General features: G+C 40.8%; 1 protein-coding gene across 1 annotated transcript; it reads left to right on the top strand.

Moving 5' to 3' along the window:
* Window positions 1-22,615: 22,615 nt before the first annotated feature.
* Window positions 22,616-93,492, top strand: LOC118775905 (RAC-gamma serine/threonine-protein kinase-like). The gene is made up of 13 exons (XM_036525889.1): window positions 22,616-22,778; window positions 71,543-71,668; window positions 75,677-75,788; window positions 77,313-77,457; window positions 77,935-78,066; window positions 78,718-78,783; window positions 79,297-79,365; window positions 82,812-82,934; window positions 84,621-84,749; window positions 89,302-89,516; window positions 89,761-89,848; window positions 90,262-90,364; window positions 91,718-93,492. The coding sequence occupies exons 1-13, from the start codon at window positions 22,733-22,735 to the stop codon at window positions 91,801-91,803; spliced, it is 1,440 nt and encodes a 479-aa protein (XP_036381782.1). The 5' UTR covers window positions 22,616-22,732; the 3' UTR covers window positions 91,804-93,492.
* The last annotated feature ends 44,909 nt before the right edge of the window (window positions 93,493-138,401 follow it).

Raw genomic sequence — 138,401 nt, forward strand, 5'->3', positions numbered from 1 at the left:
TCTTATATCATCAACCACAAATACAAATACAAGGAGAGAATCGATTGTATGAGAACAATATTTATCATCTCATTATATAATACTGTTTTATACCTGCAAAATGCAGTACATATGTTTAAAATGTATTTCATTAATGTTCTGTTGTGTATCATTTGTTGTTCAATGCACAATATATAATGTTGTACAGTGTGTTGTGTTTTTCACCACTGTCAAATGGCAACTTCCAGGGACAAATATCTTTCAATTAGTCCAATGTATTTAACAGAATGCAGTCCTATATTGACTTTATGGTGCACTTTGTTGTATCCTCATCAAACTTCCGTAATGTAATGTGTCAATGTAAACTTGAATATGGTCGTTGAGGCATGAAATGTAGTTCCTTTAATATAATTTTTATTCTCTGAACTTATAAATGTGCCAAAATAGTTTCTCTCAGGATGTTGAGTTTGCTAAGAAACTTGTACTATATTTGTGGTTGTCCTTGTCGGGCAGGGTTGAATGGCATTGCTCTTAAAGTGAAGACATCAGAGGTAGACATCACAATGGACGTTGTCCAACATATTAGACCCAGCGGTGGTGTGAATACTCATAGTGCTTGGATGCTGATATATGACCCATATAAGGGTACTTGCCCTGTGCCACGAACTCTACAGTGACCATTAAGATGGAATCCATGGGAAGAGTTGCATCTCAGCTGATGTATGTCCTGTCAGAGAGACACCACTCAAAGGCCCCTACCTCATGTGTATCCACCACAGTGTTACATGGCTCTGCTTCTCTTGCAATGCGAAATGCAATGACACTACATTGAGAGCATTAGTGTGCTATTATCAACATAATTCACATCAACTTATTCTCCTTTTCTACCCTGAAAATGGTGGTGGCAAAAGTGGCAAATTATTATTGAAAAGAGGAAGGGAGAATACCAGAGACCTTATGGCCATTGAGGATCATTCTTAACAACTGAATATCTTTTCTCACTCTGCATGATGACATCACATAATGATAGAGGCATTGATGTTACATAAAGAGAAGATGGATAATGAAGCATTGATTCAACTTCAAACAGTGGGAGGAAGGAAGCACTTCTCTGAAGCAGTGTGGGAAACAGGGTGAAATTATATTTCCATGCATAAAGTGCTATCATTTCTGGGAAGCTGACCACTGTGTATCATCTACTTTGCGGCTTTCCGTTCACATCCTCAGTTGCACTTCCTGGTCGAATGGGCAGATATCTAATTACTAGAATTAGTGTGGTCCTGCAACTTAGGGGAAACACTCCCCAGCTCCCCATGGGATGTTCTGGACTATCACTTCAATACTCTGCAGATGGAGGAAAACAAACAAGCCACACAATATGGCAGGGGCAGGGGGGAGGAGGGGTAGGGGGACATGGATGGGAGAAAAACAAAACAGAGGTAAAGATGTATTCCAGTTGTTAAAAATCAAATGCAATCTGGGTGTCCAGATGTATGCACCACAGTCTCTGCTCCCTGGTGAGAGCACACAGTCCCTGAGGAGGGCAATGGCTACATCCTAATGGCAATAATAGTAAATCAATTGATGTTAATGAATGTTGAAGGAGTGTGTGATGCTCCAGCTGTGCCGCAAAGAATCTTGGGATATTTTGTATGGCTTTGCTCACTTTGGGAGGGGAATTCCCCCAGCGGTTGTGAACCAGACAAGACTCAGGGGAGTGACCACAGTCAGACCGTGGCTTCTCGTGATGTTTTGTTGGAAGAATTCCCCCATCATCCTTCTGTCCCTGTGAGTCCCCCTAGAGTGTGGCATCTGCTCATTGGCTGCCAATCAGTAAACCCTCCACTCATATTCCCATGAAGCTTTGTATAAAATGCCAGCAGTGCACCAGTGCTGTTTGATATTAGTTATGTTTTAACTTTAAATTAGCTCAGCACAACGCTGTGTTACAACAGTGATAACACAGTTAAAACAAAATGTTTTATTAAAATGGGTGGTCTACATAGATTGTGGACAGCCAGTTTAAGTCCTGGCTGTGTCCCTAGCCAGTTGTTCTGAGCTTCTTCTTAGTAAGAGGGTGCAGTTGTTTGAACGATTGTATTGTGATAAAGAAGGTCAGGGCATACTTATTATCTTTACCTGATAATTTCTGTCAGAACTGTCATGTCGGCACATTCACACAAATCAATTCATTGCATTAGCCTCTAAACTGAGGCTCAGTTTTATGGACTAGTGGCAAGAAGGTCAGGCCATGCTCTGGTTTGATGACATCCAGATGCTCCCCACCAAACAGCTGGAAGCGATGGATTCATGCGGAGTGGCCACAGAGCCCCTGTGGAGAGATGAGGAGGTTGTAAAAGCCAGGGATGGACATATCTGGCATTTTGATGATGTTTATTCTCCAGGTTTCTCGTCCATGTCACAGGTGCCAGGAATAGGAACGAGCGCTCAGAGGTCAGCCAGCAGGATGCATGCTCCGGCATGGCACAATGTGACGTCTGGAAAAGACCACATTTTTTAAGTAAGGTTATTTATTTGCTTAACAGGCACCTTAATCTAGAGTAAATAACAACTCTCATTCCTTTATGATGCTCCAGGAATTTTAGCTGCAGCAATTGAAGTGAAGCACTTTGCTCCAGGGTTCAATGGTGGTGTTCAAACCTTTGGACCTATATGCACAGTTCTCCACCACATGCAGCCATGTTGCTTTTGCCTGCATTTCTTCCTTACATCCCAATAATCGTCTGCCTTTTAATGATCAACCCAATCTCACTGCATAAAAGTGAGATTCTTGAGGATGAAGAGTGGAAAATAAAACAAATACGATGTACCGCATGGGCTGAACAGTAGTTAAACCTGTGCTTTTTAATTTGAATTCACTTTAATGACTTTTCTTGGGCAAAATTCAAATTCAGTGTTGTTCAATGAGGTCTTCATAACATCATAACATCTTCACAAACTGGAAAAGTATGTAATTTATTATTATTATTATTTTTAATGTTTTTATTTTCATGGCAAACAGAGGAATCCAATTTTATCCTGCTGCATTTGAGGCCCACCAGGCAGAACTTCCCCATCTGTGTCTGCCAGGCATGTAGCACTGCTATGTGCCAAAACGTTAAGTAATTAAAGTCATTAAGAGCAGCTCCCTGTCCCAGCATAGGTAATGTCTTATGTCAGCAGTTACTCCATGCAAGGAGACTCTTCCATAACAATGAGATTAGGGTACTAAATCCTGACTTTTTAAGTATGCTACCATAAGACAAATATAGTATTAAAGATTAATAAAAAGATAAGATTAAATATAATAGAGTCCAAGGTAGATTTATGCTCCACAGTACAGGACTGAGTGTTGACCTCTTAGTTGAAAGAGCCTGTATGTGATACCTCGGCATAGGTTTCTCTTGAGAAGAATCAGGGAAAATACCTAAAAGTTAGGAAGCCTTTGATGAAATATGGATATACCATATTTCAGATTTGAAACCTTTTGAAATGTTTCTGACTTTGAAAAGTCCTTTTTTGATTTTTAATTTAACCTGAAGATGGCATGTTAAGAGCTGTAGTACAGAACTGTCCAATCAATTGCAATGATCTCTTGTACTTGAGATTATAAACTGAAACCTTGTGCAGGATACCAGATATTTTAAACTAATTTCTTGGGAAAAAACCAAACTCCAGAAATTATTTTAAAGTATGGGGACGTATGTCCAGCAAAGCGCAAAGTAATGATCTAACTGTACTGTATCATTAACCCTTCACACTCCAAATGTCTATATACATGTACTCAAGATAAATGTTAACATTTTATCACTTCGCTTTCACTGATATTACATCAAATTGACACACATCTAGAGGTGTTTTAAAGTATATCTTAATTTTCATGTTCCTTATGTGTACTATATATACTGAGACCCCTCAGTACCAGTACCTTGCAATTACACACATTTATTCTGCATTTTCAGACAAATGGAATACAACTACACAAGAGAGCCTGGAAAAGTTCATCAAGGATATGCAATGGTTATCAGCAGTTCAGCTGTACATGAGATTCCATCACTGCAAACCACCATATTGGCTTGCTTGGGAACACCACATATATAGGTAACATGAGATTAATATTAGATGTCTCTATGACCCTATGCTGTTAAAAAAGCTGCCCCAATTATAGTCACCAGTTCCAAAGCTTCTACTGCTTTTATAGCTGTAGATAACACTTACATATCACCACAAGAGATTGTTTTCAAAATGCATTTGTCAAATAATAATGATAACAACAGTACTACTACTACTACTACTACTACTACTAATAATAATAATAATAATGATAATAATAATGATAAACTTATGCAGCACCTTTCATGCATGGTTCTGCAGCCCAAAGTGCATATAGTAGAGGAGCAAAATAACTAAATAATGAAATAAAATATAATAAGATAGCAATATAAACAATGAAATAATAGCACAGAGAGACACAGAGAAATGCAGAGTGAAGATACAGATAAAATAAAAACTGAAGTAAAAATAGATTAACATAAAAGAAGAGATTTAAAAGTACTGTAAAAAGTGCTGGGGGCTGGTATTTTAATTTGAAGGTATTTTTCTCCTATAATGATAATTTTGCTGTTAATTTTGAACTTTATTTTAATGTTTATTATTTTGGTTTAATTAATGGTTAATGGTTTAATTTGGTTTTAGTTGTTGGTTTCTGTCCTCTGAGGTGCAGAATTTTCACTGTTTTAATTAACTTAATCTATCTGTTAAATATCAAGCCATAAGTAGAGCTCTCAAGGTTGGAAAAGTTCAATGTGTGAGATTCTGAAATGCTAGCAAAGTAGAGTGGGTGGTCGGAGGGCAGAGGTGTGTGAACATTCACTGTGAGGAAGTGGGGGGAGGCGTTGAGAGGCAGACACATGGCATTCTTCTTGCCAATGCCACCTTTTCATCACATAAATTATACTTGTGCACAGCCAGAAATATAGGGGAAAAAATATTAGAAATAAATCCTTATTTAAAGTACAGAGACATTCATGTCTGAACGCGTGAGCCTGACACTCAATGCACTGTCTGAACGAATCTCTTTCATTTAAAAATATGTGCAGATACACATTGGCACAGAGAATAAAGAGACAAGAAAAAGCTATCCTCAAAAGCATTAATGCTGTCACCTGGGAAAAATCTCCCAGGCCATGGCAAGAGTAAGCCTGGCATACCTTCTTGTGCTTGTTCACTACTTGGTATCCAGACAATATAAACAGTTGTTGTAACCTTGGGGCAGCCACTTACGTGCATGTGGTATAACAATTAGAGCGCACAGCTCTGGACACTAGACCCCTTAATCTCAGGTAGTACACCACTATTGAGTGTTTAAGTATGGTATTATAGTTACATTTGTTAGAGGAAAAATCAAGCACATTAAGTCGGCAATACAATGTTTAAGATGTACAAAAAGTTGCACTATTTTAATAGTAAGAAGAAGGCAGGTAATAACACTGTATGTTTTCATTTCATTTTTCAGTGCAATTCCCTGTCTTGCCACAAAGGTTTTTGGTGCACACTTTCATAGAACAATAATAATCACCAATATGGTAGGCTACAGCTGAGAGGTATCAGAGTGGCACCTGCCCAGAGCTGTTTCATTCCTCTGGCTGAAAGGCAGCTGCCAAGATTTTGTCAGAAACTCCACCCAACTTAATGAACTGCTTGCATAGATTTGTCCCATAAGCTCACTACACAGGTATACAGCTTCTGAGAACTCATGGTGGTCTGTTTAGCACCCACAGCATTATAACTGATGTGGCATCCCAAAGCTTCATGACTGTGTATACACAAACATAGCAAAGCATTCTAGAATTTATGTCTAAAGTTAAAAACAAGTACCTCATAGACCTTGATTTCTATAGCTTCCCTCATGGCTGATATAGCTGACCCATTTTCTCAAGTACACAGCTAAAACAGCAGTTTTTTCCTCAATTTACACCTCTCTTGGTCCTCATGTTACAGCTCTCTTGGTCTTACTCCACTGGCTCCCTGTAGCTGCCTGCATCATGTTCAAGGCCTTGATGCTCATGTACAGGGTGACCAACTAAACTCAACTACCTACCTGAACTCACTGCTGCCACTCTATGTTCTCTCCCGACCGCTACGCTTTGCCACCAAACGGCGCCTGGTGGTCCTGCCGCATCGCAGCGTAAAATCACTGTCCAGAACTTTCTCCGCCGTTGTCCCCTGATGGTGGAATGAACTTCCACACCTCATCCATTCTGCTGAGTCCCTCTCTTTCTTCAAGAAACATCTGAAGACACAGCTCTTCCTTTCTCACCTGAGCACCTGAATCATTACCCCTCCTAAAGGAACTTCTTGTGACTAAAACTATCTCCTACTAAGCTATAAAATAAAATTTTAAAAAAAATTGTAATGGTATAACACACTCGTTAGCTTTACCTGCTAGTTTGTACCTTGCCTAGCAAACCTTTGGAACTTTGTCATGAAATACGCCCAAGAAATTAACAAAGCATGAACAATGATTTAAATAAAATGTGTTAGAAAGGAGTAAATTCTATAAAATGTTGCAGAGGAAGATCAGCTAGAGTTCTTAGGCAAGGAGAGGTAAGGTATTAAGATAACTTCCACAGTTCTGCCAGGTAGGCAATGCAAAACTGTAATAGGCCCCCGAGAGGTGACCAACAGAAAGGTGCGAGTCATGATCATAAATCTGAAGACAATGAAAGTTTTGGCACCATTCAAATCAAATTTGTTTCAAAGGCAGATATTACATATTATTTTTAAGGGAGCTGCACAGAACAATATGACTATACTCAAGGTGTGTAGCGATGCCATTAAAAATCGTCTTGTATTGCATTAGAAAACTAAATCGTGAGGATGGCCAGTGAATGTGGCTTTAACACTTATGTAATCTAACGAAGTTGCAGAAGGAACCCATGCGCAGGTAAGGCTCTACAATGTCAGGCCGTGGGACATAACAGAGTAAGGATAATGCGTTACAAACAGTTAAGTTGTCTGATCTATTTTTGCTGTTTTTAAACATGCATTTGTGACCTGACGGAATTCCATGCACACAACCCCTCTCCTCACCATTAATCCAGCTAAACGCGGCTCTCGCGAGTGTTGGCAACGCAGACAGGAACGGAGAGGAAATGGGACAGACAAACAGTAGCTTCGTGGCAAGCTAAAAGGAACCGCTCCATGTACAGTACAATGTACACTAGCACACTGATCCAGGATCAGCTCCCCGCAACCTAATCCCGATCCCAGCATTTTGGGTAGAAACCCAGCACTGATCTAAAGTCGGTATTGGGGGTAAACGATCTATGAATTAAGAGACAGACGGAGGGACCAACCAAACCTGACAAGCGATAGATAGAGACAGAGGGAACCCGTCCGAAAAGTGGTGGGGCGTGACGTCACGAGTGTTCCTGAAAGTCAACAACAAGCAGTAGCGGCAGAAGCGCTGCGGCGGCGCCAGAAGGAATTGCTGCGAGTATTACATAGTAGCTAGCTAGCTGTGTATCATCTGCAGTATTATTTAGACAGCATCATCCGAAGTAATAGCAACATTGACACTGTTATTTTTAAGTTATTTTTATATTATTTGTATGTCAGTGTCTGGGTTTTCCTTCATTCATTGTTGTGGCGTACACCAGGGCGCAAGCGTACAAGGGAGGCTGCCGAGGGGGCAACCCATCGGTCTGCCCATCACTGCCCGTCAGTCAGGTAATGAGGAATAATAGCTGGCCATTAAAACGATATTTCTTATTGGTTGCAAAGAGACCGTTGTTGATTAAATAATTGCACTGTTTGTACCGGGCCTGCTCTGTACACCGTAAAAGGATGACACCGTTGCTAGCTGGCTAGCAAGCTAGCACATTTGTAAGGATGGGAGTCTCGGTGTCTAGATGCTGCAGCGAGGAGGCTGTGATACTACCCAGGCGATAGAAGGTGGTGGGGTTTTCTGGCTCTGGCCTAGTGCACGTTTGTGGAGTCCCCTTCCGTTTTTTTTCAGATGAAGAAAATACAGTAAGACTCATGATTCAAGTATAACAGCGAGCACAAATCAACCACCTTTGTGTCATTAAGGAGTGTTGTGCAAATTTAAGGAAAATGTAGATATTGATAGCGAGCTGTCTAGCTAACAAGCTAAATGCCTATTGCCTCTGGCGGGATGCCTTTAAATATATAATTAGCTAGTAAGTCATCTGCTAAGAAAGCTACCTTGGGCATTTCCTTGAAAGATGTTACAATAATTTGTCCTGCTATGGTGGTAGTACTTGCTTACCAGATTCTGACATTAAATAAATTACTCCTATTAAGGGTGTATTTCCGTGTGTAGTTTATTATATAACAGAATGACACCCCACCCCATTGAAACAAAAGCCCGTGTTTGTTTGTTTATTGTAAGGACACAATGCCCTGTCCTTATTTGACGGCCGGAACAATGCATGTTTACGGAAAATAAGGCGTTGCAATGGAATGATAAACAAAACATTAGTTGATGGTTCGGCGATAATGCCTGTCATTGTCAGCCATTGTTTGTGCTGTCATTATCTGTATTTTCCTGTTTATATTGTGTCCCAAGGCGGTACTTCCAGTAGCTGCATAACCCCCCCCCCCTTTGTATAGCTACAAGAATGCGACATAATAAAGTGTGATCTGCGCTAATCTTGCAGAAGTAATTGGCATGCAGATTATCTTTTTGTGACGCGATGATGGTAAATCCACGAAATGAGCAGTGCTGTACCTATGCGTTGCACAAGTACAATTTTGTGCAATTGGTAACAATGGGCAGCACAAGTGAAGACATCAGCTAGCACAGTTGTGTCGTAGAGTTGTGTATGAATGACCCATATTTTAATCAGACCGCTAGTTTTCTTTTGATTATGAAATAAAGCATAAACATACGCCACATTACGTGTACACATTGTCCATAGTGATCTTAATCATAAACCATTGTCAGACATATTTATGTTAAATTACAGTTCTAAGCATAACTATCTGCTTTGCTTCGAAAAGCTTTTGCACATAAATTAAGTACAAAAACGTTAAACTTGTCATCCAATATGCAATATGTGCTGGGTGGGAGTTATGAGAGACCATATTACAGAGTGTGCATAAACCTCAGTTAAAATTCCTAAAGATAACTGTTTATAATTCTGTGTTTTGAGACATGAACTTCATTTTAGGTATAGGTAACAATGTAATATGACAGAGAACATGGTCTAATTTACAGGCTACAGCTCTGAATATTGGTATTTTTGTAGCATGTAGCATCTCCAATTAAGTATCTAATAACCAGCTAGACAAGTAGATTAAGGCAACCAACTTGGCCATTATCAAAATCTGACAATATATTGCATAACTAGGTCTATTACTGACACTGTAGTATTTTCACTTGTTTGCTAGAATTTTCAGTAGATCTGCTGGATTTTCGCAGTTCTGTAGGATGTTTAGCAGGGGCGCTAGAGTTATCTTTTGGGCATCAATGATAATGCAAGTGGATTGTTTACAAATTAATCCAGGGGACACACAACCAAAACATTGTTGTCTGAGTTTCTGAATGGGTGCCACTGGACGGGAATAGGGAATTTTTCAAAACAGATATAAATAGGGGAGAGCATTCTCAGCGTTGATATTAAATCTTAAATTGGTTCTAATTCCTATTCTGCATGAGTACAAATTGATATTCTGAATCCTTTCATTGAACGTGCTCACAGTACTTGAATTGTTATGAAGCTCCTGCCAACCAAGTGTTGTTTGCCCTGCCATCTTTTTGAATGCGAGAAATAGAAATGGCTTATAAAAACAGGCAGATATTTAATCAAATGTGTTTAAATAATTGAGACTGTTAACATTATGTTGTGGTCTCTTGTGTACTCACAGATATATGTTACTTATTTTTCTCATACCTCCCAGACCTCATTGGTGGGGTGTTATATTAGAAATCTTGGTGTAAAAACCATTTGAGAGTTTTTTATTCATTTTTTTTTTCATCACTCAAATTGTAATGAACTCTGTAAATGACAACATGCATTGTTAAGGTATGGCCTGGAAAATTTATATAAGCAAATTAAGTTCAGTGTATTGAGTTAAGAGTACTGAGTAATTATAGAATAAATAAAGGATTAATCTTGTATCTCACAATACATTGACTATCACATGACATGGATTTGAAGGAACCTGAACAAACTATATTTTACACGCTCAATAGATATATGTCTCATCTTTTCCAACCTGTCAGATTCTAATGAAGACATGCATTGATGTGTTTTGACTCTTCCAGAACTTCCAGTTTTCTCACCTCTGGTCTGAATTGGCTATGAATGAATGATGAATTGGCTATCAGCTTTTTCTCTCTGTCTCCAATGTCTTGGCATTCTTTAGATTTGTAGATTTGCTTTTCTTACAGTACCTCACAGTTACTATGCACATTACTATGCAAGTCTCAGCTGATAAAGGTGAGAGAAGCAAGATTCAGTCTCATCTAGGTGTTCTTGAATGTGCTAAAATGGGAACATAAAATAGGCTTCCTCTTTCACTGTGGGGGCTTAAAAGGTACTTAGATACGGGTTGTTCTAGTACATGACATAAAAAGTAGTTGTGAATGAACTTTGTAAGGACTCCTGGTTGTGTTGATAGTTCCAACTACACATTTCCGTCGGGGTTCACATTTAAGTACTTCCTGACTTTTTCAGAAAACCTAGTATTAATTTGTAGCACCAATTGTGTGGTCATGTTAAACAGCACATTTAAGTTAAACCAGTCATTTAACATTAAAGTCTCAGTGTTACTCAATTCCTGCAGTCTACAGCCATGGTCTTATTGTTTTTGAGCGTGTGATTTTTTTCAGCTTTATGTTGATATAGCCTCGTGGAAGTATGTATGAGGCTTTAGACTGGAGTGCATGCTTCCATAAACCTCTCAGGTTCCAAGACTTATGCAGTTTTTATTTGGATTCTTAAGTGCACATCCAGAGCTCTGTAGAGCAACAAGATATCCTTTTTCCAGGGAATTTCTTGTTTAGATCGGGTTAGACCAGGTCACTCAAGTCACACAGCCTACAATTAGCAAGAGCTGAAGGTAGCAGATGAAATGCAGAGGTCTTCTACTCACACTTTTGCGCACACCACCTCACCATTTATTCTGACTCACTACACAATGGCAAAGCAGTAATGCACACAGAAGAATGTGAGGTCTGCGAACACCCATTTATAGTCTGTGCAAAACACCATCTTTTCTCTTCTGTCTTGCCATATTTTTTTAGATAAACCATACCATGAGCTACCCATACAGACTGCAGCTGGAGCTGACTACATGGTAGTTAAATGATGAAGTAGTGTGGTAGTAAATGATGAGATTGGATGTGTTGTTCTTCATTATGTCACCCCTGTGTCTGTTAAGGCCGCTGTAGTGGACATGCATGTGATAGGTGCAGATGGTGCAAAAACATAGTTCCGTTCCTTCATTTTGTTGTGATTTTGGGGATATCTTGTATTTCCCACAGGGTACAGGAGCTGAATAGGACTGTGATCTAGCCACATCATACACCTGTCTGCTGACACAATCTAGGTGGTGGGAGGGCTAATCAAAATCTCTTCCCACTTGTTTGCTCAGGATGTTTACTATTATTTCCCTTGGGAGGACATTAACACAAAAGGTTTTTGTTTTGCATTCTGCAAGTTCTTTTGTTGTGAAACTGCAGCAACATTAATTGGGTGTATTGAATGCATTTGCGTTTTGATGTGGATTAAATTATGAGACCAGTGAGACCAGCTATAGTGGTTTGTTGATGTATGCAGTAGATCCTTAGATTGCTTATAGATCCAAATGAAAGTAGTTATATTTTTATGCTGTTTTATAGAGTGTGAACGTAATTGCAAGCAGCCATTTTATATTGATCACAGTCACTGTTATTAGCAAGACATATTCATTGCTTGCTGAATGAATAAAGCATTTGTCTCAGTGCCATTTTGTGTTACTTGAAGACTTAATGCCAAAGTTGAAACAATGTGCTCATGTAAAATTCTACGGTGATATCTCAGCAGCAATATTTATGCATGTTAAAAAAGGTATGTGCACCTTCAGGCTAAAGGAAATAACTGAAGATCGCTTACCAGTTATAATCATAGAAGATCATGATGTAATCGTAAAGGTGCTTTAGTTACAGAGGAGTCATTTCAATCAGAAGTGACAAACCAGGTGCTAACATAAGGGCTCTGGTTGTACTTTTCATACAATTTACAAACAAAAAAGTACTGTATTTCTTCCATGTTCAAGCTCAGATTAGGGTCATGCTTCAGTTGAAGTGTGTTGATTTGAATCACCTTTGTTATGTTCAAATCTCCTGATGTAGGGCTCCTGTCAAAAAAGTCTCTCTAAGGCATCAGCAGTACAGTTGGAATTACTTCTCATAGTGTAAATATGCATAATTTCATTGTTGATCATATGTAATACCATTAATAATATTACTATCAAAGAACATGAACTTTATATCCTTTTTCTAAGAGAAACTTGTGGCGAGGGAGCAGTGGATTAGAAAGTATGTTTATGGATGCTAACATTTTAAAATTGTTTGTTGCCTGGCATTTCTATTCTTCTGAATCTCTGGTCTGATTCCCCATTGTTGTCCTTCTGTTATCCTTGTAACCATTTATCATTTTTCTGTCTGCCCAAACCATGATTGTCTGTGTGTTGCCTAAACTAACCTTTGACAAGGTTTGTTTAATTTATGTCTAAAACATGTATATTTATATTAAGTCATAATTAAAAGCAGCAGATTATTAATTTATTAGAAGCATCTGACATTAAAGAGCATACCTCTAATGCAGACTATACTGTAAAATTTGGTTATTTCACCCCCTATACACTGGGCCATACTTCTATCAAACTGGTCTCTTAAATGCATTATTCTGTCTAACCTTTCCTACACTGACAATTACAAATATTTTATTATAATTATTACAAATATTATATTTTTCTGTGTGCTTTGAGGGAACCTAAGCATTTTCACAGTTCATGTATGGATATCCATAGTTACTAGCAGCCATCTGTTCCCTTAGCTCAAGATCCTGGGGTTTCTTCAGCTTTTTTGTGTGCTCAAAGCTTCTGCACCAGAAGGCATTTTAATAGTATCCCCGCCAAAACAAGCTCTCTAATTCATTAAAACTGGCCTGTGCGCTCCTGTTCTAAATTGTGAGTGAAGAGGCTGTTTTGTTTTCTTCAGCAGTTTTATAGAATCCATCACACTTTATAGAATCCAGGTCACTTCCTAAAATACGCTTTTTTAAATTGTTTTTTTTTTAATGTGAGACATAATCTAACATAACGTCAGATGTACTGTAGGCCTCTATGTGTGTTGGTACACTGATATTTTGTTTTCAGGAAGTTTACTTGCTTGTTGATTTTGTTTCACATGTGTAAAGTATTTTATGAATGTGTAAACTATTTTAGACTTTTTGCTAAAATCCAGAAATCCCCATATATACCATGCAGTTCATAATTTAAACATCTGCAGTGCAATACCATCAGCTTCTTCCTAATTAGGAAGTACAACCCTCTGCAAGCCCCCCACCAGATATTTGCCATCCTTGCTTAACCTTGATAAGATGTCAACAGGCAGTGATGGACAGTGACATCTCACTATGCCAATGCTTCTGTGATTTGAAGGTGTGCAATTAACACCAATTTGTTTTAACCTTGTCTTGAGCAGTGCCCCTGTGCTGGCACCACTGTCTCAGAGTCAATCCTGTCAAAGCTTGTTTGCGCTTGTGCAACACTTGGCAATACTGCAGTTCCCCAGTACTCTGTAATGATGACAATGTGAAGCTGTTTGTTTTTTGTGTTCTAACTGAGGGAGGAAAAGCCAAAGAATTTTGCTCTGGGACATTATGACGCACTGTGACACAACCCAGTGAGGTAAAAAGACAGAGGCTGTTCTTAGAATGTTTCTGAATGCAGTGGGCTCATGCAATGAGTTCATTTTGCATTTGGAAACTTAAATGTCACTTAAATGTTCAGCCTGTAGTGTAACAGCTGGAGAACTGGATTTTGCACAGGTCTTTGGTTCAAGTCCTGGGTCTGGCACTATTACGGTATGCCTTCAACTCAAGCAAGTTAGCTCACCTTAGTTGAACCAGTAAAGAATCCAGTTTCATAAATGTTTTTATGAATGTGTATGCTATATGATTGCAGGCACTGTGCTGGTCACTCTGGAGCTAAGCAAATAGAAAAATGTTTTCTGCAGAAGAGGGAAGACAGTTTAACAGGTGCTCTCACTGCTTGGAGCTGTGAAATTTGCTCGAAAGGGTGCCTTATAGTAGCTGTGAAAAGTGTGTTCCTCCCAATATAGATGTGGTGGTGTTCAATTGACAGAGGCCCATCAGGCAGGCTACTTCTCTCACAATGTGCCAGACTGCTTGTCTGGCTGGCCTTTTCTGTTATTCTTATGGCTGTTGTTATAGCTGGTTTTATAGCATGTGAAACATGCAATCCAGTAGCTTTCTAGGCCTTCTCACCTTGCAATAAAATATGTGTGGCAAGTGTGAGGGTGTCTCCTATCTCCTAAATAATTACAGTCTGTGAGTCTTGTGAATTTTCCTAATGCAGCGTGGTTTTTATGCTTTGGGATTTGTGCTGTTTTGTGACTCTGTGAGACTGATTAATGGTGTGTGGCTGCTGCTGTCTGGATCCGCCACCTCCCCCTCCCCTCTTCACAAATTAAATTAATATCTCAAGGGTGCTCCCCCTGGTTATGTAAAGAAATTGAATTCAGTGCAGTTGCCTCCACGTGGCTGCAGCCAGTTGTGTGGCGACAGGCTTACAACAGCAGGGCTGGGGCTTTGTCACGGTGGCTTTTGCCTTTGTGTCACTCTGGGGAGAGCTGGGGATTGGTTGTGCGGTGCAAAATGCCGCGCTGGGCTGAAGTCACGCCTCCTCTTTTGCTTCAGTTGCTATATGAGAGGTTTCTCATGATCCAAAATCCAAATCTACATAGCCAGAGAATGGTAGTTACACAGTGTTGGTGTATATTTGAACTCCTCTCAATACAAAGAACACAATATTTGCTCACCAGCTACAGTAATTCTATCTAACAAGGATAATACACAGAAAAATACAACATTCACCATGGTTATCTGGCAATGAAGCTATCTGGCTGTTGAATCAGCCTTTTTCTAGTAAGAGCTAAATTCACATTTTGTGTCTAATGCACTAGTAGAGAAGTGACTGTTATTAATAGTACACTGAAAATGGACGATTTTGTCATATAAAAGAGTTAAGTATGTTGCTTAACACATACAGTATTGATCACCACATCGTTGTTATTAAGTGTTTAAGTGCAATGTATACCTGTACTTCCTGTACATCAGTGAATAAAGGCTTTGTTGTTAGAAATCATAACATTTAATGCATATATTGCAGATTAATACAGATGAATAAATGTAAATGTAATTAAAAGATTAATAACTCATGTTGTTAGTCAGCATTGAGAGGTTCAGATTTAACTTGTGAGAAATGGTAGGCTGTATTTCTGCAGTCTAACAACTGCAAAATAGAGTCTAAGAAGTAAAGAAATTCAATCAGTAAGCCATTTGACAAAGATTAAAATGTGTGCTTTTCTCGTTTCATTCTTGCTCACTTTGTTTCTTCATTTGTTGTGGAGGAAAAAAAAAAAACATTACCTTGGGCTTAGACTTGGTAGTTGCCTGAAGTACATTGTTAGAACCTGTAACTGACATCCCAGGAATAAGAGGAGCAATGAGATTAGTATAAGAGTGAAAATGTTCTCTGTGCCAACTTAGTTTGTTCAGCCCAAAATTGGATACCATCACAGTTATGAGAATCAAAATAGGCATATTTCTCATATAGCTCTTTGAGATATTTCTCATACTAAACATTTGTTTGTAATCAACTAGTCATAATTTGTTCTCAACCTTTTAAGATCAGTTGTTATGTGGTAACACATTGTAAACAGCTGTTACATGCTGAGAGTAAACCAATATAAGTACTCTACAGGTGAGTAGAAAATCCAAGGAGAAAGTACAGAGATAATGTTGAGCTCAATAATAACTCATAATGTATACAACTTATTTGATATCTTTAGGCAGTATCTTTGTTCCTGTATTTTATAGGAGTGACTTACAGAGTTTTCAATGAAAGGTTTGCGTGAGGGGTGTTTGTAATAGTCTATGAGACTCCTACCTGTCAGAGGTCATAGCGCAGGATGTGAGAAGCTCTAGAGACCAAGAGACAGCCAAAGGGGTAAATCTTTGGAATGCTTCACTTTGTGCTTCATTTTATTTGCCAGATTTGCACACGTGAAATAATAAATCGGTTGATTAAGTAATGGATCATTGTGTGGCTGTTGACGTTAGACCTCCACACAAACACTGGCTCCTACATAAGAGCCAGTGATTCCATTCAAGGAGGGACAACCACAGTGGTGTACAGACGCACAATAGGACTCTAACACAACAAGTGATTTATTGCTGACATTGAGAGAAGTGGATGAAGCATAAACAAAGGCAGAATGAATCAGATGTTCTGTGCAGCAACTAGCCTATTTCCTGTCTCCATCTAGGGGCTACTATGGACTGGAGTTGATAGCAAACACCAATTTACAGAGTTGTATGTTTAACGAGAATTGCACAGAACACCTCCTTGGGTAATAGGGCGGGAAAGGGGGTGGGGGGCAAGGGGGGCGGGGTTGGTTAGCATTCACATTTGACAAATTTCCTGCTGAATTTAGTCTTCTAAGTCATTGTTGTGTATTGAGCTCACCCTGTGTCACTGAAGGACAAGTGTATCTCTGCCATACATCGGATGCCATACATTTGCTCATCTTAGGCATCCATCCTCTTACTCTAAAAGTAAATAGTGCAACATTTCTGAACAGGTGTTCCCTGCATGCTCGCTATGAAATGAGCAAAATCCATGTTGGTGCAATTATCAACAAGACTTTCTCGACCTGTTTTGAACCTGTGGGCAGTCTGTTCTGGTATGCCCTTAAAATGTGTCTCACAAAAGCACACAGTAACCATTTCCATACGCAGACTGAATTATGAACTTCCTGCTTTGCCCGGCTGCATAATAACAAGTTTTGTGCTCCAAGTAGGAGATGTGATGGCTGGTACGTGATGTCTGTTAGCTGATGCTCCGTGACTCTGTGCTGGAAGCTGCAGTCTGTGTTGTCTCATGTGCAGCCCCAAGGGCCACAGCCTCACTTGAAACAACTCAAATATAGATAGATTCAAAACAATGAAAATGTCTCCTTACATGTCTCCTATATCAGATTTTCGTCCTGGTGTGAAAATATTTTTTATATATATATTCCACTATTGAACTTGTACCTACATGTATACATTGATGTAGGTTATTTCTTGCTTTGCTTGTGTTGTGTTGAGATTCTCCTTGAATTCAATGTGTTATTTGAATCCTGCCAGTGAATAGATTGCTTGAATTCTACAGTGATGGTGTGGAGAAACAAGAATAATTTAAATAATAACAATAAGGGGCTTGAACTGAGATGAGCTGTTTCTTGGGTAATTTACAGAAATAATGATGTTGCTGTCTTCGTTTCTTTAACTACTGTGTGATGGTGGCTAGTGGATGGTCACTGCCATTTCATGTCAGAGCAGGAGACAGTAGATGTTTAGAGCCCATCTTCACATTTTCTAAAGATAAGATTTTTGTGAAAGAGCATACATTTTGATATCAGTTAAGGACGTGTACAGTCATGTGTCGGCATAAACAGTATAAATTAGTTAGCATTATCATTATGGATAACACTGCTCAGAGCAGTACTTGAGAGGTTTGTGTGTGGATTCACACGTGGCATGCAAGCAGTGATATAGATCACATGCAGTAAGTGATGCTATAGAAACAGAAGGAATGTGGTTCTTTTTGGCAAACACAAAATGGCTTTGGCAGAGGATTACCCCAGATAATTGTGGGGTAGGAAGTGGTTTGTGTGTCATTAATTTCCCAGTTTTTTAGGAGGAGGCATTTTTTTGTGTTGTCCACATTTGGGGACTAACTGATTCGAATTCAGAGGATCCTGTGTGAAAGTGTATCATTTGCAGCATTATATGTGCAAAATGTTAAACTCTTGACTGAGCACTGTGCCTCAAAAAGTTGGAGGTGTCTGAATCTGTGTGACATCATTGTTTCAGTACAACACATGGTTGCTACCACGGTGTAGCAGCATTGTGTCACCAAAAAAGGGAATGCTACATGACTAGGCCTGGATGCGAAATGATCAAGTGAAACAGAAAACATACAAGATAAAAATGTTTTCCCCTTCTTTCTTTCCTTCCCCAACTCTTTTTTTAAACAATCCTGAATGGGGTCTTGCTGTCACACCCTTGCGTGTGACATGAATGCATGGGTGCAAGAATGACCGCAGTAAATATAAAAGTAAATGGATAATAAAATGCACTTTATAATCATGTAGCAACAAAGTTGCTGTAAAAATGCCATACAGGCTTAAACTGGTCTCAGACCAACTATGGTTTGGCTGTGGATGTTGGGTCTTAAAATTTGTACTTGATCAAAACTCTAATGGGAATTCTTAAAAGGCTATATTTAATGTATACATTAAATTTATTTATTTATTTATTTTTACCAAGCACCAACAACTGAATGCACAGAAGAAGTGAGCATGGCTTTCTATAGAAACTATCATGTCTGATTCCTGTGAGGAATGCCATTGAAATAGATAGTGAGTCAAATGCTTCCCTGCACTGCAAGCGGAATTGTCAAGTTCACTTCATCACATTATACAATGGATTATAGTGGGAGAGCCTGACAGTGATTTAACATCTGCAGTAACCCTTTCAGTGCAGTTACTGTAAACATTTCTTCACACATGTACTCTGGAATACTCAATTATAAGTGGTAGTCATGGCTCTCATATTCACTTGAGCTGTACTTCATCAGTTCGTCTTTTCATCAAAACAATCACTCGGAAGGATTTATCAAATGTGTAAGTGATTTAGGAATTGCAAACTGGGATTTAAGCTGTCAGAGTGTATTCACTAAGCATGAATGTATGTGAGTGCATAATGGACATATTTACAGAACTTGGAAGCAGATATGCAACCACTTGATAACATAACATATATTGAAACACTGCTGTTAAATTTCATCCTTTTCATTTTTTCCTTTTTCTAAATAAATGCACAGATAAGGTGCATAAATTCATGGAGCATGAGTGATGCCTTAAATAACATTGTATATCCTTGAAATATTACCTAAGCCAGCAAAAACGTAAAACTGAAATATTAAAGAAGATGCTGCTGGTATACCATTCTGGTGATTTAATGCTTTGCAGCTCACTGTTCAATGTTCATCTTATAATCAGGTTGCTTCTGATTCTGAAAGAAATTTCACTTTATTGTCTTTCAAAGAGGAAATGTGTTCCATGGCTCAGTGACAGTTGTGTAAAAATACAGGCACAGAATAAACTAGATATGTGTGCATTTCCTGAAGAAAATGCGATGTGTGGTTTGCATGTTAGCATTATTGACGTATGTTCGAAAGGGTCAATATCAATACTGGAGTAGCTGCCTGCTTTCTCTCCCCCCTCCCTCTGTGTCTGACGTGGCTCTGCAGCCTGAGACAAAGCAGTGTAGTCACGTGGCTTAGAGCAAGCAGCTGAGCGGCATAACTCAAAAACCATTCATCACAGTGCTTAGATGAAGACATTGTGAAAATCTGCACAATTCTTCCTATATTTCAATGTACAATTTATGCATCTAGAGCCAGAATACAAGGAGATACGGCTGTGTAAAAAAAAAAAAAAAAAAAACGTATTGTTCAAAGATGGGAGTAAAATCCTCCTGCTGTTCTCTCCTATACTTTATAATAGGGGTAAATTTTGAGACATTTTTAAAAATATCTTCAAAAGTATAGCCTAAATGTACAAGCACACCAATGGTGAATGAGCCAGTTTATTTGGTGTTGATTTGGTGTCTGTAACTCGAAAGGTGTAGGTGGAGTTAGAGCTGGAAGGAGAAAATAATAATAAGCCGCACAAGAACAGTAGTGTGCTTGCCCTTTGGGCAACCAGACTAATAATAAGTCACACAAGAACAGTAATATGCTTGTCTGTCGGGCAACCACACTAATTACCAATGCATCCTAAAAATAGAAACATAAAATGTGCAGCCTGCCGAGAAAAGGCATGCTTTGTGACGGTTTTCAGGAGTTGGATGGGCATTGTAGTAAAGCTCTTACCAAAACAGATGTTTCTTCATCAGAAATAGCCACACCTTCAAGCTGGCGGTATTTTTAAACTGTGCACAATGTCCCAACTGTCTAGCTGTAACATGTTAGGTGTTGGAAATGCGATAGTTCATAATGCTGTATCTTTGCAATAGTTGGAAAAATGATTTTACTGGCTTTATAAAGATAGTAGACAGGGGCGTTAAGTAGTTTTGTGATTGATCCTGCACACACTAAAAAAGGAGCATATTTTTGTACACATGTCCATATAGATCAGCAGCTTTACTGGAGTGAATGTGTGTGGCCAATACAGTTATTATGGGAACCTGCTTCCATAAGGGCATGTTTAATTTATGTCATGCTGATTAAATATGCACACTATTTGTTTGAAAGCTAATTTATATGCACCAGTAAACATTATGACACTGCAAATAGCAAATTGCCCAGTAGAGAGCACCATGGCTAGACCTTCTGAAGCCCCCATTTAAGCAAGATAATAGATTAGCTTAGCTAGTCTGAATGAAACAGACAATGTATTTTCTTCTCTTGAATGTAACTGATTGGCTTTTTAGCTATCTGTTTGCAATGGAAAACATTTAATTTTTTAAACGGCAGCTTCAAGAAAAGTGTATACCATTACCTTGCAGATGTGACATTTCCATTCAGCCTTTGCCACTCTGAAATGATCCAAAACTACTGAACAAAATTGATGATTGAATGCAGTTGTGAGATACTTAAGTCAGTGTAGGTACAGATCAATGAGATGATAAAATAGTGACAACACATGAAAGTAAATGGGTCATATGTTTTCTTGGCTGTGTGTATCATTTCACTTTCAATATGGATAACATATGTTATCAAAGTATTGTTGAATAGGTTGTTGGGTGAGATCAGGTTTGTTAAATCTCATGCATTTTGACTTCCAGCTACATTTAGATGACTATCAATGTTACATGATGTTACAGAGTCAATGTTACATTTTGTTGTGTCTGACTTGACTGAGCCAAGTACTGCTGACATTTCTTCCACTAAATTATGGGCAAATGCAGAGGGGAAAAAAAGACCAGCAATAGAAAAAAAACTGCAGTGCTGTTCTAAAAGCAATATAGGTGTGTCTTATAAATTAACAAATTGTTAATAAAGCCTAAATTTGATTTTTGATAGAGATATGGGTCTGCATAGTATGGTTTGTGCTGTTTAAAAGAGCAAGGAAGTATCTGTATTTATGTAGAAGACCACCTGATTACAGCAATAAAGTTTATCTTTGGTTAATAGTTACTAAATCTACTCCCTAAATTGTGAACAAAATCTTACATTTCCTTTATGTTCCTAAATTAATGAGTCTTCATGTACTACAAAAAGGTGAATGTACAATCCTGCTTTTCACTTAACATTTAATTGATTTCAGCAACACTGAGACACACCGAGAAATTGAATGATGCAGTCCTTAATATGCGTCTCAGACATCCTAACCCAGTCCACCCACAGAGGTGTTTCAGCAGCACCCCCATCCCACTCTCTGTCTTGTTCTCATGCATTGCACCACCAACAGCAACAAAGCTCTGACTTTGTTATCCTCTGAAGCACTACTTTTTAGCTTACGAATGAAGGCCTAAATGTCATAAATGCCTGTGCCTCACATTTACATCCACGGTGGCCTGTTGTTTTGATGTTGAGCAGGTTCTTAGGAGGTGTGTCTTAACCTGCATAAATGCCATGTACCATTTTGTAACCAAGGAAATTGTCGATCACTGAGAGAAGAGACAAAAAAGAACCTCAAAGTGCAAGCTGTGCTCCATGCTTCAGTGCTGCACTAAAGATTCTTAAGGCGAGTTTGTTCATGTAAGCATTTTCGTTTAATAGTCTCAAGACGCTAATGAGACTATCAATGATTAGTTGTGATGATCTTATCTGTGCTTGCCTTGTTTCTTCTCACCCGCGACTCCATTTCAGGTTCTTTGTATTTGTGTGTTGTGTAATTGATTTTAACTGGCGAAAATTGTAATGATGGATGGGCCCTCCCCATTCACAGTCACACTGAAACAGAATTGGTACCATGTGGTGAATCTCTAGTAAAGTTGGTACTTGGTGGTAAAGAGGGAAAAAGGGAAAAAGGTGGTATTGTTGGGTAGAATTTCAGTTTTCTTTGTGTCTTTGTGTCTTTGTCATGTATGTGTCTGTAAGAATAAAGTGGAGGAAGCAGAGGGGAGAGAGAGAGAGGGAGAAATCCATGCGTTCCTTTTTTCTGCTACTTCCTTCCAGGCTGAGTCACCGCCGGAGAGTGGGAAGGTCTGAAGAGAGAGAGAGAGCGAGAGAGAGTGAGTGAGGGAGGGAGAGTGAGTGAGTGAGTGCAGCGGCTGCTGGAGTGAGAGAGAGAGAGACCAACGCACACAGAGGGAGAAGGGGGAGCACGAGCAAGCAAGCGAGGGAGGGAGAGCGACAGCAAGGCCGGGAGAGCTGACCCATCCCCCTGTCCCCCCCAACCCCCCTGCCGGAGCACCGGGCTCACTGGGGAGCCACCATGAGCGATGTCACCATCGTCAAAGAAGGCTGGGTGCAGAAAAGGGGTGAGTACCTCGCCCATGCTGTAAGCTGTGTGTGTTCTGTGAAATGCCAGGGACTGTGTCTGTGTGTGTGTGTCTGTGTGTGCATGTGTGCGTGTACATTTGAGGGTTTGTGAGTATGTATGTATGTGTGTGTCTGCTTAGCTTTACCACATGCCTACTCAGGGTCGTGTCTTTATTATGCGCAGGCTATGGCTCTGCTGAACATCAAGGCAGAGCCAGTGCCTGTGACTGAAACGGACAGAGTGTGTGGCTCCAGTCGCCTCCCTCAACCCTGCTCCCACTCTTGTCTATTTGGCCACCGTTATTGTTGGCAGGCACACTCAGGAGTGGTACGTTGTGTACGAGTGCGCTGCCTGTTGTGGTGATGAGATGGTTTGGCTGAGATTTACTCCTTCCCCCTGCTGTGTCTGGAATGAGGTGGAATTGCATTTGTCTTTGTGGTGAATCGAACGAGAGTCTCCATGCTCCCCCACATGGTTCGTGTACCTCCCTCCTTTTCAGTGGTGTGGCTGGGTGAGCCCTGCACTCTGTGTGTGTGTGTGTGTGTGTGTGTACATGTGTAAATTCTGCATATTACATAATGGACAGGACGTCCTCTGAGGAACAATGGCTCGAAGGGGAAGTGCTGGTCTGCTGCTTGCTGTGAGAAGGCTGGACTGATGGATGAGGAAGGGAGCGATGGGTCCTGTGTGACCCTGTCGGGAAGGCTGCCGTCTGGCAGTGCGATGTCAGACAGGGCACCCTGTCTGCAGCAGTTCCCTGCTGGGGGCTCTCTGCACACATCAGACATCAGACTGGCTAGGTGACTGTGGGTTGTAGACTCAGGACTCTGGGTTCAGGCCTGTGCCAGACTGTGGTCTGTACCGTCAATATGCTGGATGCTCCGGATTCTCCATCTCTGTGCTGTACTGAACATTAGATGCACTGGGTCCTCTGTCTCTGTGCTTTCTACTCTCTGCTCTGTGCTGTGGGCTAGCTCTTGAAACGTGGCCTGTTTTCTGTTCTTTACTGACCATCACAGAGACTGAATTTTGTGTCTCTGTGCTGAGAAATTCATTCTCAAACTTACTGAGATGTACTGTATGCTGGGCTGTACCCCATCTCTCCTCCCTCTCCAGTGTGTACATGTACAGTGCTGATTGGCTCTAGTCATTCGAGTCCTCCCTCCCAATTCACAGTAGAGGTATGGGCTGGTAGTTCACGCCTGACACACTTGAGTTAATTTGGAGGACTCCAGGTATAGGCTTGTCAGTCATTTCAGAGGCTGAAATTAATTTTGTGGAGAAAGTGCAAGCAGTAGCATCGAGGGTCACTGGGCCTTAATGCTGGATTTGATTTGTGGGTGTAGGATTCTTGCCCTAAGGATTCCTTCAAAGATATACAGATATTAAGATATCATGCTTTATTTTTAGACAGGTTTAAATTTGGCCAAAAATTCCCTTTTGCTGTCTACTTGTCTCTTTCATTGAATGATTGTTTTATTGTCATAAGCTGTTACTTTGTGTAAAAACATTGGTCTGAATTCTTCACATTTGAGTGGAACAAGTATGCCTCTACTCTCCTCTGGAATTAAATGGATTGATGTGTTGCTTTTTTATGTAGAGCTTAACACTTTATTCCCCCAATTAATGCAGACTGTTGATGATGGGAATGAAAATTAATGCACTGAGCAAGCATTGCTGGTGACACAGCCTGGTCTAGTATAAGTCTGATCTGGTGGTACACACTAATTACACCTTTGTGTGTGGTCTTAACATACAAGCAAGACAAACTTGATACAATTCAACTGTCCCTTTAAAAGAAACATCTCAATGTCCTGCATCATCCCTACTGTCTTCCCAGAGTCACGCCCAACACAGAGCCAGGGCTGGAGAAAGCCGAGAAGACTCAGCCTTGAGATGGGAAACAAACCTCCTTTTGTTAGGCTTGGATCCCCTCCAGGGTGACCCCTCTCACACCAGCACCACCCACCCCTTCCCCACTTCCATTTTGATGCAGTGATGATGCTACACAAGCTCTGCTGGCCCCTGGCCCAACATGGGCTGCGTCCACTTGGCTATTTTTTAAAAATAGACCCCTGGCGATTCAGGGGAGAAAGGGGGGAATGACGACATGATTTCCTGTTTACTCCATAGCTCAACGGTGCATCGCTAAAGAGGGCCAGCCTGAGCAACGGATGCTGTCCCTGCCCTCTTGACCTCTCCCCCTCACTCAAATGTTCTGACATGTGTCACCGGAGTACAGATTCACGGGGCATGTCTTGTAAAGAGGGCTTTTAGGTCCTTTGTGTTCTGCCCGCAACAGCCATTTTGCTTTGGGAGAGATGTATGAGGAAGCATTTAGGAATGCACGCTGTATTTTGCGAACTGTTCACAAACTAGCATGTGAAATGTGAACACAGAATGGAGCACAGCTTTTGAAGTGGGCAGTTGGTGAAACACTGTGTTCTGTGTGTTGTTTCTTATTTCACCTGAGCTGTCAGTGTGTCTGCTGAACCACGACTATTTCCATTGCATTTGAGTGATAAATCAGTCAGCCAGCCCCCTTCTCTTTGTGTTAAGCCATGATTGATTTATGGAAGCTGTGACCAGAGGCAGTGGGTAGACCTCACATTGTAAATGTGCAGTAGTAGCTTGAGTCTGAGCACTGTGAGTCAGACATAGATGAGCACCTGGGCTGTTTAGTTCAGTTCTTTAGCTCATCTGCTATGAAGTTGATTCTCAATGGACAGGCGTGTCAGTATGACTATTTCCTTCCTCTGCTCATGTTCCCTAAGTTCCCAATGATATAGGGTAAATAAATGACAGGTTTAATGTAGGTTTAGGTTTCAGTATAGGTGGCTTTGTCCAGAAAGGAGGTATGGTGTATGTGTCATCATGTGCGCTTAATTTTTGAGGAATGTTTAACAAAATGTTTGCTCATTAACCTGTGCGGCCACATTTATTTCATTCAGAAAGAATCTTCTTGAAGTATGTTCTTGTTGTCTTAACAGAATGCTGGATTCAGATGCTTTCATTCAAGCATTCAAACATTGTTACACAACCAAGGGAAACACTCATTGATATCTTTCAGTTGGTAATTTAGCATCTGTTAAAATCATGGCTGTTTCAGTGTGGTGGATTTGGTTTAACAGCTCTGGGTCCTTGTCAGTTTTTTGAGTCTCATGTCAGAGGTCACAGTACGACCTCAATGTGTTCTACAGGTTATGACTATGGTGTGACCATGGCTCTTTGTAGATTGTAATGGTGATTGTAATGGTGATTGTGATGACCTACACTGGGGTCCAAAATTATTGGGACACTCACTTTTTTTTCCTGAAAACCCACAATATTTTTGCTGCATATTCCATCAGACATTGGGAAAAGTTATATTTATGTCAATGTCAATTTCAGCTTCATCTTCTGTGACCATGTTCCAACCTTGTTAGGTTTATATATGCTTCAGTATGAGTGTTCAATTAGGAGGCAGGGCAACGTTCAATCAGGCCTAATTGAAGTGATGGTCATTTTGTTCACTTGTCTGCACTCAATAAGTATGTAGGTACCTTTTAAAATTAAGTGAATGTCATGGAATTGTCAGTTTGTTTGGCAGAATTAATGTCATACATATTATTAAAATGTTGGAAATAAGGGTAGTCATCAGGCAATTGTGTGCCAACCACATAAAGAGATGTTTTGAAAATGTTAATAGTTGCCAAAACATGTAACTGTTTTTGCCACACCATAAATTAGGTTCGAGTGATAAAACTAATAGCTACATGGACACATCCACACTTAACCACAAAATGCTCAGGTGTCCCAATAATTTTGGACCCTAGTGTATATTCCTGTGAATTCTGAATGAGAGTAGGCGCAGCATGAGTATGTGTGATGTCACCAGTTTTTCCATAAGGATGCTGGTGTTGCTGCTCCACGAAGTACTAGGCATGCTTGATCCCACCATCACCTTATTCTCACTCACACAGAACCTGGCAGATACAGGTTTGATACCAAAGTAGTTAATGACCATACCCTTTCATACTCACCCAGTTACAGCTTTCAGTGTGCAACCACAACATTTTCTATATTGATTTTGTATTGAATTGGCGCTGGAGTACTGGAAAAACAAAGTAGGGATATGACTGACTGCACCGCTGTAGATCAATCCATTTCTAAAACTGTTTATAATTAAAGGTATAAGCTACCACTCATTGAGTATTGGTGATAGAAATCCCTCACAGATGAATAACACAAAAAGTCTGTTTTTAGCTTTGTCTGATATGAATATTGCAAAATTTTACTGTGGAAACCTGCAGGTTTTTCTAAGAAGAAAAAAAAGAAAAACACAGGAAAAGTTTTTGGTTGCACATCGAAAACATAAAGAAGTAGGTATGCAGGAACCATTGACTCCTGTGTGTCTGTGTCCAACTAAACATATCCCCCAGTGGTTAAGAAAATATACAATTTCTGGATTCTTGAAAAATTAAAATGAATTCCAAGTTCTTTGTAGATGAAGCAAATGTGATAAATGATAATGGTGAAGTTAAAAACAGATCATTTTTCCATCTGTGGTATTTCAAAGAACACCGCTGTAAGGGTACACAGCAATTTGAGCCTGGGCTGGCAGGTCTGCTTTATGTGGAGGGCCACACATACCACCTGTGCTTCCTGTCTTCATTGGAGTGCTGTGTCTGGAAAACTCAGACAGGAGGACAGTGGAAGGGAGAAGGACACATGCCCTTGTACTCCTGGCTGCCATACCACCCCCCTGAGCTGTCAGGGTAGGCTGCAAAGCCGTGCCTCTGGCCACCATGCTGTCTCTGTTGTCATACATAGGCTTCCCTCCCTGAAAGCATATCAAGTCATACAGTTTGTGTTATGATGTGGATGAATCTTGCCATTAGACGTAACACAGCATAGCAGGGAAATGGCTGACTATACAGCAGGATTCCTGGATTATCAAGTATTAATTTATGATGATTTGTCCTGAACCAGGGCAAGTTAGTCGGTCTGAAATACCCAGTTTCAGTTATAGAGAAAACCAGTCAACAGTTGCTGACGATAAGCTAAGTTCGGCAGCCTCCACAAAACTGTGCTCGTATAGTCTGTGAAAGAAATGTTTTGTAGAATTTCAACTTACGGTGTGCTGGCAGCTCGCCAGTCTGTGGCTACCATTCTCCTATCAGAGCCTTAGATTAGTGACTGACTGTGGGCCACAGGAAGTGACTGCCTGTTGTCAACAGGAAGTGACTGTCTGTGGCTGGTGTGGGCCTGAGAGGGGACAGTGAGGTCTGTTATGGATGAAGTCGCACTCAGTTGGGCTTGGGTCTGCCTTTAACTGACTGGCATTGTGAAGGAGAAGGGAGAGTGGCCATGTGACCAGGGCAGGAAGCTCATGTCGTCAATGGCTGCTGATAATAATAGAATTAGTCAGGCTGCATTACACCTGGGGCTGCCCAGCTCTTCGCCTCATTCCCTTCCCCTTTGCCCTTGTTTTGGCCTCATTTCATGTGCAAACGTACTTGTAAAAGTACACATTTGCCCTTGTAATACATGAACTATGTCTCAGGAAATGCATCTGAAGCACAGCGGCTCTGATGATGTGTAGCCAACATGAGTCGAAGGTGATTCCATAGAGGATCTTGTGCTGTTTTATTTTAACTGTCTCTCTACATAATGCTGAATCTAGTTTATGTCAAATCCCCTTCAGCATAAGTGTTAGCCCCACCACTTCAAGTCTGTCCATCTCCACTGCTCTCCCCTCTTCTCCTCCTCTTGCTTCGGCACGAGCTGTCAGCCACTGGGGAGTGTGCTCATGTTGAGTGCCCCCCTCAATCAAAACTTGCTGTATGTCTGAGCATGGTGGAGCACATGCCATATTTTGACAGCTTAGGGAAATGAAGGGATGGCAAGGGCCTGGGCTGGGGCCTGTGGGGGTTATCAGCACCCCAGCATAGGGTCGCGGGCTGACTCAGAGCTTCCCGCAGCAAGCCAGGTCAGCGGATCCATGCCGCAGTGTTAGTCATCAGTGTTCCGGGACATACACACAAATACACGCACACAAACACACGCAGAACTAAGATAGAATCATGCACCCATTGCACCTAGTGATGAATAAGTATGCCTGTATTGATACATGTGCTGTCTCTCTTGCCTCCTTTCCGACTGCGCTCAGCGCATGTATTAATAATGAGGAGGCTGTGCTCTGTGTGAATGCATTCCGGTCTCTGTGCACTGCCCAGGGCTGGCCTGTTGTTAGTGCTCTCTTGCTGTAAGCACTGCATAGTTATTAGTCCTCCTGCTGACTGATCTGCACTGATATGCGATGACCGGGCCTGCTGGGGCCTCATTTACTTGCCACTGGTTACTCAGTGCCCACATTTTTTTATCACATCACCATGTACATCCCCTCAACCTTGCCACAGAAACATGCAAGTGGCCATTATTGTATTTGAATATCTAGCCACCATGGAAGGGGTAGTTCTGTTCAGATACCAATAATAAGTTGCTTTCATGTGGCAGTGTTTGCTTTAGTACTGATGTATATCAGTAGAGATAAGATAAAGGATATTTACAGATGGGTGCAGCGGTGTGGCATAGTGGTAAGGAGTAGGGCTTGTAACCGAAGGGTTGCTGGTCGATTCCCAGCTGCTGCTGTACCCTTGGGCAAGGGTACTTGCCTCAGTAAATATCCAGCTGTTAAATGGATAACGTATAAAAACTATAACCTTTGGAAGTCACTCTGGATAAGAATGTCTGCTAAATGACACTAATGTAATGGTTTGATGTCACCATCAATATTGTGACACAGTGGCAACATTCTTTTTTTTCCTATGTAAATTGATAGTTCAAACTATTTGCTTCCTAGATCCTTCCTTATATGTAAGGATCATTATGTCATCAAAGACCATACAACTGAGGGCAAATAAGCTTTCAGGCTGTTACACAGATCATCATTTTGTTCTTATGTATCCTGTAGGATTTATGTATTCGTAATACACAGGTTTAGTCATTACTTTGTTTTGTTTAGTGTCAGTAGCCGGCATGCAGCTTCTATATTAGCTCTGTGTTTCTACGGACTCAGTGGCATCTCATATGTCTGCTGCAATAAGTTGGGTGGAGCCCAGTGTTTACCCTGTTGTAAATTTGGGAACCCCCATCTTGATGACACAGACCTGTTGTCTGTGTCAGTAGATAACACTGTGTGTTACCAATATTTGGGTGAAGTGGAAAAATGTTGATACCTTGCTTTGAAGTGCATCTCTGGAGCAGCAGAAATAGTGCTTTTTCAACGTTTGTGTGTATGCCTGTATCTGTATGAATGAGCATGTCTTTCCATCTGCCGGTGTCTGTTTGTCTATGTGTTTAGTGTTAAATTTGACTCTTGATATGTTCAGCAGAATCAGATCAGTGTATTCAGAGATGTTGATGTTCATTCAGAAAAATGTCCACATCAACTATTATGTAACAAGATAGTTACATTGTTTATTATGATTTTTTTTCAATCAAAAATTTCAATCACAGTCAAATCCCAACTTGCAGTTTTAGGCTGAGCTTAAGGGAACCCGTGAACACTCTGACCTGATGTAATGAAAGAGCCAGAGCTCTGGTACTTTAATCAAGATGTCCACCAAATCCAAATCCGTATCCTTGGGAAAGCCCAAAACACAAGCCAGGGTCAAAACCACATGGAGGGCTAAACTGGAATCCGTGCAAACAGTCTGAATCACAAGACAAAGAGCAAGGTCAAAAAAAGACAGGCAAGGAGGTCAAAAAACAGGAGCAGAGTAACAAGTAGAAACAGCAAAGAAACCGTTCAGTAGAGCAGGCTCGATACCTCACAAAGAGGTGCCTGAGACTGCAGTCCTTAAATACCCCAGCGGTGATTAGTTGAATTTGCTGCAGGTGTGGTTAGAACTCAGGCGACCCAGAGCATGGGCGTGGCTGAACAGGGAGCTGGCTGGAGGCAGGTCTGACACCTGACCTGAAGTTAAAAAGCCATGGCTGGCCAGTCATTGCAAATGGTAATTAGTTGATGGATCAGATGTTAATTTAATGTTCCAATGAAATGGCTCACTTGATTTTTCGGTCTTTGGAGACCACAGGGTGTATTGCATTTTTGTTGCAATTTGGCCCATGCTTTGTTTCCCAGAAAACTTTCCATACTCTTTAATTGTGTAGTCTTTGTCTTAATCTTGATCATAAACACATAATTAGTGCTTTATTTGATTATTATAACAGGAATGGGAAACAAACTTTGGACAGATTTCATATGCACTTACCTTTGCCTAATTTGACAAGGAAGATTGAACATGATTGAAGATTGACGTTTGAATTCCCAAACAGCATTAAACCATTATTAATGAATTCACTGAGCTGTTTTACCCTCATTAACCATTTCATAAAAACTTGCCAGCTCTCATCTTCTGTTTTCTGTTGCCGGCTTTCCATAGTTCCCACCAGCCCTGCACAAGCTCCTGTTCACGGCATGTCCCACTGTGGCCACTCAGTCATGTGTGAGTGTGAGCCTTTTGCTCATCTCTAGAGCTCGCAAATCACAGAGCTCGTTTGAAGTGGCAGGCATTTCCACTGGTACGTGGGAGGGGCTCAGAACCCACCTGTCACCGAGAAGGAAGGCCCACACCTTTCTGCTTGGACCCACTAAAGGAAAACACCTGTATTGTCCATTATAATATGCGTGTAATTACACATACATATTATTTCATTAGCAAAGTTGGTATAATTTTTTACACTGATAAAACCTCAAATCTCTTAATACTGTATTAAACTTCTGGCGTTGAAAGAATGGATTGCCGACTAGAAGCACCCGACCCCCGTCAGCAGTGGGTGTAGAGTCCCAGGTGTCATGCATGCTTTGATGATACCAACAAATTTCCAAGACATCAGGGATCATTTAAAAAAAATCATTTAATGAGCTCTTCAGTAGGCTTCAGCAGATCAAGAGTCAAATTCATTCTAGCTTGTTGTCTTTCTTATAAAGGCTCTTATGTCGTCAGCAATAATCTTGCCTTGGAATGCCAGAAGTGGTTTTCATTCTTCTACACTGAAGTCAATAAAACAAAGTGAGCTACATCCATGGTGACAACAGCAACAGCATGGAATAATATGGCTTCAGAGTGACTAAATGATTGTTTTGCAGATGATCAGAGGACCTTTTTTTTCTTTCTGTGTGTAACATAGTATCAAACATTTATCCAGAATCCCAGCGATTATTTTTGTGGAATAGTGTTGTGGACTGGATTACATGTCAGATTTGTTACAAAGTGGCCAATCTAGATTAAAGGTCACCAGTCTGTGGACCCTTCAAGGCAGTACATGTGGCTCTGAACGTAAAGAAATAAAAAACCAACATCCATTACAAATTTATTATATTGGCATCTACTCTCCATACAGAACGCAGTTAAAATTGCACGATCATGCCTGGCTGTGTACACCTCCTTCGCGTCAAGAAGCACTGAATAAGCACCAAGATTCCATGTGGACATTGCTGTTTCCCCCTCTGCCACACACCAGTCAGACTAGCAGCCGCGACAGCATCAGCCTCCATAGAGCAAAACCCTGCTGCGGCACTCAGCATTCTCTTCATGTCTGATGGTCACAAGGGAACGTACGTGCTGTCAAAAAGCACCATGCGCTGAGAGTCTGGGGCAGCGTACCTCGCACGTCTGACTTTTACTGCTCCAAAGAAAGATAACGGACAATTTAAGCTGTATGTTTTATTCATCTAAATCCGCCTGCACCGATCAGGTGCGGTGCAGGGAGCACGTATATTTCACTGCAGTGTGAAGGTTAGCTGGCAACACAGGCTGTCGTTTCAAAGCAGCCATTCAATGTGTAGCCTAGTTGCCATGAAATGAAAGAAATACATTTGAACTTAGCTATGTCTTGTGCTTGGAAAGTTTTAAGGGCATACTGCATGCACACCAACAGTAGACCATCAGTAATTCACTAACACCTTATGTCTATCAGCCATTCATACATCTGACTGCTACCAAGCTGTCCACACATAAGAATGATGCTTTGTGTGTAATATGGTTTTTGTAGCGTACCTGTAGACCCCATAAAAGCATGAACACATAAAATGCTAATGCTTGAAATAGCAGTAATTTTGCTATTATTATAAGTGTTCATTAATTCAGGTACAGGTACAGTTAAGTCTATCAGGTTAAACTTCTGTAATTTTTGTGTACCTGGAGGGGATTGTTGCAGCTAGCGGATGCAAACAGGTTTTTTCGGTCTGATTAGGTCTGATTAGGTCTCTCCTTCCATTATGGGCCCTTCAATTAATGACATATTAAGGCAGACTACTTTCTGTACCATTGAGACAGGATATTCTGGCCCTGGGTTATTTTCTGGCCCTGCAAGTTTTGACTTTGTATGTGCTATGTGCCACACAGTGTGGTGTAATGTTAGTGAGCAGGGCGGCAACTGGATGTCTGTTCAACTGTCAGGTGGGAAAGTGTCCTGTCCCTGAGCACGGTAAACCTATCCGTCTGTATTAAAGAATGAGGACACACTAAATAATAATAATGCTCTTTATTCCTAAAGCACTGCTGAGTGGAGAAGGCTGAGGTTACGCTGCTCAGTGCTAATCAACTTTCCGGATGCTCTCGTCACAGGGGTAAATGTCATGGGCCAGTCCACTCTGATCCTCACAACATGCTGCGCACAACAGGTTTGTGTGTCCATTAGAGGGGGGCTGCCACTACTGAGCACAGGCTTGATAGGCCTGAAGAAGGTTCCATAAAGCAGGAACAGCTAACATTTGCCTTGTAGGATGATGGTTGGCCCGTGTAAAAATTTTGGCTCTTTAAGGTAATAAGAATCATTGAAAGTTGTTCGGTTAGACATGCCCAGGGTCAGAATTTCAGTGGCTATTGACTTGGCCCCTGACAATTCGAAGTGCCTGTTAAGTGAGAACAAAAGGTAAACTACCACCCCATGTGCACATTCTTTCAGTGTTATAGTCAGTGATTCTGCTTTTTTGTGTCAAATCCAAAGTTAGTTAAAGGGTTAGCCAGCTAACCCTGAAGGCAATGTAGGTTAAGTGTTGCTTGTAACTGCTCACCCTCTGTTACTCTAATCTCACAGCCAAAATAGGCTTGTCTGTCTGTTTGGTTCCACATCTGGCACCCGAATTAGACCAGCACCGCAGCCTGCAGCTAATCCATTTAACAGCCCTTTCACAGAAACAGTGTGTTATGAAAGAGCAAAAGTGTGTGTCTCTGCATTAGAGAGAGCAAGACTGTCTGTTAAAGGGAGGGAGAGACGAAGTAAGCGATTGAGAGCAGTTGAGTACATTTAAGAGAAAGAGACAGAAGGTGTGTATGTGGGTGTGTGTGTAGGTGTGTGTGGCGTGCTCCTCATGGCAGCATTTTCATGGGCGTGTCTCTTTGGGTTGGCTTTTTTTCTGTATGTCCCTGCTACAGAACCCCCACTGTCTGCAGTGGTGGAGCGGGCTGGCTGCAGCCACCGCACTGCGCCCTGCACAGCGTAAGCCGGGCGGTGCTGCCACTCACACTCGTGAGTTCGCCGAGTTCAGAGCAGCCGGCGGGGCGCCATGCCGGACTGCTCTGATATCAATCACCAGCCACTGTCTTTTGTGCTACCTCTCCCAGTCTTGCAGAGCTGCTGCTCAATGAACCCAGTCAAAACACTGAGCACCCACATCCACCCAGGGTTTAGAGGCGATGTTAGGAGCCTGTGCATGCTCATCCACAGCCACATGTTCTGGGCTTGCTTTAAAACAGAGGCAAAGTCACCTACCTTGATTATGCCCCAGTTTGTTGTGTTTTCCTGGAAAGCACCATATCGTACCATTTTATTGTGGGGAGATCAAGAGAAGCGGTTTGATGTGAATCGATTCCACTCCGAAAGATCACTGGAAATCAAATATTTTCCCTCTCCTGGTCCAGAGCTCGGTGTCAAATTTCAGGGATGTGGAGTTCTTTAAAAAGTGAAAAAGAGACCACTGCATTTTGTCCCAGGACTTCGGATGTGCAGAAGGAGGATCTCTGATTACCTCCTAAGTGCAGCAGAGGTCCGATTGCTGGAGAGGTCAGCAGGATTAGGAACCAAACACCTGAAATCCTCTCAAAGCTTTCCTACCTGTATGAAAAAAAAAAAAAAATCATGTTGAAATGTAAATCCTAAGTACAACGTGTACTATATACTTCATCTAAAATCAAAATGTATTCTAAATTTATTCTAAAATCAGAATCTACTCTGTATATACATTGAGATAAGTCAATTATTTCATTGGTTTCATGTCATTGTGTACTTTTTACATAATTAAGTTTATTATGTCATTGCTGTTCTTTTGGGGAAACACCAGAATGTCCATTTTGTACATCATGGTATTTTTTATTCATTGCAAAACATAACAAACACAATGCTACTATGATGTTGTATAATTAAGGAATGAGGGGATGTTTCACTCATATGTAGTGTTGTCACAGCTATTTGTGTGTGCTGCTGTTTACTTGCATGCCTGCTGTGTCACCTCATTCCTGCTGGCGCCTCCCTCCTTTTGCACTACGTACTTGCCTGGTCTATGTTGATAATCATCCTTAATGGGTTTCGGTAAAATGTATGAAAGTGCATGTCACTTCTGTTACACTCGTGTCTTCTCTCACTATGAACACAAGCAGGGGCGAACTGTTGATTCAGCGAAACCATGTAAGTATTTGGTACAGCAGAGCAAACTTTCTGTGCTGAGTGGCATCTGGACCAGCAACAGAGGACAGCACAACACACTAGCAGCAAATTGCTAATGCCATGGCAGCTTCTCTCAAAGTGGGAAAACGTATAGGCCGACTGGAAATTGGAAAATTTTAAATTATTACAGTTAAATTCACAAGTATTGCTTACATTAGTTGTATTTTTTTTTGCTTGTCCCCCTTTATACACTTCCTTTCCTTGCATTAACCACTGTACTTGCACACAAATGCTGATGCACAGCGAGTAAAATTCTCTCATCCACTTGCATGCAGCCAATAGCTACTTTCTACAGTACAGGTCCTATAATACACCAGGAGATCAGATACCAAAAAAAGAATTGATCCATCTACCTGATGTTAGGTGAGCAGCTCATAGGTGGCCATCAAGGAGCAGGGTGCGTGAGGCCCAGGGATCAGCTGGCATACCCACCTATTCCCCGGCAGAACAAACCCAGTTTGTTCTGTTGCTGTTGGCTCCCCGATCGCAGCTGGACTTGAACCCAAGCCGCTGGGCTCAGGCTACACTCAGAGAGAGTGGCTTGACTGATTGTGCCACTTTAGTCCCTAGAGTTATTTTTTTTTTTACTTACCATAACTTGTAACAATGTACAGTATGGGTCTTACAAGCTATTATTATTTTTTAGTCTTAGTATTTTTTCATTATTTATGTGCCATTGGGACCAATCATAAATAATAAACAGATGTCTGAGTCTGAGAAGTACTTTTTAACTACCTGCTAAACCCAATGAATGACAAAGAAATCAAATATCTTATATTACATCTTTAAGCAATCATGCAAACTTTCTCACTGTTGCTTCCTTTCATATATTTATCTTTATACAGTTATTTTTGATATCGTGTTACTTTTTTACCTTCTCAGACTGGTATTGGTTTGAAATGAATCCTGGGATAGGAGGGAAATGATACTGTGCCTGCGAGTGTGTGGATGTCATGCCGTTACTTTACAGAACAACAAGCCTTGAATAATAGCTGTGCACCATCAGCATGACCAGATTAACACATTGCTTTTCTTGATAACTGACTATGAGATATTACTCCCATCAAATTGTGATTGGCATCTAGCTAGAAACATGTACTATAGCACTATTAACGTGCTTGTTAACCATCCAGGTCTGATAGGTGAATCATACACAGCAAAAGAGTATTTTGTCACTGAATTGGGATGTTGTCATAGATGCATATCATTGTTGATATGGAATTAGATGATTTCCTGTTTGGAAGGGAGGGGCAGAGGCAGTTAAATAAGCCTTTCATGCTCATGCTTTCTGTGCTATGTGCTAAAGGGGTGTGGCCCTGGTCCAGAAAGGTGGGATAGGGTCATGAAGAGGGGTTATAAAGGGGTCGTGCAGAAGAGCCTTAGAAACCTGTCATATTCCCCTTTAAAAAATGAGAATGGCAAAAAAATGGCACCAGTATCAGTAACAAGTTATAAGTTAACAAGTGGTAATTTTCCCACAATTCTACAGTACTGTTTTTGGAAATGATGCTGTTTTGCAGCTGTTAGTATCAGGCTGAGTGTGCAGCTGTCTTATGATGCTGTGTCGCTGCCTGCGATGGTAATGTCTGTGGCTTCTCCTTTTTGCACTTTGCATTTTGTTACCATTTTTAGAAGGAACTTTCCACCAAATTGCTGAATAAGCTAGTCCTGAAAAGTTCCCGGCAAAATATTTAATTAGATGCTTGAGCGAAAACTACATGCGAGTAAGAGTGCTTGCCCTCGGGTGGCCTGATGTGGTGAGCCGTCACCACTGCGGTTGCATCAGAGGGAACAATGTCATGTGCACATCAGCCTCACTAGGTGCTGTCATCCAGGCTGCAGATTTTGTGCCTTCTTAAAGAGGCTGTTTTTTGTCATTGTGCTGGCTTTGGAAGGTGGCTGTGAATCCAATTGGCCTCGATGCTCAGGAATGTTTACCTGCTGTGCTCTGCCTCTCTGATGTCACAGAACTAGTTGTCACACTTGTTTTTGTTTGGTTCTGCCTGTGGCTTAGAGGGCCTGAGTGTGCTATCTTCCCTGTAAGTATCTGAGCTCATCCACATAAATGTCCAGGGAGGTTTTCCGTCCATAAGCGGTGCTTGAGTAGTATCGGATTATTCAGCGAATGGTGGTTACCCCTGATTTAAGTTACTTTCAGTTTTCCCCTGTTATTGAATAAAGGAGGTAACAAGCAAACCAAATGTGTAGAAAACAAGTCCTTTTTTAAAGTCTTCCTTAGGATTAGTGGCCAGGTGGCTAATTTTCCCAGTTTTAATACAGAGCAGATTGGAGCCGCTTTCTCTTAAAGCCTGGAGGACTCTGTGCATTTTATTAAGCACAGTACAAATAATGCACAGCCAGCAGCTTTCCCCAATTTAGTTCACCTGCCCCTGTGAATGCATTTCATTTATTTTTACCCATTAAAATATGTGGTTTAATATGAAATCAGCACATTTTGCCCTAGAAAACAGTGTTGGATCTGACCATTTGCTTAGCTAATTTGCTTTGAAGATGGCTCTTCTTCTTCCTCTCCAGGGGGATTTAGGTTTTCGTATTACACATGTTGTAACATACTTGTTTTTATTGAAACAATCTGGATAACACACCTTTCTTAAGGCTATAACTTCAGCATCTCACTTGGGATATGAACCCAGGACCTACAGGTCCTGAGGGAGTCCCCACAGACTCTGTCATACCCAGGATATAGATATGTATCTGTCTTTTAAGCTAACAAAATGCTTCCCCTCCAGCTAATGTTGTTCTAATCTGAATAGGATATGTTAAAGAAACCAAAGCAGATGCTGCCTTCAATTTCTACTCCACTGCCATTACCTAAGAACTTCTGCCTCTCCGAGAAATTAGTGTGTAACAGTGACATAACCGTCTTAATTGAACTGTTATGGGCCGATTTTAACAGCTGAATGTGCAGTTCTGTTGTGTCTGAATGGAAATACCAGCAGGAATGGGTGGACCACTGTGGTGATAATGCAGACAGGATTGAGCAACAGAGATTAATGATAGCTCTCTGCACATTATGCTGCCATCTATCTCCTGTGGTGCACAATTGAATGGACAGAATCAGTTAATTATCAACACAAACAGCTTCAACCTAAAACATTGCTGCTCATGTTTACCTGGCAGGGCATTATGTTTCATAGTGACTACCCTTATTTTCGGTGCAAAAAAGTACAACTTGGAATTGCGAGTCACTTACAGAATCTTACTATCTTTATGGAACACTAGACTTTACAGTTAAGCACTGCACTCTGCACTGCAGCAAGACACACAGCCTACTGCTTATTCTGAAGTCTGAGCATTCACTTTGCCAGTATAAAGACATGAGTCATGAGTGATCACCCAAGGCAAGAACCATTAAACCATTTCTAATGAAAATTGTGGCCTACAATGCAATCAAAAACTGAGGGTTATGAAAACAAAGGATTTTATAGGAGATTCATTGAATTTGATAGCTCCTCTGGGATTCCTATAAACCTTTTAATGGAGATCATATCACCCTTTATAGCTTTAAAAAGATGTGCGCTCATACAATTAGGTCTAGGATGTCTGGTGTGTTATTCATGGTTCAGTCCCTGATATTGCAACAACAGATAACCCATTCTTTTCTTCTTAATGAAAACAAGCCTAATGCTTTGCACTGTTTTTTCAGGGCCTTTCTGTCACATTCTCTCATGATATGCATATGGTGTTTATTACCTTTTCAGCTGTATTTTCCCCCACAGACAACTGCAGAAGGAGTTTTGTTCATTTCCTTGTATGGAGGCTGGGGGTAATGGAGATTGTCCTTGGTGACCGAGTGGGAAACATCAATACAGAACCCATAGCCAGTTTCAAAGGCCAGCTGGCAGCGCCACCAGAAAGCACTGACAGAATGACATGGTTATCAACAGGTGCAGAGGGGCTTTCGTTTACATGTGCTCCTCTTAAGGTGACATAAGCTTCAGTCTTTATTCCAGGTACTTTGAGGTAGAGGATAGTTATTGTGGCATCTAGGTCCCACATCCAGACCTTTCTTGTGATTACATATACACAATAAAGAACAGGGCTATATGGACTGAATGACTGAGCTCTGACTTGGCAAGGGCCACAAGGCCAGGGATCTTTTACACTAAGGTGTGTTCAGCAGGAAATAAAAGATGAGACACAAGAAAAAAAAAACATAAAATTGCTGCATTGTAAAGGGTGCGTTGGGAATGGTGCTGTATAGTGTCAACCAGCTAGTTGAAAAAACAGATCTGTGGTGCTTCAGTTCTCTCACGCGTGGATCTGACTTTATAGAACCAAAAAGGACAAATGGTTGACTTCGAATATTGAATTCTCGTAAAAAAAATCACATTTGTTACTATTTCTGCTCCTTGCCAATGTCTATCAGAACCTACTGCTGTGCTCACCACTGCCGACTCAACGCTTTAGTGTACAGCCTGTTCTTTTCCTCTGTGTGACAGCGCACCGCCAGGGACATGCAGCAGTTGGTCGTCAGTGAGAAAAAGGAAGCCAGTGGGAATGATGTCTCAATAAAAGCACTTAACTTCATTATACTTTAGAACAGAATGTCCTGGGTGGCGGAACCACAAGGAAACATGATGGTGAAGATGATGTGTTTGAGAAACAGACACAGACATTAACAGTGGTGGGTGGAGTGGAGCTGCCTGCCATTGCACAGTCCCCCTGTGCAGTTCCCTTGCGCATTCCGGTATATGGCTGTGCTCCCTCTTTACAGGTTCCGCAAAGGTTCTTTCAGGCTTAGCATTGTGCCATCGTTGTGCTCTTAAGGTTTTCCTTTGTCTGCTGTAAAAGGAGAATAATATGAACTTGTACTAAACTTGTACACTAAAGCAGCAATCGCTTCTTTGTGGTGCTGCATTAGTGACTGGCATGATGGGGTGGAGTGGGCAGCAGCTGATTTCTGATAACATAGGGTTCAAGGTCAGATACAGTTGTGGAAATTATAAGTAAATACAGTCTTTAACATGATATGCTGCATTTATACCTGAACATGGCTAGTGCAAAACAATGGACGTTGCATCCCCTACAATCCAAATGGTTATTGTGGAGCTGTTTCACTCACCAACTAATGCAAAGGAGAACAGACCCAGCTAACCTCAGCTGTTTAGCAGGCACCCTGAAAAAACAGTGCTGATATTTGCCATTTTGTTTCACACAGATGACATGCAGCCTAACATTTCCAAGGTAAACATTTGGTATAAGGCATGTGGGGTGCCCTGGCAGTAACTCCACCCTGTCATTGTAATGCACAACGCATTGCTGTTACGTGAGGGCCTGACAGTGTCGACAGCTCCAATGACAGTTTCATCATGGATGGACTTTTGGGTCACTCTGCATTGACACTGCGAGTGAAGGCAGATATGCTAAAGCTAAAGCTAAAGGCTTTGTTGCTCTAAATGGTTCAGAATGTTGACTAATCTTTAGCTCTCACTTGTATTGGGTTATTAACCCTCATTGATTTCCTTGCTTAGCACGCCATCCCGATCAGCGGTATACAGTAATGGCCTAAATGGGTCTTTCCAAGGCCAATGATCAGATGACTGAACTGAGCCAAACTAGATTTTCAGTATCATGTTGTCTGTTTTCTTTGCCTAACATTTAGTGCTTGAAACAGATCAGCCGAACCTGTCTTAGTGTAGCCCACCTATGCCCCTAGTATGACTGAGTTTTTGTTTGCTCACATCTGGCCACGTGTGACATTGTAAAGATTCCCATTGAGTTAAATCCCAGCCATGGCGATGACCTTCCATGCACATGCCCAACTATTCAGCCCCCTGTATGCTACCTCATTACAGGTCTGTGTGATCCTTCTTGGTAGGACAGGGTCAGAATGTATGTATATGTTTGTGTGGTCATTTTGAGATCACCTGATCCAGCAGTGCCTGCTCATCCCAGCAGGAAGTGGGCTCCCACACAGCGATAGGTCATCCCCCCTCCATTTTTCCCACTGTCATTGGACAGCACACCACCCTGCCAGGCCAGCCATCACCCTGCATCACGTATTGCTCTCAGCTGAAGGTTAATCACCAGATGTGGCCCTCCTCTCTGCTGTTTTGTCTTTTTCCCTATCATCTTCCCAGAGATGACAATTAGGTGTCCAAGGGCAGGAGAGCAGGCAGTATTTTTAGCCTTCCCCAGCAGGGCCTGAGCTGTAAAAATGGATCTATGTTGCCAGGCATAATAATCGCTCACTGAGCTACCTTTCATCACCATACGTTTCCACAGACAGTAATGATGCTTCTGACAAGTGACTTTTTCATCTGAGGACCAGAGTTATTGTCATATGCCCAAGGTGCCCATTCTGACCCTTTTTGCACTGTTTTTCCAGTTGTCAAGTTAGCAGGGTTGACTGTAATGTACAACAAACCTTTTCAAGATTGGTTTCAGTGTGGATATAGTCCAAAAAAAAGTCGGTTTCATGTGTTTCCATTACATTAAATCTTGACTTAAAAGGGATGTAGGCAAGGCTGTCATTCTTGGTGGTATCATTGCTTGTGGCTTTAAAAATTTGGCTGGACTCCGGATGTCAGTTTATGTGAATGAAAAAGGAATAATAAATCAAAACTACAACTGTCACATATTAGGCTTGTTAGTATCATAGTGACATAAGCTTGCTGTCTCATCTCTTACTGTGCTTGATACATTCCTCATGATCCTATTAGCATTATTTCCTAAAATAAGGTCAGTTAGAAGCTTATTGAAGAGCTTTTCTTCAGGAAACAGTCAAGAGCCAAGAAGTATCTACAAGTTTGAGTCATCCAGGTCTGTTGGGTAAGCTGTGTTAAGTGAAGTGAAAAGGTCAAGAGCTAAAGAACTGCTGGCTTCAGTTGAAACATCAGTACCCTCTGCTAAAGGCATGAGGAAGCACCATCAAATATGGGGGATGCGGCAAGGAAGTCAATGGAGTGATGTGCTTTGGGCTCCCAGTGTCATGTTGGGGCATGTTGAGTGATCTAAAATAACCTTGCAGCGCAGTTGAAATATATGCTTAGAGAGTCTTTCAAAGATCCAACAACATTTTGGTAAGCTCTAATGCAACTGTTATCAGTAGAGCCAAGTTTGCCCATAGTTTTCAGCAAAAAGGGAACCCCACTAACCATCACGTGGTTAAAAGGGAAAAAAGTCACACTTTCCAAGAAGTCAACGTTAGGAATCAGTGGCTAACCTTTTTACTTTTCTCCCTTTATTTTTTCCTCTTTTCATCATAAAGGAGCTAGAATTCTCAAAAAATGACTAATGCAACATGCTGAGTGGTGCTAAGTAACACCAAGCATTGACTAGAAGTTACATGAGTAGGTTTTGGACAGGACAGAGTCCACTGTGCTGTCAGTATGTGAGAGATGTGAGGATTCACTTCTCCACTCCCCCTCTTTCTCTCTCTTACTGCAGGCATTGGGGGTTCCACCATAAGGGAGTGGTTTAGGGGCATAGACTCGTGACCTGAAGACTGAAGGTTTGATTCTCAGGTGTGGTACCCTTGGGCTTGGTGTGTAATTTACATTTCTGCAGTAAATATCTATCTGTATAAGCAGGTAAAATTTAAAATGTAAGCGATGTAAGTCGAGGTAGCTACAAAGCAAATGAACAATGTATGTGGGGTCAGGAACATGGACAAGCTGCAGATCATTCACGGAAGCCTAGCAAGAGGGGGCCTGAATTATATCTAAGGTGAAGTTCCATAGCACAAATTTTATTATACATATCTGAGTGGTAAACCCTGCAAACCAGATGGTGCTGTCAAGGCAAGTGATAGATGTCTAACTGAAGGGAAGCTATGAATACAGAATCCAGTGCACCATGTCCAGAGAAAGTAGACTTCAGCTTTATGTACTTAGTGCATTGCTCTGTGTGCTACTGTAGAAAGCAGTAGCTTACAACACTCCTGGGATATGTTTCGATAGGGAAAAGTACTCATTCATGTTCACACACATTCTTAAACCCACAGAGCTGTACAGCTGTGCGAAATGCCCTGTCCTCTTCCTCCACTGAGATGAGCAAACTCTTTGATATGATTAGCTGTCTGCTGGTGCTATATTTAGGCGAGATTATTACTGTGCGTTCTGCATTCTTTCCCAGGCTGTCACGATGGGATGGAAATCTGTGCAGCCAGGGCTATTTTCTCTTTCACTGTCCACATAACTCCCAAACCAGGAAATCTCCAGGAAGAACATGGTGGACTCCTGAATTAAGAGAGTGTAATAGAGATTTGTGCTACAGTTAGATCACGTCCTCTGGTGTATGCACCAATGTGCCAGACATCTATCACATGGTCACTATAAGGAAATGCACCAATCAAGAGAAACTCAATTGAATTGGTTTGCTTCATGAATGTAATAAATGAACAGTGGATTTTTTTTACTAGGGAGTGCAAGCTTTTATTTTCTGGTTCTTGTCATTGTTTTTGCTATATCTGTAAATAAAATGGTGTTTGAGTAGTGCCATAAATGTCTGTTCTTTTATTTGTTTTCAAGGATCAACTTTAGCATAATGTTTTTCCATATGTCCACGACACTGGCATTGTGGGTAGAAATAAGAAAGGGTGCTTTTTAAATTTTCATAAAATGCAGTGCTATTCCTGCTAGTTTGGTTTCCTAATTGTCATTGATTGTGGCCCTATTGTGGCTATTGTTTTTTCAGTATTGTTTTACTTATTTAATGAGAACTCACCTGTAAGTTAGTAATTTACCATATGATTAATACATAGATGGTAATGGGGACACATTCTGAGTAAGAAATAGTAAAAATGGATCTTTAAAGACTGAGTCTGTGTTATGTACATACATATACACACAAATCTGCATGATGTTTGGGACCACCATCACCAAAAAAAAAATCTAAGAAAGTATTGGAAGAGTCCTGCTGTAGGGGTATGTAGGGTTTCGACAGGGTACTTGGGATTCATGGTGTACCAGTGTATTTTTTTCAGTTCTCTATTTATTCAGTAGTTTATATATTCATTGTTTTTTCATAATATGGTGTTTAAAGTTTTAGAAACTGAGGCTGCAGGGAGTACATTTAAGTTTACCAGTGAGACCACACAAAAGTACTGTGTAAACTCTTTACATCCAGTCACTGTGAAATTGTTCACTCTGTGTTTTATGCCACTGCAGATACTGATAAAAATATCAGTTTGTAGCTTTTACAGAGAATATGATTTGCTCTGTGCCTGCATAATGTAAAAGTTTGGTGAGTGCAGCGCTAGATGTGTGAAGCCTACCTCTAGGTGAGGTTAGCCCACATGCAGGTGACGTAGAGACTGATCTGAACACTCATAAGTGCAGTACAGTGCTTCCCCTCACTGGCCGGTGGTGTCACCTGCTGCCTTGCGCATGTCACACAGACAGTTTGGTGGCCACGGTGCCCTGTTTGTGCAGGTCGTTGAAGGGACTGGGGTGGGTTGGTGGGTAGAGAGACGGCAGCAATGCACGCACACACACAGGCGGGCAGGGGAGGGCCAGACGCTGGGAACGGCCTGGGAATGCGACAGCTGCAGGGCTGCAGTACAGAGGGGTGGGGGTGGGAGGGGTGGTCTGATTCTAAAGAGTGGTCCCCTGTGGGAGGTTGCGTGTGTGTGTGTGTGTTTGTTGTTTGTGTGTGGTGGGTGGGTGGGGGGCTCCCTCAGCACCAAGGGGGCAAGTAGCTCCTCTCAGCCAAACTCCCTATTGTAACAGGGCCCTCCTTGCAAAAAGCTGGCCGCGGGGCACTCAATGTGCACAGATGGCACCCAGTGATTGGTGCATATCAATAAGAGTGGACACCAAACAAAAACCCAAAAACAGAGATTAGGCGCACTTGGCCCTCCTTTGTTCTTATGCAGTCTGTTAAAAGTGTTGTTAACCTGCCCCAGTGTTTGAAACATTAATATGTACACATTAATACGTATAATGTGTATGTTAACATTATAAGGCACACATAATGTAAATGAGAAAGTTGGACATGGACTTCAAAGGCAAAAAAGTTAAATAGGAGATAAAAACATTCTTGATTTTTACAGACCGCAATAAAAACTGACATATGTCTACACATTTCTCCGCTGTTGCACTTACCCAACACATTGGGTATTAAGGATTGATAGGGCCTCATTAAACCAGTGCACTTACTGCTGTTGCCTGTGGCCAGGGTTGAGTTTAGATTCTCTGTTCTGCAGCCTTTATATTTCTTGTACCAATGTGCTCTGGGACAGTCTCTGGTCTTTCCTCCTGAGAGTGTATATTGTATATTGTATTGAGAGTGTATATTGATTTAGACTGATATTCAGTCTTGATAATATCCGCTTAGTAGCAGTGGACTTAAAGAGGCTTCAGACTCTTTCCTTCTTTGAGTCGTTTCTCCAGCTCCCTCATAAGCCTCATTTTCAACACTCCCACCCCCCAACCCCGGCCTTCCCTGACCCGTCTCTGTATTGTTTAGCCCTAATTGCAAGAAGACTCAGTTGTGGAGAAGTTTTCTGGCAGATGTGCAGATGAACACTGGGGGAATTAATCTCTTGAGAAGCTCTCAGAAAACCTTTTGGTGAATCTGGTGCCTTGCCTCCTCTTACATCCATCTCTGCAAAGCTGGCCAGGTGAAAGGGCCCCCTCTCATCCACCAGTGATGTTAAAAAAAAAAAAAAAAAACAGAAAAAAACAAAGCCACAGCAGTGGGGGGGACAACCACACTGGGGTTGGAGGGACAGGGCGCAGGAGAAGAGAGGTGGCCAGGTGGTCCTGGGGGGGCTGCCGGGGCCCTCCCAGAGGAGTTAAGACACCTCTTGGAGGAGCCTCAAGTACCCTTCTCTTCTTTTCGGGGGCCCTTTTGAATCAACCAGGTTCTGTTCTCTAAGCAGGACGTGTGGAGAGACCTATTAGTCCAGATAACCCAGCCTCTGAATGAGCAGAAGAGGACTGAGAGGACTGAAGATGTCAAGGCAGCCTTGCTCCTTTCACCAGTGACAGCATGACAGAGGAAGCAGCTCCCCGCAGAAATGTGTCATTAAGAATTAGCCCATTAAGAAGTTAAACTCCATTAAGTCGGGAAAGAAATGCAGATACTGCAGTGGAGTTTTGTCCTTAAATGATCATACAAATTGTTCATACAAATTTGGGCCAAGTTTGGCTTTCTACCAAAAAGTAAAAACCAAATTTAATTATACCATGATCATCCCAGAGAAGCTTTCTTTAAAAGAAGCCATTCAGTTGTACCACTTAGAAAATATACAAGACATATGTTTATCTGGGTCATTTCAGGTCATTTTAGGCCATTTCATTGAGTTATGTAGTGCCCTGTTGATGGAATACAAGTACTAATTTGTGCTTACACACCAATCAGTTAGCTGCAGTAAAGTAAATTGTGTGTGATTTGCTAATAGAGTTAAAATGTGCCATTAATTAATTGTTAAAATCTATCTAGATTAACAACCTGTGCTCTCCTGCAGGGGTTTTTGGACAGGCTGGATTTTCAGGTGTAATTGTCTCATACCAGTCAACTCTCCAGGATGGTGAATGTAACATGTGGCAGTGATAGGTTAAATAAAATGGGATGTCGCATCTCAAAGTGAGCTTCTACCTCTGTTTTTCTACTTCCTTTCAGACTGGGTGCTTATGGAAGCCACAAAATCAAACTGGCTGACAGGCAGGAAGTGAAACTGGGGGAGGAAGCCCTTTGAGAGGTGCAGGGGAGGCCAGGGATAGGCAACAACAACAAACACTGTATTTGTCAAATGCAACAAAAGTTAAAATGGTCTAACATGCATGGGTGCTGGGTTGAAATAAACAGTACATGTGCTTTACTGTGGTTTTGTGTTTTACTGTGGCTCAGTTCACCTCTGTACTTAAGCTAACAATGCAAGGATTGAGTCCAAAGGCCACTGACCTGTCCCAGTCTCCTGTTCTCCCCTTCACTGTCCCCTTGCACATAGCAGCTATACCCACAGACTGGTATTTCATTCCATCAGATCAGTCTCACTCTTCCCACAGGCTTTATTTACATTTATTCATTTAGCAGACGCTTTTATCCAAAGCAACTTACAAAGGTTACAGTTCTTTACAATGTTACATTTATACAGCTGGATATTTACTGAGGCAATTGTGGGTTAAGTACCTTGCCCAAGGGTACAGCAGCAGTGTCCCAGTGGGGATCAAACCAGCAACCTTTCGGTTACGAGTCCTGCTCCTTAACCACTATGCTACACTGCTACCCTTTATTGTAACACACTGTGGTGTTCTTGCAAAGACATGCTTCCCCCTTCCTCAAATGGGGTGTCTGTAACTTACAGTATCAAGAAAGGGGAAATTCTGGAGCCTTTTAAAGAGGTTGATTGAAAAAAAGGGATATTGCATCTTGTTTTGACAGTGTTGGCCACAGAGAGGTGGATGTACTTCTGGCAATTCCCCAGATGTTAGTACCTCTAAAACTGGCCCAGACATTCACTAACCCAGATTCACCCCCAGGGTCTCTGGTTTGTTTGACAGTGAGGCAGATAGGTTTGCTAATTGGAAATTCGAACTGTGAGCAGCAAGCAGGCCCGATGCATGGGCAAGCATTAGTTCAGAATTGGACAAAACCATGGATTGTTTGGCTCAAAGCAGAAGTCATCATTGTGTCACCTCCCCCCCTTTCAAAATAAATGACAATTGTCTTTGTGTTTGGGGGTTAGTTCAGCTGTTTGGATGCAAATGTGGAAGTCTATGGTGCCACTAATGGGATAAAACAAACATTTATTTTATAGGGCATGGTTTTTGTGTCCTGTTTTCAACCGAAGTACTCCTCTGAAGGGAAATGTTATACAGCACCAGCAAAAGCCACAAGAGTAAATTTGATAATTTGCTTTTCATATAATTTCAGGAAGTGTGTGCTCAGTGTTACTGCTTCAGATTATTGTTCAGATTACTTAGCTTGTTCATTGCTTAATTTTGGGCACCTGACAAATGCTACAAGGTACATACATTTGTTGAACACTTAGTTTTGGTAGTCACTCAAGCTTGCATTGGGAGAAAAGTCCTGTAAGTCACAATCATCAGGAATTGCTGCTACTTCCTGTCTAATGTAAGTATGCTTTAATATACAGGGATCAATTACCAGTCTTATAGTTAAATTCTGCATAAAATTCTAATATTTATTTGCAGATGAATGTGACATACTCTACTCAGACAAGTTTTGCCTATTTTGTCTGTCAAATTTATTTAAAAATACCGGACTGTGGAAAATACATTGGGGTCCAAAATGCAGATGACCCCATCCAAGCAACCCGATGTACAACAAAAAATGAATGGAAATACTTGATGAATGCATTGAATGCTACTTCTGGATCTGAGAAAAAAATCACTGTTTAAACGTACGATTCTGAATGCGCAAATACGAAAATTTAATTCCAGATGTGCACAGAATTAAAAAATGCTAAATAGGTTCATGTAAATGTAAGCCAGTACAAATGCACTGACTGCAACTGCTGCAGTGGGCATAATCTATCACTAACACTGCAGCATGGCTGTCTTGAGACTCCAAAAGAGCCCAATCACAGCTGACTCTGTGGTACGTCTCTCCTATTGGCACACTGTATGAACAAACTGGTCCTATTTAGGTGTGGATTTTGAGAACTGAGTTAGCAATCCAAATACAATTTACAATACAATACAGTACAAACAGATATACGTAGGCTTATTAAATGCTATGCTCATGTATGCATGTCCATCTTTTTGCTGCCAAAGAAGGGCCTGAGGATAGCAGAGTAACAACTTAGTGCCTAAAAGTACTTGGTACTTGCAGTAATGTCAGATGGAAGTACCTGCTGATTAGCAATAAATAATGTATCGTTATCATATTAGTTGTGCAAATTATGGGTTTTAAACAATATTGTAAGCAAGTAACAGTATGATAATTATATGATTCATATCCCAAAACCCATTTTCAATTTCAATTATAAAATAAAAACCAAACAATAAAAGGCTCCTGTCATGACATATCTGTCTGTAAGTGCTGAATAGGATTATCAGGGAGCATTCATAGTCTCTCTCTTAGCCAATTAAAATTGCTGTATAAAAAGTCATGATGATGTCTGTTTGTTATTGCATACAGGCCCAGGGCCTGTGTTACATCTCGCAAGTCTTGGGTCACTCAAAAAACAAGCCAGTGAGTAATTATGTACAGTAGTTAAGAGGCAAATGTTTCAAGGTAGGAGCCTCTACTTGAAGTCAAAGGCACACTGATGGCTTTTTATGTCTTATTCTATCTTTTCAATTCTAGATGGAAATTGATTTTGTTATGTTTAATGTTTAGTTTTTTGCCCAGAAGTATTATTATTATTATTATTGTATACTAATCAGACTTTTCCTGTTTCCTTTTGCTTGTGCTGTGTGTGCTCCTTCGCTGATGCTACGGACCCCACCAACCCCCTGCAGGTTAGTCAAAACTAAGCAACTTTTTAAGTGTGGACATACCTGGATATGCAACACTCAGATTCCATTAGTATACTATAGCCTACAGTACATCACAATGATAAAGGACGTCCAGGAGTGTTCTCTAAATAAAATAAGAGGAAAAGTGTTTGATTGGATGTACCACACATTTATTTATCACCCTCATTACATCCATCCACCTGGTGCATCTTGGTATGTCCAGCCAAATACTTTCCATGGGTTTTTGGCCTACTTACTTAATCATTCCGGGTAACTTGAATGATCGCATTGATAAATGCATGTAACGGATAATAATAGTTTGGTATGCTGGTGAGACCTTCCCCAGGTGCATTTTAATTGGACATGATTGGGGTTAGTCTCAGGGGGATGTTCCTTGTTTGTGGAGCTCAGCCCTGTTTACAGCATTGTGTTCGGAAGAGAGAGTAGATGGATTGGGTCACAGAGCAGGGAGCGGAAAGGACAGTGTGTTCTTTGCTGTGATATTTACTGTGGAAGGGGGGTGAAGTCTAGAATTATACAACCTGACAGATGTACTGGACTGACCCATTATTAAGTGCAAACTGAGACAGGAGAGCCACAAGCCTGTTTAAGTGCTGTTGAGGTGTCAGGAAAAAGTGTGCACACAGAAATTTTTGTGTGTGAGGGGGGAGGTGTGAAACAGACTCTGCTGCAGAGCACGATACCTCCACAAACAGCCACTGAACATGTTTGTCACCTCCTCTGTTTACATGCGGTAAATGGTGAAAGCTTTTTTAAAGCTGCCAATAGGTGTTTTACCTCTTTGTCTGACTATTTCCCTCTGCCAGGCAAAGGGCGAAACTAATTTGTTGGTAGCACATTCCAACTGGTTAGATCACGTGACTCATGATGAGAAGATTATGTGTCTGAGACCAGCATCGAAGGCTGCTTTAGTACCCCTAAGAAGGCTGCTTAACTGGGGCTGAACCAGCTAGGTCCACAGAAAGTGTATACAGAGTTAGGCCCACAGTATTTTTGTCCAAAAGAGGTGGACACCCTGAGAAAATAACACATATGTAAAACTATGTATCTTCATTTGCTTCAAGAGTCTTATGTCTTCTCATCGTCTGCAGGAGATGTGGATATAATTCTCTGCGTAAAGGTGCGGATAGCCGGATATACAGTAGTACAAAGCCAGCAGTCCTTTGGTGGCGGTACAGAACATGGGTACCCATTTATTTGTTAACTATGATTACCTCATATTCAAGGGTCCTGTGGCCATAAAACATGGGCAAATCAACAGACTGTGGCTATTTGTCACGATGTAATCCTTACCATTCACTTTACATATCTTGTTCAACTGTACATAACAGCAGCCCACCTCAGGAATGAACCAGCAGGCTTCTGATTGCAGGCCCAGCTCCTTAAACAATACTATAGGACACAAGTGTAAGTTGTCAGAAATGGAATAAGATATCATTTGTTGAAGATTTCCTATGGTTTATTCCCCCAGAAGTTATACAGTCAATGTAACAGGTGTTGATGTGTGCGAGTGTGTGCATGTGTGTGTGCATGTGTGTGTGTGTGTGTGTGTGTGTGTGTGTGATATCTTTGGACTCCTCCAAATATGCTCAACAGTGGAGGTGTGATGGTCCTCGGCGGAGTCATCTATATATTATTCAAAGACCTGGCCACACTTCTCCTGTTCCGGCACAACTTCACACAATTGCCCTGGAGCACTCGCCACTGAAGCCAACAAGCTAATTATAGCTGTCACAACTGCTTTCAAAGAAGTGAATGTGCTTTAGCATGGTGCTGGTGAGGGGGGGTTGGGGGGGTCGAACACCTGTTTGTTGTAGGATGTGGGCCTCCAGATGACTGCTGTTGTTAGAACACCTCTATGTGGGGTAAAGGCTAGTTTTATTAGGCATTTACTCCCCACCCTCCTCACACGCTCTCTCAACAATTAGAGAAGAGAGAGGAGGAAAGGCTGAACTTCAGGGACTGCAACAGCTTTTCCGTCTCCTTACTCTTTCTTTTTTTAAGGGCTGGACAGCATGAGGGTACAGGCACTTACAATTCAGTGTAATTAGCACCAGTCTGTTGCTTGAGGGAAAAGGGTTGGGGGGGGGTGGGGGTTGCTGGGAGAGAGGGGGGAGTGTGGCATGGAGCCAGGTCAGGCCCTCCCTGAAGTTGCACTGCCCTCTTCCTATGGTTTGGGGAACCAGGAGTGTTTGGGGGGGTGGGGGGGGCACTTGTTGTGAGGGGATTGCAGGAGCAACAACAGAATGTATGCCCACACTTCAAAATGGAGCGCACTTCAGCCTTTCATAGCTACAGTACTAGTGAACAGATTCTGGACATTTTCTCAGCCACTTAAACTGTGTATCTGTAAAACAACTTCAAAGCAGTGCACTGTGATTAATCATAGTTGATAAAGTAGCCATAAAGTAAAGTAGCCATGCTGTAAGCCATGCAGCATGTAAGGCCTAGCTCTATCAGCTCCCTCTGTCCATCGCTGCTTTCCAGGTTGACTTCAGTTGTTGTTTTTGACTTTCTACATAAATACACAGCTGGGTTGTACTGGAGCAATTCATCATCTCTGCAAAGAATACTGTATGTATTTTTTTGTTTTCTTACTGTAAGGCTATTTATCTTAAGATATAATATCTAGGTATTTTCTTACTGTAGGAAAAATCATGCATGGATCATGTTTTTCCCATTTTCCATTCTGTTGTATAAATAGTCTATTAAATAGATGAAAGAATCTTTTCTTAAAACATATTTGGCAAGTCTTGGAAATTCCAGTTTTAAGGTTACTAAAATGAAAACCCTTTTCTTAAAATGTTTTTCTGTGTTGGCCAAGTGCACCCAGCAGTGGGGTGACGAAATCTTCATTCTGAAGGCCAGAGCTCCCATGTTGTGGCAGATGTAGCTCAGTAACATGGGAGGGGGCGGGGGATTGTTGCATAACTGTGAGTGTCTGCCCTGCCCCAGCCCCTCAGCCCCATTGACAGGCATCGGTCCCAAAACATCGGCATCAATAGAGCTCACTTCAGGATATGCCTCCTCAGATTCCTGCCATTCTGAGGCCACATCACCACTACTCAGGGTCTCCTCATCCTCCTGCAATGCTGACATTTTAGGAGCTGTTGTCTCCCTTCATTGATAGCTTGTTGTCCTTATTTTATACTGTATGAATAGCTTTGAGTAAAGTAATACAGTTCATGCATCCGTCGATAGCCGTTTTGACAGTCAGCTGGTTGGCTGGGCAGCTATCGTATAGATAATCCAATCAGTACCCGACCAGAGTACCCAGAGACACACACGCACACGTCCAAACGTGGGCACGTGGGCATGCCCATGGCAGTTCCCCACACTGATCTTCTTAGTGCCAACACTTCCTGAAAATAGACTGTTTTTTGTAAAAGCAGTTATGACTACAGCAGAGAGGAACATTGCACTGTGAAGGTCATGAGAGCAGGCAGTTTGAGCAGATGCATCCTCATGGATTGTTACTTGCAGTTAGTCTTCCCCAGGCATGCTCTCAGTCTATGTTTGAGGATAGTGTAAGCTCCCACCACCTGGAGATATCTCCAGGTGTGTGCCTGTTTCAGTATGTGCCTATTTCAACATGCAAGATTATTGGTTTAGGTTTTATCAAGACCTAATAGGTTGGCTATAGGTTGATCAGAGACCCACACTTCCAGTGTAATACTGGATCACAGTTACTGGAAAAAGCTCAAACAAGTAGTAATGAACAGTAATCTGTAGATAAATGACAGTTGGAGTCAAAAAGCCCTTTTCTGATCAAACCAACAATGAGAGATATGGTGTCGCAGTAATGATGGATTTGGTTGGCATTTACTTATGAATGTGTCTGGACTGACAGTTCATACAGTAGATTGGTTCCAGGGCAGTTCAGATGGGGTGAAGCAGTAAGCACAAGCATACATCAAATTTGCATCACTGGGATTAATGCCATGATGAGTTGAAATAATCCATTTATTATAATGCAAATTTGCTGAAAGACAAGTAAGAAAGTATCTCTGTACTTTACCTTATTTTTGTCATTTAACACAGAAATGTCTATTGTCTGGCATATCAACAAACAGATTTATTAGATCATGTCAAGGAGTTCAAATGTCAATAAATTCATTTCTTATTGAAGAATTTTACATTCTTCCCCCTAAAAATGGTGTGTCATTTAGAAGGCTGTGTTGACTGATTTTTTGGATTTGACTTTGACCAGTATCTCTATCTAGTAAAATATTGTTTGATACCTATTCTTCCAGAGAACTTAGTAAATAGTGCTTGAAAATCTTCAAAAGTGAAGATTTCCGGCACATATAAAACATGTACCAGACATCAATCAAACACTTCTAGTGGCTAGTTCTTTCGAAGAGTCCTTTAACACGGATTTGTAACACTGGTATTCATATCCTTATAGTGTAGACATGCGTAACCTATAAAACAAAGGCAAATCTCTATATTGTGATGGGAAATGGATTTGTGAGAGCTGGTTTGTTTCTATTGATGTGTATCTTAAAGGAAAGTACTTTGATTCTATGGAATGGTTTATTTCTACATTCCTCTCTGTGTGTGACTGTCATGTAGTGAAATGTCTGGGGGAAGCCCTCTTGCATAGTGTAGCACGTCTGGAGAAGAGCAGCTAGACTAATCCCAGGATTAAAGGATGCAGTTTATGTAGGTAGATTAGGGGAGTTGAATCTGCTTTTGACCTACAATAACACAGCCACCAGACAGGGCACTTCAAATTTGTTAATCATCAATGAATCCTAGCATGCTAATTATGGCCTGTTGGTGCAGGCTAGGGGGAGTCTGGCGAGTGGTGGAATGTATTCTCAAGCAAGGGTTAAAACTGATTTGAACGTGGCATATTTCCAAATATAGCCACTTTGTTGGTCAAAATGCTGTTGTGTTTGACATAACATATGGCAAAGTAGGACCCATACTGTATGAGGTTTTAGACTAAGGGCTCTGGATACTAAGGGCTCTGGAGACTAAGGAGACTGAATGAGGGAAAAGTTTGCCAGTGCTGGGTGTGGTCCTCATTCCGGAGTAAGTAAGCATAATATTGACCTTGACCACCCCTTTGCATATGCAGTAATATTATTTCAGGAGATGTCAGCCTCCAACGGCTGTAAGTCTGAGGGTCTTACACTGCAAGAGAGCAAAAGGATCAAGTGTCGGCCAAGAGCCTTCCAGACATCGTGTTAATCAGTTGTTTGCCATTGTTTCCATTAACATGACAGTAAATATTGAGGAAGACATCTGAACTCAACAGCCACGCTTGGCTGGTTTACACCCTAGACTGTCAACCCCATGCCACTGGCCCAATGCGCTGCCTCAACACTGTATCGGTGGTGAAGTTTTGTTCCAGATACATGGAGTTCTGATCCCTGCCTGCAGATGCCTGTGCCGAACCTGCATTTACATGAAAATGCGGTTGCCGCAATCAAACCATTGCCCGTCTGGACTTACTCAATCAGCAAAGGGACAGAACTTCACAGCAGGGAAGGAAATGGGCATAGTAGTGACAATCTGCCAGCGAGCGTGGGACAACCACTGTGTGGAGAGAAAAAGTAGCCTTGTATTTCTGTCTTCTAGTTACATTCCACACTCTCTCCATTCTTGTCATGTCTCCGTGACCAGACTTCGCCCTGAGTCATTGCGACATCCTTCACTGAATAGTTGCAGTAGAGATATCTTTCCCCCTTCTCCCCGAATCCAATCATTTGCCCTGGTCAGCACTAGCCTGTCTCTCCTTGGGGATGTCTCTAACAAATAGTCGCTAATAGACAGTGGGGAGAAATATGAGAGGAGACACACTGTTGTACTGTCCAGTGTTTTGGGGGTGCAAGTGGGAATGGGGGTCGGGGGTTAAGATCTCATGAGGTCAGGTGCAGTGAAGCTGAATGATTTTTCTTTGCAATACCACCATTTGCTACAGGACTGTACTCTGCACATTCTGATTAAAACCAATTCACAGGCCATTTAGAAGAGGCTATGATGATGCCTAATCAAAATTCCATCAGAGCCTTTCCGTATTAAAGTGAATGTCTTCAGACTGGGTCAGATGTGAACATTTTGCCATTGCGCCACTGTGGCGCGTATATCATCTTCACACAAGCATGTGTTAGCATCTGAAAAAAACAATGAACTGGCAGGTCCTTTCTATCACTATGATAACAGTAGTACTCCCACACAGTCAATTGAACCCACTTGAATAAAGCAAACACTAGCTATGTGTTATCATTCAAGTAGGTTTAATTGTGTGTGGGGGAGTTTTTTTTCCAGCCACCTCATTAAAATGATGTTTTTATAACCAGAGCATCTCGGTTCTTGATTGCTCAGGTGCAAAAAGCTACATTTGTTTGTTGTCAGCTGATCTAGGCCAAACAACTCTATTAGTGGATAAGCTTGTGGCATAATTTTGTTTCCTTTGTTCCAAATATGATTTGGATTGAGTGTGTGGAAAGGTGATGCGCTTTGACTGTGCAGAGCCATCCACTGCTTAGTGATCTCTGTGTGACCTGTTTGTTTTCCTAGAAAGCTTTGACTCTCCCTCACCCCCACTACAAGGTCTGTGCTTTGAATACAGCAGGTAGCTTATGGTTCTGTAAATGAATTACATGACTATGCTTTCCCTGTGTATGTTCAGTGTGTTGTAGTGGCTCTCAGAGAAGGGGCAAAGTTTTGCCTTCATGGAACTATGTGGTTTTTCCATTGTGGTTTTGACATTTGTGTTCTCTTGAAAGTGTTCACAAGTCTACTCTGTTCACAAGCTACTCTGTTCACAAGTGCAAAGCATGTTTTAGCACAGTGAGACAGATATGAGAAGGGAATTTTCAGCCACGGGTACCAGACAGACAGTTTTTTAGAGTCAAATCAAAAGAATCACAGTCATTCACTTGCCTTTGGTAACCCATGAAGTCATAGCGGTGTGTCCAAATATTGATTATGTGATTAAATAAAATAAAAAACAATTAAAGCCGTTACCATGCAAATTTCATCTTTCAATATTGTTTTACCAGCCAAGAATAAAAAAAATGCTTTTTACTTAACAAAATACTAAGAAGAATACAATTTTTTCTTTCTATTTTGATCAATATTTATGGATGAGAGGCTCAGATCCAAGCTTAAAATAAAATAAAATAAAATTCATTGACTTTAATTTTCCCAGCATAAAATGGGTTTTACTACAGTTATCTTGGTATTATTATTTACATACATGAAATGCATGAGGAAAAAAGTAAGCATTCCATTTTTTAAAGTCTGACGATCTGTAGAACATCAGAATATATTAATGCATGTCCTTATATCCTAGTTCCCTGATGATATAGTTTCTCATTGTACAAGTTCAGTGAGTCACACCAAAATCTGTCTGCACTGTGTGACTGGTCTTAAAAGTGGTCCATGATTACAGCCCCGAACTTTTTTGTCCTTGCATCATTTTTCCTTTCACTTATCACCAAATGTGAATCACCTTACCTCCACCTTATCACATCATTCCTCAGTTATTAATTTGTTTTGTAAAAATAATAGTTATAAAATCTTGCCCTGATGGTGTATGTGACAGTTAGCATGGCTATCAGAAGGGATAAATGCTTGCCATATGGTCCACTGGCACTGTCCAAGTTTTAAATTAGCCATGTTCATCCCCCTCATTAGTGGTGTTCTTAATAGGGGGGTTGACCGCTGCATGGCTAGGTGAAGACAGCCTTACTTCTCACAATTAATGACTGGTGGCTGTCAGTGCAGAGCTCAAGCAGCATGTTACAAGGTGAGCCATCCTAGCATCAGTTCCCACAATGGGCCCTGATGTCTGAAACACTGATTCTTCCTCTCAGGTTCAAGGTGTACAACAATGTAATTAAGACAAGTCAAAATATGCAACATGCAGTGTAGAAGTGAATAAAATGATCTACATGTGTTCTAGATGATGATATGTGTGTGAAGTAAATAGTGAAAAGGGTGAGGCTTGTCTGTATTGCTATAGAATATTCCTGTCTGTTGATAGACACCTGTGTGTTGTAAAAATTCCCCACCATCCTGATAAAAAGCTGTATGTATCCAGCACCCCCACCATTCTGTGTGTCTACTGTAATAAAACCAGAGTCTGTCCGGTTCATTAGACAGGTGGAGACACATACACACACATGCATGCGCATGCACACATACAGACAGCGCATTCAGTATACAAATCAGATTACTACCAGAAAGAGGATTGGCAGGGCAACAGAAATGCTAAGCTTCTATTTATGTAGGCTGAAGAAATATTTGAATTATGAACACAGCAAATAGAAGAAGTAAGCTAAGCATTGAAAATCCTTCAAGGAATTACATCAATTTTAACAGTAATACTAATATCAGGAAGCTATTGCAACAGTATGCATGTAAATTCTCTACACACTCTGTAGTACAGTGGGTAACTATAATGGCAAAATTTTACTGTGGAGACATGTCACTAATATGCTTCCCTGTGCATTTCTGCTGATCACTTCAAAAGAGCTTTAGAAGAGCTCTGATTGGACACCCAGTATGCTGAAAAGCAGAAGTAAAACACGGTAAAGAAATTAATTATCAGTTTTAGCAGATATGGCACAGCTGTGACCCCATGGATTTGTTATACAATTGTGTAAATCAAAGAGCAGTTCAAACATCACTCTGGTTAGTTATTGTAGAGATCATGTACTGTTCTTTCTTTAATGTCTCTGATTCAGTTACACATGTTTTCAGTTCCCTTCAGATTAGACTACAGACCTGTGTGTGACCTGTGTGGCGATTGCAAACCAGACTGAACCTGCTTGGCACTTGTGTCCACTTCTGATCCTGGTGATGCACAGTTCTGCAAGTTTTATTGATTAAATTAAAACAACAACCAGCTGACACCAGGAACAACAGGTGGTTTCTCGAAGTTCCCTTCCAATCAATTGCTTCATATACAGAATTTGTTAGGTAATCTGGACCTGAGTTCAAACATCAGGTATTGACGGCCATTACAGGCCAGCTTTAATGGGGCAGATTTTGCTGTGTTTTGTCAGAACTTGCAAATTTAAAGAATGTAAAGAAAGTAACCTTTGTGGTGGGTCAAAAGATGTAGCCATGATTTCTCAATTTTAAACTTGGGCCTTTGAATGTAAAGACTCCTTAGCAGGGCAGCACATTGTAAGCATGTGAGGAGGGTCGGGGGTCGGGGGGTGGGAAGGCTCTAATCAAATCATTTGAAACGCTGAAGGAGCGGAGCAGCTGTGTAGAATGGCAGGAGCAGTGGTGGGTGGTTACGTGCCCACGTCTCCCCCACCCCCACGCCCCCTCGTGTTAAGCACCGACCTGCCGCATCCATCAGCGCCCCATCATACCTCACCCTATGCCTCGTGCACCCATGGCTGCCTCCTGGCGGGGAGCTGGCTGCCCTTGTGTAGAAGAGGGCAGAGGCAGGGGGAGGGGCTAGGAAAACATGCTGCCCCACCAAAGCAGTCTGGTGCTAGAGGTGCACGCGAGACCAAGGAGGCAGCCGGCAGTTGCAGCATCAGTAATGTTGAGGGCTTCTGCAGTCTAAGACTACGAGGGGTACACACCATATGCCTCTTGGAATGTATGCAAAGGTTTATGACTGTGTTCAGTCTCCACATTTAAAAACACTCTGATTGTCACTCGTTTTACTCATACACTTACTGGACTTATTGGATTGGGCTACAAGTTTATCAAAAATCTTACACACTACTGTCTTCAGTTGGTAATTAAATAGCTGCATCAGCTGCATCAGAGTAGGAGATAGCGCAGTTTGATCATGGTATTTAAATGAATGTAATCAAATTAGGAACTCTAGGCCTTCCCGCTATCAAGGCCAAACGGACCAGTGGAGAACAAAGGCTAGCTCTTCAGATCCAAGGCAGAGATAGCAGTGACAAAGTTTAGAGAAAAATGAAAGGAGTTCTTTTCAGGTCACTGAATCAGCTGTGCTGTTGTTGGCGGTAAGCAAGGGTCCATGAGTTCACACAACAGTCCCCCATGCCTGTCTGAACCCCCCGTCCCCCCCACCCCCGCATTGCGTGCTGGTGCTGTGACTGCAATGGAACTGGCCCAACTTATGCCAGACCAGTCAGAGTTTGCCCTGTTGATTTAACCACACAACAGCCATCGCACTGCTCATATCAGCCTATGCACCCAGCACACCCAGCAATAGCCAAACCTCCCAGCACCTTCCCTCCCCAACTGCTCATTCACGGGGCATTTCTCTTCGGGGGGGGGGGGTTCCTCCTTTTATTTTGCTCTTTCTCTCCATCCTCAGTAAGCCCCACCACACGCAGCTGTGGAGCAGTTCTGTCCCATCAGTGCAGGGCTGCTTCTTAACCAGACTTGACAGAAGGGAGCCAGTGTGCGGGCGGGCGTGTGTGTGTGTGTGTGTGTGTGTGTTTAGTGTACGCACGTTTTAACAGAGAGGCCCTCATCCCAAATTGGTTTAAGCAGCTGTTTTGTAGGAGACAAACAAAGGGGTTATTATTGTGTCTATAAAGGGAGGGGGGTTTTGGTGAGGGGAGGCAGGGGTGAGCTGGAGAAGAGGGGAGGAGGGCTTTTGTGTGGGTGTGTGTATGTGTGTATGTGTGTATGTGCATGCATATGAGTTTGCGGGGAAAGATATGGGTGGGGGGGTGGTTTTGCCAGCAATTGGGTGATGAGCAGCACTGTTCCTGCTGTTGGTGCTGATTGTTGACTTGCCATCTGCCAGCAAGAAAATCAGTTTTTTCAAAACATGACGGCTCCAGCATGGTGTTGGATAGCTGGAGTGTAGGGGAGAGGGTGAGACTAAGAACCAAAAGAGGGAGGGAGGATGAGAAATGTAGGTGCTACATGATGTTGTGACCAGGACTTTAGATTCTGCTCCCTCTCCTGTCCAAGCTGTGGATGGTTGCATAAATTTTATCCTGAGGGGGAGAGCAACAGCTCCTGAAAATCCTCCTAGTACTTCCTAACATATAAGCAGGTTCTGTGCTCTTTCCCCAAATCCAAAAGCCACCCCTCATCTACTACCCAGGCTTTGTATGCGCAATGCAAAAAAGGCCACTATCTGTTCTACGGGAGCGGGTCAGGTCAGGACACAGTGAGCAGACCCGCGAGCTCCAATAACACCTTAATGGAGGGCAATAAAAGTGATTGTGGGAAGGATAATTGACATCTCTGGCCATATAATATTGAGCCGACGTGCAGTTTGTATTCGTCCTTAATGCTCTCAATGCAGACTTGACAATAAATCGATTACTGATTTTCATGTATGTTTCACATTTTGTCAAACTGTGTGATGTGCTAAATTATTTACAGAAGAGATACTATATTTTTATAATTGTTTATTAATGAAGTGACATCGTTTTGCTGTTTCTGGAATTCAGGCATTATTAAATACTATTTTTTCCTCCCTCGTGTGAAGTTTGGTAGTTGTAATTAACAGATTGTAGATTGCATTCTTATTGGCAACCTAACTGTCTTTCTCAGTGGTGTGTTCATTCTTGTGCAGTTGATATTACTTGAAGGGGATTGGAGAGTAATCCATCCCAGAGACTTGATGGTACAATATGGCAACCGCAGAATGTAATCATTGCATTTTGTGGTGCAGATTGATGCTAGCGTATTGATTGGATCTAATTGAAAACCAATTTACAAATAGGGAATCGATCCAAGTCACCCTAGACCAGCGTGGAAATAAATACCAAATTAACATGAATTCTTGTTTGCTTAACCCCATCCGCTTTCCAATATCCACAGCCTCTTAAAGAAGTTCACATACATCAATTAGCAGCAGTTCCTACACCGAAGTGGCACATCGGTGTGGGGGTTTATCAATGAATCTGAAAGGGACTACATTCATGATCATGTTTGGGGTTGGAGGTGGCAGGATAAATCATTAGTCCAGGGGCAGGATATTGGTCGGGGGACAGTAATTGATTGTTTACTAAGGCTCCTGCCAAGACGAGGTGCATGGTGAGTTGATGGCCAGACATAGCACAAAGGGCGCGGTGGAGGAGCAGAGTGGGGGGGAAATGGGGGTGGGGATGTCGCATATTGTCCCCCCTGTGCCAGTTGCCTCCCAGTGCCCTGACCTTGCCTGCTGTGCAGCTAAATAAATAATGAGCCTCCATCCACCCACCATAATCGCTATTCACTGGCACGAGGCTGTGGAGCACGCTCAATTCAGCCGGCCCCAGCAGTGCTGAGCCAGTGATCCTGCCTGCACCTGTTTACACCTTCCCAACATCTCACAGCTTCTGCGTCTGAGGCTCGGCCCACCAATCACACCATCGGTAAAGCAGGATCATGCGCTTTCAAGCCATGCAACATGTAAGTCTGCTATATAAGCAGTGTTTTATTGTTTGTTTTTAATAGTGGTTGAGTGCAGTTTTTCTTTTTCATACTGCAGTGTGAAAGTGTTGTGCATCAGAGACAATGCCTCCCTGAAAGTGCGGTGCACAGAATTCACCTTCTGCACAGTTTGTGATTTCCGCATTGGACTCGAATTTCAAAATGTGGTGAACATGACCAGACATGACCGTGTATGTGTCACTGCATGATGTGTCCATAAATGAACCCAGTAGTTCTCAAAAATTACACATCAGAGTCCATTTCAGCCTGGTGTTTCGAATGAGAGCTGTGATGAAGCCTGTTACAGGATCTGTGATGAGGGTCACTCCTGTTCTTCCCTCTGCACTGGAGGTCATAGAACTCCTACAGAGTGTACTCAGGGGTGCATGACTGGAGACACTGTCCCCAACTCCCATCCCCCTCAACACACCCTCACCCTCACCCTTTTCCACGTGGGATCCCAAGCCTAACCATTTTGCACAAAGACATCTCCCAGACAGCTTAATCCCCCCAGCCCCCAGCAATCTCCATAGATCAGCCTTTTAACAAAGTTCATTTGCTGGTCCGTGGCTTGCCTAAGCAACAGTTTGGATGTTTACGATGTGATGACTGGCTGGTCTCCATTTCCCTGTTGCATTTGAAGGCTGTTGAGATTTATAGTTTTTAGGCCATGAATAATGGTAATAGTTGATACATAATCATGCATAATGGTTTATACAGCTTTGTGAGCAAAGCTCTTCTCATTGTGTTTTAAACAGTGACCATTTTGCTCGGTTGCAGTGATAAAATGCTACCAAAATGCTAATGTTTCAAAAGCCGATGGTGCTGAAGTGGCATCGGTGGATTTGAAGGGTGAGAATGTTTTTTCTGTTGCTTAAAGAAAATTACTTTTTGTTTATAGTTTTACCATTTTCCTTTTGTTTTGTGTTTTTTTTAATATAAATTAAAGATTTGATCTGATATTTGTAAGCACATTTGGCAATTAACTACTAAACAGAATATCACCATTGTCTTGGTGAATTCTTGGTAAGTCTAGCCTGGAGCTATCCCTGGTGTTCATTTTCAAATATCCATTGAATTTTTCATGGAAATTAGATCCATGTTAAAAGATAAACAGATGAGTGCTGATATTGTTTCTGAGAATTGCCCCAGGTATTCTTTAAGACATGAGCTACTGGTATAGCAGATGAAATAGATTTGCAATCTAAATGGAGGAAATCTGAGAAACTACGTATATTTAAGGTGTGTGTATTTCTTTTAGAGAAGAATAAATGGTTTGCACAAACACACCCTCCATGATTTGGAAAGTTTCCCTTTCTCACTCACTCAGTGTGATATTCACAATATAACTCCTTTATTTGTGTGAGAGCAGGAAGCCTTGTTTATTTTACCACTGTAGCAGCTTGTGGTTTGTTAATGTCACTATTCCTTTCTCCTCAACTTGGGCCATTACCTTGCCTCTTGCTTCCGGGGGGGAGAAGTGTCAGGCATAACCCGGGATTACGACCTTCCCGGAAGTCTTCAGCTTTCTAAATCAGGTTAGGATTAGAGCTGGGGCTGCAGGCCTCCTCTGGGTTGATCGGTGCAGCCACCCCCTCCTGTGCATGCCACCGAAGCAGGTGGATTAGTCATCTGTGGGATGCTGCGTCTCCCACTCTGGCAGGCTGCTGTGGGAACTGAGCCTGAACCAGGAAGACATCGCCATCTAGTGAGCAACAAGGGAAGGGACAGGAGGCAATGTGCCTGGAGAGACAGCTTTATGTAGAGAGAAAGTGTGATGTGGAGAGGAAAGAAATGAGGGCATTTCTCTTCTCATCTCTGTGTGTGTGTGTGTGTGTGTGTGTTTGTGTGTGTGTGTGTTTCTGCAGTGTTTTTCTTTGGTGTGTTTCTCTGGTGTGTCCCCCCCCAAACCCACCTCTTGCCCCATGCTCCGTCCGGGACTGCCCCTGGGCTGTCCACTCAAAGAGGGCTTCACCACAGAAAATGAGGAAGTGCATACTGCCTACCAGGGTGTATGGAGAGAGTTTAAATACAGGCAGTAAGAGGGCAGGGTGATAGAGAAGGTGGTTTACTGGAATTAGTATCAACAAATCAGCAAACCTTTGAGAGAATGACTCGCTCCTTGTGTGCCAGAGAACATTCTGGCTCATCAGATCATAAATGAAATATTGAAAACTATAGAGACCTAAGACAAGTCACAATACACCTTCCTCATTTTACTTTACATTTTTAAAAAAGAAATTCAGTACCTGTCATTCTCACCTTATTGGCTCTGCCTGGTGGTGGGCATAAGCAATAAATCTCTCATCTTGTAATGATCATGCTTGTGGCGATCGCCATCCTTGGGAGGAGTTGTGGAGTTGTGGTTGTATTTGGACACCAAGTACATGGTGCTGGCACCCATATGTGTATATGATTAGACTATAATTATTATGTGGATGGAATGTGGTTGTGGTTATAACATTATTAGAATGGTGATAATAATTTAGCTAGAATCTAATTAGAGTAGTGGTGATGTCACAAACAGAAAAAAGCTGGATAAAAAACATCAAAGCATAATGATGCAGACATCCTCTTCATTTTGTCTGATTATCATCAGTCACTAATAATAATAATAATAATAATAGATTGATTTATTGATTGAATGACAGATAGATAGATAGGTAGGTTGATTGATTGATGGATCTGAGGTGTGAGCTCTGTACTCCTGGAGGCAGGGACACAATCCAGCCCACAGTTAGGGGTTATCGTTACCTTTCTCCCTCTCCCCACAGCTACAGAGCCACAGAGCCACAGAGCATGCTTGCTAATAATCAGTGGAAACTCCAGGAACAGCTGAAGGGATCCCACAGGGGGCTCCAAGCTGCTGTTCATTTTCCACACCTTCCCTTCTCACTCATTACCGGGTGAAACCCCTCAGAGAGGATGCTCCAGATGTACGTCCCATCACCTCAGCCAGGGGGGAAGGGTGGGGTGCAATGCAAGCTGGGCTTGTAGTTTACCCCCCCATCCCTCACCCCACCTCAACGCATCCGCCAGTGGGCCTGCCTGCACTGGCTAATGATGCCTCAAATACAGTGGAACTGGATTGGCTTCAGTCGATCCTAAATTCCGGATAAGTTGTCTGAAATCCTTAATGTTGCCCTGCCCACTGCGCCCCACCACAGCATTTGGACACAGAGGAGACATACAAAGAAGGCTGGGAAGTGTAGGCCAGCCAAGTTCAAACTTTCCCTATTGGACAGGGCAGTGGGGGTGGTGTTATTCTGGTATAAATAGGGTTTTGTAGTAGTGATGGTCTGAAAGCCATACTGAGACAGCCTGACAAGTGAATGATACTCCCAAGTGCAAAAGAGAAGCAGTGCTCAGGAGGGAGAGGTGAGGGGACTGTGCTCCCATAAAAAAGCATCCCGGTGTTGGTAACCATAAGTGGGTTGAAAATTATAAATGTCAGTACTCTGGGGGGCTTCATCCTTATTTAAATTCCAGCAATAAGTACCCCTTATAACCTACATTTGATTTCACATTATTTATCTTGGCCAGGGCATTTTAGCTTGGGGCCTCCCAAGTATTGTTGAATATCATAAAGAGTGCCCTCTGATAGCTGTAAGAAATGGCTAACAGCCAGTTGTTTACTGTGGTGTAATGGAGCATTAGAAATCATTTTATTTCTTTAAGTGTCCATGTTTGGTTAGCTTTCAAGTGAGATGAAGGGACAGTCAAAGAGAGGAGCAGCTGACCCTGGTAGTGTGGAAATGCGCACTCCACTGTTTTTAATAGCGCCAAGAAGATGCTGAACAGGCATCTGTGCACAGTGAAAACAAGGCATTTACAGGTGGTCTGTATGTATGAAAACTGTCATGCTGAATTTGGCCATCAGCAGTGGGGTTTTTCTTTCCAAAAAGAATACAAGTGCATCTAAAGTGTGATTGCTGTGAGTATTGCCAGTAAGCGTAAGGAAGGAAGCAAGCCCAAAGAACAGAAATGGTAATAGAGAGTAAATGTCTGAATGTGGTGAGACCACTGCCAGTGCCTGAGTCCTATTGTTTTGTTAGCGGCCGATTAGTGGAAGGCTGTTGTGGTGTTTCTGGATGCACAAAGCATGCCACCCTCTTGACATACGATGTTCAACAAACTGTCAACTGGCCCTAGAGGAAAACACAGGAAGCGATGAGAGGGCAAAGAGAGGTCACGTGAAAGGATTTACCCAGCTGTTGGAGGAGCCTAAATCCAGACCGCCACGCCAGTGCGGAGAAGCGGGTCAGGTACATCGGGAGAGGGTTGGGTATAAAGCCCCCTTCCCACCAGTGGCGGCAGATCACTCTCGCTTCCAGAGTCGGGCGCTGCCCACGCCTCTGGCATGCGCCTCAGCCCAGGCGGGCGGCAGGCTCGGACAACGCGGGTATCTCCACTGATGCCCAAGCAGGCTGGTGCAGCTCGACCCCCCCTCGGATCCCACTGTGGCCATTGCGAGCCATCTTTAAGCCATCTGCAAATCAGACTGGCCGCAGCCAAAGCATTAAATTAAATCCTTGTCTGAGCTAATTGACAAATGGTAGTGTTTTCTCATTCCTCATCTGAATCCCGTTCTTGTGAAATGAAAACGGGGACAGAGGCAAAAATGAGCGCTTCTGTCCAAAATGATGCCGGTGAAGGAGTGCCGAAGCTTTTTGGCAAATCGAGGGGCAGGATTTGACGTGACTACGTGCCCTGAAAATGCACTGTCCAATTCTCGTACCCCCCCAGCCTGCTTCTCAGGCCACAGACAAATGAACCATTAGTCTGTGCTTGTAATTGAATGGCACACAGTATGCTATTTTAATTGTGCATTTGGAGCGGTTGTGCTGGGAGCTGATGCAATGGGCTCTGGACCAGAGAGCACATTTGTGTGTGATGAACAATCGGTTGTTTGATTTAACAGAACTTTACACTAGTGTGTCATCTGGACTGAACTACAAAAAAAAAAATTGTTCAAGCAGTTTTTAATGCACCATTGTCTATTTCAATGTATGATAGAATATTATTTATTTTCTTTAGTGCACTTTCACTAAGGTTTCACAGGTTTCACAAGACTGTCCTTTTGACTGTGTTATTAGATACAGTATGTAAGTACTACATGACTATTATCTTGTTACACAGAGCTTACTGTGTGGAAATAACAATCACTGGACACATTAAATACGTGCTTACATAGTCACTTATGTAATTGTACATGTACAAAGTGACTACAATGTAGAGTGTAACTGAAATTGTGCTTTAATGTTTAATGAAGTGAGAACACAATGAAGAAGACCAGCACAATTGCTGAACCAATATTGCCTGCGCTTGCCACTACCTTCTCTTTTACCTATGGTGTGAAAGGCTGGTTTCCAGTTTGTGTGGTCCATCAGCCCAGGCCATAAATGGACCATCAGATTCCCAACAGACCCCATAGGCCCATACATTCCAAACCTCACATGTCCTATTTCTTTCAGACCCAATTAAAGATCGAGCATATACCACAATTATAAATGACTTATTAATGTTTTCATTTAGTAGAGCATCCATCCTGCTTGCTTCCATTCACAGTTTAGTCAGGTTTACCCAGGTTAGAGGACCTTGATAAGGTGCACTTGACTATGAATACACTATGAAACGCAAAAGTTTAGAACTTAAAAGTTTAGATCTAAGCTTATATTGTAAGTATTGTTGAAACCTGTAGACCTCACAAGATACAATCACTTTGAAAGCAATAGTTTATAGTCAGGGTGAAAATATACTCAGCTGCTGGTCATGAAGACCATTTTTCCTGTTATAGTAATTTCGCAAATTCTTAGACTGCGATAATGACATTATCTAAAACATTATAATAGTTAGTTTCAAAAGTGCATACTGTATTACACATCAAAATACATTATATATACATAATATATTTAAATGTATTGGGTCTACTGAAGGTTAAAGGTTAAAACCATACAATACAGACATTATGGGTAGAAGAAAAAAACATGCTGTATTTGATGATAAGATTATGTGAAAGTACCATCATTTAAGTAAATAGATGTTCACATTGATTAAGTGCTAGTGAGTGTGTCGGGGGAAAAGCTGCAGTTTTGAGAGGAACCACCCAAACCCAAAGGTGAGCAGTTTCCATGGGAAGAGCTCCGCCGCTGTTCAGCTGCTCCCTCCCTCCGGCAGATCCACCGCCATCACGAGGCATTCCAGTGAAGAACTCTCCACAAATTAACATGAGCAGGTGTTTTTCTCTGACACGTTAATTAAGAAAAGCTGGCGTCATTATGCTGTAAGTGGCTGTTACAAATCGAACATGTTGTATATTTTCTCTTCCAGAAAATAAGCGATCAGAGCTGTCACAGTGGCTAGAGGTCTGGCTATAGTAAAGGAACCATTTTAAATATGATGATTGAATCTTTACATTTTTGGCTGAGACTGAAGGATGCAGCTCTGCAAATGATGGTGTCCACTCACTGTCATGATTGACTGAGAAACCAGCCCCTTGGGAATAACGTGTCACCAGTAAAAGCACAAGAGGAGACAAAGAACAGACGAGTAGTTACAGCCAACTGAACAGTGTCTTTTCACTTCCTTTGTGTATGATATTCTTTTAGATATATATTACAGTGTCTATTCATTATATATTATGTTCTTTTATAGAGCAAAATACACACACACATATATATATATATATATATATATATATATATATATAATATGATGTTCTTTTATATGTAGGAATAGACATACTTTCATGTCATGTTCTGTACCTTGAATATTACATTTGTTGAAAACTTAAATAACAAGGATTGAAGAGGACAATGGTTTTTAAGGCACAAAAAGGCACTTCAGATGATACAATTAAAATGATGGAGGAAAAATCTTTTAGATTACCGAACAGAATATTGTTTCTTTGCAAGACAGTGGTACATGTTTTTCCTCTAATGGATTGACGTATGAACGCTGTACAATGTAAACAATGCTATACAGACCATTTTGGCATTTATAGGGATAATCACTTCTGTTTTGTCTTGATGTTCACCTTGGAAGGCCCATATTTTTGTAGGATAACTATATTAAATACAGTAGTTGCCAGCCATAATCTTCATCATGTGTTCTGTAGATGTATCTAATCATATGTGACATTTTAGATTTTAAAGGTTTTATTTATGTGTTTATTTCAAATGAATGTCACATCCACTGCAACTGAACTGAATAGAGATTTTGAGCAAACTGTTTTAAAGTGGCTTTTGTGTTTGCTTTTTTGTGCTGTTGACACCTTCTGTGTTTATTATACAAAAGAAACAGTTGATATTACAGTTCAAAGAAGAGTACACAGCATGTTTTAGGCATGACCACAGAAAAATGCATCCAATAAAGTTTATCAATACTCAGCATCAAACTAAATGAAGAAAAATACTCAAATGATAAAACACCAATATTATACATTGTCAGATACCCTGTTGTCTTACTTGCCAGTAATTTTCTAAAAGAAAGAAAAAGGCAGTTGGAAAAGGCAGGTGTTGCGAGCCACATGGTCTAATCTGTCATCTGAAGATCTCAGTACTCAGTACTTCATGTGGTGACACAGTCTTGCGCATGGTTTTGTTGACACCCTTGTCATCCTGCTGCTGGTTAGTAGTGGTCTGAGGGTGAGCTCTGTATGGTAATTTTAGATGACCAGCTGTGCAACAGCTGCTGTTTTTCCTGCTTCATCTTACAAGGGTTAAATATGCCAGTGTGCCCAATTATTCCTATCTGATTGCTGCCATGTGGGCTCTTTTTAAATTGTCAGGCTTGTGTTGCTGTTAGTGCCTTGCAGAGGCATCAACCTAAGAAACAAGAAACACAGCTGATAACTACTGTGACACCGTGAAAAAGTGAAATCCATCTCTGTACAGCACCATGTACCAGTTTTCAAGAAGCCTGTTTTGGAGAGATTTATTGAAAATACAAATAGATTTGAGTGGTTGCCTGTAATTTGCAAGTTTACTTTTGAAAATGTATTGCATATTGATTAGGCTATCGTACTAGGACTGTATATTGAGCAATACTGATTGATATTGAATGATTTCATCCTTACAAAAAAAAATTTAAATGTGAAATGCATTGGGTGAGCACTTTGCTAAATACATTTTAGAAGTACACATTTAGTTGCAGAAATTTACCTCTTTTTTTACCACTTACCATCTTTTTTGAACATGATACGTTAAATGGTTACAGATGGTACTTCTTTTTCCATGTAAAGGTGATAGGTAGGTGATCATTGCTGAGCATTCAGTTACATCGTATATGGGGCAAACATGCCTGGTGTGAAGTTTGAATAAAGCAATTACCTTAAAAAAAACAAAGTAACAGTTCAAAATAATCACTGAAATAATCTAGTCAGGTCTGAAGTACTTCTAATCCTTACAGCAGTTGAGGGAAGTAGTGTTTTTCAACATGAACATGCTCTGCCAATCCCCACATCTTGCTTCCATCTATCTTCCTCTAGAATCCACAACATATGCTGTTCCTTGCACTGATGCACTCTGTGAAAATAGGTATCTTGTAAGCATTATTTTCAGATATCGTTCTACGTCCAGTCAGGTTGCTGTCTGTTTTACTTAATTTAATCTGCCATGGCAGCAGTAATTTATTGCTGAAAGAATTAGATATCTTTAGATACCTGATCTTTTATAAGGGCATAGCTACATTCCAAATATCTCTGTTCTAAAATCCACTCTAGTTATGATGAATCACTTCAAATTTATGGACATGTATTGCTAATACATCAGTCCAGCCAATATACTGTGACAGACAAAGTACAGGAAGTAAGTAATATTTGCACATCTTGAACACTCCAAAAGAGTAGGAGGCCTTCCTTGTGTCAGGCAAGTTGTGCCAAGTGGAAGGTATAATATGAGTATGTGTTTGGAGTGTGCATGCAAATGCGGTTTTATTGTGCGGGCTTTCACTGTCTTAGGGGGAAGCACGATGCAGTGGTTAAGGGAGCAGGACTTGTAACAAAAAAGGTTCAAAGTCTTAGTCCCGCAGGGGCATAATTGCTGTACCCTTGCCCAAGATAATTAACCTGACCTGTTTTAGTTAAAAGTCCAGTTGTCTGTCTAGAAGATGTGTAGTAATGTAAGTCATTCTGGATAAGCACATTTGCTTAGCTAATATGTAATGCAATGTTGAGGGCTGATGCTGGGGGACTGTGATGACTAAGTAATAGTCAGATTTACATATGTGTTGCCTGAAACTGCAGTAGACCATGTGAAATTAAAATGCATCATCTTACATTCTCTTTTTACAGGAGAATATATTAAGAATTGGAGACCACGCTACTTCCTACTGAAAACAGATGGCTCCTTTATCGGTTACAAGGAGAAGCCACAAGATGCAGACCTACCTTACCCTCTCAATAACTTCTCTGTGGCAAGTAAGTCTCATCCCATATATACTGTAATTTCTCATTTTAATATAAATGAACTGCTATTGAATGAGAATACTTTAAAATGTGAAACATAAACCGTACAGAACAGCAAATACTTTGGCTGCGACTTGAGGAGGCAGCTGTACAGACAGTGGTGTGTCTCATTGACTAGACTGACTAATTGGCTGAGTGAGCACAGGAGCAACATTTTACCACTCAAATACAGGCAGAAAAGACAGAAAAGTACACTAATATCAGCCAACCGTTCCTGGTTTTTGTTGCCCTTTTTTCTTCCAAAGCACAGCAGAAATTTGTATGGAAAATATGCCAGAGAACAGAAAATTTGGACTTAAAAAGCACACCAAAACACAAATTTTTGGCCATCAAAATTATCCTGGCAGTTAGAATAAAACTAGTGGTCACCCATTATGCTGATAGGGATATCTGAGCTTCTGGCATGGACACTACATCGACGGACCTCCCAACGTATATGCCAGCATTTTTGTAATGCCAGAAAAAGTTAGCAATTTAGTAAATCAGTAGTTTAATAGTTTGTTATTCTCTTATCAGACATCTGAAGACACAGATGTGTGCACGTAGCAGATGTGTGTGTGAATTCAGTTACCGCAGCTTGAACTGTGAAATGGCGTCTGGAAAGAACAGGCTTCCTGTAGGCCTTGTCCGCTCGCACATTCCTGCTGATGCAGTGGAGTGAGCTCAGCTACAGAGCTCATCCATTCATCAGGAGACGCTGCCAGATTTTAATCTAAAGGCTGGAGCAGAGAGGATGGCCATACATCCAAGCGCGGCTGGTTGGCAGCAGGAGAGGATCGGAACATCTGTTGCGGAAGCTGGGAGGCCAGGTGGTGCTGCAAGGCTGTGCCGACTGCAGTCACATGCGCCTCTGAAATGAAGCAGCATAACCAGGCGCTCCCCAGGGTCACGTGCCATTGGACTGGTAACCCAGAGCAAGTTCTATGTATGCCTGTCACCTCAGTGAATAAGTTAGCACAATGCCACTTCACTGCCAGACCAAGAAAACAAAAGTGGCTGAATACACCAAGCTTATTAATCAGCTGTGTAAGAGTTTGTTAGTCAACATGTGCTTGAGGCATCCAACTTAACACGTTCTCTTGGGGTTCATTTAAAATATATGCTAATTTTTTTCCAGAAAACTCTGAATGTATTTTTAAACAGTAATTGTAAGGTGAACAGTCTACGTTGATTTTATTCCTGTTAACAGTCCAAAGTGCCCTTTAGTTAATCTCCCACAAACACACAGTTGAGTGTATCCGGTAAAGGTCTGCCTCGACTCATCTGAGCTGCTTAGTGGGAGCTCTAGGTAGGCAGGAGGTGAGTCCACTTCCTGCAGGAGAACTGACTCGTGGGTGGCACACACAGCAGCTTTTGCCCACAACATTCGTTTGGCTTCCACCTTGGAGGTCACAGCTAGTTCTTTTCATTGCTGTTGGGGGAATACATTCAACAAAGGCCTGTTGTGCTGTTCCAAAGAGGATACTTTGCAAAAGAAACCACCGCGAATGGGAATTGTCAGCGCGTTCTGTTCAAAGGAACAGAAAGACTCCTGTAGAACCATAGGACTATTCATTTGGACAATAAATGGGCAGAACCAAGACAGTATTATTTCATACACAAATGACTTTTTTCTCTAGTTCATAAACCGAAAGAAAGCGTGTTACAAAGGCATTTTTTAGCATTTCACTTCAGGGTATGTGTATTTCAATGTTTCTAAGCTTCAGACTAGTTTACTACCCATAATGCTCTTCAACATTCTCTGAGGCAAACAATTGGTGGAAATTTCCCTTTCAGCCAGATCTGTTCAAGCACTTGGGCATTTACCGTGGCTAAAATGTCCATGAAGGCTGTGTTGGCTTATCAAATCTAAGCAGCTACTGCAAGAGTTAACCTCCAGGGGGATTCCAGAAGTGTGCTCCTGCCTCTCATTTGCATACCTGGAAACACTTTGTTTTTTACTCAGTGACAACAGCTAAGCAATTTTATTTGTTTCCTCATTCAGGAATTGCTAGAAGCCATGACAGGAGTAAGAGCACTGAAATATAGTAAACGATATTGTTGAAAAGTGTTCACAAGTGTTTTACAGTCATCGTTCGTGTACATGTTTCCATACCTTTTTTGTATCCACTGGCAGAGTTGTAGAAGTTTAGACTATCTCTAGGAGCACATCCACATCTGTACATCTGAAAACAATGTTTGGTTCAACTATATATGATGTGATACAAAATTTGTTGAATAAATTTTTACGTGATGAAGTCAGTGAAATAATTAATAATATACCCAGGGCGATTTCTTGAGTAAATTCTTCACAGAAATGCTTTTAATTTTTTTATGTCATATCTACGTTAAATAAATTGGCTCCTTAAATACAATTATCAAGATGCCTTCCTGCTTTTATGATGAATATTTTGTTAATCTCCATGTACACATATATGCAAAGAGTACAAATAACAAATAAAGGTGATGATGATGATGAGTACCATATACAGATGGATGCATGAACACATTTTTTGGTATTTGCTGTCTGACTGACGGCCAAAAGACAGGGTATACATTATGAGAGACAATATTAGCCTTGTTTATACATAGTTTGCATGCTGTGTACTTTTAATAACCTCTTAAAATACCACTACCACAGTAGGGCTTCTGTCCCCCTTTTCTTTTTAGTCTGTCCTTAAAGCTGAAGTTTTAGCCTCAAACACATATTACAGTAATGCAAACATCGGAAGTGAGATTTCATGGCCTGTTTAATTGTCAGAGTAGCATTCTTTAACAGGTGCGGCTATAAGCAAAAATTGTCGGTACGGACTGGATCTGACAAAGTAAAGATCAAGTTATTTCCTCTTCAAAAAGCGTTGTATTATCCTTTTTTGACATGCTCTCTGTTCTGACCTTGTGTATGGAGCAGCTTGAAGCACACAGCGAGACATTTTTAACGTTTTTAATGTCTGAGGTAGGTTTGAGACCTAGCTGTGTCGTCATTAACCTTCCTGCCTACATTTACGCCACCCTGTGGTTTTGTTTCAGCTGAATTGGCTGGCTGAGGGGACCTCATTATGTGCTGGCAGGCAGGGCCAGCGATAAGCCCGCCTGTCTTTCAGTCTTTGTGCTGTGCCCGCGACGTTTGTGGTGACATCGCGCTGTCCTTGACAGCTCTCTCCGTTGGTCACTCATTGCACCTCTCTGATCAGTCGTTTTAATCTCACCTGTTTGTCAGTTCATCCTCAGGGTCATGAGCCTGCCTACCTGGTTCAGGGATGCTTACATCTGGTAGGAGGAAAACAGCTGTTGCACTGGGCCAAGCTGGCACAAGCTGGGTGCCCCTGACAGAATGTTTTTCTACATCTGTCTCAAAGGATGCCTCCTCAGTCCTAGTCTCTTTCATCTCGCTGTTGACCACTGTATGGTGACATTATTCTTCCCTGCACCTGATGGGCATCACCAGGGAAACTCATTGATTGTTGAGTTTTATGTCTTACGAGGTTATTAGCCTCATACAGGTGACCTCATGTCTTTAAAAAGTAGTAACTTGATGGTCATTTCCTTGTATCTTTTACAATTTACTTTGCACAATCATATTTCGAAGGTTATAGAAATTAAACTAAGCAGGTACTATATGCTTTGGGAACTCTTATATTAGTCCATGGTTATGCAACAGATGTGACTATGGTAGTGAAAGGTTATGTGGTAATTAGAATGATCTTTAACAAAAGCAACCAATGATAAATTGTGTATATGTCAAGTGACAGGAGGTTGGTAATGGTAATCCAGCAGGCCTGTTCTCTGTAGAGACCTGTGAAAACATCAGTGCCAATGCCCAGAATATATTGAGAACAGAAGGCTTGTTTGAGTGGACATGTGGACTCGCACTGTATGAACACCTCTCCCACTCTGCCCCCTCTCCCCTCTCACTCCCCTCATACCTTTGGTTCTGCTCTACCCTTGCCCCTCATGCTCTTTTTCTCTCTATCTCCTCAGAATGCCAGTTGATGAAAACTGAACGACCAAAGCCCAACACTTTCATCATCAGGTGTTTACAGTGGACCACAGTCATTGAGAGGACCTTTCATGTGGACACTCCTGAAGAAAGGTGGGTGCTGTCTCTTTCGTAACCACGGTACTATTTTGACCTCAGTGATGTGTAGTAGTGTATCATGAGCAATTTCCAAATTATTTGCAGGGTCTGAGGCCTTTAGTCCAAATTTGCTACTCCAGGCTATACTATAGCCAGGCCCTGGGTGAACATGATTGCCATAAACAGGTGTCAGAAGCCACAAAAATAAAAGAATCAGTAGTCTCTGAAGGTTAGGGCAACAATTAGAAGCTTTGAACCTGAGGGATCATTACATGAAAATAATTCTGTGTACTTCATTTTGTGCCCCCTCTTATTCCCATTCACATACAGTTTTATGGTTAATGTTGTGTTTTACAAGTACATTTAAATTTATCCCAAGACTTGTGCATGTGACACTCACTGTGGACACAGTAACTTGAAAAAAGAAATGGCTATACCCCAACAGCAGCATAAAACAACCAAAGGGGGAGGCTCTCAGCCACAGCAGGCAATTTGAGGTTTCAGAGTGAGCTCTCAAGTAACACTGGCATAAATTGTACAGCCCCTGTCCTTTCAGGAGCAAAGGTAGCTACAGCAATGTTAGGCACATAGTTACATGCATAGTTAGGTAACTTCCCTCTTGCTTTAGGTCTGCTTAGCTGCAGAGCGATCTGAAATAAAAACCTGATTCACGTGGAAAAAACCTTTACATTGAAGTGCATTCCATGAGGAAACAGTGCTCTGAGGTGCTGCTGAACTGAGGAGGCTGTTAACACACTTCCAGCTCTTGTCTCAAAACACCCTAGCATCAAAGTCACACATAACTGCCTGGCGGGAAGCCAAGAGGCCGGGGACTGGCAGGCTCACGTTTTCAGGGAGATAGAGAGGGAGAAGTGGCACCAGCTGGAGTCTTGCCTGGCTCTCACCAGACCCATTATCTCTTTAGCAAAAAAGAATCATTAAGCTTCAAAAAATGGAGAAAGTAGAACCTCTGCCTCATTTTCCCATCACCATCTGAGATGAAAACATAGTTCAGTATTTACTACTGAAATCTCAGTGTTGAACTACTTGAATATGATGAAAGAAGTTGATATATATGTATGTAAATAAGAAGTATGTAATATTGTGTATAAAAATGATTTGTTGTGATACTATCTGCTCAACAGCCCACAAATTATTTTAATCATAAAACATAATTAGGCATTGGGTGTTTTGCATTGTTGTTTTCTAGTGTCAGTTTTTTTATGACTTTAAATCACCGTGTTTAAAGAGGAGCCATCAGAGGACTATTACTGTTTATGCTACAGGTGTGCTGTCAGTAACATTGGTATTGACACTGGTATGTGGTACTGTAGTTGTCATTGAATTGAGACTGTTGCATTGTACAGGGATATCATAGATTTCACGCTACTGAGACTGGTATGTGATACAGTTGCACTACAGATATCACAGTGTTCAGACTGGTGTATGGTAGCAGTATACTGTAAGTCCCACAGTGCAGAGGCTAGAGGATTGGTGTACTTTAGGTGGCACGGTATTGAAACTGGTTGTGTATTACAGGGAGGAATGGATGGAGGCCATACAGATGGTAGCGGACAAACTCCAAAGACAGGAGGAGGAGCGGATTAACTGCAGTCCTACATCACAGATAGATAACATCTGTGAGGAGGAGATGGACACCTCCACTAGTCACCATAAACGGAAGGTGAGTTATCTCCAGCTGACTCCAGTGAGTCCTCTCTATTTGGGCCATAGCCCAGCTTTCGTCAGTGATTTTATCCTCCATTAATCAAATTTTTATTTCTTAATTACATTTTTTTTACATCAGGACTTTATAAATGCAATACTTAAATCTCATGTTGAAGATTGGCAAATTATGGTTTAAAACTTCTTTGAAAAACTATTCTTACTATTTTGGTCCAGTCAATATCAGCAGCACTAACTGATATGTAAGTCTGACAGAAGGTGCTGAGTGACTGCTGTTCAGAAGAGGGGCCACAGAGTAAATATCCAGCTGTATAAATGGATAACATTGTAAAGAACTGTAACCTATGTAAGTCGCTTTGGATAAAAGCGTCTGCTAAATGAATAAATGTAAATGTAAATGTAAAATGAGCAGGCCCACATGAGAGAAATATTCACACCTTTTCCTGCATGACCTTTCCTGTTTATTTTGTCACAGACAATGAATGACTTTGACTATTTAAAACTACTTGGAAAAGGCACTTTTGGAAAAGTCATTCTTGTGAGGGAGAAGGCAAGTGGGACGTATTATGCAATGAAGATCCTGAAGAAAGAAGTCATTATTGCAAAGGTAGGTTTATAATGCTCTCATCCTTAGCTTTTCTCTGTGGGTCAGACAACAAGTATTGCGTTTCAGTAATCAGGTATTAAACATGTATAATTTTTAAAAAATATATATAAAGGTATTTATCTTGCCTCTGAGAAAAAAATTTATTTTGACAAGAAAAGATGTCCAATTTTTCTATAGATATATTTCAGTTACAAATGTTCTGGTATTCAGATGTGACTCTCAGTAACATTTAAGTTTAGATATGCAGAAAATTCTTTTAATTAACCCTTCTGTATGTGACTTATTCTATGCTAAGTAGCATGTGTTACGTTACATGGTTCGTTATGTTTTCATTAGCGTTATTATGCTTCTCATAGTTTTCACCACTGCATTTGCTATACTTTGTAACGTTAAATCACTGTTTCCTGAAAGGTAATGTTTGCTAGAATTTTTCCAATCTAGTGTACTAATCACACTGGTTTGACCATACGTGCGAAAGGGTTAATCTTTATTATACTGTATAATGTTAGGGTACAACACAAAAATTCAGCAGTCTCACCATGTTTAATACCAGAAAACCATGCACATCTTAACAGACTGCTTTTGTCCAGTTGAACAAATTGAACAAACCAAACCAATTCTATAATCACCCGCGCTTTCTCTCTCCTTCAGGATGAAGTGGCCCACACACTCACGGAAAGCAGAGTATTAAAAAACACTAGACACCCCTTTCTAACTGTGAGTACTCTCCATAAGATCTTGAAAAAACATCACATCACATCACACACACACACAAATACATACACACACACACACACACACACACACACAAAATAAACCTTGGGGCCGAAAGTTTTGATTGTATGCACACGGCACCCCTAGAGACTAATTACTACAAAGAGAATAAACTGTTGTGGATAAATGGCACAATAGCAGGCCTGCATGTGTAGAGACATCACAGTAGAGGAGTAATTTCAGTGACACCCCAGATGCTGTTGTGAGATTCAAAACACACACGCCAGGTTTAGCAAAACAATGAGGCAATGCACTGCAAGGCATGCTCCCACTAGTCCGTCTGCCCAAGTTAGAGCTCAGATGAACTGAAATAATTATTCTACATTAATTTTTACTTTGCACTCATTACTCACATCTTTTGTATATCAGTGTAAGTGATGAAATGTATTTGCCAAACAGTTCCTCTCTCAGTATATCATTTTTCCTTGACCTCTGCACCTCCGCTTCCTGTTCCAGTCTCTGAAGTACTCTTTCCAGACAAAAGACCGGTTGTGCTTCGTGATGGAGTATGTCAACGGGGGCGAGGTAAGATGGAGTACCATTGTGTTCTCCCCACACAACCTCGTAAGTGGCTTAGCCCAGCTGTCCCACTGCTAGCCCTTTCGCTGGTGCGTCCTTGTCTAACATACGGCAACATGGCGTTGCATCTGTCTGAATTCTGGTATAAACGAAGGAACGCGTGAAAAACCTCCAATGTAAAATATGCTCTAACTCAAATAGTTTTTCTCAAATGTTTTTTTTTTCTATTTTATAACTGCCCCTGCATTTTAAACAAAATATTTGTTTGTCAGGAATGCTGTAACAATTAGTACCAAAAATAAATTGTCATCACACAGAAGCTACAAAGCTTGAACTGATAATAATGGATTACATTTTCCAGGATGTTTCACACCAGTAAGGAAGAGCAAAAGGAAAAAAATCTTGGTGATTCAAGTGAGGGGAACACGCAAAGATGGTTGGTGTGTACTTACTTCTCATGAAAATCTGCTGCACCATTTTATTTTGAAGCATATTTAGAATCAGTCAGTTGCTCATGTTTGGAAGTGCAAATCAACAATTACTCATTATGAAAAATCACCCCTTTATAGGTTTGTGTGCCTGTTTGGTCGTGCGTGCTGTGGCACTTCTGGTGCTTATTGCTCTACGTAGTGTCTGGATGCTGTGTCACCGCAGGTAACACCCATAAAACACTCCAGCAGCATCCAAACTTTTTTCTTTTTTGACTAACAGAAAACCCGATAGAGGCACATTGAGGTGTGTACATGCAGGCATTTGTGTAAGTGTACATGTACAGAATGTGTAATGCACGCAAACATACAGCCATAAGCCCAACCAGCCACTGTGAAAGCTGCTCTGTGACTTGAGCCCCATCACAGACATCTTATTCCTATGATGCCAACCAGGCTTCAGCAGATGAAGTGTGTCCACGTGACTGTGGTTGTTTATGCATAACTTTGAGTATTAAGAATTTGCACTGATTGTTGCATCTTCCCTGAAGTTCTCACTTCTGCTAGAGTATATACAGCAGTGTCTTTGCAGAGGTTAAGTGAGGTTAGCTGTATTGTACCAAAGTTGTGTTACACCTCACTTCACCACCGCCAGGAGGTGAAAAAATCTAACTGCAACACGCGCTTGTCGTCTGGGGTACAGTGTTGAGGTATCATGTACCTGAAATGGCATTATAAGGATTGCCATAAATCAATACCTATGTTACTGACATTACTAAGGATATTTCTCTGTGGGTTTATGAGATAATTCTTCATTCTTGCTATAATGTGACAAAGGTCAAGTAGGGTAAATGATAATCTGCAGTTGGAGTGAAGTGTTAAAATATCTAAGTAGTGATCAGAGGGCTTCAGTATGTGGCAAATATATAAAAAAAGTTTAAAAGTTCCATTTTCGAAACAGTGACAGGCGAATAGCACAAGCAACACATTAAATTTTTGATCTGTGTGGTTCTGATCAAGGAGCTTGTTCAAACTGTTAGTAGAAGTGGGTAGTATCAAGGGAGAACACTGAATATGTAGTATTTTATCTTTATTTCGAATACAGGGACAAAGTAAGGATAACTTTTTTGTTTAATCAAATTATTAAGGCTTAAACTGAAAACCTACATTGAGGTTAAACCTAAATAAACAAATTGACTCAACATGGTACATTTGTTCCCATATTGGTTTCAGCAGCATAATATCCCTCTTACCCACTCAGCTCCTCTGAAGTCAGTGATCCCTACTGTGACTGGAGGTAGAAGAGATTTCAGTAATCACTGTGCAGTTTGGTCTGGTGAAATAGAGCCATAGACACCATGTTCCCTAGTGTTTGACAGCCACATTACATTTTTCTGCTTAACAATTAGCCATGCATAGAGTTATGGCTTATTGTTATATGTATATGTAAGCTATATTTACTTGTTTTATTCAGTTTTTTCTGGGGAGTAATTAAACATGGCACTGTGTTCTGTTTGACCTATGGACTATAGTATAAACGCCCCTTCTCCAGAGCTTTTCAGTCTTATTTTATATAGGCCATTATAACATGCATACACACGGTCACTCCGTTGTGCCTTAATTTCATGTAAAAAATTTCATGTTTCCAAACAAGACTAATAAAGATAGTAAGTAGGCAAGTAGGACATGCTCATGTGTGCACACAGTGGGAAACATCCATATGAATGTATTATTTAACATGAAATATATTAAAAACAGTAAAAACAGTGTGTTTTAGAATGTACCTATACCTAAAGAATCGCTGTTCATTTTTCCAGCTGTTTTTGCTGTGCTCAAGAAATCAGTGAAAATAAATCTATGCAAAATGTCTCAGGGAAAATTGTAGTGTATTTTAGCTTGGCAATATCTGTTCATTCCTGAAGAAAAACAGTTCTGCTGGCATATCATTTTGGTTTGATGTCAAAAATAAAAGTTTTTCTGTTGTTTTTTTGTTTTTGTTCTGCTTTCTCAGAAATTGTTGATTTTTCCGAGTCAAAAATACCATCTCAATCACCAGAAAAGCACCAATCATCTTAAAGGTGACAATGTCAGCTTTAGAATGACATAAATTAAAAAAGGAATACACTTGTATTACATGTAGGTTAAGTCATGAGGAAATGAGAAACCTCTCAAAATTTACATTTTAGTTTTCATACATATTTGTAAAGCATCTGATGCATTGTACGGTGTGGAACCTGCAAAAGATGTTGACATATTGAAGCCATCTCAATTCTCTGGATTAGTATCCCACTGACATTTTCCAACCAGAGGCTGAAGCAGACAGCCAACAATCTCTCCTTCATTCCCTCTGTCTAAGCGTCACCTGTGTCCTCCGTTGGTCAAGCCAGCGCCATTCCATCAGCATCTCCAGCTTGTGCCGATCTGTCTGTCCACTCTTTCAAAACCTGCGCATTCACAGCTGCCAGTACAGTTATGAATGCATACCTGTCCTCAGCTGTGCCCAGCCACCCCCCCCCATTCCCATTAGCTTTCTCTTTAATAACCCCTGCAGCCTACTACTAAACCATGGACTGATGCAAACAATCCCCCTTTGCAGGCTCAGTATTGTTTTCTGTAAGAGGGAACAGTGTGGAAGGAAGGGGTCAGGTGCATTATCTAACTTTTACTTTCTGGGCATCTGAGATGTAGCGAGGCAAGAGGGTGATTACTCTTTATAAATAAGAGGATGGTTGCAGTAAGGGTCTCTCCATAGTGCCCCGAGGGTAGGCTCACCATCACATACTCCGAAACCACTGTTAACAAGATCAGCGTATTGATTAAAATGCTTATTTAACAGGCCATTCCCATGCCTCTCTGGAAGGAGGAGGGAGAACATGCCAGCTGCCATTTAGGTTCAGCGCACGTCCTTGGAGGGCCCACCATCCATCGACTCAATATGGCAGTGGGAGGCAGTTTGCATTGTGTTAATTTCCACCCACTAAATCAGTAATTATTGCAATCCTGTCCCCACTGTTTATCTTGCAGCTGTTTTTCCATTTGTCGAGAGAGCGGGTGTTCTCGGAGGACCGCACTCGTTTCTACGGCGCCGAGATAGTCTCTGCTCTCGACTACCTACACTCCGCCAAGATCGTGTACCGGGATCTCAAGGTAAAAAGAAGAACAAAAAACAATTTAACAATCTATGGCTGCTTGCTGGAAGTAATCAGATATTTGAAATGTTCCCTTAGTCCCATTCTTGCCCTGCAGTTTAGGCATCCAGTTTGTTGTGTGTGTCCTGTATGCGTGTCCATTCTGTGTGTTGTGCGTGCATGCGTGTGTGTGTGTGTGTGTGTGTGTCAAGGGCCAGGATGTGTAAAATATGATTAAAGCCTCAAGATTTTGAAACACTGAAACTTTCATGGCTGTAGAGGAGACCACATCGTTCTGTTTACAAGTTGTAGTGCCCATTAGCAGTACAGTACACCCAAAAATGGAAAAGAAGTGCAATTAATATCTGTAAGGCTTATGTGTGTGAATTTCTTAGGGTCTTTTTTGCTCCTGATATGCCAGTAGGATGTCTGTGTATTGTGAAAAACCATGGATTAATTTAGTCATATGTGTGACCATGTGGTGATACTATATGGAACATATGTCATCCTCAAAATGAATAAAACAAGCTCCGCTCTCTGTAAATACAATAGCAATTTACGTCATTGTACCTCTCATAATTCTCAGTTGGTGGAGCATTGGATTCATTCTGAAACAATTAAACAATTTAAACAGTTTGGAATATTGCAATCTGATGTTTGGCAATAATATATGTATAGTTAAGGTGTAAAAAAATGCATGATTTAACATTGATGAGGAAGGGGAAAGAAGAAACACATTTTAGAAACACAGATGAAAGTGAAAATGGCAACTGAAATGACATGGAGAATCAAACTCACTAGTAGACGCTAACTGTACAAGCTATGTCTGCATACTGTTTGCTATTCACATTCAGTCAGTCAGCATGTTCATCCTATGTACAGTAAAGTGTGCCTCAACAAACACTCATTTGTTGTGAAGTGAGCAGGATTTTCAAAGGTGATATACTGCAGTATCAACTGCAGCAAAACAGCTGATATGTTTTTTTGTTTTTTTTTTTCTTTTTTAGAAATAAACATATAGAAATAACAAATGAAATAAGACCTGACATTTTCTGAAAACGTGGCTCTCGGGTGGACATTCCTCATACACCATTCCTTGTCCATCCTAGTGTGTGACAGTGTGTCCAACATACTAATTTGTACTCTGGTACAAGGAGACCTACTTTTGTGCAAGGTGGTGGTAACTTCCACACCTGTGTGAGAGTTAAGAAAATGATATCATGCTCTTAATATCTAATTTGTCTCAGTTATACAAGCATATTGAGGTTTTGAAACATTTTGGTAGGTAAAGGCATCAGAATGGATTAAAAAAATATGGTTGCATTTATCTGTCCCTCACCTATATAATTAAGATCAAAAGTCAAGTTTTTTACAGCACATGGACTTGCTGCTGGGTGGAGAAAAGCATCACCACTGCAAGGAATCTCAGTCCTGGTCTCATTTATTTTACCCCTCACACATGTCAGAGGAGGAACCACTAGCGCATCTGTGATTTTGCTTAATTTTATCAAATAACTGTCTACATTTGGGTTTGTGTTCAGTTTTTGTTGTACCCATATTATTAAGGTCCTTGTGAAAATCCTTCTTCTTCTTTCCCTTCTTCTCTCTTATTTTTGAGAGTTTAGGAGGAGTTGGAGTGTGATTCATGGTCGGATCTCAGCAGAGACACCTTAATGCTCTTTCTTCCTCCCTTTTCTGCCGCCAGCTGGAAAACCTAATGCTAGACAAAGACGGTCACATCAAAATCACAGATTTCGGACTCTGCAAAGAGGGAATCACAGATGCTGCTACCATGAAGACATTCTGCGGTACACCCGAGTACCTTGCCCCAGAGGTAGGGTGCTGAATCCTTGACTTAAATGCACATAAACTGCCGTACTGTACAGGTCACACATACTGTACTTTCATCAGCACAGGCATGTGCACATATGCGCATACACATGTGCATGCATGTGTGTGTATGCATATGGGTGTGTGCTATGTGTGCATGTGCACAGGCATGCATGCCTGTGTGTGTGCATGTGTGCATTGGTGCTCACAACTGAGAAGGGATGTAGCAGGTAGAAAGATTGTTTATCTGTCACATATAGATTCCAGTTGAAATGGTACAGAGGACAATTTGGCGGAGCGTTTTGTTTTGCACAGCCTCACCACTGTGCCAGGAGATGATCTGAGTGTTGGATATTTTTCACGGGAGTTTGTGATTGCACAAAAAAGTACATGCTAAATAGAGGCAGATGGTGGCAGATGGGGGAGGTTGGAAGAAGGTGGCTGGGAAACCTGGAGATCTATACCCCCATACTGGTGTAAAAATAACAATGCACTCTGTGCCAAGTTCCAGGGATGCAAAGTAGCAGGGATTAAAAAAGAGCAAGAGAAGTGAAGGGGGAGGGGGCACTCTACTCCTTTGGGTTATGAAAGTAAAACTTTAGCTTTCTCATGGGTCCAGTGTTTTATATGTTAAACTAGAGGCCTGGAAAGGACAGCAGCTGATGTATTTAGTAAATCCCCTTCCCCTACAACACCTTTCTTCAAATCCTCTGGCTGTTACAGAAAGTCTTGATCCTCAGAAAATGGTTTGCGTTTATGTATTTTTAATTGGATGTATTTTATTTATTGAATTTATTGTTGGAATTAAATTACAATAGAGCCAATATAAATGTAGATAAATAACTGTTCCTCTGTAAATTCTGATAGCTCTGCTTCTGTCATTATTATTACAAGTATGTCTAAGTGTGTGTAGAAGAAATTCCATTATTGTTTCAGAAATCTCTTAAGACAAAACAGGGTTCAGAATATGGCCAGCAGGAATTCGTTTTACAGAAGTGATAGTTTTCCCACAACATTCACATTCTAGTACATTTTACTCTCTTCATTTCATAGTGGAAAAAAGAGATGTCTCTGGAGTGTCTCTAGTACAAAGACCATTTGTATGGAGCTGTGTGTGTGGCTGTGGGTGTGTGGACAGACCGGCGTGCAGCGGGCAGAGCTGGCTGTTCCCTCAGCCCTGCTGGGGGACAGGGGGACTGGTGGAGCCGCGGGCCTCCCAGCCCACTATGCCAAAGGCCCAGCATTGGGAGCAGCAGTCCTGCCACATGGCCACCAGAGCAGGGCCTACATTTCTCCTCCAGGCTCGCTGCTTTGCCCATGGCTTTGGAACATGGGAGTGGGGGGTGGGGTGCCCCAACTGGCTCTGTGTACGTTAATCGCATCCCCGCCTGTTCCCGAGCTGCTCCTGAAAGTCCCAGAACAAACTCCTGCCCACCCCCCGCCACCCCCTCCTTTTTCCCTAAATATCGACATGAACAGGCACTGTCTCTCTGGGCTGAGACCGCTCTGCTAGTGAGAGCTGCATTGCCACTGAAGTGGGAGATATCACACCGCAACAGTTTTAAACATTGAAACTGTACCATTTTTCAGATGTGCTGCAAGTTGAGCCTTAGTCAAGCTGAGACTGGTTAAATCTTGAGCAAAATTTTGTTCCCCAAGGTCTTGTAGTTTTTATGTCTGTTGATCTGAAGCTGAACCAATTTAAAAGAATTAATGTTCTATTTTAACCGTGTAACATTAGCTCTCTTCTGTCCAGTAGTACTGTACTTTGCATCTTTCTGATTTTAAACTTGGATAAAAAGGGAGTCTTGTGAATTTTGTCAGAATTTTTTTTTTTTTATCCGAAGTACAAAACAAATAAATTTTTGGATTAATTTTTGTGAAACCAAAAAAAAAAAAATTGTGAACAATTTTAGTTAATATTCTAAAAGGAAGAAACAATGCTTTCTTCATAATGAGGTGGACTATTTTATTGAATCAAAAAAGAAATGCATAAAAAAACTTTACAAAAAGGATCACAGACTCTCTTTTCCTCTCTTCTTGCTAATTAAAACTGGATGCATGCAAGTCAGAGCCACTGCCAAAATGCAGTGTCAATAGAAGAGTTTAGCTTTTTATAAGCATACAAAAGGCCAGGTGGGGATCTAATCCCTTAAACACCTACAGGTAGCTGGCTTCAAAGAGTAATCAATTCAAGAGGAAACCATCAGCAGAAAAAGCCACTTAATTTTTGAAAACGTTGTTGATTATGGAGAATTTAGATAAGACTGTTATTTGCCACATTGCACAGTCAGTTAGATATATTGTTGAATCGGCAAGCTCTATTGAGATCAGTTTGCAAAAATAAAACCGAATAGAAAACTGCAGGACTGATTGATTTATAGAGCCAGCTAGAATCAGGCTAATAGTATGTATCAACCATATGTCATTTATCATCTCAGGTTTTCACAGTTTATAGGGCATTAAGTGTGTTTTGAGAGCTGTCCAGTTTTGTCTTAATTTCTGTTAATTCCAGGGCTAATTGTCTTCAGCTGGTTGCCTGTGTTTACATCATATGGCTTAACTCTCAAATGTAGAGTTAAGAATAGATGAGTGTATTGCTGTGATGTAGTAACCTGGAAAGACTGAAGACAGATACCTTGTAATTGTGAATGGCTCTTCCAGGAGTTCACCAGAATAAGAACATCATTTGGATACAGGTCCGTCTCTCTGTGTACATTAGAGACAAGACGTCATTATTCGCAAGATCTGGAGCATATGCTTTACTGGCTGGAATCCAGCTATGGATGTCTTCAGATAGACATGTTAATTACAAGCTGCCAGGTGAAAGGCAGCTGCACCATTCAAAGCAGAGGCCTCTGTTCTCCCCCTTCACTAGGAATGAGCAACAGCACCTCTGAGTTTGATCTAATGTGTAGTAGCAGGTACAGAGTGAACAGGATGGTGGTCCACACATTGTCCTTGATCCAACTCTCACTCATGGAAAGGCACCATGAGTTCCTTCACACCCTCCACATTCAAACCAATGGCTAGAGGACTGGCTTCTGCCAAATAACAACAACAGCAATAATTCTGTTTTCAGAAACAGACGATGTTTCTTGTGTGGCTCACATTTTTCTCTAACAAGCTTTAACCCCAGCTGGTTGTTCATCCCCAAATAAAACAAAAAAAGTTGGGGCAGACATGGGAAACAATTTCAGGGTATCCGCAGGTTAGTAAAGACTCTGATGAAGAATAATAATTTGATTTTACTAAAAATAAGGCTTTAAAAAGCATTAAAATTCTTAAGTGTAGTTTTCAGAGGTAATTTGTTTTATTATTTGAGCAAAATTCAAGTGAACAAGTAATTTGGGAGATAATATTAATTCATACATGTTGCCTGTGATTCCCCTTAGCTGTTCTAAAATCACTGTAAAGCATGGCCTCAAGAGGCTTGTTGCTTTTATAAACCAGCAGTGATACTTATATAATAAAAATCCACCAATGTGTAATAAATAAGATTATTAAAAAAAAACAAACACCATTGTTTCATAATAATAATTGCCAAGCAAGACAAGGATCAAAGCCAGTGGTGGGTCTAACCCATCATTCCATGTCATGAACAGTAAGCCTAACTAGCTAGCTAACATTGGCTAACTTCTAGGGTGTAGGGTAGATAGCTACATTAATCTGAATGTTACCATTTAGCTTCAGTGGTTAAGTTCCAGTAGTTTCTGAATTAGTAATACGCTTTGTTATCATCAGCCATCAGCTGCGTTAACTAATTTGTGATTAAAAATAATATTAAAGCTCTCCATATTGTCCTGATTTGCTGAACCATATTTTTCATTGCAGGTTTGGTCAAATGTAACCAATCTAACTAACCAGGTGTCAGTCCAATCCTGTTTAGTGGGAGGTACTGTTAAGCGCCCAGTGTCTTCTTAGTGACTGCACAGTGATATTTATACACAGTTAGATATAATTATACACAGGTGAACAAGTGTGTCATGTTGTAACTGTTTCTATGTTGTGTATTTTAGCATGGCTGGAATGCTGTTATGACCGATTAACATCTAGGACCAGAACTATCCATTTTAGCGGTTTGCTCAGGAACCTTTAGGTTGTGACCGAGGAGGGGGGCAGAGGTGCAACAGTCAGTGGAAATGTAAATTTTCCAAAAAAAATGGTGGGTAAAAAGGACTTTCAAGAGTGGTTGTGGGAGATGCAGCTCTCTCTATTACTGTGAGATACTGTGGTTTAGTGTTCACATTCAACCCTGGGTAGATTTTGTGTTGTGGCTTTGAGGCGTTCAGTCTTAATGGAGTTATCAGACACAGAAACACACACACACACACACACACACACACACACACACACACCTCTTTTATTATTGTTTCATGAAAGACACGGGCCTGTGGCTCATTGCTGGGCGTCTAATTCCCACTACATTTTCTTTCATTGCATGTTCAAGAAAGGAAGCCTCACTCTGAGTTTTACATGTGTAATTGAGTGCCCAGTGTTGCGTTAGCGTCAGTCCAGGTTGCCCAGCATTGATGATGGCTGCTCCTGCCTCCCAGGTGCTGGAGGACAATGACTACGGCCGGGCGGTGGACTGGTGGGGGCTGGGCGTGGTCATGTACGAGATGATGTGTGGCCGGCTGCCCTTCTACAACCAGGATCACGAGAAGCTCTTCGAGCTCATCCTCATGGAGGACATCAAGTTCCCCAGGACGCTCTCAGCTGATGCCAAGTCACTACTGTCTGGTCTGCTCATCAAAGACCCCAACAAAAGGTACTGGTTATTTCTGCACCCTGCTCCACAATAGCCTGAACTGAGGTCATAACCGTAGGGACTGCAGCATGGTCAGTGCCACAGACTGGAGTCTCTCATGGAAAAATAGCGCATGTTACAATATAAAATATAAGATGTAAGGAATGTCTTTCAAATACATGCCAATGTGTACTGTATTGATTGTAAGGTCTTGACAAATAAATATATGTTAAATAAACTTCTGTAATTTGTTTCTTTATGATAGACTTGGTGGGGGTCCAGATGATGCAAAAGAAATAATGCGACACAGTTTCTTTGCTGGATTAGACTGGCAAGATGTATATGATAAAAAGGTAAGACTGGAGAAAGTGGCAAGTGATGGCTATTTTGTCTGATTTCACTGATTGTCTGTGCATGAAGCCAGTTGCAATGATATGTGTTTACATGTATATGTATATGTGAGGTAATACAGTATGTGTAAATAGCAGTATTATTTGTCATTATATTTGGCTAAAAATAGATCAGCTCCTTCAGCCATCATTGTGGCTATGGATTTTTTAAGTGACTTTTTCTGCTCCGTACAATTACAGTAGTTAGGGTTAATGATCTGACCCTTCTTCCTGAGAAAAACTAGCATGAGCTAATTCAGTAGTGTACGCAGACTGCTGATAAGAGGGTAGCTATGATAGTGTAAGATCTGTAGAACCATTTCCTCCAGCCAAACCTGTGCAGCCCACTGCAGGAACTTATTTCTCTTCTTCTTCAGCTGATACCTCCCTTCCAGCCTCAGGTGTCATCAGAGACAGATACCAGGTATTTTGATGAAGAATTCACGGCACAGACGATTACAATAACTCCTCCTGAAAAATGTGAGTCACAGCTTCATAAGATTGTCATGAATTTTCAAGCCTGTTTAGTCCCACTCCCATTTAGTTTCTCAAGCCTATGTCCCTGGTGGGACATTTTATAAGGAGTTCTCCATCAGAAACTAGAATTAGATTTTTTTTCACTCATGTCTGAGGCAGATCCCAGTACATCCCGCAAAGTGTCAGTTTCACCTGTCTGTCACATGCTTCACACAGAACATCTTGCTCTGCATTCACAAACAGTTGTTAAGGCACATGTAGACAGCCTTGCTCATGGGGTTCCTCAATCCTGCAGATTTTGTTTGTCGCCCTAATAAGTAAGATACTTTCGGTACTTTGAGCATATGGTCGTTTACATCAATTTACCCTAATAACTGATTCAATTATGTGATGAAGGGATCGGATGGAAAAAGCCTCTGCTCCAGTACTGGAGCTGAGTTAGCAGAGCAGGCCACTTAGCATCTAATGATTTTTATTGAGGACAAAAATCCACCTGGAAGACATAAGAGTGGTGAAGACTGCTCATTTCCAGGTGAAGTTGACACCTTGAAGCTTTCAATCCAGAACAGATGAAAGCCTACCAGTACGGTCCTGTTTCTTTTCTTTTTCATTGGTCTTTCTCCCGGGGTTTCCTCATGTGCATAACTTTTGACAGCATTGTATATAGGGTAGCCAAATACATTTTCACACATGTCAGTAACCTTTTACAGAATTCACTCAGTCATCATTTCTCATAGCCACAACCCAGCCTACCCAATTATGATTGCACTATTTTTACATAACACTGAAGCATTGCTTGATCAATCTCAGATTTGGCACACATTGTTCATTGTGTGTAGCACAATTTGTGAAACACCTTTCCTTTCTCTAGAACACAAGTCAAAGCCATTGTGGCCTCCAAACACATTTCACATGTCACTTTATTTAGGAGTGAACTACAGATATTTGCACGTTCCTGTTGTGGCTCTAGGTCACTGGCTATGTCCAGTATGGTAAACAGTACTTTGTCTCAAGTCACACTGAGGTGTAATTAATTTTTCTAAACAAATTTAGAAATGTCACCAGTATTTACACATTCACTCAATTTCATTTTTCATTTCTCAAACTATTCTCAGACATATTGTCTTCATGTACTCTTTACCATTGCACGAAACTTAGGAGTGTAGTGATAGACAGCAACCTTTGGTATGATGTACATAGGATGGAAATGTGTTCCATTATTTAAGAAAATTGCAGTTGCATTACATGATTAATACAATAGAACATTTGTAAATGGATGATCATGTGTTTTACTATTTACTTGGGTTTGTAACTTCTCTTCATAATCCACTTGTTTCTCTCTTATTCCCCTGGCAGTTGATGAAGATGGAATGGACTGTATGGATAACGAGAGGCGGCCACATTTCCCACAATTCTCCTACTCTGCCAGCGGGCGGGAATGAGATCCCCAACACAGCCAGTAGTTCTTCATCACCATTCAAGGCTATCACTGGAAATATGTTTACTTCCTCTTTTTTCTTCTCCATCTTTATTTATGATAAAGATGGGGAAAACCATTACAAGACTTTTTTTTTTTTTGAAGTGACGGGATTTTGCACGTCGGGCCATACTAATGTCAGCTTGGCCCACATAACCAGCCTCCTAAGGTTTCAACATCATTGACTGCAAAGGGTGATGTTTTGCTTATATTTGTTTATTCGGTTGTTCAGTTTTGTTTTATTTTTGTTTGTATTCTTTTGCGTTAATCTGAAAGCGCTGTTCACATTACTTGTAGGGAACAAAAACAAAATGCTGCCTTACGCTCGTGTAGAATTTTAATTTCAGATTGGGTGGTGGGGGAGATGGGTTACCGTGTGGCTCATGGATCATGGGAGCTTTCATTCACATTGCCATGGCAATGCCCCCATGTGGCAGAAAATATTACTGTACCCTGCTGCTACACTAATCTCAATTGATTTATGTTATTTTACAGGATCAATTGCAGTGGTGTTGTATTTTAAAGTTTCAGATTTTATTTTGCAAAAATTAAAAACTGCCGGAAACAGTTCACTCAGGCTACACACAGCACATCTGTGTTTAACTCAGTTACAGGTCAAGCTTTACTCGCTCCTTAGGTGGAGTTGCTGAAAACAACAGCCAAATAGTGTCCTCTCACTCTGCAACAGCTGTTTATCATAGATAAAACAACAATGGTCTTAAATGTGTTCATAACCTTTATGCTATAGCTAGCACATTGCCACTTGCTAATGGAAGCAGTAAATTAAATCACTGTGTAAAGGATGTATAAACTGTCATGACGAAACCACACTCTGGGATATTGCTCTGCCAGTAGTAAGTACACAGAAAATGCCAGAGATTAAAGCAAAGTGGGTTGAAAGATCCATTGAAACAGAGCCACACAAAAAACCCGTTAAGAACCTGTGTAAAAATGGATGGAATAATAGGTACTTGTTCTTTAGAGGCTAGAGAGAGTCACATGGTATTTATTTGATGCTGGTTTCAAAAGGTATGTCAATTAACTGGGTTGAAAGCAGATACTTTTTCCTCCCTTTGGTGTGTAATATAAGGAACACTTTTTTATTGGACATATCACTGGACAGGAAATATTGTGTTGTTGTATTAATAGCGGGCTAACAAAAAGGAGAAACTACTTAAGTCTGAAACATTTTGGAGGGCTGGGGCTCCGTTTACTGTCTGCTCCTTCCTGTTTGTCTGAGGGGAGAGGCTAAGGGGATGCTGGGATGGGGCCAAGCCCTCCCACTCTCAAATGTGCAATCAAGGGTTGTATGGACATTTCACACCTGACCAAGCATGTAGGGAGTGGGAAAAATGGAGAACAACACTGGTAATATATATTTTTTCCTTAAACAAAAAGTTGGACCTTTGTTGTCAGAATTTGGTTGGATTTTACATCACTGTTTTTTTTTTTCATTGTTTGCACAACTGCAGAATTATTTATTTTTTCTTCTAATTTGAATTGTGTAAGATATTATTAGGAGTGTCACCCAGTCTTTTGTACTGGATCAGAAAACCTGTAAATGGCTGAAGAATGTAGATGGGCACAATGCTAAAGCCTTTTCATTTTATTTTCTTTTTATTTTTTTGCTTTTGGTTGTTTTTTTAATTTTTGTCTTACCAAAATATCAGGGCAAGAACCCTACAGTGGACTTATAGGAGTCCCCTCTTTACCATGGTAGTATTTATTGTGAACATTAAAAATGATTCATTTCAGAGTCTTCACATATTAATATATTGCTTATTTTCTTACTGAAGGTCTCTCAGTTCTTATAAATAATTTTTTTTCTCTTGGTAAAGGGCTGTATAAGCTGGAAATCCCTGTATAACAAGCAAAGCGCATCTATTGTCTTTAAGCAGCTGGTTATTTAGAAGTCTTGCTGTAAATGCAGATATAGGAGCAAGTCATTGAGAACAAAATGTTTCCATGGCTGAACAGCATACTGAAGAATTTATTAATCTTTTCAAAGTGTATCTAGATTTACCAGATGAATAGAGATGTACTGGCAAGTGTGCACAGGTGACATGATGGTAAAGTCCTTTGCATCTCGACTACTGGTTTTAAGTAGTTTGCATAAAGTGGAATCTTTCCAACCAATATAATGAATAACTGCTGATTCCAGCAATGTGTATCACATTCCTCTGTGATATTTAGCATCATTATTAGCGGAGTTTACAGACTGGCCAATTCTTATTACGTTTTCCACAGAGAGCTAGCAATATAATAATGGGCCTGTGTATCTATATAACCACTTAATGATTCTGAATGAAACAAAGTCATTGGGAGAGCTCACATGGAACTAACACATCGATTAATTGTGCATGCATGTAATCAGAGCATTTCTTTGTTGTTCCATTGTCACAATGCTTGAATCTGGTGAAGGGTGAAAAGTAGGATTATACTGTACCATGTCAGGCACAGACTAACATAAATGGGATATGTTGGAATGAAGACTGGCATGTTGCATTTCCCAGACACCCAGTAAAGAAATTAAGTAGTTATTGTCTCATTTTGAATCTAATTATTCTTGGGTGACAAGGTAATGTCAGGAAAGTGTAAATATATGCAAGCGCTTACAACAACAGTATCGTTTTGTCACTGTACTTCAGATATGTGAACCTTGATTTTTAGGACATCGTTAAGTATGCACAAGACATAAATTATGAGAAAAGCCTATTCACTGCCCTTCCATACATTAAAATGTGTCCTTACCTGTCATTGCTTCTCACCATGTGTATCAGAATAATAACTGCATCTGATTCATCCTTAGTTCTGCTTTGTATTTAGTTATATCCTACTTCCTATTTTAATGTATATTGCAGATAACATTAGATAACATTAGAATAATGTTATTGGAGATGTTTTGGAAAGGAGACATAAAATTAGTTATGAACTTTAAAGGAGTTGTGAAAGAATGTCATGAAAATGGTCGTGGGCCGTGCGAATAATGAGGAAGAGAGTCATGGAAATGATAATAGACAATGACAGTGATGTGAAAGGGAAGTGGTGGAAGTGATGGTGAAGAGATGACAAGAATTGAGTTAGTGGAAAGGAGCTAGAGGCAAAGTGCTGAAAGTCACAGGGAGGAAACAATGAATAAAGGACACCTGAATTTAAATTTGAATGGAATGTCTTTACCCGGACCACTCCACATTTTGTCAGATCAAGCATGACAGTGTCCTCTTAGTGTCTTCAAACATCACAAAATTGCACTGTTCTTCATAGTGTACATCACATATAATAAGTTAGAATTATTTGTCACAAACAAAATATTTGTTGAGAGTTCTCCAGAGAGATCAGTTTCAGAATATTGGCTATTGATGTGATTTGGAGAAGGTTAGAGATTGGATTAATACATTTGTATGGTTTCTAAGATACAGGGTCAAGGAGGCAGTCTTCCTCAAAGAATGGTGGCAAAAGCAGACAGTGCAGCATCCCAGTACTTTCAGATAAGCAAAGTTGGGGTGTAGATCCACTGAGCATTTAGGTACAGCAGATGGGGATTTTAAATGTGGAAATTATTCTGATATATTTTTTAGCTGCTGGAGCCATAGTTTGCAGAACAAACTTGTGTTGCACTATAGACAAAGAGGCAGGCATTTAAGCATTGTTGCAGCATTGACCCAGCCATTTCACCATACAGGGTAAGGAAACACAGCTGTTCAGTGTCAAGATCAGGAACTTACTGCTAATTATTGACTTGAAGCTGTTGAGTTTACCGAAGTCCTCAGTTTCCTGCAGTGTCATGCAGGGAAAAAAGTAAAATGAGGCATTTCACCAGCTGCATGTACTGTAGGAAACCTGCTGTTTTACATTCAAGGAGCTTGGACTGTGGCAGTCCTTTATCAGCTTGTCTGACTGTCACTGAGTGAGTAACGTACAAGACGAATGTAACACAATCTTTATTATGATGAGGGATTTTTTTTTTTACATACATTGACATACCCCATACATCATTAATTATTCTATTTCTGTGGATAAACCAAAGAGATCTGAACATGAACAGTACCTTTAAAGCAAAAACTTCAGTTTTAGTTCCTAATAAACATATTTCAGATGTTGTGTCTGGTGGATTTTTTTTTTTTTTTTTGGGGGGGGGGGGGTTCTCTTATTCTTTATAGTGAAGCCAAAATTAAAATCCGTTTGGGAGATGGCATGCCTGGGTTGTAAAATACCGGTTTATAGGAGCCTCAAGTTATTGACTTACTTATATTTTTATGAAACATTTCTATACATATATAGTACATATGCCCCATACATGTTCTGTCTGTTATGACACTTTAGAAGTTAGAATTTAAATGGTCCATTATTTTAGAAATGCATCAGGTGTTTGTATCATTGATATTAAACTCTACAGTCTGTTATGGAATAGCTTTCTGCATGCAGAGGCTGTCATAAGAACTATGATGAGCAGGCAGTGGCTAGAGGTAGGGTGCCAGTTGAATAAGCCTATGTCACAGTAGCCTTGAGTGACCTAATGGAGCGGTACAGTTTAGCATTGGTACTTTTTCCAGGACCTTCACTGATGAATTTAAGGCAGTGATATTATTTATCATAAATGTGGTTGACCTCACTGAGTTTGGTCCACAAGATCAGGGACTTGGGTGTGTAGTGTCTGGTTGGAAGTTACCTATCATGTGCCTGTTAGTTTCCTTGACCCATAGTTAAAATTTGGATGTAACATTACATTGAATCACTGAAAAAACTATGAGATGAAGTTTCTGTACATGTAATCTTTTGTTGACCAGTAAGGCCAAACAGCTTGAGTGTGTTTCTCCATATGGGCAAGGGAAATGTGAGCAAGCTGGCAGCTTAATGTGTATGCAAGTTTGAATTGATGCAACCCAAGTGACATCAGAAACTATTCAAAAGCTTCTACACTTTTACATAAAGTTCACATGCTGTCTTTCTTATGCTTTAACAACATTACGTTCATTGTGAGAGAAGGGAGTGTTAGCTAGGTAGTTACACAGTGGAGTATGTATGACAGCAGTAGCTATGACAGGGGATACTAAATGTTTGCTATTTGTTCTTCCTTCAGTGCAGATGACAGTGTAAATGATATTGTCTGCCTCAGGCAACCCACTCAGCTCAGTCTGGTAACATCACTATGGTAGACTTTTAGTGCAGGCTATTAGAGTGCTGAGAATGACTTTCGATAATCCTCACTGTCATTGGCTCAGTGCTGCCTATCCAAGGTGGAGTCTTTATTCACTACTTTAGCTGTATTTTTAGCCTCATTTTCACCCTTTAATGTCTTCCAAGATTCAGGTTTCTGAAGGGATATCTTCATCCATAAGATTACTCCATTTAGAATTACTTAAAGAGAAAACTGAATTCTGAAGACAGTAGACTCATGTTGCTTCAGTGTTGTATGATTTATTTTCAATTTAACCAATATAAGGCACTTTTGTTCCTAAGCTTTTGTGTATTCAATTCTGGTATATTTTTATTTGTATTTTGTGGAGCACCTATTTCATGTGCACATCCAACTTGTAGTGGCCTTGACCAGATATCTGATGAGAAATTGATTCTATCTCCTTTTTTGTTTTTTAAAGTGAATGTATCAGCCTCTGCCCTTTTCAGTTCAATCTTTTTCCCACCACCATAATAGGTTGTACAAATTAATGTGTAGGTTACATGATAGCTACATAAAGAGCTTGCATTTATTTACTCTTTTGGTTCATATTACTTACTGCGTTAATTGGGTTTCAATTTGATTTATCAACATAATCAACAGTAACAACCAGTCTTATCTATATGCATTTGTCCAACAGATATGGGTGTTTCTGATGTATTATGAGAAATAAGGGAGGAATTGATGGAGTGACATAGAGGGTGAGATTATCTTGCATGCAAAGGAAATTATTGATGTTACAGTGTATACTACTGAAGAAGAGAGGTTGTTTGTCATTAAGGGCAAAAAATTACACTTTTTTGATTCCATAGTAAAAAAAAAACAGCTATGAACCCATAGCAGCACTTTCATTACGATTGCTTTTTTATATATTTCTGACCGAAAAGGCAAATATGTCCCTGCGTATGTTTGTACAAAAAACAGATTTACTTGAAAGCACAGATTCACCCCCATGAAATCCATGCTAAATCTGTTTTTATTTGTAAAAATGTAATATTGTACTGTGTGAAGTCCGGAGGACTGAAAGAGTGGATGTGATGGGGGCGGGAGTAAATGCCAGGAAACACAAGTTCCTTGTGGTGATACTGATGAGGCCAATGTTTCCCATGAGCCCGTGTGAACTTTGCAGAGGAAACATGATTTAAGGAATGGAAAATAAATAAAATCACCCTTGTGATTTACATTCAGTCCAACATGGCTGGGATTTTGCCCCAGCAGTGTCACCTCCTCAACAGTCATTATCATAGAAGCTCAAACTTGCAGAGAAAGGTGTAATATGTAAACCTGAGAAACCCAATTGTATGTTTTATATGGCCTTCAGAGTAGTACGTGATGTTCCTTTCCTCTGAGCAAATCATTCTCATGCTGTGAGGCCATTCCTCCTGGGGCATGGGAACTGGTCCATTCCAACAAGGTTGTTTGGGGCGGGAGGGGAGAGGTGCCATGCACTTTTCATGACTCGGCCAATGTGGGTTTTATCCTTACTAACTGCAGGGTCTATATATAATATATATAAAATATATATATTTTACACCTCAACATACACACTTTGCTGCTACTGTTTGTACTGTCTACAACAGATTTTCTCGTTATCTTGCTCCTGGTAGTGTATTATGAACGAGCATGAATTGTAAAGTATTTATTTAAAGAAAAGAGACAAATCTTTGAAAAAAATTATCACTTGTAATTAATTTTATGTCTATGTAGCTTTAGTTTGTGACATTTCTTGACCTTGCTAGCTCTGTTAATAGATCCATGTTAAGATCCAGTCATGTGATTGAGGATTTAAAGCAGAAGGGATTAAACTAAGAAAAAGAAAAAATACAATTGTATTAGTTACATATGAAAGATAAAAAGATGCTTTATTTCCTTGCATATAGGACCCACAGGGATGTGAAAATGATCTGCAAGAAACTTTTTTTGTACACTGTACATCCTTAGTATTTTTACAGGTAAATGTATGATAGGGATGCACATTATTTTCCTCCTTACAGACTGCTGAAATAAAGCACTATGTCAATCTGTCCTGTGTGCCACACCTTGCTATGGTTTGTCATTTGTATGTATTCAAAAAGCTCAAAAGGTATTTATGGCTAAATAATGAATTATTTCAGCCAGTAATGGGTTCACCTGTATATTTTTGCCTGTAATCACATAGGTGCATCCTGGTCCAAGGATACTATCAAGGAGGATGGGTAAGATGGGCAAAAACAAAAGGATGTGTTCACACAACAGTCTTACTAAAACACAATGAAAATGGCTATTTGGAGCAATAACCTCAAAGCACTCTGTTACGTTATCTAGCTCAGGGTTCTCAGACACTGAGAAAGTATTAAACAAAAACATGTACCATCGCGCAAATGATTGAGTATTATCACATACAGTGGAATAGGTGGAATCTACTGAAATTCAGTTTAAAAATACATTGACAATGATTTTTTTTTTTTACTTCTAGCTGTTAATGTTAGGGTAGTGTTACGGACAGGCCATTTCCTGTGAGATCTAAAATGACCCTCGAGAGTGCCAGGAGATCTTATTAGTCCCCAGATGAGCCTGTTATTATTATTGATACCCGTTTTGTCAGATTTATTTGAGTAAATTTCATTGTTAGTATTAGTGGGTCCCTAAAACACTTCGGCTTGCTTGGTACAATATGAAAAGAGGGTTGGCGTTGCTTAATTAATGAGTGGTTTGACCCTATCACCCGGGGCGATACGTGGAATGAGGCTATTTCCGGTGGGGTTGCGCATGCACTGGGGTGGCTGCCACTGTGGACCAATGTGGACTGCTGAAGCTGGCCTCCCGCGGGAAAACTGAATACCCTGCTGCAATTTATGACCGACCACTCTGCCGCAACGTTTTTGCGCGATTTCCTTTTCTGTGTGTTAAGTCCTGGGAAGGCGACCAACCGAAGAACGCTAACAAGCATAGCGCAACAGAAGTGAACTGGGACCTTTTAGATATTAAAACTGAACAACACAAACGCAAGAAAGCCAGCGAACGCTACTCTCTCTTCGCTACACCAAGGCCGGGCTGTCCATCGCGGGGCGACTGGTGCGGGCTGACCACGGAAAGGGCGAAGCTTTGGCGTCCGTGTCCCGAAACTGTAGGTAACGTCAATCTTATATTTCTTTCTGTTGTATTTAAGCAAGCCGAATGTGTACTAGCTGCACGCCGCCCTGAGAGGTTTCGGGGATAGAGCGATAACCCCTTAAGACAACGACATTGCCTGGCGTATCTGTAGGAAGGTAGACCGCCAAGGCTGACAGGCTTGCAACATCCCTGCTCAGGGAGGGCGTGACAGTAGACTTTTGCACATCTCCATTTCCTAAATACCTGAGATGTGGTCTGTGCCCACTCAACTTAGCCAGTGGCAGCCACAATATCAGTTAAAATTGTTTGACAGGTTATCCAATATAATATTGGTTACAACATTTTTTGGCCTACTAGTTGGTAGGAATACAATTCTTTTAAAGTTAATTTTAATTGCATTTATCATCATTGAACAGAAATGGTTAAATCAGTGCAGTTTACAAAGAAAGACTGCAAAGTGCATTTAAAAAAGTGGCATAAAAGACAGTACATACAGGATATGCCAGATTTGCACACAAAGCTTTGATGCAGACATGTAATGCAGGACACCCTACAGCAAGACCATATCATACCTATCAGAGAAGCTATAACATATCATGTCATACCTAACGCTAACCCTAACCCCTAAACTCTAACCCAGAAACCCTAAAAACCTTAACCCTAACCCCATCCCCATCCCCACTCATCCCCATCTCCCACTCCATCCCTATCCCCAACCCCAATCCTAAACCTAACCCTAACCCTAACAACGCTATCCCTAACCCTAACCATAACCCTAACCCTAACATCCCTAACCCTCACTGTAACCCTGACCCTAACCATAACCCTAACCCCTAACCCTAACAACCATAGCCCTAACCCTAACCCTGACCCTAACCCTACAGACCATGACTATGTGGCCTACAAAGGTCAGTGCACTATCAAGTGTTACCCAGAGGGTCTTAGCAGTCTGGGATGCTGACAGCATATTGTTTTCAGGGTGGGGGTGAGGTAAGGAGAAGACTTCACTGGGATGCTTAGTCTCAGGTGATGATTAGACATCCATGGTGAGATATCAGTTAGGCAAGTGTAGATGCGTGATGAGACATGTGTGCCACGCTGGGGAAAATAGGGAAACAGTTGAGTTTCATCAGTGTAACAGCGACACAGGACACCATGAGGAGAAATAACAAAGCCAAGTCAAAATTTTAGTAAAAAACTGAATGTATGACTAAGTAGCTGGCTATCTTAACATTGATGAAAACCAGTAACATAAACATTTATTATAAAGCAGAGGTTGATATTAATACATGAGCATTTCCATCTTGAGTGATTTCAGTTTTTACACTGCAATTTTAGATTTTACACCAGACTAAAGGTGTTCATAATGCCTGCATTTTTCCACCCTGTAGTTTGGTGTGAATGGCATAGAAAGCCGGCACACACCTGTACTTAATGTATACCTTTAATTAGGCATATGCAGCTTGTTAACCAATGGCTGGTTGTCTACAATTAAATTACACAATGACTGTAACTGTATGGAACAAAGCTGATGGCATAAGATCTGTCAATGGCAAATGTTGTACATTGGAAAGGGAAAAAAAAGGATCCGTAAAATTCAATATGTGCCTCCCTCACTCATGACACCATACCAAATGACGACCTCATTTATGTATGTGGCTTTTCAAGTTTTTTTTATTGAAAACAGCTACTTCCAATTAACCTAAATACTGCAAGAAAAGTAAAAAAAGATTATTTGCCAACTTTTAAATGATAAAGCATAACTGCCTGATTTAAAAGCAATAATCATTATTATTAATCATAATAATGGTTTTATTTGTATATATATTGTACATCCATCTTCTGAGCACCAAATTCAAGATTATGACTAGCACAGCCAGAAACAACAAATAAAATGTTGAATATGTGTACCAGTATCTGCTGTGACTAGTGGAGTTGCTGTCATTAGACATTTCCTTTGGCTTAGTATCCCAAAAGCTGTGACAATCTATCGTGATCTAGCAGAAGTATTCACTTTGCTGCATCAGTTCATCACTATAACCACTGCATGTGTATATACTCTCAACATTTCAACACAATACTAAGTCTGCAAACAAAGTTACAGATGAACTGCAACTGCTTATCACTAAGTGACCTTCGTAATTTGTTTTAAAGTGATGAAAACACAGCACACAAAAAAGTTAAACTCTTAAATGTATGGCAACTGACTTATAGTTGTAAAGTATATTCTTAAACTCAGTTTACAGCAGCGTAATCATCCCCTTTAGGAATGAAGCAATTGGCTCTGCTTGCATATGCTGAGGAGACGCAGTAGCATTTGGAGTGCTACTGCTGTGGCTGCTGCTTTCTACATGGCTGACACTGAGCATTTGACACAGAGGTTCTGTGACAGGAGGCTGTCTGCACTGTGCGGCTCCTAGCATGTGCACTCTCCCTGCACATCGCAACCAGATCGCGAGGTCCCTTCCTCTACAGATATTACGCCAACCGTCTCAGAAGATTAGATGCACCAGTATATGTTTATGTGTGTGTATTGTACGTGTAAACTAATGAATGGCAATGTGGCAGGATCTGGACCTCAAAACACGTGTAGCTCTGATCAAGCTGTTGCTGCCTTTATCAGAAACATACCAGACAGCATTGCAGGTTGCAGAACCCAGCCCTCATCCTGCACCTTCTCATTCAAATATCACTTTACTGGATGCTATGCACTTTTTTGCAGTTATTTGATTTGTAGAGGATGGCCAGACTGATTTAGGTAGAATAGAGATAGATAGATTCAATGAAGAGAGGGAGATCCTTACCATATTTGGGGTTTAAAGTAATACATATTGTTAATGATTCATCCATAGTCTGTGCTATGTGAAAACCTGGGAGGGAAATCACTGTATGCAGTTCCCTTTGGTTTTATGATACTTGTGACATTGGCGTTTACTTAACTTCACAGAGGAATGACCAAAGATAATTCCTCTATCAGGTTTCTGTTTCATTTGAATTAAAATACAAGTAATCTCTTCCTCACACAGTCACTAAGTATATATTAGGAATAAAACTGGGAGAATATTTGAGTAAATATTGTAAATAATAAAAAAGCAGCCTGATTGAGTACCATCATGTTTAACTTGACTGAATTCAATTTCCTCAACATGAGTGCACAGGAAGAACTGAATATGCTCATAGCTTGAACACATATTCAGTAATACATTTGAATTTGGCACATCAAAAGTATTCAATAAGTCAAAACAGAAATGTGGTAGCAAACAGAAAATTTGCTACAGTGGTTTGTCCCATTTAAAATGGTCCAACAATAACAACAACAACAACAACAACAAAAACTTTTGAAATGCTTCTGCCACCCACCCTATGAAACAACAGCCCATACAATAGCCCATTACTCTTTATGGGCCAGTCAAGTCATTGAACTGATGCAGGCTTACAGCTCATGGTTTGGGAACAGTAGTCCAAAGGGCTTACATGAAACTGCATTTCGCCTCAATGTAGGTGAAGACCCAGTCAAGGAGCTCAGCCTGCACAGGAGGGGAATCTGCTGCTCCAGTACAGTGGGTGCAGCCCGAGGGGAGGCCTTGAGCTGTTGCCAGAGCGGGACAACAGATGCCCTCACGCCTACAGGGCCGCGGCAACACCGTCTGTGCTCTGGGAAGACTTTGCTCCCTCCCGGGACCCAGTCCCAGGCAGGGCCCACCCTGGCTGCAGAAGCCAGCCAGCCCTGGGTCCCCCCACCGCATCCTGCTGCACTGGAGGCTGGAGCTGTGGCTGCTTCTTTCCCTCAGCCTGGCACAGACTGCATCAGCCAGTGCTGCCCATGACCCCAACCCCAAGCCCTGTGCCATGCGGCAGGACTGGGGGAATGAGCACAAAAACTGCGTGTTTCAGCTTAACTTGCCAGTGGCATTGATTGTAACCTACCTTATTTGTAACTCACTTTGTTTTCTATTTGAGCGCCAACATTCAGGTGTTTATAGTGTGCCATCAATTCCTCAATTTTGTTTATTAAAATAGCAGCAGAACAGTTTATTTTTTGAGAATAGTGTATAGAAATATAGTGGCAGAGCACCTGGCCTAAAATGTTATTCCTTTTGCTTTCCAGTTCGGAGTCAATGGTTCTTAATTCTCTGATAAACTGATATTTGATCTCCAAATTTTGTTCTACACCTGATTTGTCTCACTGCAGCCTAAAATAACAGTGACAACTGGATGTAGTTGTATACATGAAGAGATGTGTACTCTAAACCACAAGACAAGGTTGTATCATTCCTTGATAAAGCCTCAACTGTTTTCTGATATCCTCAAAATCACTTCATTTTGCTGTCTACATTATAGATTAAAGATAGGACAACTCCAAATCAGTGGATAAAATTATTTAATTGATAAATTAATGCTTAGCTAAATTCTTCAAATATTGAATGTATAGCTTTTTAAACAAGCCTTTACCGATACCAATGTGGCTCACGTCAATGAATTGAAGGTCTCTGTGTGAATTGCTGGCACTCTGATGGCTGCAAAGCAGTGGCAATTTCAATGTCCTTATTTAAATACAAACACAAGGTTATAATTTGACTCACTTTTAATTCTGTAACAGCGCCTTAGTTTTTAATGATAATGATCTTCATGGTCTTTTAGAATCTTCGACAGTGTAGACAGACTGGAATGCCTAATTTTGCAAATGCATTTCCTTGACTCAAGTTGCACGATAAGACAGATTTTCATTTGTAGAAAATATCTTTCTTGAATGACATTCAGGCACTTGACAGAGTTGTTGAAGGTTTTTTTTTCCAAAATAGTTTACATTCTAGGTGTGTTTTCACAGTATTCATACAGCTTCTTTTCATTCATTATGCATCACTACAACTCGATTTAGTGTCATATCACTTGCATATCACAGCAAGCCCAAAATGATTCTCTCAAGTAGATTCCTTTATTCATACAGAATATTTAAGCACTGCAGCATTACTATAGGAATGATTTTGTCCGTTATTGATCACTACATGAAGCTGTATTTCCTATAACCTCACTGCATTACAACATATCATTGTCCTTCATCCTGACTTCACCGTAACCTCAAAAAAACTTGCAACTAATGGGGCATCAACCTAAGAGAAGGGAATGAATGGGGGTATTAAATCCAAAGAACAGCACTGTAGAAAAGAGACAAGCTCCTGTATAGTAGTGTTCACCATAGGGGTCAGATTAAATCAAAGCCCCATCCAGCAGCTAGAGCAGTAAATCCAATAACTTCCCTACATCCACTGGCACACAACTTAATTAGGTTTCAATACATCTTAGCAGCCGGGCTCTCCCCCTTGCCCGGGTGTGGCCTGGCTAGCCTGCTGCTGCCCACTGCCGATGCCACCCACTGGCAGAGCGAAGCCAATGGCATTGTGGGGCATGGCCAGGCCCCAGCTCTGCCTCTGCTTCCCTGCTGACCCCGGTGAAAGGCCACCATCTGCTGGCTACCGGGCTAACTGAACAACAGACAGACTGCAGTGAAAGACTGCAGTGAGCCTAAACAAGTAAGCTCACTCACAGAGAGCTGCAGTCTCATGCTGTCAACTGTTTTCAGAGCAGTTTGAATGGCCTTTTAATCCATTTTCGCTAAACAAGGCAAGAGAAAGAAATTGTTTAAATTTGTAGAATGTCTTCGGGTTGGTTTCTTATTTTACTTTTATGCACACTACAGACAAGTAAATAAACTTGCAGTGATCTTCCTGACTTGACTTCAGTTAACTTCATCACATCATTGTTAGACTTTTTTCCCCATCATTAATGCCACTCTCTTATGCTTTCCTTTTCTTATTATTCTCTACAAAGCCAAAGAATTAACACTGCATTATTCAGTATTGTAATCTGAAAATGAAAATACCCTGATAATTTAATTTATTGACAGATGACAGCAGCTTTTGCTCTTGAATAAATTTACAAAACCAAGGGCAATTTGAACTCACCTGCAACAATCCTCCTATCATGACATCACAAGTATCTAGCAAATTATAAACCAATTAAGTCAAAGATGTCCATGTCAAGAAAATTTGACCTGAATCAAGCAATGGCGATTAAGGAAAAGAATTCGACCCGTATATTGCTGTATCTAACAAAGACTGTGGTCTAAAATGCTTAACTCACAAAAATAAATTGTAATTGTTTAAATAGTTGTTTACACACCCTTAGTTTCACTGATAAACACAAAGAAATGTATTAATATACATATATGAATTATTATACAGTGAAATAATAAGCAAACTAAACTGGGACATTGAACATCACCTCACTCACACAGCTTTACACTCAGAATCAAAGTATGTGGCAGATTATACTTCTGCAGAGAGAACCCTAGTGCACTTTGAAGTGTTTATACAATTCATACTGAATGGGGGCAAACCACATGACTTTTCAAAAACCTTCAACTAAAACTCATCACATGCCTCGCAAACATTTTGGCAAAGAGCTCAAACATTTTCTCTGAACAAGTAGGGCTGTATCAGACAGTGAATGTACCAGCAACCCACCACAGTGATAGTCTAACTCTGCTCCATTGCTTGTTGGAGCTCATGGATTGCATTGCAGATTTATTAATGCTGCTTTGGCTGTTTTTATCAGAATGTTTCCATAAGATGCTTCTTCAATGATGCCGCTTACACCAAGCTGCAGCAGTTCAGTGAGTTTTCACACCCCTGACCTTCTGGTGACAGTCAAATGGAAACATATTCATTATACAGCATGCGGCTTACTCAGTAGCACTTACTCTTGTAAAACTGTGTTATTGTCTGTCCTCATAAAAGATTTTCAAGGGTGGATGTTTTTTTCAATGGTAGTTCACACAAAATCAAACCTCTATTTACTGACCAATTAAATTACCATATTCAGAGCAACCATGTCCTGTTTTTAATGCTTGAGTACTTGTTCTAATTCAAGCACTCAAGCGCTGACTTGAGTTTTGTAAACACAGCAAATTGACCGTCACTTGACAAATGCCCAAAGTTCTTCAAGCCAAATCACTGTTCTGTAGAAGAGACATGACAGACAGATATGGTCAAGCAAGGTTAATACGTTTTCATTTGATTATTATACATTTGGCTAACAAAGTGCCCTATTCCAGGGAATTTATGGAGGATACATATACACATTTGCACATGGTTGAAGCTGAGGCAATTCAGGTTAAGCATTTCCGTTAACTGACAGTTATTTGTCATTTACTTAATTCAGGTTAAGTAACTTGCTCAAGAAACAATAATCATTTCTGAGGTTCAAACTCTGTAAACCCATCCCCCTTATCTCTACCCCACTGCTGTTTGATTGAAGCAGAGTAAAAAAGGGTAGTGGCAATAGGTCCTCCAGGACCACTAGAGGTGCCACAGTCTGCGTGCGGGTAGGAGCCGACCGCTGGGAGGGGTACGCACGACACCGTGAGTGGAGTGACACTGCAGACACTCGTGATGCAGAGACGCAGACTAGCAAACACAGCAGAGAGGCGAGTTCAAAAGTGAAGTTAGTCACACACAAAATATCCCACACGCACACACCGTGTTTGTGCAGAAGACAACCACCTCCTAATATGCCGCTACCGCCTCCTCCCCGCAAGTACGAACCCGAACCATGCACAAATAAAAGGAAACAAAACAAAGCCAAATAATCAAAACCGTAAACCAATTTAAAACCCATGGGTAAAACAACTAACTGCAGTTGGTGTGTCGCGTTGGACCAAAACAATTTGATTATCAAACTAAAGTTCACAATAAGATTCGCACGGGACACACTAGGAACAAACAGGACAACCACCACAGAGCGCGGGGCCAATATACACAAAATATAAACACAAAGGGCAGGTTACGCTGAATATAACTAGCTAGCAAGCTAGTTACTTCCACACAGCGCGGTCTGCAACAACAGGCAGTACATACAACACTGGGGGACACTAACACAAGGGAACCATGAACATAGGCTACCCCGCGCAATATACGGTAATGTATGTTACGCAGTAAAACAAATTTAAAACATAATAAAACCACAATGGCAAAACAGCAGCCAGCGATGTCCTTAATTCACCATGATGGCAGGTATTATTAGTCAGGCACTACTGCTCAGTCTATGGCCACCAATAAAACAGACAGCTGTCAGATCTGCACCAAGTGTAAGTGGCGTGGATGTTCACAGTTTGAAACCTACCTTCAAGACAGCAAAGAAGTTATGCATCACAAAGGGCATCACAGAAACAGCGAAAGGTAAGGCTTTTTTTCTTGCTACCAACCATACGGTGTATTTATAGCCACTCACCTTGACTGACTTGTGTGTTAGCAGCTATGTTGTCAGCCCTGTCTAGCATGCTAGCTAGCTTGTGTGTGCCAGAGCATAGAATGTATTAGTAATCCTGCTACTAAACGTCCTCTCATATCATGTACATGATGCCCCAACAATGGACTCACAACCTAATCATGTGCAAGCCTCAGGGAAGTGTTACTAAACTACTCCCTTTCAGGGTCAAAGCCCTGTCCTTATTTCAACGGACAGCACTGGTGACAGTTTGACCCCTGTGTGCTGTGCTGCAAACATACACAAAGCAACTCTTGCAGATAATTACAAGACGCCCACTTCATTGGAGTTGACGGGGCGCCACTAATGAAACAACACAGCGGCAAACATTTGGGGGGGTGGGGTGGGTCTAATCAGAGCTGAGGGCAATAGATTGTCAGAGTAAAACCAGGGCGAGGGTGGGAGAGGGGGACTGACAATGGAATTGGGGCTGGAGTGGGGGGGGGGGGGTGTTGAGAGTGGGTTGGCCGGCTTAAGTGCCTGGGTTCTGCCTGGTTAAAATAGCACAGCCCAAAGCAACACGGCTGCTGCTGCTCCAGCACCATCCCGTGCCTTGCTTGAACAGGAGGTGAGCACAGCCACAAGCACTGCCCTGAAGACACACTACCATGGCCCAACCACCAGGGGGCCCTGGTCTGGCTCTGCACCCAGGGAGGAGAATCTATCTGAGAACTGCCTCAGATCCCCCCTACCAATCTATAATAGAATGGCATGTTGTGGCTTGTGTGTTCCTCTGTTTGGTTAATTTCCTATCCTGAGACCGTGCAAGATTGTGCCCGGTGGCACAATTCTGAAGGATTTTTTAATAATCCTGTTTTTTGGGGGTTTTCTTTTGGAAAATAATTGGGGTTGAGGTTCTTAAAGGCCAGATTTTTTCTCTTTATCATAGGTGATTTTGCTTTTATTTCAGAATACCAAAATACACAATTTTTGCATATACTGTAGCTGGACTGACTTGAAAGACACAAGATTACATGCAAGAATTGTGTATATATAGCATGTGTGAAAAGAGGTTTTTATTCATTTTTACAATATTCTCTATTCCTGTGTAAGAAAGGAAAATTATTTACAGTTAGATTATCTGAAATCTGCTTTGCTCTTACTTCTTTTTGTCAAAAGATACGGGTGTACTGCACTATACTGTATATGGGTTTCAGACTGCATTCAGCAACCATAACGGGATCAGATTTCCAACTATTCAGAGCTTTAACTCCAACAGTAGCCAGTATCCTTGTCTCACTCTTACTTTACTGATGTGAACAGTATTCCTGTACTGTATACTCTTTTGTACCTTCCACACTCTTCTCTGCTCAGTCCAGACTCAGTGAATGCTTTGGATCCTGAATCCCTGTTATCAGTTGTTTAGAGAGACTAGCGCCCAGCAAGCTTCCCGTCTCATTGCCTACTCTGCTTCCCCTGGTCAGTCAGTGAAACAACCAGCATGGGGCTAAAGACTGGATGATTAGATTTGACCCTGTTTGACTTGCAATGCCCACTCTGACCCCACATTTGGCAGCTCCAAATGCACTGCCACTCTTAAGCAGTGACTAACACACAACCCCTGACCTCACCTGATTCAGACATTGCACTCATCTCAGGGTACTGCACAGCTCCAGTTTTTAGATCAGCCCCTGGGGAGAAGGCCATACCAGGTCAATGCAGACAGGAAGGGGAAGGGGGACTGGTTGGGATGAGAGAGACCTTTCACAGACATAAAAACAGTCTCATGTGAGAGGAAACAAAGATCTTTCCACCACGTCACCACGCACACGCAGGTATATTGTAGTACATACGTGTGTTCCAGATATTTTTCAGGATACTGAGTAGAAAATGCATGTGTAGTCAGATACATTCTTCAAATAAACACCCATTAGTGTCAAAAAAAACCAAAGACATGAAAAGCGAAGATGAGTCTATTTAACCACATAACTCTCAATCAAAACAGCTGTGAATAACTTCATGTCACTCATACTGAATAGTAGTAGTGTTGTAGAATAGCCAATAGGCGATGAGAAAAGAAAAAAAAACTTGAGACCAAAGGTTTGGTGCTGCTTTGATGATTCACTCAACCCTGTGACAGGTAATAAAAATAATACTAAACTAACATAATGGAAAAAATACTAGTGCAAACAAAAAGAAGAGAAAACAAAATATAAATAGTTGCCTAAGGCAGCCAGAAAGAGAATACCTCAGTTATACAGCTGCTCTAGACACCACTGCACTCTTAGCCAGCTCTTCCCCTACTGCCTGAATGCTGCTTCTTATAAATGAAGTCAGCCACTTTAGAATAAACTAAGAAGCATCAAATAAATCAATTAATTGTACAAAGGCAATAAACCAATAGGTATTGACATACCAGCATCTCTCTACCATATTTAAAATGTTTCATATGCATTTTGCCTCTATTGAACACAAATCAATTATAAAATATTTAAAAGCAAACACAGGAAACTCCCGTCACAGCCCGTGTTGTTCAGCCCCATTTGCCTGTGTCCTCCCAACACTACAAATCCCATCAGTCCCCAGCCCTCAGGTCCTTTGACATATGGAGTCTGTCCTGCTGATGCCATTGAATGAACAGGTAAGCCAAGTTCCCCCAAGCATTTAATTTACTTTAGCTGTTAAAAGGTGCATATTGACAAAAATGTCCAATTTAGAAATTCTTAGACATCCGGTTGGCCACCCTGCATGTTAAGATATTTCAGCCTGTTTCCTCGTTTGTTTGTAGAGTCCATGGTGTGGGTGCGCTTGGGAGGAAGCAAACAGAGGAGCTGGTGAAAGAGGTCTTAGTAAAATGTCTTTTCCTACAACTTGGGTGTCTGTGTATGTTTGTCCAGGATATTCTTGTTAATTTAAAAGAGGTCCATGGAACCGACACGTTCTCCATTACAAGTAGTAACAGTAACAGTAATAGAAGTAGTGCAAACAAGGTCCTTTATTAAGAAGTTTTAATAGTACTTGCCATTACATTACTCTCAACCCTGTATGAACCACAGCTCTGCACATGAGTACTTAGATTTAACTTGAGGTTGAGGGTTCTGGTCTGGTCAGAACCCAGTAGAGTCTGTATGTTGTTACTAATTTGTAACAGTGTATCAATCAATCAGCTACTTTCACCTCCTGTTGTGTTTGTTCTCTTATTCACCTGAAAATACCTGGCTGCAGGATAGGCTGAAGCCTTTGGCTGGACCTTTCTCTATAGGTTTCAAGCCATGAACTATTTGTATGTACAACTAAACATGATTGCTTTTCAGACCAGATGGCCTTAACCATCACCCTAAATGAACAACTTTTTCTGTGTTCACATGATCTCAATCTGGTCCTAGAAAAATTATAATATTTATGAAAACCATGCCTCCAGCCAGATATACACTTGACTCACCGTGCAATATTTTGATTGGTGGTCATCAATTGCAAAGCAGCGACGGTATTAAGATCTTTGCATAGCAGTATGAATAGACTGAACAGCAATGAAATTGCTGATATCCTTTCCATTCCAGTCCTGGACTGTGTAAACTGCTGCATGTTTAGTTTAAATGACATCAACATAGTATTATGCTGAAACAACACAGGCCCCAAAGATGCACTGACTCCAGGTGATAACACACATTTAATGGAGAGATATGACGAACATTTCATCTTTGAATTTAAATATGGACAATCTTATTAATTTCACACACAAGAGAATGTACTCAGTGTATCTCCATATGTCAAAATACCATATTTCCAGTATCTTGTGAACTTTGGGACATCACAATCGTTTTCTTGCTTTTGGTAATTGATATGAGGTTTACATCATACTCAAAGAGGCCAGTGTAATTCTTCATTTATATTTTGCATTATTACTCTGACAATTTCTTCCAAAGGCAAAGGTTTTGATTTTAATTGTGCAGGGTTTGTTGTTCGGATTTATTAGTTTGAATAACAGTGCACTAAGTAACTTTTGTATGCATAGCCTGACCACCCAAAGGGTGCAGCCTCCGATCCTTAAACAGGGTGGTCACAAAATGTTAAACAGCTAATCATTTGTTAAACTGAGTAAATACATGTAAGTTATTCATAGTTTGAAATGCCAACACATTTAAAACATTCCTAAAATATACATAATCAATCTTTTGCATGTGTATTTTAAGAATGCTGTATAAGTCTACTTTGTTTTCCGATGAAAGCAAAGGATTTTTTTTACCAGTTTTCTCCCATCACCTTAGAGAACATACTGTACGCAGTGGAGCGGTTGATGTGCTGAGAAGTGTTTTTCAGTCTGCCGCAGGAGATGCACAGCTTTCAAGCTGTAAAGCCACTGTCATGTGTGGCAGCCTACTGGACCTCCATCGCCCCTGGCAACTCAGGCAAGCTGGATGGGGCAGAGGCATTCTAGATCAATAGTCAGCTCAGCAGCACCACCCTGCTGCAGATTGTGAACAGCGATTTATACAGACCTGAGACTGACACTAACACTACTGTGTTGCAGATCCTGAGCAGAGACATACGCAGACCCGGTGCTGATGCTAAAATTATTACATTTAATGATATTGTTGCATATATGCACTTAGCAATTTCTGGGTATTGATCTATATGTGTCTGCCCAAACAGATGTTTTTTTTTTGCTCTCAAAACCTTATCTTAGGTTGCCACAAGTGTATTGAGGGGAAATACCCCCAGTTTTTTCATCACCAATGCTTGTAGTACATTTATTGTTTTTTTTCCTTTGGACAAGAGCAAATCACTTATAATTTTGATATTACGTGGTTTATGTAAATCATACAAGATCTTATAAGTTGCTTATATGGAATCTGGATGAAATTAATTTATTTGGTCCCTGATATTAAACTAAAGAATTCCCTCTCATTCCCAACCCTGCTGATTGACACCCCAGCCTCAGGTGGAGAGGAGATAGGAGGGAGAGGAGGGCCACACCTATTCCCAATTCACAAACCAGAGTGCACACAGCTCCACAGGCAACAGCCCACCACATGCCTGTTCCCCTGCCTTCAGTCAACTTCATTTATGTTCTGACAACACAAACTTTTTGGAGCTTTTTCTTGCTTTTTTTCTCTTACATTTTGGCTGTAGGGATGCTGGGGTTGGAGTGGTCTCACAGAGCAGTGTTCGGGGAAAGTGGAAAACAGTAGGGGGGGGGATGAGGGTGGGAGGGTGCAGAGAAAGCAAAGAAAATAAGGAAACAGATGAAGCAGCCCTCGCCCGGGGGCCAGCCGCCTCCCTGGCAGCAGCAAGGCTGTTCCCGAGCCCCGTGCGACCATTTGTTCCATTACACAATCACCCCGAGACTCCTCCTCACAGCTTAAACAACTGTCTGCACTGAATCCACACATGGCCCTCCGTTACCACTCTCTGCTCATCCAGACGCTCCAACCATCTTTCTTTAGGTTGCCATATGGTTGGCAGAAGCCTGTAGATTTAGCGGCACATCTGCGTATACATTACTGCTTTCCTTCAAGGGCCATGATACAGTGCCGGTGGGTTGGGGGGGGGGAGGGTAATAATATTAAATGTTGCTATTTGCTGAGAGTGGATAGGACTGGAAGGTTCTAGCAGAAAATACGACCACACTGTTCAGAGGGAGAAGCACACTCAGGGTGTTGGACTCTCCAGGGGTTTTATGAACAGCAGAGTGAACCCAGCCTGACAAAATCAAAGCCCCTTTCCAGGAAACTTAGCCCAGTATCCATGTTTCAGTTCACTATTACCAGAGATTTTCTGCAATCGTGGTATATATTCTGTATCTGTAATTACCACAGCCATATATACTTGCATTTCCTGCTTATTCATTCCATCCCGCCAATTAATTCCTTTATTCTTACATTGACAAACACATGTTTATTAAAGAAGCTTGCACATCTGAGATCTGTCACAGAATTATGTAAAGATTTAGTCTTACCCTATACCTATTATTGTGTGTATGTAGCTAAATAACATGAAAATTTGTTCATAAGAATATATTATCCTTTAATACACTGTTATTAATATGTTTACAGAAATATTTTTTTTATAATAAGTAATTTAGCAGAAATGCTACATGATATTATTTTGAAAATATACCATTCATCTATATCTAATAATGAAATATTATAATTAAATGCTTTACAAATTACTAATCATACTATTAAATGAAATTCAAACCAAAGCAGACATATTCAGAAATAATGCATCATATTCAGCCTTCATTATACTGACTGTAATATATGCCCATGATTGCCATTGTAAAAACAGCAGTGATATCCATGTTAAAAACACATGTGGGTACTATAGGACAATAAAAGCAATAGAAAGTGGTTAGATGAATATGTTTGGATACATGCTAAATAATAATTGTAAAGTAAATGCTGATTATTTTTAGCGAATAGATATATTAACCCCCTTATGAAAGAATATTTCTAAGTACGCCAGTACTTCCCGCATTGCTTTTGCTAAATGGAGTGAGATTGAATCATGTAATCATAACTCCACATATTCTCTCCAAACTAAGTCAAGCACCTAATAATATTCATTTGATTTAATTAGTCTTGTTTATTGCAAATGTCAGACATTACGGCCTATGTTTTAGAATATAGACTATAAAAATACAAGAACACAAACAAAAAAAACAGCTAAGCTTGCTATGAAACAGCCAAAATGTCAATCTAAGCTGGATACCAGAGAGATAGTTTTGGTGTCCCACATAGAGGCCTTTTTTTAGTTTTGCAAAAAATTTGACCTTGCTAGCAAGGCTATCTTATTCATCAATTTTGAGCTTAACGTAAAATAAAACACAGGCACATCTAATATTTTAGAAAGCCTCTTGCTTTGTATTGAATTTAAGAGTTTTCCTTTAAAGAACCTGGATATTCTGCTGTGATTTTGCCTTTAATTGTCATAATATTATATATGATTTAATCAGCCATAACTAGCCATAGTTTGATGCAGACTAGTACAAAAACTATTCATTTGAGGGAAAAAAAAAAGTCTGGTTGCTGGGAGAAAGTTTAAAAAGAAAAGCTGAAGAGAGTACTGTTGAAATCCACTTCAAATTATGTATCACATATACAATTTCCATCAAAGGTATATGAAATTCCATTCCAGGCTATTTTGATATTCCAGTCTAGTTCCTCAAAAAATTCACACTATTGAATTTGAATTTATCTAAATATTATTATTTCATAGCCCAAACAAATACTCAAAATTTGTTGTGAATAAATATACAGATCAAAAAGTGATGAAAGAAGCATTACTTTAAGTATTGATACAATAAGAGGATTGGTTAATTAAGCTTCAAGTGAATGTGGTACTTACGCATACTATGATTTGTAGACTCCCCCTTAGCCCCCAACACCAGGCAAAAAAAAAATTAATAACTTAAAGAGCCAAACATTATGTGTTAAAACCCCTGTGTTGCTTGGCGCTTTCTCCACAATATAAAAATAAATCAAGCTGGTTTTCCAAATGTTTCATACATGCCACAACGTTGATGCTCTTCACGGCACAGATTGTGCCCGCTCAAGAATATCTGAGGTGGAGTCTGGGTTATTTGCATGTATATTAAACCCATTTGCACCATCTTATTAACACATACACCTTTACTCCTTGGAGTGCCAAAGTTCACTACTCTGTGCCATGCCTGGAACATACAGTTCAAAGAAAAACAATTAATTATTGATATTTTACTAAGTTTACAATAGCATTTGAGATTTGTACCAGCAGCTTGTGTCCAGCACAGACTGGACAATGAAACACATTAAAATTGAAGAAATACATATGCACACACACACACACACACACACACACACATATTTGTTTTGCCAGTTTGGGTGGACTTTTTGCTCCATCCAACATTCTTCAAAGCATTGCTTCTGAAGTGGCTATTCACCTGACCTGTTCAGGTTCAGAGTGATAGACCTTTATGCTCTTTTTAAATGCATTTAGGTCAAACTCATAAGTCTTTGATACAAATGTGTATGACAGTTAGGCACCATAAAAATGTAAACCTATTGATCGAATAAGCTGCCAGCTGTCAATGCTCTAACAATAAAATCATTCATGTTAAGTACTGTAATGTGGCAGTCATGGTCTACATTTGATGTTGTTGAACTGCAAGACAGACTACTTTATTACAGAATGCCCCAGAACCAGAGTAGCTCAGTGGTGTTCACTGAGAATCTGAGCTTCTAGTCTTCACTTCAGCGAGGATTGATTATATGATTGTAGCCACTGATTGGACCGGAACTTGAACTGCCAGTTTGTATACATTCAACTGTTAGTTGGTTGGCATCTATAAACCCCTCTAGGCTGTGGATCTTCAGGACCAGGAGTAGACATTGCATGTTTCCCTCCCTTCCCCCCCGTGTAGAATCATTTTATTATTTCCGTCAATGGTAACCCCAACCATCTTATTTAAAAGGTATATGCTGATCATGAATCAGGGTGGGGGAGAATGTTTTTCAATGCAAGCTGCAATGAGCTTTCATTTCACTTAAAGATTTTTTTTGCCACTTTTCCAACATCACCCAGAGATGTCAAGTTCTGTGCCAGGGGGTTTGAGGAGGTGGGTGTTGAACAATATGTAGTGTCTGAGTTGGGGGAGGTGGGATAATGGCCTGCCAGAGGAAGCCAAATGGGAGTTTTGAGAAACTCCACACACTCATGCCCAGGCTGTGTGCCAGGCTCCACTTGAGTGGTATTTCTTCCAGAAAGAAAAAGAGACCCCTGCACTATGGATCCAGAGTTCACTAGAAATGCTCTGAGCAGCAGGGCTGTTTTCAGGGCTCTGAGCCCATGACATTTAACCTATGGAAGGCAAAAGTCTTTTTCCTTTTGCAGGAAACTTATTCTGAACCTGGCTTCAGCTTCTTTTCCTAAAAAAAGATAGGCCAATACAATAGTTTCTTGTGTCACAAGGATAAAGTACACGCAATTTTCAATGGCAGTGATTCATGGATAACCTTACAATGACATTTTACTGAATGGCCACATTGTAAACTATCCAGTCACTTCTTTATAGTTAAATGTACTAGTGAGATACAGTACTTTTAATGCCTCTATAATGATATCCTAACTACAGTGCATTGGTTAGCACATGTAAAAAAAAATAATGGCTATTTTGCAGTTACCAGTATAATTTTCTTTTCTCTTCATGTACTTCTATATACAACATTATTGGAACAAATTTTATTACTTATTTATTAAGCTAAATCTGTCCTCTTGCTGAGGAGTGAAACCATACACTTCAAGAATCACCCCGTGGTTTATATATTCCTCCCAGATATTTTTCCCTCTCCCCTTCTGTGGGCACACTGACAGATCTGATATTTCCTGAGATGGAGGTGAATTTTGTCTTTCATCAGAGGGCAGCCACTTTCCATTGATTCAGTATTCTACAAGATTCATTATAGAGATGCAACTGCAGATTGATGGCCTGGACCACACCAACACTGTGATCCAGCCACACAAGCACCTGTTGGGAAACAATTTGAGGAACTCAGACCCATGCTTTGGAGAAATCACACATTGCAACCCCACCTAGAAGACGCACTGCTGCATGTGCTGTGAGCATTAAAGGAGGACACAGCAGCATGGCCTGCTGTGGGACAGGGGAGCTGGCGGGACAGGAGGGGGTAAGAGTGGGGTACCTATGTTTCATCCTGCCAAGGCCTAGCACGCATAGCTCTGCCTCTACATGGCCTCTCATTGGAGGATTGGCACACATAGGGGGCTGCATGGGAAACGGAGAACATAACAGCATACGGTCTGGAGCGCAGCAGTACAGCAAACTGAACTGTACAATCAGCCATCGGCTGCAAGCCTCCACAAAACAAACATTCTGTTATTTAGACAAAATTAGACAGACCCGAGTCACCAAGGGTTTATAGTTCTATAACATCTTTATTTCCCCCCTTTTCACCCAACATTATTATTCACCAATTATTCATTTAGGCTCATCACCACCTCATGACTGAGGCCATGCTGGAGTGCAAAGTGAGGCATGTGCAATGCACGTACACCCACGGTGACTATTTTTAACACTACTGTTCCCATGGTGCACCACATTGCAAACAACGTTGAAGGGTAGGTGTATCCTCCTGATGCTATCTAAGTAACTCATAGGTGCCTATGTAAGTCTCAGGGGTCTCAGGGGATTGGTCGACCTTGGACGACCTACACACTACACACTGAAGCTGTTTCAAAGTATTTATTTTTATTAAAAACAAGGTTACAAAAGTAGCCTTAATAGACACATATTAGGTTTATTGTACCATAACTATATAATAGCTACTATTATAACTGCTGATACCATTTATATTGGAAAATAAATTAATCACAAGAATAGCCGAACAGACAGTTAAACTTGCAGAAGTTAAAGTACAAGAAACAAACAAAAAACAGGTTGCTGAGAAACAGCCAATATGTCACGGAGGCATTTGGGTTGTTGCAACAAATTTGCCCTCCATTTCTACCTAGGTAGTGAGGCTATTTTATTCCTCAATGTTGCACTTAAAGTGACACATATGTGCAATTGTGGTTTCATGTATTTTATGCAGCAAAAGTCAGAAGACCAGGTGCCCCGGAAAAAAAATGTTGGTGCCATGTTGTTCAGTATTAGTAAATACCACCGCAAACCTACTACCCACCTACTACCTTCCCAATGGAACAAAGCCAGTTATGATCCAGAAATTACAGTCCTGAGCCATCATCACTGATGGCAAATGTCCCTCTCACCAGTTCATTGAGTTAAAAAAGGCAACTATTCAAAAATGAGTGAATAAAGCAATGGCAACCGCATCTCAATAACTGAGCACGCTGCCTCTTATTACACAGTGGTTAGTGACACTAGGTGTTGGGGCCTGACAGCCGGTGCTTTGTGGCACTGGGGTGAAGTCCTATGAAAGCAGCAACAAGCCCCGAGGGGGACAGGAACCCCAGTCTCCAGGATTGGAACCAAACTAACAGGGCACCAGCCTTCTCTGACATTTCTCCAGCACCTCCTCCATGGCAGCAAAGATCAACATAAAGTGTGCTGTGTTGCCTGCATATGCTTGCCCTGCCTCACTACAGGCACTGTGGCCAACCCAGGCCACAATCTCCCTGCTCAGTTCAGCAGTGTGGAAGTAACCAACCTGCCTGCTGGGCAGAAAGAGTTTTGCTGGGACATTAAACATGATGCTTCTAAATGAAAACAGCCCATGGACGCACAGAAAAATGGAATACACATTACAGAGGGACCCTAAAGTTTTGGCTCTAAAAACAAGAAAGGAAAAGTGGACATATGAACATGGGTCTAGAGGTGGGAAAACAAAAGGGAAGGGGTGGGGGCAGTGCACCAGGCTGGTTCTGGCCAAACCTCCACAGAGGGGGTGTCCCGGCTCGGACAGATTGAAGGCTGTGATGTGAGTAATGTGGTTTAGGGAGTTTTTACAGATGAGTACCACCGGGACCTAGGGGGGGAAAGAGCCAACAAGAAGTGCATGAGACAATAAGTTGGCCATTTTTTTTCTTTTTGTTGTCACTATATTATGAAACAACTTGTAATTAGACTGCCACTGACAGTGATGAGTTTAAATGAGTGATGGTAGTGCTCTTTATTAAAAGAAATTCCCATTTGGTCCTTCTCCAACCTACTTTAATCTACTGTATCCTATCAAGTTCACAGTGCCATTGCTGTGGACTCCTCATCTTAAGCTAAATGTTGTCTTACTCATTTTCATTGTGAATAAAAGCTACTTTCATCCTCTGTGGTAGTGTCAACCATAAAAATTAATTTTCAGCTATGATTTCTACTCCACAGATTTCCTCCATCAATTGCAGTAGTATGCCTGTATGGGTACAGTGAAATGTGTCTGAAAAACTGTTCATTCCATTGGTCCACCATCCTTACATTTGTAGTTTGTAATAAAAATCCTCTCTATGTTTTATTCTTAGCATTCAAGCAATAAGGAGGAGTAGAGAGTAGTAGAGAGCAGGCCTGGTGCCAGGATGAAGTGACTGGGGGGCAGTTAAAAATGGTGAGGGGGAAAATCTTTTTGTATAGCAAAACAGTAGATTATCATCCTGCTATACCTATTTCTGCATTTTTTCATCCTGCGGGTGGCAATATAATGGCGTTTTGACTAGATGCGAACAATTCCCTACCTTACCTTTTCCATGTGTTTGTGCATCATGGCCATAATATGAAATAGGAATATTTGGGGCAGATTGCCAGGTCACCACCTAAAATTCATCTGGTGGTAGGTTTAATGAAATTCATTGATTTAACCATGCAATAGTCTCTGAAAGGCTAAATAACAACAACACAAGACTACTGTTTCAAAATCAAATAATACATTTATTTCACAGCAGTGGTGAAGCCAGTATTAAACCTGAGTGTCCTCGCACAATTTAGGGAATTGGAGCATTCAGAACGTAGGTCTACAAGATGCAAAATAATAGAATTTATGAACAATTCTAACCACTGAGAGATGATTGCTAAAATCAACAAAATAATAGCCAACAGTGTCAGGGTCATTAAGTAAAAAAAAAAAAACATGATCGGATTGTTTTGCCTGTCTTTCTTCTCATGCCATGCGGCTCTCTCTCTCTCTCCCTCTCTCGCGTTGACCGAAACCTCACTTCCCTGTGTCGTTTCCAACGAGTATTCCAACGTTTCAAATAATTTTGCCGTTTTTGCTATTTTTCTATAGGGTACATAACACTTAAACTGGGGAGGCAGAAAATATAACTGAGGGGGCAAAGCCCCCTCTTGCCCCCTTGTGGTGCTGGGAGTGGTAGAGAGTACATATACGTATCTTCTAGCCAACAAGCTTCATGCCAAAGGATCTGCTTTCTTTCTGTAAGCACTTTTTGACAACTCAGCAAACATCCCTGTTCTGTAATATCTTCAAGCCCAAACAAGGCAAACCTTCTCCTTCTCCTTGCCAGGCAGGGAATTATGGGTGTTAAGCAGAGTTCATTAACTTAGACACGAGATTCAGCAACTTCTCCTAGATCAGAATCCATGCAGCCCTAAATAGTAAATCTAAAAAGTGCCAAGGATTTAATTTGTAATATGCAAATTAAACATTTGCCTACAATAGCAGAGGTTAATGTACTGAACCTGTCATTCGTACCTTTAAAAACCCTGTTTCTCAATATAAGCTTTACCTTTTTAAGCAAGACATATCTGTTGTTCAATAAGCTCATTTTTCATTTCATCTGGCCATAAGACATGCTTACAATTGTCATTCAAATGTAGTTTGGCAAATTCAAGTTGTCTGTTGTTGCAGCCTGCCTTCAGAAGACTCCTTCTTTGCAACATGGCCACAAATGTCACATTCATGCAAGTGAATTTTAATGGTACTTTCAAACATTTTGTGTCCTGACGACCCAACTTTTTTGGACATCTCCAACTGTTGGAGCTTTGGAGCTGCATCCTGAACTACCTGTATCACAACCCATGGTGGCAAGACACACTTTTCCTGGCAGGGTTGCCACTGTACCAGTGGCCTCAGATTTATTAATAATTAAAGTGGTATATCCAGTTTTTTGTTGGTTCTTTTAAAGCCATCTCCCAGCTTTTTGAGGTCAGTAACCATTTGCCTGCAGTCTTTGGAGTTATTTGACCAAAACAACGATGATGCATGCTACTAATGAAGCATGCTACTAATTTCTCGTGTTTTCTTCCTTTATACCCCAGGGTTAAAACTGAACTTTCAAAAAGCTAAATGTATGTGTAGATTTACTTTCGATGGATTTTATTTGAAAGATAAATGTGTTAATAAATGTGACCCACATGTTTTCTGAACACGTTTGTATTTTTAACAATATAAATATGCCCTCTGTTGTTATTAAGATTAAAATATCTAAGCAGTGGGACAAGCAAAGCCAAAAATAATCCAATGCATGTATTTCCTCTCACATCATGTTTTTGTTGCTATTTAATCAAGCGTATTAATGCATATTGAGGGAACTGTATATGCATATAGTGGCCTTTAATTGTAGATTGAGACTGTTGACATTGTGTTTCCTTGATTTTTTCTTTCCAGGCTTGGATGTTGCCTTGTTTCCTTGTTGGAATATACTGATCTGTTAATATTTTTAAGGGTATGAATTTATGTAAAAATTGAGATTTTTTTTCTCAGTTATATCGAAAAAACCTGATTTAACAGGGAAAAAGATTTCTGCACTATCAGAAATTTTTACAAGCATAAATGAAATAAATCATTTTTAAGCATAAAAACAAAAAATTACTATCCCTACTACACAAAGACAATAGCATATACAGTTAAATAATTGCATGTTTAAAAAGATATGGCTATGGTCTCTTTATCTTGCCTTGACTAGATTTAGGAGTTATCAGATCAGGTTTAACATTTGATATCAAAAACACATCAAGGCTATGTGCTTTTTTTTTAAATCTAAGAATCTTTACAAAAATTCAGATCAGTGTTTGATTCCCTCTCTCATCCATGATTTTATTTTTTCATGCATAGATTTTTGTAATTCCGCTCCTGGTGGTCTGTCTAAATCTGCTTACAAAAGAAACTAACAGCAACTGAAAATTCAGCTGTTTGCCTCCTCCTGAAACTCAGGTTTATGCATCACATCTCTCCTATTTTAAATCAACTACTCTGGCTCACAGTTTCTATTAGAAATGATTTCAGGATTCTCCTCTTAACACTAATAAAGCTATTCATGGCCAAGTCTTTATCTCTTAATCTTGTCTTGACTAAGGCATTTAGGAGTTATCAGATTGGTTTAACATTTGATATCAAAAAGACATCAAAACAATGTGCAATTTTTTTCATCTAAGAATCATTACAAAAATCAGATCAGTGCTTGATTCCCTCTCTTATTCATGATTTTACTTTTTCATGCATAGATTTTTGTAATTCCGCTCCTGGTGGTCTGTTTAAATCTGTTTACAAAAGAAACTAACTGCTTGTTCAAAATTCAGCTCTTTGCCTCCTCCCTAAACTCAGATTTATGCATCGCATCTCTCCTATTTTAAATCAACTGCTCTGGCTCACAGTTTCTACTAGAAATGAGTTCAGGACTCTCCTCCTAACACTAATAAAGCTATTCACAGCCAAGTCCTGTCATTTAGTCTTGTCTCATTATACATTATATGCAACTCATACCCTCTATAACAAGGATAACTATTCACAGAACTCACCTCAAGACAGATGATAATTGATCTTTCAGTTACCAGTCCATTCCTGTGGAATTCTTTGCCAAGGTCAATAAGACATTGCAGACTTTTTAAAATCCTGGCTCAAGACCAAACTTTTTGTGGTGACACCTTAAGGTGCTGCAGGGATATTGTATACATACTTGTCATAACTGAATTTTTTTTAAGGTGATTATCATAAATGTGAGTTCAGTTAAAAGAGTAAAAAATTTCCCAAAGGGATGCCAATTAGTCACAGGGATTTGAGAGTAGCTTGGTATCGCACGGGCCCGTATGAAAACCACACAATCAAAAAACATAGATGAAACAACGAAAACAAACTAGATTTTTGAACCTAGCAAACAATAGGGATAAAAAACAACAATACCATCTAGAGGCAATTCTGTCTAATATAAAAAACAGGCCTGTCTGGGTATAAGGGGGGGGGGGGGACTAATTAGCTCATGAGAGTGGCCATTATATGCTTAGAGAAGGAAGAGGTCTGTGGTATTAAAGGACTAATTCCATAAGCCCAGAAAGCTCCCTGCCGAGTCTCTGATGCCATTTCTCTTTAGACAACATGTGTGCCGCAAAGCCCAGCCAAAACCAAGCCCTTTGTTTTCCCTGCCTTTGTTCCATCAGACGGCATGCTTCAAGTTTCTCGAAACAGGTAAATAAATGCAGGGATCCAGATGGCGTGACAGATGTGAGAGCAGCACTCCCAAATCAACAGACAGTGGGCAACGCTGCCCATTTTCCCTTTTAAACGCTAACTAATATGTAATACGGAATCTCCGGAGCGCTGAGCATCTGCTCCCCTCGGCCAGCCAAAGGTTACAGGTGTTCCTGATGCCATCCCCCACAGTGAGGTGCTGGGGGTTGGGTTGAGCCAGGGTGGACTGTGGTGGACCGGGGGTGGGCCGGGCTGGGCAGGGGGGTAGCGGCGGCTTTGGCAGAGCCCAGACACCCGCTGCTCTGCTCGTGCTGTGCCTCCATTTGCCGCTGCTTCTGTGCTTGCTCTCGGTCATGCTGCTGGGTCTGGAAGGTCAGGGCATCAACATCCTCGCACACCGTCACCTCCTTCATTGGTTTGGCTGCGAGGGAGGGGGGGAGGTAGGTGTCAGGGTCAACCCTGAAGCTCTGGGCTACAGTCAAAGGTATCAGTTCTGTGAGGAACTGGATCTCAAGCAAATCATTAAAGTTTCCCCCTCTGTCTTCATAGCTCAACAAAAGTCACACTAATGTTTTATGAAGGTGAATAACCAGAAAGAGGAACATTCTAAGAGTGATATGAAAGAAAGGTTATTTACTAATTTAAATTACATTGCCCACCAATGTGCCATTTTGACAGATGCTTGAAAAAAGGCTCTGGACTCCAATATTTTCAAAGGAAAGGGAGGGCTGTATCAAAACAGCAAGCTTGTCTTGAATGAATACTTAAGCAACTTCTTTCCTTACAGATATGCTAGATCAAAATACTGCATCCAATTAATACACCCTCAATAGCAAGATCGCTTCTATTATGAAAGGTCCAACCAAACAGAACACTCACACACATATGCTGTTATTTCTATTTTCACAATATTTACTTATTATAAACTGTAAATTGCATACATCATGTTATCAGAATGAAACTGTAATACTAAAAGTCAATAAAAAAGATGTACATCAAAATTTGTCAACTTCCCTGCACCTGTAGAGATAGTCAAACTGAAGGAGAACCTAAAACTTTTAAAACAGAATGTTTTGAGTTTCTTGGTGCCACATGCCTTCTGTCCATATTTGGAATGTTCAGCTGTGAAGGGGCATAGTGCTGTGTTTAAACTTTACATTTTGTGCTTTTCCTGTGGATATTTGTTTCCATCAGTATCACTTACTGATGTTCATTGACATATAACTAATAAAAGACTTGTTACATGTCTGTCTATCCACTCAAAGCATTGAATCTTCTTCTGCTCTCCCCTCATGAGTTTAATGAATCAAATCAACGCTAAAATAACACAGACAAAGCAAAATCCCAATGAGAAAAAACTTTACTCTTTTCATTTTTTTACGTTTCCATGGGTGTTTTTCTTGCCGTCACTCTTGCTCCTCAGTCTTTCTCTCATCTGAATTGTGTTTCAGGAAACACTTAATGGTAGTGTTTTTAGAAATGCCGTAAGAACAAATGATCAAAAACAGATTAAAAAAAGAGAGATTCTCAGCATTGATAAAATGCTTTTGTATAAACTAACTTGCAAACTTGCAAAAGCCCTTGAATGTCAAGCTGAGAGAAGAGAGACAATACAAATGTTCATTGGACCCATATTTGTGTTGTGTTAAAACTTTTTAATTGACACCATTATGCAAATACACAAAATATATTGTATGACTTGTGACATGTAGAGGCCCAGAAAAGTATTTAAATACTTTGCTAGCAGCCTTATGATTGAACTCCTTATTCTGAGATCTTGACACTGAAAATCTTATATTCATACATTCAAATCTGCACTAATTTCATCTGTTTTAAGAGCCAAAAACATCACTCTGAAGGAAAAAAAGATCCAAAGTTGAGGCGCATTCTGTTAATTAACTGTACAAACTTTTTTCACACATGGCGTCAGAAGCGGGGTTCCAAAGTGACCGCTGTCGTCTGGTGTGTGAAAGCAGGGTGTTCGGTGCGCCTGGGAGACTGGGAGAGAACGCCGGCCCCTACTGTGTTTGAACAGCGGCCTAAAACACCATCCACACCACCGCACAGCATGGGCTCAAAACCCCCGCAGCAATCACAAACAGCCATTTGTCACAGTTTGTGTCTGGGGGGGGGGGGGGGGGGGGATGAAGCCTTGCGCTGGTGGTGTTTGTCGACCAATTAATGTGAAACGGACAGCCAGGAAGTTTGGAGAGGAAGACTTTGGAGTTATGGCCAAAGTTAGCCAGCACAGGATCAGGGACATGCAAAGCTGTGCACAGGCTTTATTTCTCATTCTGTTTTAAGTCAACGTATACTACTTACACAATAGCTGAGTAACGACCACATCGGCCACAATCCCATGCTTGCCGTGTGCTTACAATAATGATTCGTTGTCCTTTATGGAGGTATACCTAGAAAATGCCCACTGAAATAGAATTCTGCAACTCCTGTCAGTCAATCGCAAAAAAGTTTATGCAGAGGATAGTATTGTAAAGCCATTGGTTTCACATCCTGTCCTGCCCACTATGAGCCAGATGACCAGATGAATTCTAGTTTATTAAACATTTCCTTGGATAATATTCTGTCATGCATTTTCAGGGAATGTAGGGTCTGGAAAAATCAAGAAAGTAGGCCCAGGAGTCTTACCCTGAAAAATAAAGAGTGATTGGATGCCATTGCTTACTATGACGGCAAAATGTTTGTTGACCACAAATGCCCAACCATTCTAAATGGTAGGTTTAGCTACAATTTGCTCTTTCGAATTAAGTAGCATTAAAGTCACCAGTAACTGGTAACTCCATCCCTCCAAATCATAGTCTTAAAACGAAAGAACATTCATTTATTCTCTTATGGTGATTTTCCATTTCCTTACTAGCTGTTAATAGTAAGATAATAGGCAGCTCTTTACCAGGCCAGAGTGCAACGGCAGGTCAGCTGTGTCAGGTGGGGCAGCATAATGTTTCAGAACACGTAATGTCCATCTCAGAATGAGGACTCGAGCTGTGGCAGAGAGCTGCCTAAGTGGGCGCTATTCAAGCTGTTGCCTATTTGATTTGGAATACCACAGACCATTCGAGCACAGGGCCCACAGCGCCCTGCGGTGTGCCATGATCCGTAGCCAAAATTGACCAAATGCTAGTGTTCCCAAAATGAGCACAAAGTGGAGCCCGGCTGCTGGTTTCATAAGCATGCAGCAGCACCAGGCTCGCATGCGGCTGTCACTGACGAATAATGCTGCACACAAATCTTCAGAGAGGACTTCGATGCGCCAGAAGCGTTCCATTTCGGTGCTGAAATGAGATTGTAAAACTACACTTGTAAAGTTTTGACAAAGCTGAGGGCTTGTGAAGAAAATAATGTTGTTTTTCTTTAGTACTGATGTCCATTTTGCATTTAGTTGTATGTACTGTAGTCAGAGTGCACAAATGAGTAGTATTTTATGGTATTACAAGCAAGAGATCATTTCTGGTGAGAATGAACCAGTTAATCTGTTAATCATGAAATAAATCCTCCTTTTAAATCTTTATCTTTTGATGAAATATTTTCTTTTAACAAAACCTACTGGGAAAGAAATAGACTGTAAAAACAGTATTTTGCACTGCAATGCCACTTGACACTTAATGCAGTTATCAAATTTTTATAGAACTGTGTTGTTAACCCCTGGGAAAGGGGGATAGGGTAAGAATTACTTCTTAAAACTGCCAGATTTTGAGGTTGTTACATCTTTAGGGAGATGCAATATTTTTCTTTTATTTTAAAGGGAATTCAGTAAGGGGTAACACTAAACAAAGAGCACACTTACATAATTAATTAATACCTTGAAATCTTATTGACATTGATGTAGTCTAATATTCTCAGTTAATCCTATCATCCACAAAACTATATCATCTTAAAAACGTTCAAAGTTATTCATAGATTTTAGTCATGTTCAGAATGTTAGGTTAAATAATAATAATAATAATAATAATAATAATAATAATTATATACAGGACAAATGAATTAATATATTACCTGAGAACTCAGAACAAGGTCTGCAAATTAACAATAATGTTTTCCATACCATACCTAACAGTCAGGTAATTATCATTTCATAAATATGTGAAATTATTATGTGTTCATTTTCTGATATTTTAACTTATATTATGAGATATTTGCATACAAATAAATACATTCAGCCCAGGCAACAGTTTCAGCACCTAAAAAATGAAAATATTCCTAATTATTGACATCTCGGGGCTCAGTTAGGGAAAGTAAGCCCCCTTTGTAGGGTAGCTTTGTAGTGTAGCTTGCTAATTGTAATTGGCAAAATGTGATATACAAAATCTATAGAATATAAAGGATGTACCACTTGTCAAAACATGACAAAATCTATCAGGAAACTGCGTATGATTTACATTCCTTGCAACAGCACACAACCCTACTTCACCCCACCCCCAATAACAGAGGGCCGGAAAACCTAGGGGTGGGGGCAGGGGGTCATTTCAGGGGGTTTATATTGTCGTCGTCTAGTATGCAAATTATTTTTCAAATTATTACTGGGGAAACAACCAGCGAAACGCAACAGGTGAATAAGACGTTCAGGATACTATACTCCATTTGACCTATCTGATAGGTTGCACATCACAGTGTGGAATGCACAGATTAAGTTAATGGACACAATGTTATAGTATAAAACTGGTATTAGAAATCGTTTATGTTTGCATATTTATCTGTTTCTGTTGACTGTTCCTTTAGAGTCCAGACACGGTTTTTACTCTCACCTTGATTAATGCTCCCGTGCATGAATAGAACATCATACTTATACTTACATACATTTAGTATAATAGCAAATGGATAAAAGTGTCGTCTAATCAGGGAGATGGCGCGCAACTAAATGGAAAAGAACTTGGGGGACTTTGGACAGTGGAAATTTTCGAGCCTAATGAAAAAAATGAGGAAAAGAGAGCAGGAGAAAAAAAAAAAAAACTCGCCTCCCACAGCGCGGTTTTGCTTCGTGCATTCTTTGCACTTCGTCCAGTGCGTATTCATCGGCTGGTCCTATCTCTTTTCCGAAATCATTTCTCTGCCTCCCCTCCCCTCCTCCGTCCCAGCTCCCTCCCACCCTTTTTCCTTTAACTAAACTGGCTCTGGCTCCCTCCATCTGGTCCCCCTTCCTTCAGCAGCCCCGCACCTGTTCACACCTCCTCTCCTGTTGGACCGCTCTGAACATCTCCTCGGCTGCCAGGGTTATCCTGGCACCCGCCACTTCTCTGTCATTCAATCCATCTGTCAGAAGTGAACTTTGTTTACTGCCAGATCCTGCTTTCTTCTTCGAGGAGCGCAAGCCCCCTCAAGGTCATCGGGAAGACAAACTGCTGCCGCCGCGAGTCAAAACGCGTAAGCGCGCTGGTGTGTGTGTGTGTGTTTTTTTAATACAAAATGACAAATAGAGATAATTGAAGTTGCAGTTCCTATGGGAGTTGTTATTTGATGTCTTTCACTTACTCAGTTAAACTTTTTCCTTTCAGAGCACGACGTGCGCACGATATAAGATTAATGCTGCGATTTGATCCGAGAACGGGCGACGTCTTCTGTGACGCGTCGGCTTTGTCTTTATAAAATAAGTTATATTGGAGCAACTATCAGGTATAAATCATAACTTTCGATTCTTTCTTGTGCGAGAAGAGTTAGCTGAGGAAGTGAGTCACAGTTTCTCTGCTCAAGATGTTTTCATTTAATACAGAGCTCTTGCAAGGGAAAATAAAATTTAAAGAAAGTAAGACTGGGATATATAATGATGTATTGCATTGTAAATGTAATACAATAAAGTTTATTGTTTTATAAAAGAAAGACCGTCTAAAGGTTAACTGTTATAAATTAGTCACAACAGCCAGCTTCAGTCTTCTTGCTTTTAATTTTTTGTGGAACTATAAAACGCTAGCACGTTCTATGATTATAAAAATATTTTGTGCTTTCGTTGATGTAAATGTGTATGTCAGCATTAATATAGGATTGCTAAATGTTGAGCTCTGGAGGGAGCAAGCTGCCGAAAGAGGCGATCAAAGAGGCCTACGGCCTACAGCCCTGGTCCATATAATCAGTACCTCTTGCAAGTGTTTTCTCACTATGTATGTCCCAGCCAGTAAATAACATATGTCTGCTTCTCTTCTTTCCCATTCTAACATTTCCAAATTGCTTCAGGGAGACCAACTTGGCATCTGTAGTGTTCCACAAATGAAGCTGACGCAATCTTGATGTCTGCAAAAACATATCTGAATACTACAGTCAACAATTACCATTTGATTATTTGCAATTTCAATTTTATGTAAATTTTTGTTTTTACATATATTCGCTACCTATTTATGTTTCTGTAACAGCATTTTTTAAAATATAAATTTACCTGCTCTTAATATAAACATGTTTTATATTAACAAACCAGCTGGTCAATAATTACACAGTAGTAATACTCTTGCTTCATTTGTGAACGTATTGTTATGGGCATTTAATTACAGAAACCTCAGTGTAGATACACTTTTAAAGCCTAGTATGAGTGGCATAGAGAGCAAGAGAGATGGAGAGAGAGAGTAGTTTACTCCAAAGGTGCAGCAGCCTGTGACACCATCTGAACTGTGGCACACACCACTGTCACATGACCCACTGCCACAGCACCCACCCAGCTGGAAGGGCCTGCACTTCACGCTCTCACACGGAGGCTGCTGGCAAAACCAACAACTGATGAAATATCACCCAACCTGCAGCATCCTGCAGCAAAAAAAGAAACTGGTTGTGCTACCACCAAGGAAATCAAAACAATCAAGAGAAGGAACTAAAAGCAGACAGTGCTTTTAGTTCAATGGGAGAGCAAGCTTGAGGGTCATTGAGGTCATGCCTGGCTAGAATTACTCCTCTGTTTTATTTCCCCCTTTTTATGGCCTTCCCTCTTTGAAGTGAACACCTGAAGCCATCTGCTGCACCTAATAATACACCCAAAATGTGGATGGGGTGCAGTGATGAACAATGACAGACCAACAATCTGTCCTAGAGGATAAAAGCAGTAGCCACAGTGAGCACTCAGAGCCACAATGAGCATGTGTTGTCAGAACAACAAACTCATTCTGACACTTTCTCTCTCTCACTTGCTCTCCCTCTCTAATTTATGCACACACACATAGGGGTACCAACAGAAACCCCTATACAGAGATGCCTCATTCATATAACCTACTGGACATCTTGTGGCATGATAATTTGTCCAGTTGCTTTGTCTCTTTAAGTCTCGACCACTGTGAACTTGCCCCTGGTTTAAAGCAGTGCCACACTGCATACAAATTCATACAACTCCATGTCCAGTGCATCTCTACTTGATGCCAGTGTTATTTTGCTTTTATCAGGTGCTAATTAATCCAGCATTGTGAAGTGATGGTTGGAAGATGCAGGGAAGATGAGGATACAATCGATCATTATAGTTATTTATATTGATTATTCATTATCAATTATGATTGATATCCATAGGCATTCATGCCAGATATTAATTGTTACTGCTTACTGCATATAACTAGTTTCTTCTCCCACCATAAAAAGTACAAAGTGCAGTGGCATATTTTTACTGGCAGACAAAGTCCAACTTGCATTCAGGAAGTACAGAATATCTTTACTATATATAAAGGCACAATACTGATAGCAAAATTGATCAAATCCATCTCTATTTTTAGGCATCACTGAGATAAATTGATTCACATTTCTTCAGTAGACAGGCTGGTATGTCAGTTTAATCAGCTGTCAACCCAGGAGATCAGGACATTTCTGATTGGGACTAGCTTTTCATTGAGTATTTGTGCATTATTTTTCAGACTAACTTTTGAATTGCCAGTTGAACATTAAAATATGCCTCAACATCCATGTCATGTATTTAGACAGTGAAAGGTGAAACTTTGTGTGTTCCACTACAAGTTCCATAGTGCACTGTAGCAGAGCCTATGCTTGGTTGGAGGATTTGAACATTGCTCACTGAGGATAAGTTTGGAATCTGGTGAGTTGCTAGAGGGTGGTTATGTGCTATGAGACAAGGAAGCCTGGCCAATGTAAGACCACCCTACCCTGTCAGGATAGAGCAAATTATGCTGTTGACTCATATTTGGGTAATTCAGCCCTGCACTGAACTAGAGAACATTTGGCCTATAGGGCCCAGCTCAAGCCTCTCAGGAGCTCCAGAGGGACAAGCACTCATAAAGCACACTCTCAGTTTCATTTTCAGAAACATAGGGCCAGATTCAATCCCACCACAATGTGGTTTGTCCTTGACTCTCAGTCAGGATTTTACAACAGCAGCCCCTACTTTTCTCCATTTCTAACTGATTAGTATGGATTTTAATGAAAATGAACTCAGATTGATTTGTAACAAATAAGAATACATAATTTTCATACATTTCTAAAGAGAAGGAGAAGCCACAGCCAGAGAGGTAGGACTGAATCCCACAAATAGAATACTCCATATGTTCTTACTGTCTCTAATGAATTTTGTGTCTTGGATTTCCAAGACGGTATATTTGAGATAACTCTAAGTGGGATGCTGAATAATTTGTGAAATGGAAATGAAATTTTATTAGCTATTGTACTTATTAATATATTCATCATCTATTTTCCATTTTATACATCATATCTGATGTTTTAGGACTCCATCATTATCCATTACATAAATTTGTAACCCAGTGTAATATAATATAATCCAGATGAGTGCACAGTGTATGTACTATAACCTAGGTGCTTTCCAAGAATAATTAGAAGGTTATTATTATCAATACTATTAGCAGTAGTAGTAGTACTAGCAGAGAGAAGGACAAAGGCTCAGTCGGCAATTTTCAGAGGAATGGAAACACACACTGAGGAAAAATGATTTGTTTACATTTCAAATATATTTCAGGAAGAAGTAACTTACATATGAGTTCAGGAACCTCCACTGGACAATGTGACCTACCTCAGCATCAGCGCTCAGTATTCAAGCGGTTCACGTCCTGTCACGGCAGCAACCAAAGAGGGAGAGTCAGCCCAGCTTTGGGGAATGGTAACTGGGACACTCTCTTTGGGCAGTGCTGGCTCGAGCAAGAACAGTTGCACCCGACAGATTTTGCCTCGGCTCCGCCTCGGGACACGCAGCATCCTGTCCACCCTGACCACGCCCCACGGCTGGCCACGGAGGACACTCCCCCTATCCTGATTTCTGACCTGGAGCAGAGGGGGTATGCAACACAAAGGCACTTTCCATAATCTTCCTCAACGTCCCTCACCGCCAAGGTTATTACAGTTGTCCCTGTGTGTCTGTCTGCAGTCATTTGTCTGTCAGCCTATGCACCGGCATACCATTAGAGGCAAAGGTTGTTTCAAAGGGGAAAGAATCTACAAAAGTGGCATTATGGCATTAGATACATTCTGTTTAATCCTCTGTGCATCCAGGTATATCTCATCATGGGAGGTACATAGCTTTTAAAGAAGTGCAGTCAGTAATCTGAAATCTTAGATTTGGACTTTTCATGATTATTAGTTCTGTTTGTATCCTCCTCCTTCTTCTCAACGGAAATGTGAAGATGCCTCACCCAGAAAGAGCTACCTAAAACATCGGATGTATGTACTACCACAGACTGTAAATCAAGTGTCTATTGAAGGACAGCAACAACAAATGCATATGATATACTTTGATACAAACCATGACAATTTCATAATATGCAACTGTACTGTACGTCATTAGGTAATTAGAAGCTACAGATCTATGTATTCATTAGGATGCAGGGGAAGCTACAGCATACTGTTATTAAGAACTCTATGAAGGCCAGTTATTTTTATTTAGCTTTAGATGTCATGCTGGTGTCGGGAATAAAGCAGACATAAGGCGTGCTATGCTTACCTTTAAATTAAATAAAAAGTAGGAATCTAAGGTCTGTTAATGCTATGAGGTCCTAACTAAAAATACACAGTTTTTGAAGTACTACAATCTTTTTTCCACTTTTAAAAAATAGTATATGTCAAAATATGTAAGACGTTCAGCAACACTTATATATACTTGCATGTAGTGAAGAGTTGCAATGTTTTTGTTTCATACTTCCACATACACATTACTTTTTCATAAGGGAGGGCTACAGTCCTGCATATCTAAACATAAAAGAAAGTATACCACCAAGAGCAGACCCTTTGGCGCACCTTAGGTAATAACCACAGTCAAAAATCCAGAGTGAATGAACTGCTTTGAACCTTTAACTGTCTTAACTGATCCCCATATTCCAGCAAATTCAAGAATTTTGTGCCATATATTTATAGTACTTTTAGGTTCACTTAAATGTATTGGGAATAAAAGGCTTAAAGCATAAAACTAGGGACGCCACCTCACCCTTGAAAGAATGGCACAGAGTTCATTGTCATAAGTACCCGCAATCCAACAGAAAATGGCAGAGCTTCAGCCTTTGCTTCCAGTTTTTAAATGCTACTGTACTCTCTCATGATGTTGCATCCTGATTAAGGTCTTCCTCACTGTCATCAAGGAGGCCCCAAACTGTGGAAACCCCTGCCTAAAACACCAAAACGGCCTCACACAAATACAGCATTAGAGATACTGGGCCATATGGATCAAACTTTACGACCATCTTGCCGTAGGAACATGTGTGCGCACAGTCCTACGATTTGTGCACGGAAGTTTTTCGTCAGAGTTATCAAACACCACGTACGCCTAATTGTCATCATAAATCTGATCGTAAATCAAATTTGCGTGAGATTATGTGCACATGAGCGCACAATTGTTCTTATATGGACCGAGACACGCCTTTAATTAGTCGAATTAGCATATAAAGATCCAAGGTAAATCTGAGTGAAATACAGAGATTGATGTTGAAAGTGTTTTCGATTTACAAAAACAACGTCATCCTGTCTTGGTGCCCGTACTGCAATGTGAGTGCAGTCGATTGCATTAGGAAAACCAGACATCGCTACAAATTACATTTTGATATTGGCCTATTCCTCCGCAGTGTAAGGAAACTTAATATACCTTGGAATCATCCGGGTGATCCCTTCCCATACTATGGGCAGGATACGCCTTAGAGAGGATTGTGATATTCCCGACCTGTCTGCAAGCTCTTTGCAATGAAAACCCAAGGTGGTTAGAACTTGGAGATGAACCGGTATTGCATGGGTTCTCCGCGTTTTCTGAGGAGAAGAGGCTCCAGTTCCTCACAGAGGCTGAGGAGAACGCCCCTTGGAAATCTAAAGCGACATATTAGCTATACATCATCACTGGTGAAGGAGTCTGCCTGGTCCCTGAACACAGGTCCATGCCTGAATAGGTTATTCACGATATCCTCTAAAAGTGCTACCACAGTCATACTGATTGTGAATTCTTTAAGATTATAAGATTGTAAACGAGCCTGTTGTATAGGAGTACTCATTAAAATGTTTGATTACACATGGTGATCTGTTACGTTTTCATTTTTTGACTACAAGGCCCAATTACAACGTTAATGTTAATATAATAACAGTCACAGTTTTGCCATAATGTCCGACATTGTTCACAGTTTACAGTTAAACCAGTATTTCACATGGACCGCGATAACACTCGTCTGGGGCGTTTCTAGCTATTGAAAAGCTCAGGGGCTAATTCAAGTTTGCCTGGGGCTTGTCGTTTTTCTCATTTGAAGGGAGATCGGCATCGGTATAGGTTGGGGAGGTTATATGTACCTTTATAATAAATAAATAATTATCACGTCTGCGGACGCTGCAAGTCAAGTTCCGCTGTTACAGTCTGCCTGTTGTTTTGCCACAAACACCTCCTTTTTCAGGGCGAAAATATTCGGGGCTTGGCTTAAAATCTTCGGGGATACAGCCCGAATGATCGGACCGAACGACGCCACTGACACTCAACAATGATTGACACAAGACCCGTTTACTTGCATCACAATTAGTTCCTCTTGGTGTCGCCAATCTGCATTTTACAAATTTTATGCGTACGCCACCTCAAGACCATGCGTAGAGGTAGGCATATTTCCCCGGAAGTATCTTTTCATAAAACCATTTTATGTGTAGAAAAGTGTTCAGCACGATTTTAGTGCGCACGCACCGATACATGTGGCCCACGGTCTGGTGCTCTTGTCTTGCACGTGTGTGGACCACTGTGATTTACTGTGTAGAAAGAGCAGACAATCGTGTTCCTAGAGAGCTGCATTTGACAACTGACAATTTTTGTTGTCTCTATGCAGTGAAGTACTGAGTAGTAAAACAACATGGGTATTTTGTGTTTATTTAGTCTAAATATTTAACCAGCATTGTTTACTTTTGGTGTGTAGCTCAGGCACTGCAAAATGTTAATAATGATTCTAGTATCTATATGTAATGTATGTAATACTTTTGTTTATTATCTGTATTTAATGAATGTATAAGTCTAACTTTGAAACATAAAGTTGCTATTACTGTTCTGTCTTAATACAAACATTTAAAGATTATAAATGGCACATTTATTTAAACAACTATTGTGAAATGTTTGATATGTAGTATGTTTCACAGAGATGTTTCATCTCTTTATGTCATAAAATGGTTATGGCACAAATAAAGTCAGCAGCCCAGAAATGAGCTACTGTCCAGAAAAGGAACACTATTTACTTCTAGAAACTATGACTGGGTTGTTACAAGGTCTCTAACATAATTAAGGTATTCTTCCTGCTGTATATACAAATTTTATATTGTGCATGGCTTGGCAAAATATTTCTTAATTGTCATGGAAGCAGTTAAGAAACAGTTTTTAATCAAAACAGTATATGCTTTGCTATCAAAAAATGCAGCAAACATACAGTCTGAGAGCTGCTAAACATCAAACACAGGAAAGATTCTTACATGTCTCCAAAATGACCCTATGCCATGTCTGCTCCCTCTTTTAGCTTGCGCACAGAGGTAAACAAAGGAAGCCATCGGAACCTGCTCATCTCGGCCGCTGCGGGGAGAGAAGACATCACAAGGTCTTATCTCAGGCCAACGGGCACACCACTGTCAACATCATGGCACACGGTGGTTTCCCAGCACACTCCCACCTGGCTGTCGGCCTTCCCAGCTGCCCTATCCGTTACTGTCTGATTAGTTCTGCTAAGCAGACCCTCCCCTGCCAGCTTTGCCCGCCATCTGCTCCCAACAAGATGGCTGCCACCCAGCTCTCTGCTCCTGCCCTCCTACCTGGCGCGGCACACCCGCGCTTACCCCAAAGTGCTAACACAGGTTCTCTCCGCTGGCACGGCCCAGGATTTCATTACTACTAGTTTGACAGAAGCAGGGCTGTTTGCGGTTCCTCTTTTATCCCACTTTTGATTGTACATCCACCTCCCACTGACTTGGTTTGCTGCAGTTTTGTTGCATGCAGATTTCGCTCTCCACATTAATCTCCCTCTGGCATGTTACTGCATCTGTTCACTGTTTTATTAATTTTCAGATTCCCACCCCTGTCTATTTTTTTAGCACCAGGGTGTGGAACAAAGGGAGAGGCACATTATGTTTCATAAAAACGCTGACACGAGATGCTTCTTTTTCATAACTTTGTTAACACTTTGACTTTAGGGATCTTTTGGGTTCTTGTTTTATTCACTTGTTTCCCTCTGTAGTTTTAGAAAGGGGAGGCAGACAGAAGGGCAATGTGGGTTTCAGGTAGTGCTGCTGACAGACAGAAAAAGATTGAGACTCTCTATTACAAATATTTCCTACATCATCACCTGCTGCCTGCTGTCTTTTTATTTTACTTTTTTACTACATTTTTGTGGACTTGCCTTATCTTTCTTGATAAGGTCCAGAGGCTCAATGCTTAGCTACTTCCAGGTTCTTTGTCAAGCCAGGACAGTGCTTTTAATAGGCTTCACCCTTTCAAAGCTACGTGTTTGTGTGCCCATAATGGTACATTGCTCACTGCCATGCAAACAATTACAGTGCACGTAAAAGACAGAGTTCTCTTTTTACCTTAGCTGTGGCTCCAAAAAAGGTGACGTATGGTTTTCACAGCAAGACTGCATAGTGTTTTAAAAGGATTAAGTAAGAAGAATTAGGTAAAACCCACTGACACACAATATGTTGAGCTGACAATGCTGTCATGATAATTGGTGTCTGACCATGTTGCTGCCACATTTGTTACTTATTTCAAAGACATCACTGTTTTCCAGTTTTACTCATACTGTTACA

The sequence above is a fragment of the Megalops cyprinoides genome, chromosome 1 (genome assembly GCF_013368585.1).
Source record: "Megalops cyprinoides isolate fMegCyp1 chromosome 1, fMegCyp1.pri, whole genome shotgun sequence".
Taxonomy (NCBI): domain Eukaryota; kingdom Metazoa; phylum Chordata; class Actinopteri; order Elopiformes; family Megalopidae; genus Megalops; species Megalops cyprinoides.

Bases quoted from the DNA above. Each gene is read 5' to 3' on its own strand.
- LOC118775905 (XM_036525889.1), top strand. From the start codon at position 22,733: ATGAGCGATGTCACCATCGTCAAAGAAGGCTGGGTGCAGAAAAGGG. The intron at 77,458-77,934 runs GTGAGTTATCTC...ATTTTGTCACAG, and splicing joins CTAGTCACCATAAACGGAAG to ACAATGAATGACTTTGACTA. The intron at 78,067-78,717 runs GTAGGTTTATAA...TCTCTCCTTCAG, and splicing joins AAGAAGTCATTATTGCAAAG to GATGAAGTGGCCCACACACT.